Below are 143,145 nucleotides of genomic sequence, written 5' to 3'. Positions count from 1 at the left end.
CAGACTGAACAGGCATAGAAGACTGAACGGCCCTGAGAATGCCCTCTCATGTCAAACCAGTCAGCAAGCTGGCCTCACCCTGGGGTGCTCCTGGGGACCCCAGACTCGATTTACTTTATGCATATAAACCCCTTGGGCTATTGTTCTGGGAGATACTTTGGCGACCTGAGTCCCGGTGTTCTCCTTTACTTGGCCAACTAAATAAAGCTTCTTCTTTTGCTTTCATCAGCTCCGTGTGTCTTCACAGCCAGCAGACCTTGGAGTGTCGGGTTACACTGACCGCATACTGAAGGCAAGATTGGAAATTTATCTCCATTCCATGGAACACCACAGGTTAGTACATCTGGCAAAATTGTTCTGGTTTGCATCTTACTGCCTGAAGTTCTCAGACTGTAGGAAACCTTCGCTAGGAACAGCCACGTCACTCCTGATAGCGTCTTGGACCTTGGCTCCTGAATGCTGTTCAGACCTCATACCACTGAAGTGCCACTTATTCAAATTTTCTGCAGGGTTGGCTTTCCACATCCACACTGTGGTTTGGTCACAACTTGACTCTCAGCTGGGTGACGTTCCCATAGTGTCCTCTGACAGAGATTAAGGTCCATGTTATGTTATACATCCATACGTATGATATAAACCATGACTTCTGCCTTAACTGGTCACTAAGTATCTACCAACCAAGCTTCAAGAGAGAGGAGGCAAAGTTAAGAGATTGTGACGATACTGCAAGGAGATACTGCTGAGTTTTGCCCCTTTCTGCGCTCAGTTCTTTACTTTATGGTACTTTGTTGAGATAGGCATATGAACTTTGTACAATCCTTTCATTGTAAATATTTCACTTTTCATAAATCATAGAAACTTAAAATAAGGAGAGATTTTAGATACACATAGTTCAGTCTTCCACAGAATCCAGGAATCCTATGCACAACATGGGAGAAAGATATGGCAATCTGCTTCCAGAAAGACTACAGCCTTGGAAACCCTATGGGGCCATTGAGTCAGAATCAACTCGACGGAACACAACAACATCCACAACATACCTGGTATGACATAGGTGGTCATCTAACTGTTGTCTGATTATGTCACATGATGGCTGATTGAAGACTCACCCACTTCCAGTGATGAGAAGTTTCCTCTTGTTAGGCTGGGGCAGTTAGAAACCCCAACGTGTCCTGTCCTTCAGGAGAGCCCTGAGACTGGTACCAGCTCCAGAGAGGGTTTCCACCGTCATAAATTCAATCTGAAAGAGCTCGGAGTAGCTCCAGGACAATAAAGACACAACCCCAAAAAAACCAAACCCACTGCCATTGAGTTGATTTTGACTCATAGCGACCCTATAGGACAGAGTAGAACTGCCCCATAAAGTTTTCAAGGAGCGCCTGGTGGATTCAAACTGCTGACCTCTTGGTTAGCAGCCATAGCACTTAACCACTATACCACCAGGGTTAAAAACACAAGATGGGGTCAATTCTAAGATAATACAAGGAAGTATGGCTTTGAGAACTCGATACAAGCCAATGATAACGGCTATTGGTAACATTTATTGGGTATTGCTATAGATCAGGCACCATTTGAGTGCCTGATGTCTATTAGCCATTTATTTCTCACAACAATCTCATAAAGAATATTATCCTTAACTTATATTTGAAGAAACTGAGGCACAGAGTAACTAGTCCAAGGTCATGCAGATAATTAGAAGAGCTAGGATTTGAACACAGCCCATCTGGCTCCAGAGCCTGTACTCTTGATCACTACACTAGACTACTAACCCTAACCATGAATGTCTACCATGTGCCAGGCATCCTTCATGCATTTAATCATCATTAACAACCCTGTGAAGCATGTACTGTTACACAACAGCTAAGTAACCTGCTGAAGGTCACACAGCTAGTGAGAACGGAAACTGGGATTCAAACCCAGGCAGCCTGGCTCCAGACCTGAGGTTCTCCCCACAACTCTAGACCCTATTGGTGGTATGCTCCATGTAGATGGTGGTAGCACCAGATGCTGAGCTTTGTCATCATGTGATGTGAAGGCCCATGACAAGGTGGACAAGAGTAGGATAGCTGTCAGCTGGTAAAAATGTAGAGAAAACTTAGGAACTGTCTGACTGTCCAGGGCTCCCGAAGGACTCCCAGCCCAGTCCTTCTTGCTAATGATGTAGGGCAGACAAACTATCTCTAAACTGAAGGATCCTGCACAGCAAAAGGGGATGGCGTCCCTGCAGGAGTAGACTCAGGAAGACGTCATGCAAAGAGGAAAGTAAGTTAGCTTTCAGACCTGGTAGAAAGCTATACTCCACTGTATAATGGGGAAATGAGGCCTAATGTATTCTGCCAGTTTCTGGTTTCAGGAAGTAGGCCAGAAGTTTGTGTGTATCTGAATGTTTACTGTAAACACCTGAAAGGAGCTAGGACTTGGGCAAACACAGAAAGATCTCTTTAAAATTCTCTCAATTGGATTTCTGTTTGTGAATTCTGTAGATAGTGTCATGGTACATGATGGTATAAAAAATGCCTCTAGGTTTTTAATAATAAGAAGTTGTACTGAATACTAAGCAATGTGATTAGTTTGTTTTTCGGAAATCCATAAAATAAACTTCTTAACTAGGATTTGGATTCCACGTTTAGACATTAATTTGGTCATTCAAAGAACATATTTCAATAATCTTAAATAATGTCCTAATCAATATTTGGAAACTCACATTTGCAAGGAAGTGTACAAGATTTTTTAAAAAGAACTAGATTTATTTATAATACAAGTAGTTAATTAAAACAGTCAGTAGAAATCCAATGCTTGTCAGCTTCGTTCATTTAGTAAATATTTACTGAATACCTACTATGTGCCGCTTCACGTGTCTGTCAGTTTGTCACACTATGGTGGATTGTGTGTTGCTATGATGCTGGAAGCTATGCCACTGGTATTTCAAATACCAGCAGAGTCACCCAGGTGGAAAGGTTTCAGTGGAGCTTCCAGATTAAGACAGAACAGAAGAAGGACCTGGGGGTCTACTTCTGAAAAAACTGGCCAGTGAAAGCCTTATGAATGGCAGCAGAGCATTGCCTGGTATAGCAGCGGGAGATGAGCCCCTCAGGTTGGAAGGCACTCAAAAGACGACTGGGGAAGGGCTGCCTCCGCAAAGCAGAGTTGACCATAATGACGTGGATGGAGTCAAGCTTTTGGGACCTTCGTTTGCTGAGGAGGCACAACTCAAAATGAGAAGAAACAGCTGCAAACATCCATTAATAATAGGAACAAATAATGTATGGAGTATGAATCTAGAAAATTGGAAATTATAAAAAATGAAATGGAATGCATAAACATTGATACACAGGCATTTGTAAGCTGAAATGGGCATTCTGAATGGGACAATCCCATGGTCTACTATGCCAGGAATGAAATATTGAAGACGAATGGCACCCATTCACTGTTGAAAAGAATATTTCAAGATTCATCCTGAAGTACAGTGCTATCAGTAATAGGATAATATCCATATGCCTACAAGGAAGACAGGTTAATACAACTATTATTCAAATTTACACACCAACCACTAATGTCAAGTATGAGAAAATCAGAGATTTTTACCAACTTCTGCAGTCTGAAATTGATCAAACATGCAATCAAGATGCACTGATAATTACTGGTGATAGGAATGCGAAAGTTGGAAACAAAAAAGAAGAATTGGTAGTTCAAAAATATGATCTTGGAGATAGAAATTATGCCAGAGATGGCATGATAGAATTTTGTGAGACCAACAACTTCTGCATTTCAAGTGTTTTTTTCAACAACATAAACAGCGAGTGACTATACACGTGGACCTCATGAAATGGAAAACACAGGAATCAAATCGACTACATTTGTGGAATGAGACAATGGAAAAGCTCAATATCATCAGTCAGAACAAGGCCAGGGTCGACTGCAAAACAGACAATCAATTGCTCCTATGCAAATTCAAATTGAAGCTGAAGAAAATTAAACCAAGTCCACAAGAGCCAAAATACAACCTTGAGTTTATCCCACCTAACTTTAGAGACCCTCTCAGGAATATATTTGAAGCACTGAACATTAATGACTGAAGACCAGACGAGTTGTGGAATAACACGAAGGACATCATAGGTGAAGAAAGCAAAAAGGCATTAAAAAGGCAGGAGAGAAAGAAAAGACCAAAATGGATGTCAGAAGGGGCGCTGAAACTTGCTCTTGAACTTTAAGTAGCTAAAGTGAAAGGAAGAAATGATGGAGTAAAAGAGCTGAGCAGAATATTTCAAAGGGCGGTTCGAGAAGACACAGTATGGTATTATAAAGGCATGTACAAAGACCTGGAGATAGAAAACCAAAACAGAAGAACACGCTCAGCATTTCTCAAGCTAAAGAACTGAGGAAAAAATTTAAGCTTCAAGTTGGAATACTGAAGGATTCTATGGGCAAAATATTAAATGCTGCAGGAAGCACCAAAAGAAGATGGCAGGAATACACAGAGTCACTGTACCAAAAAGAATTGGTTGATGTTCGACCAATTCAGGAGATATCATATGATCAAGAATCTATGGTGCTGGAGGAAGAAGTCCAAGCTGCACTGAAGGCATTGGTGAAAAACAAGTCTCAAGGAACTGATGGAATACCAACTGAAATGTTTCAACAAACAGATGCAGAGCTGGAAGTGCTCACTCATTTATGTCAAAAAATTTAGAAGACAGATTCCTACTGTCCATATTTATGCCTATTTTCCATATTTATGCCTATTCCCGAGAAAAGTTATCCAACTGAATGTGCAAAATTATCGAACGGTATCATTAATATCACATGCAAGCAAAATTTTGCTGAAGATCATTCAAAAGTGGTTGTAGCAGTACACTAAAAGGGAACCGCCAGAAGTTCGAGCCAGATTCAGAAGAGGACACAGAACCAGGGATATCATTGCTGATGTCAGATGGATCCTGGCTGAAAGCAGAGAATATCAGAAAGATGTTTACCTGTATTTTATTGACTATGCAAAGGCATCCGACTGTGTGGGTCATAACAAACTATGGATAACATTGCGAAGAATGGGAATTTCAGAGCACTTAATTGTGCTCATGAGGAACCTGTACATAGACCGAGAGGCAGTCATTCGAACAGAACAAGGAAATACTACGTGGCTTAAAGTCAGGAAAGGTGTGTGTCAGGGTTGTATCCTTTTACCATACCTTTTCAATCTGTATGCTGGGCAAATAATCTGAGAAGCTGGACTATATGAAGAAGAACAAGAAATCAGGATTGAAGGAAGACTCATTAACAACCTGCGTTATGCAGATGACACAACCTCGCTTGCTGAAAGTGAAGAAGACTTGAAGCACTTGCTGATAAAGATCAAAGACTACAGCCTTCAGTATGGATTACTCAACATAAAGAAAACAAAAATCCTCACAACTGGACCAACAAGCAACATCATGATAAACAGAAAATATTGAAGGTGTAAAGAATTTCATTTTACTTGCATCTACAATCAATGCCTATGGAAGCAGTAGTCAAGAAATCAAATGATACAAAAAGCCAAAGATGTCACTCTAAGGACCAAGTTGTCACTTAAAGCACTAAGGTGCACCTGACCCAAGCCACCGTGTTTTCAATCACCTCATATGCATGTGAAAGCAGGGCAGTGAATAAGGGAGACTAAGGAAGAATTGATACCTTTGAATTATGGTGTTGGCAAAGAATATTGAATATTGGTCTTCCAGAAGAACAAACAAATCTGTCCTGGAAGAAGTACAGCCAGGATGCTCTTCAGAAGCAAGGATGGCGAGACTGCATCACATACTTTGGACGCAGTCAGGATGGACCAGTCCCTGGAGAAGGACATCATGCTTGGTAGAGTAGAGAGTCAGTGAAAAAGCAGAAGATACTCAAGGAGGTGGGTTGACACAGTGGCTGCAGTAACGGGTTCAAGCATAACGACGATTCTGACGATGATGTAGGACTGGGCAGTGTTTTGTTCTGTTGTACATAGGCTCACTACGAGTAGGAACTGACTCGATGGCACCTAACAAAAACAAGAAGGAAGGATATTACTATGCATATATCTTTGACATTTAGGACTATGTAGCATGTAACCTGTACTGAGAGGTGCCCGATATACACTTACACAAAATCAAAACAATACTGTTACAGGCTATGAGAAGAAAGTGTATAGGGTTTTAGAGTTCTAAATAGCAGCACTTTTTAAGAGATTAAGTCCACAGTGAGAACCCCTATATACACCTCTAGTTTCTATCTCACTTTAATAATGAATGTTTATGATCTCTTTTTTCAAATGCAGTTTCCCAAATTTGAAGGGCTGGCTTTTCCTCTAACAGAGGAAGACCTGCAAGGCTACATGTGTTCTTGAGGACAGGGACTATGCCTTTTTTTTAATTTAGTTTTTGTTCCCCGGAGCCCACAACAGTGTCTGGCACACACTGTTCAAAGCTAGTTTGGTGACCGGAACACACTGAACCCAGTGAATGTGCCTGCCCCATAAATATTAACTCCAGGTGTTGGCCCCAGGGAGAATGCTGGGTGACAGGGTTGGTTCAGGCACAGCAGATGTTGTTACTCAGCCATTCAAGTTAGCGCTGTGGGGCTGGGGTTTCTAACTTCACAAAGGCTGATTCCTTTTTTTTTTCCCCCTCACAGTTATGGGATTTATTGGAGAAGTAACAGGCTACAACTGAGGATCAGGACCAACTTGCTCAGAAGACAGAACACAGTTGTCTGGGCAGCTTCCAACCAGGACAGCTCTCAGCTCCATATTGGCCATGCTAGCTGGCAGGCTGCAGTCAGCCTCTGCTGTTGGGGACACTTGGCCTGAACTGTGCCCTGCTTACCCAAGTGTTACAGCTCTTTACAGCTGCCTTGCTCCTGTAGCAGGCTCCTTTCTCCATGGGCCGGGGAGCCCACCGCAACGGTCTCCCGCTGGTAAGTCTCCTGGTTCCTGCTGTCTCCTGCCCCTGCTGCCTCCCTGTCCCAGGTCATCTTTTCTGTCTTCAGTGTTACAGCTCTGTCTGTCTCCTGAGTCTAGGAGGTTCTCAGCGCAGCGACCCTGGTCCAAAGACATGCTGTGCTCCGGGTTCTTCTCCTGGATGGTAGTGAGGTCTCCTTCAACCTCTCTGGGATTAGCCCTTATGAGTCTAGCAGGACGACAAACTGACAGATCCCCTTGGTAGGCCAGTTACTTACCTTGCATAGTAATTGATCAATCTCCGAAAGAGTTTTATGCAACTTATTTGCATAGTAAACTGTCCAATCCCCACAAGATGTGTAAAATTGACCAATCACAGGGCAGGATATGGCTCAACCAATTATTTTTTGCAGAACTACAAACACAGGGCTAGAAAGGCCGTAAAACCAAAACCAAGCTCCTTGCTGTCCTGTCGATTCCCACTCATAGACCCTATAGGACAGAGTAGAACTGCCCCACAGGGTTTCCAGGGAATTGCGGGTGGATCCCTAACTACAGACCTTTTAGTTAGCAGCCACCAGGGCTCCTGGAAAGGCCATATATAAGGAGAAACCCTTCACTGGAGACGCAATTGTAAAATCTCAAAAAATGGAAATACAAAAAAAAAAAAATTGTCCCATTCAGTTTCGTATCATTCAATTTCCCTGAAAAGATGAGTAAGATAGACTGGCAAGCACAGCTGGTGAAAAAGGAAGGCGAACTATGTTCTACGCGGCATGAGGAAGGAGAGAAACCACAGAACACGGAAAAAAAAAGATGTATAAATTTACCGCTATAAATTAGATTTCCCAGAAAAGTATAATCAAATAAAATGGACTAACAATAATTAAAATATCTGACCGGGCCAATAACCAAAAAAAAATAATGGTACAAAGGCAAATTTCTGACTAAGTCTCTTTGTCTGGATTGCAACGACTTCTGGCTTCTTTTTTCAGCCGAGAAAGGAAACGTGGTCAAGTCACCTCTGAAGGCAGGGCCCGACCTTGCCGGGCAGCTGTGCCGAGAGGACAAATGCGCCCTCCGCCTGCGCCTCAGACGCGGCCCTTCGGAGCGAGGGAGATGCCCCCGTCTCCCCGCTGGTTTCTCCCGCCCGCTGGTTCCCACCCCAAGTCGCCCCATCCGCGGATCGCCTCCTGGCCGCCCGGCCCGCGTGGACGGCTCCAGCGCCCTCCACCCTTCCTGGAGGCCGCCCCAGCCCGCCTTCCCCTGGCCTCCGCTGGCCTGCTCCGCCCCGGCCCCCCGAGGAAGCTGCCCGGATTGGCGCCCGCGCCAGGCAAGGCGCCCCGATTGGCCGGCGGGGACACGGCGCTCTGCCGGGCCTGGCGCGGTGAACGGCGGCGTGGGGCGCGCGGGGGACGCGGATCGGCGCGCAGCCCGGAGCAGCAGGCCGGGGAAAGGGTGGCGGGAGCGGCCGGCCGACGGGCTGGGGCTGGGGCGCAGGAAGGCCTCGGGCTCTGGACCGGGGGCTGGCGGTTCGTGCCCGGGCTGGGGCGCAGGGCCAGGGAGGAGGGTGGCGCCGGGGCCCAGGGACATGGCGCGGCTGGACAGTGAGGAGGAGGCAGCGGAGGATCGGGGGCATCTCTACGCGAATGGATACCTTCTGGTCCTGGGGGATGCGCCTGTCGCCAAGGTGGGCGCGGAGGCGCAGGACGGGCCCAAAGCCGGCTGCCTGGCCCTGAATGGGGGCTCTCCGGACGGCCTTGAAGCCCCCTCGGGAGCCCTGGCCGGGCCGCAGACTCCGCTGGGCCTGGAGGAGGAGACCCAGGCCCGGCTGCTGCCCGCGGGCCCCGGCGAGGGGACCCCAGCGGCCGAGGACACCCCAGTGCCTCGAATCGCGCTCTCTGCGCGGCGCTTCGCGGTGCTGCTGACCTTCAGCCTGTACTCGCTGGTGAACGCCTTTCAGTGGATACAGTACAGCATCATCGCCAACGTCTTCGAGGGCTTCTACGGCGTGTCCTCGCTGCACATCGACTGGCTGTCCATGGTGTACATGCTGGCCTACGTGCCCCTCATTTTCCCGGCCACCTGGCTGCTGGACACCAGAGGCCTGCGGCTCACCGCGCTGCTGGGGTCCGGCCTCAACTGCCTGGGCGCCTGGGTCAAGTGCGGCAGCGTGCAGCAGCATCTCTTCTGGGTCACCATGCTGGGCCAGTGCCTGTGCTCCGTGGCCCAGGTGTTCATCCTGGGCTTGCCCTCCCGCATTGCCTCTGTGTGGTTCGGGCCCAAGGAGGTGTCCACAGCTTGTGCCACTGCTGTGCTGGGCAATCAGGTAAGGACTGGGGTGGTAGGTGAAAATCACGTCCTTAAAGAGCAGGAAAAAGCCCTAGGCCGTGTGGGCTAGACACGAGGGTGGCCCCTCAGGACACATTGGTCGTGTAAATGAAGGAAAGATGACTAGTCACAAGATAAGAGGCAGTCTTGGATTAAAGAGGCTTTTTAATTGCTTTATAAGGACTCAGCTTACTGAATCAGTGTACAGTGACCGCCTCCTCATCTTGCTTTGAAAAATACGTGTAAAATAAGTAACTGTTGCCTCTGATACACCTAACATCATGGACCGCTTGCTAATGCAATAATGGATGAGACTTGGGTAGGTATTTGTCCCTAGTGTGTTCTTCGCAAAAGGAAGGTGTTGGATTCCGGGTGTTTGCTTCCATTTTGACTGGAGTCCTCATGAACAGCCCCTGTTTAATTTTATTTATTAGCAGTCAGCACAGTGACTACATGGCAACATTTTGTCATAGGCAGAATTCCCCCTATTACTCAGCACACCTCTGGGCCTTCATCCTACTTTCTCCCAAGGCGTTCTCCTGCCTTTCTTGGCTCCATTAGCTGTGCACTTGTTCCTGACTTTCAGACATGCGTCGTCAGCCTGGCTTATGGAGTCGTCATTGATGATGACATGCAGTATTACTGAGCAGTCACTAGGAGTCTGGCACCACGCTAGTAGTGCTTGTGAGCACTGGGCCGTTTAATGTTGTTAGGTGAGAACTGTTAGGCTCTCTCCCTTTTACAGGTCAGGAAACAGACTTGCGGGGATGGAATTAGTTTCCCAGAGCCACATGGCTACTTAGCGGCAGCATTCACATTCAAGCCTGTCTAAGCGGCAGCATTCACATTCAAGCCTGTCTGATGCCTGAATCCTGCTGTTTACCCACTGAGCCCTCCTGCCAGATCACTACCCTGGAGAACCATTTAAAGCATAGGTGAGATCCCTGCATGGCTTTGGACTTGCTGGTGATTTCCCATAGCACTTAAAACAAAACCTAAACCCTTTGCTCTGGTTTACAAAACCTTACTAATACCAGTCTTCTCCGGTTCTTTAAAGAACACAAAACTTAGACCTGCCAAAAGGCCTTTGCTGAGCCATTCCTCGTACTGGAATGTTCTTCTTTGTGTCACGTGATTGCATCCTCACTGGTCTTCTGCTCTCAGCTTAAATTTATTTGAAATGTCGTTTCTAGACAATCCCATTTAGAGTGACCACTCACTGTTGTTACATCATTCTACTTTAATTGTCCACAAAGTGCTTATCACTGTCCGGTAGGCGCGCTATATATCTGTTGCTTCTGTGTTTAGTGCTATTTATCACACGTCTCCAATACAGTCACTACATGGTAAGTTTCATGCAAATGGGCACACGGTCTGCAAACACACAGCTCTCCCCACATGTTGTGGGGTCGCCAAGAAATTTGTGGAATAAAATGAATAAGCTTTAACTCAGATGCTGGTCGGTGAATAGCTGTATTTGAATATCCCATCGGAACCCACCACTCAGAATGTACCTAATCTCCTGGCACATTTCACTTTCCCTCTGGTGCCGCTGTCCCCGCTTTGCCACCCTCAGCGCTCACCCAGAGCTTGCCAACACACCTCCGTATCTGCAGCCCTTGCTCCCTGCCATCCATTCTCCACCTTCATCCAGCATGTTCTTTCTAATGTGCACATCTATTCGGGTCAGTTCCTTTTCCCCTGAAGTGGCTTCTATTGCACTTAGGATAAAATTCAAGCTCTCTAATATGACGTGTAAGACCCCCCAGATCTGCCTCCTGCCAGGCTTTTCCTCCTTTCTATCCACAGGCCTGTTCCCACACATGCTGTTTCCTGCTTTGAGCTCTGCTTACAGTTTTTCCCAAGGTCATGGCCTGTTCTTCCCGACCTTGCCACACAGTGTCCTTGGCTTGGAACACATCTGCTTTGCTTCGCCAACTCCCATTTCTTTTACAGATTTTTGCTTCTTCGAAACTTCCTGAACCCCGCATCTGTGCAAGACGCTCCTCCGAAGTGCCCCTTTAGCCAGGGTGATGGGGTGTCACGTTTTGCCTGGAAACGTCATTATCTTTGCTCACCTTCCTCCTTGAGACCTTTCTTGAGCCTCTTCTCAGCTCCATCCCCCAAAGAATCTGATATCTCCCTCCATTGAATCTCCTTAACATTTTGATTTTATTTATCTTATTGCAATGATCATATTCAGCCTTTTTTTTTTTTTGAGGTGAAATTCACACAATATTAAGCTTTTTAAACAATTCAGCGGCACTTAGTGCGTTCACAGCGTTGTGCAGCCAGCAGCTCTGTGTCGCCCCACAATGTTCTCATCACCCGCAAAGGAGCCCCAGCTCCCACTAACCTAATCTGCCTTCTGTCCCTGTGGATTTCTCCATTCTGGATGTTTCACCTAAATGGAACCATACAGTTTGTCACAGTTCACGTCTGACTTCTCATACTTAATGTAATGTTTTCCAGGCTTATCCAAGCTGCAGCATGTTTCAGTACCTTTCTCCTTTGTATGGACAAACGATGCTCCATCGTATACGTGCACCACGTTCTGTATGCCCATCCTCTGTTGACGTTTGGGTGGTTTCTTGGCTGTTGTGAATAGTGCTGCTATGAACATTTGTGTACCCTCAGTTCCTTTGGGTATATACCTAGAAGCGGAATTGTTGAGTCAAATGATAATTCTATGTTTAACATTTTGAAGAACCATGAAATTGTTTTTCCAAAGTAGCTACACCATTTTACATTCCCACCAGCAATGCGTGAGGGTTCCGATTTTTCTACATCTTGCTGACCCTTGTTATTTTCAGTTATTGTATACAGCCATCTTAGTGGGTATGAGAAGGAGCCCTGGTGGCGCAGTGGTTAAGCACTTGGCTGGTCACCGCAAGGTTGGTGGTTTGAACCCACCAGCTACTCAGCGGGAGAAAGATGTGTCAATCTGCTTCTGTAAAATAACAGGCTAGAAAACACTGTGGGGCTGTTCTACTCTGTCCTTTAGGGTGGCTATAAGTCAGAATCGACTCAATGGCACACAGCAACAGTGGCTATAAGTGGTATCCCGTTGTGGGTTTGGTTTAATTTCCCTGATGACTAATGATGGTGAGCATCTTTTCATGTGCTTTATGGCAGCTTGTATATCTTTGGAGAAATGTCTATTCGAGTTCTTTGCCCATTTTTAAATTGGATTGTTTGTCTTTTTGTTGTTGAATTGTAAGAGTTTTTTATATAGTCTGCATCAAAAAAAAAAAAAAAGTTACCATGGAGTCCATTCCATCTCATAGAGAACCTACAGGACAGAGTAGAAGTGCTCTGATAGGGTTTCCAAGGAGCAGCTGATGGCTTTGAACTGCTGACCTTTTGGTTAGCAGCTATAACTCTTAACCACTGTGCCACGAGGGCTCAGTACAGCCTATGTACTAGGCCTTTTTCAGGTTCATGATTTGCAGACATTTTCTCCCACTCTGCAGGTTGTCTTTTCTCAGCCTTACTTGCACGTGCTTGTTCGCCGTTTAGACTGTGAGCATTTAAAGGGCAAGGACTGTATCTGTACATCTTTATAGCGGTATCATTAAGACGGTAGGAGCTCAGTAAATGGGGGTGGAAGAGGAAACAGTCGTCAGCAATTTCCTTTTAACAATAGTAGCAAAGACTTTAGAACGTAATGCTTCAAAGTTTACAAAGCCGTTTACATACGTCAGCTGTCCCCTGTCCCCTTGCGTCCTGTCGTTTATCAGTGTTTTCTTTTTCCCCCTCTTAGGATAACTGCTATTAACAGGACTATTTGTTTTTCAGCTCGGAGTTGCAGTTGGCTTTTTGCTACCACCAGTTTTAGTGCCCAACACCCAGAATAACACGAATCTCCTGGCTTGCAATATCAGCACCATGTTTTATGGGACTTCAGCTGTCTCCACGCTTTTATTCATTTTAACAATCATTGGTAAGCATATGATTTTCACTAAAGCTTAAATAGATAAATGCATGACTTATCTATTTAAGATAAATATGCAAATAAGCAATGCTGAATATTTTTGTTGATAACGCCACCAGTGCTGTTTGCTGGTTTCGTTCTGACTGCACCGTCTTTCTCAGGCAAGGAATGCTACGACCCTAGGGATGTGTCGTGGCTCAGCACATCTGTTTTAATGTCATGAAGAGTTTGAAGACTAATTCATCTCACTTATCTCCCTACTAACTTTTCTTCCTGATAACTGTCAGTTTCAAACATAGTCCCTGCCACCGCTTTTCCGTATGCCTTTCAATGATCTGCGTCTTATGCTAACTGGGGAACTCCTGGGTGGCACAGCCAGTTAAGCACTCAACTGCTAGCTGAAAGGTTGGTGGTTCAAACCCACCCCAAGGCGTCATGGGAGACAGGCCTGGTGATTTTCTGAAAAGTCACAGCCATGAGAACCCTATGGAGCAGTTCTACTCCGTAACGCATGGGGTCACCATGAGTTAGAATCAACTTGGCAGCAACGAACAACATCATCCTGCTAACCTAACCTGCTAACCTAGCCAGGGACGCGCTCCTGTCATGCTTTGAAATGATGCACAAAAGCTACAGCCCTCCCGAATGACAGATCCTTCTGAGAATACCCAGTTTAACACCGAAATGGTCTTGGGCAGCAGAATTTTAAACTGTGGCCACTGCCTGCTTGTTAGGCCACTCCAGCAAAGCCCTGCTGCTGCCACTCGCCAGCATCGTCCCACCTGGGCCTGTCTCTTGAAGCAGTCTGTCAAAATCAGCTGCAAGCAGACACCATCCCTGTGGAAGAAGCTGTGGGAAGGTCTGCCATTTAAGTTTATTTCTAATGAGAAACAATTTTATGATTTCAGGGAAAAGGCTAGGTAAGGTGTATTTAAGTACTGTAGTCGCTACCGTGACTATAATATTGCCCTTCAGTAAATCTTAAACTGATCAGAAGAGGAAAGAGACAATAAAGCTGAAAAGGCTATCTCTTAATCATTAAATTTACAATTACACTGCATTATAGCTGAAGTTTTTAATTTATCTGTCAAGTTTTATCATGGCTATGGTAGTAATGAGGGAGCCCTGGTGGCGCAGTGGTTAAGAGCTCGGCTGCTAACAAAAAGGTCGGCAGCTTGAATCCACCAACCGCCCCTTGGAAACGCTATGGGGCAGTTCTACTCTGTGCTGTAGGGTTGCTGTGAGTTGGAATCAACTCAGCGGCAGTGGGTTTGTTGAGGTTCATAATGGTAATGAGAGATTCAAGTTTTATGATCTTTATACGTGAAAGCCTCAAAGTTTTCAAAGTGTATGCTGACAGCTGTATCAAACCCCCCCAAAAAAACCACTGCCATCGAGTTGATTCCGACTCATAGCAACCCTATGGGACAGAGTAGAACTGCCCCATACGGTTGCCAAGGAGCGCCTGGTGGATTCCAACTACCGACCTCTTGGTTAGCAGCTGTAGCTCTTAATCACCAGGCCAGTAGGGTTTCCGAAACCTGTATGGAGTGTTCCAGCAGAGGCGGCCTTGTGGATGAACTGGAGGGTCTACATACAGGAAGCAACATCCCTTAAAATAATGAAGAAAGTTTTCTTTCTGTAGCATATAAGGTATCCTGACATGCCCAGTCTGTCGGCTGGTTTTTGTGTTTTCAGTCAGGGGGTGGCATATTTGTGGGGTGCAGACTACTAAAAAGAAAAAAATGACCCCTCACTATTTTAGCAGTTTAAGAAAGTTTTAAAAGAAATCTATATATTTTTAGAAAACCTTAAATCTGCTTTTCTGGTAGCCACACTTGATTTATTAGGTAAAATATGGAATATAGATTATATGCTTTTTGTATACCCTCCCATTGATCGTAGGAATTTAAAGCATGAAACGCCCTTTGGTCTGAATCCTTACGTATCTTCACATAAATTCTGGTTTTGCTTTTTCCTTTTAGTCTTTTTTAGTTGCTTGTATCTTTGGAAAAAGTGAAATAATAATATATACGTGTGGAAACCCTGGTGGAGCAGTAGTTAAGAGCTACGTCTGCTAACCGGAAGGTGAGCAGTTTGAATCCACCAGGTGCTCCTTGGAACCCTATGGGGCAGTTCTGCTCTGTCCTATAAGGTCGCTATGAGTCGAAATCGACTCGATAGCAGTGGGGTTTTTGGTTTTATATACGTGTGTATATATATGTATATTTGTGTGTGTATATATATCTTTGTATGTGTATATATAATATACATGTAAAAATCCATTGTTGTCGGGTGGATTCCAACTCATAGCATCCCTAAGATATATGTATATATCTGACACACACGTGTATATGTATGTTTAAACTTCTACAAATGTAAGATTTTTGTTTTGTCAAAGGAGGGGGGTGAAAAAACGATAATGGTAGGTGTGGCCTTTGGCAGATCACCTTGGGCTCTTTGAGGAATTGAAAGAGAGAGCTATTTATGTACTTACTCATGTATGCATGCGTGTATGGGTAGAGCATAGACATGGAAATGGAAACAAAAAGAATGGAAAAAGATGTAGAGGAAATGGAATGAGGAATATGCCTTTGTCAAGTGTGCTTGGTGGGCTGTAGTTCTGATCTTATGGTACCAAACCTATTATAAGAGCAAGATAATATGCAGTTGTAATATGGAGGTCTTAAGTAAAAAATCAGGACATTTAGACAGAAAATTTACTTACATTCTTCTTACCCAAGTATTTGCTATTGAGGAAAATTTGGATTAGTTTTAAAGTCCTTACTTACTTAAAGGTCCTTACTAAAGGTCTTTAGAGATAATCTCAATTCCCGCCTCTATATTCCATAATTACTTTGGAGTTTGCCCAAATTCTAATAAAATAATTTGGTTTTGGTGATGCTTTCTCAGCAGCCTGGTATGCTAAACTGGTACTCAGTGGTCTCCTTGGAACCGTGTTCCAGGCTAAATAAGGCTCATGTCGATCCCACAGATGTTTGCTGAACAACCGTGATAGGCCAGGCACTATTCTAAGCCGAGTCCCCGGGTGGGGCAGACGGTTAGTGAGCTTGGCTACCAGCTGAAAGGTTGGAGGTTTGAATCCACCCGGAAGCACCTCAGAAGAAAGGCTTCTGAGAAATCAGCCACTGAAAACCCTGTGGAGCATAGTTCTACTCAGACACACGTGGTATCAACATGAGTTGGAATTGACTTGACGGCAACCGGTTTGGTTATTCTAGGCCCGGGAGAAACAAGAAGTGAGTGAAAGGAGCAGAAACCCCTTCCCTCGTGGAGCTCACCTGCTGTTGTGCTCCATCTAGCATTTCTAGGAATTAACCCAAGCTTTCCACTGAATTCACTCTAATGCCCCATTCTTGTTGGGAAAACTCTAGTATAGCCTCTAACATTTGATATGTGCCAGACATGCTCAAAGTCACATTGCATGTTGTAGCCCATTCTGTCCCGACAACTCAATGGACTAGATACTGTTGTCATCATCCCTGGGTTACAGACACAGGATTTAAGTAAATTCAGGTAATTTGCCTGAGGTCAGAGTTAGTAAATACTGAGGTGGAGATAGGAACTCTCTCTATATATGTATATATATGTGCACACACAGGTATGCGTCAGTTAACGTCCAACCCCATATACATCTGTGCACCCATGGGTTATAACAGAGTTCAGAAATTCAGATCTGAAGGGATGTAGAGGGTGCACTTTGCTAGAGATCTTATGTGTCTCCCACTAGCTCTCTGGAGCCTGCCTCCACCCCAGGGCCGGGGCGGCAGGGGAAGGGGTTCCCAGCGTCCATCCCCAGCTTCCTGTCCCACCGTGGCCTCAGTCAGGTACCGTGTACATGCCACCAGGCTGCCAAGGGGAATGCCCCACTCGGCCCAGACACCCTGTGCGTGACACCTGGGCCCGAAGCCGCAGCTCAGCCCGCAGTGGCAGACAGATAATGGTCCAGGCTGCAGCAGTGGCGGACGGGGAAGGGAGCCAGTGGCCAGCCAGCTGGATGGTGAGTGCAAGCCAGGGCAGATGGGGGCTAGGCAAGGCTCTCACAGGGCCAGCGGCGATGGAGACAAAGCATTTGCTCTGTTGCTCGGTGTGGCAGCAGCAGCTCGGGTCCCAGGCAGACCTGTGAGCATCCTCTCTTTGGTATATAAATATGGTGTTTGCACAATGCCTAAATCACATAATGTCCTATGTCATAGAATGTATCGTGGATGTTAAGTGATGCATACCTGTATATAATTTTAATTTTTACTTAGGCTAATTTTTTGTTCCAATTCACATTCCTTTTGTGTAAGTGGCTTTGCTCTTATACTTGAAAGCTGTTCTTGTGCAGCAGAGCAGTGACCTGTATCACCTAACTCAAATGTATCTATTAACTTTCTTATCATTCTGATTTATTAAACTGACTGGGTGACAGAAATGAATACATTATAATGTAAGCAGTAATGGCAATCAGAATGCACCCACTCCTCACTTATCAACATGGTTAGGTTCCAAAGACCAGGTCATTATGCAGAAATCAGTGTTCTGTGAAAATGGAGGACGACCACATCAGATTACAAAATGGAAGATGACTACGTCATTACATAGCCGCCAAATTACATCACTACATAACTGCCAAACCACTGAGAATCATGGCCCAGCCAGGCTGACACATAACCTTGGCCATCACAGCTAGTGTTATTCTCCCCTCACTCCCCAGTGTTCATTACTGCCAGATGTATGTCGTTAATGTGCCAAATAGTCAGATAGTAGATTTTTTACTATTGTTATAAATTCAAGATGTTGGATAACGAGATAGTTGATAAGTGAGGACTAGGTATATTGATATCAGTGTGTTTAAACACAAGTGCATAACACGTGTGGATAATTTTACTTTTGATTCTTATATAGCAAGATATTTATATAGAGACTGCTATTGTGAACTTGTAACAGAAATACATTTTACTTAGTCTACAAGAAGTTCCAAATGCCTGAGACAGTCTTTGTGTTTTTTTTAAAAATAAACTTTCCTTAGAACAGACAGTATATTTTGTAGCACTCGATAATTACAAAAGTCTTTTATACGATTGTATCGTTTTTGACACCAGCTGCGTATCTGTAGTTCTCTCTCAGATGCTAGCCACCCAGAGCTGGGTCAGAGCTCACAAGATAAAAAGACACCATCCTTCGGACTGCCACATAGGCAGTCACCAGCTGCAAGTTGGGCGAGTCCACAGGACACCCACACTTCTGACTCACTGGCCACAAAATTCAGGGGTTTTCCTCTACCCCTTCAGGGTTGCAGTTGTAGGCTCAGGGGTTCCTGGCCCCCCTCACTTCTGACCTCTTGGCTCTACTCCTTTGGGTTCGATAATTTGCTGGAATGACTCCTAGAGCTCACAGAAATGCCATATTTACAGTTAATTGGAAAAGAGGATACAGATGAAGAGGCACATAGGAAGAGGTCTGGGGACTTCCCAGCATGAAGCTTCTATGTCCCAAAGGACTCCCTGCCCTCCTACATCCATCATTTTCTCTCGACAACCAGGAAGCCCATGGAGCTTCTGTGTCCAGAGCCTTTATTAGCATCATTAGGTAATCATGATTAATTGGGTCAGCTCCACGCCTTACCCTGAAGTTAGCTGATACAAGGCCAAGTGGTGATCTTTCTGGTCAGGCCATTAGCACAAATCCTCAGGTGTGATTTAGATAGCAAAGGCACTTTAAATACTCAGGAAATTCCAAGGGTTTAGATTTATCTCAGGAACCAAGGACAAAGGCCAAATTATTTTAGGTAAAGTAAATCTTTACCCCGCGATGTATTACGTCATGTAATCCTCATAAAAATTTATTGTTCTTTTCATTTTATGGATGTGAATGCTAAAATGTAGAGACTTCCCTTAAAGTCATACAGTGAGATGAGTCAGAGCCAGGATTCAAACCTGTATTTGCCTTAATAAGTTAATATGTGTAATACCTGCTTTAGTCACACAGGAGCAAATAATGAAATTGAAACATAATGTTGTAATCTGATTTCAGAAAGTAGAAGTGTTTCCAAAAAGCAGTTGATTTCCTGCTTACTCACCTTGGGAGAAATGTTTGATCGTGGTGCCCAAGAATCTTTTGGCTACTTATATGCCTAATGCCAGGAGTGGAGAATAACTGCTTTTTCAATAATTCACTACCGTGTTGGGACAAGGTTTTGGTGGGAGATAAGAGAAGTGGGTAGAAAGGACCTATTATTTTAATTTCAAAGGAGAAAGAAAACATTTCATCTCTTTAGGGTATGAGTGCAACTTAAGCAGTCGTAGATAGATGGCTTTTTTTCTCTTCTCTTTCTACACATAGACTGTCTAAAACCTAAAAGTGCAGAGAAACACCAAATATCGGTGTAACAGAATATGCTTATTGTGAGTAGATAGGATTCAATTTGGGCAGCATCAACCCAAACACAGCAGGAAGGCCCTCTGAAGAGGGGACAGTGAAGTTATGTTAATTCTCGGGAGATAGCTTCAAAACACATTCAGGGTTCTAGGGTAGGTCTGTTGTAGAAATGGAGTCACAAAGGACTAGCCATACACTGTCCAGTCCAACCCTGGGGCTCCTGTGCCTCCAGGCTGGCTGCGCATAGATCATTCTCTACAAGAGCCCAATGCCTAGGGCCAGACGGTCTCCCTAGGCTGCTGTTTGACTTGAAGGTGACTTTAGGAAAACTGTTTCTTAAAGGTTCAAGGTTCAAAAGGACCCCTAAGGGGCAGATGGCCTGAGTGGATCACGCCAGCTCCATGGACCCAGAAACCTGGATTCTAGGAGAATTAAAACTGTGTCTCGAAACTTGTAACCGACTTTACTGCAGCATATAGCTGGTAGATACAGGCTTGATTTTGCCCAAGAGGCAAAACTTGAGATTAAAAGATCACACTTGTATCCAGAAAATAAATCTAACGGAGTTGAGGATTAATAAGAATTGTTTCTATTTTGCATTTTAGTTCAGATCTGGGCCATTTAGACTTCTTATTTTTCCGTATTAAATAAAAACTTAAGTACTTGGTGACTGCCTCCTAAGCACACTTTTTACATTTGGAAACTTTGTTTTAGAGTTGTGTGAGTTCTGTATCACTGGTGTTAATAAAAAGAGATACTTCCTATCTAACTGAGATACAGAGACTTTCAGGAGTGAGAGGAGCAGAGAGGGCCAAAGGAAGAGGAGGAATGGCAACAATTTAACGTTTATGTCTACAGTCTTCTACTCTACGGATATGAAAAAGTAAATATTTACGAGTGATTGTCTCCTCTTGAATTAGTTGTAATACCTGTAAAATTAGAAATAAGATTTAGTGTAATAAGTTTTAGGTATAATGAACCAATGTTTGGTCAGCAAACAACCTTACTTTTAGCAGCAAACAGGAGAATTAGATTATCTCTGTATTACGTGGAAGTTATAAAGGTCATTTCTTGCTTTCTCAGTGATTCTCAAACCTTGCTGGGTGTTAATAGCATCTGGGGGATTTCTAGGCTCTCTCCTAGAGGTTCTGATTCATTAAGGCTTCTGTAGAATCTCAAAATCTGTATTCTTTTTAAATTCCTACATGATTACTATGGACATCCAGACCTAGCCCATGTTCAAACACCAAAGCAGACTACCTTTGTTGGAAGAAAGAAATAGCTACTATTAAGAGAGAGAAATTGAGTCTAGTCTTCCAAAGCTATTGGAAATTGAATTTATCATATTTCACCAGTTCTAAGGTGTACATTTAGAAATTTTAGAAGTGTACAAATTTAGAAAGGATGCATCTGAAGCCGAGATGCCTTTAATAATCAGGGAGCCCTGGTTGCACAGTGGCTAAGAGCTACAGTGAGCTGCTAACCAAAAGGTCTGCAGTTTGAATCCACCAGCTGCTCCTTGGAAACCCTATGGGGCAGTTCCACTCTCTCCTATGGGTCGGTATGAGTCAGAATCAACTCTACAGCGACGGGCTTGGTAGTTTTTTAAAAAATAATCAATGGCATCTAACATCTGTGACAATTAGCTATACCTGCTAAGATCATTGAAAGCCAGCATCAGAGCATCTTGTTGTTAGGTGCCATTGAGTCAGTTCTGACTCATAGCAACCTTATGTACAACACAATGAAACACTGCCCTATCCTGCATCGTCCTCACAATTGTTGTTAAGCCTGAGCCCATTGTTGGAGCCACTGTGTCAGTCCATCTCATTGAGGGTTTTCCTGTTTTTCTCTGACCCTCTACTTTACCAAGCAGGATGTCCTTCTCTAGGGGCTGACCCCTCCTGATAACATGTCCAAAGTATATGAGATGAAGTCTAGGCATCCTTGCTTCTAAGGAGCATTCTGGCTGTACTTCTTACCAAGAAAGATTTGTTCATTCTTCTGGCAGACCATGGTATATTCAATATTCTTCACCAACGCCATAATTCAAAGGCATCAATTCTTCTTCAGTCTCCCTTATTCATTGCCCAGCTTTTGCATATGAAGCAATTGCAAGTACCATGGCTTGACTCAGGTGCACGTTAGTCCTCAAAGTGACATCTTTCTTTTTAACACTTTAAAGAGGTCTTTTGCAGCAGATTTGCCCAACGCACTGCATCATTTGATCTCTTAAGTGCTGCTTCCATGGGCGTTGATTGTGGATCCAAGTAAAATGAAATCCTTGATAACTTTAATATTGTCTGCATTTATCATGATGTTGGCTATTGGTCCAGTTGTGAGGATTTTTGTTTTCTTTATGTTGAGGTGTAATCTGTACTGAAGGTCATCGAGTGCCGGCACTGGAGCATCTTAGATTCAGTAAAATACAGTATCTTCACTCTATTTTACTTAAAAAATTTGAGTCAATACTAAAGCTAGAGAGGAGGTGGGGCCAAGATGGCGGAGTTGTCAGATGCTTCCTGTGAACACTCTTACAACAAAGACCCGAAAGAACAAGTGAAGCGATTACATTTACGACAAGCTAGAAGCCCTGAACATCGAAGGCAAAGTTAGAAAATGGACTGAGGGGCAGGAGGAGGAAGAGACGGTTCAGAAGCGGAGAGGAGTTGCCGGACCTGAATTGCCAGGAACCCTCAGGCTGTGGTGGGCTGGTGGTAGCGCTTGGCCACAGTTTCCTCAGGGAGAAGCAGCCAGCGGCGCAGGCAACTGTTACCTCCGGAACCAGAGAAGAAGTGCGCTCTCGGCAAAAGCTAAGTGCTTGCGTATATTTTACCGCACCCCCAGCCCCGAAGCCAGCTTCAATGGCTGTCAATTTTCCTGGGCCCGAGATAGGTCCTGATGCATGCCCTGAGCCATTCTCCTGATCTTGGAGAAGGAATACATTCACAATTGGGGAAAAGATAATCTGCCAGCTCCAGTAACCTGGGGAGCTCAGGACAGAAGCAGCTCCTGTCCAGGCATAAATGGTCCATGGGCTTTGAGTACCTTTCCCCCCTGCATGGACCTGTGTGGATCTATTTCAGGAGAACAGGCCCTTGTTGGCAGATTGCCACTGTTTCAGTTGTGCAGTGGAGAGGTGGGTGTTGGATGTTTGACACCACTTTGCCTGTTAAACAGGGTCCTCAACTACCCACAGCAGGGGCCTAAGGACTGGTGGTTCTACTCAGGTCACCTAGTCACCCTCAACAGGATCCCAAGGATAACTGGTACCTCCCAGCTCCTACAACCAAAAGCACTGGGTGCCTAAGGTCCATCTGCAGAACCTGCCCTGCTGTGCGCTCTGGGGAACAAGGATGCACTTTCCCCACAGACCATTGGGGGATGGTTCTCAGCCCCCTGCCTTGTTCAGAGTGTGACCCACTGCTGCAACCAGATACTGGTACCTACACCAATCACCCCACCCCTTTAAAACTGTAGGACAGAGCCTGTACCACACACTTAATGACCAACTACTTGGACACCTGAGCTGAATCCATACAAGAGAAGTGAATGGACTCCTAGGCTCATATACCTGGTAACAGCTCTAGCCATCTGGTGACAGGACGTTAGAGCTTCAAAGGTGAAAATAAGCTAGCTCACTCAAGCAACCTATTTGGAAGTATCAAAACAAAAAAAGCAAGAAGCTAGGCTATGGTAAGCAAACATAAAATAAACTAATACAATAACTTATAGATGGCAGAGAGAGAACAGTCAATATCAAATCACATAAAGAAGCAGACCATGATCGCTTCAACAAGCTCTTAAAGAATCAAGGGATCTTCTGGATGAAGGTGCTTTCCTGGAATTACTGGATGCAGAATACAAAACATTAATATACAGAACTCTTCAAGACATCGGGAATGAGATCAGACAATAACACAGAACAAGCCAAGGAATACACAGATAAAGCAGTTGAAGAAATTAAAAAGGTTATTCAAGAATGTAATGAAAAATTTAATAAGCTGCAAGAATCCATAGAGAGACAGCAATCAGAAATTCAGAAAATTAACAATAAAATTACAGAACTAGACAACTCAATAGAAAGTCAAAGGAGCAGAATTGAGCAAATGGAAGGCAGAATTCGTGAGACTGAAGATAAAGCACTTAAAAAAACCAAACCCAGTGCCATCAAATTGATTCCGACTCAGCGACCGTACAGGACAGAGTAGAACTGCCCCATAGAGTTTCCAAGGAGTGCCTGCTGGATTCGAACTGCCGACCCTTTGGTTAGCAGCTGTAGCACTTAACCACTATGCCACCAGGATTTCCATCCAGAAAACACAAAAATAATAAATGTTGGAGAGGTTGTGGAGAGACTGGAACACTTACACACTGCTGGTGGGAATGTAAAATGGTACAACCACTTTGGAAATCAATTTGGTGCTTCCTTAAAAACCTAGAAATAGAACTACCATATGATCCAGCAGTTTCACTCCTTTGAATATATCCTAGAGAAATAAGAGCCTTTACAGGAACAGATATATGCACACTTGTGTTCATTGCAGCATTGTTTACAATAGCAAGAAGGTGGAAACAATCAAGGTGCCCATCAACAGACGAACGGATAAATTGTGGTATATTTACACGATGGAATACTATGCATGGATAAAGAACAATGATGAGCCCATGAAACATTTCATAACATGGAGGAATCTGGAAGGCATTATGCTGAATGAAATTAGTCAGTTGCAAAAGGACAAATACTGTGTGAGACCACTATTATAAGAACTAAAAAAATAGTTCACAGAGAGAAGAAAATATTCTTTGATGGTTACAAGAGTGGGGAGGGAGGGAGGGAGAGGGGTTTTCACTAATTAGATAGTAGATAACTATTTTAGGTGAAGCGAAAGATAACACACAACCCAGGACAGGTCAGTACAACTGGACTAAACTAAAAGCAAAGAAGTTTCCTGAATAAACTGAACGCTTCGAGGGCCAGTGTAGCAGGGGCAAGGGTTTGGGGACCATGTTTTCAGGGGACATGTAGGTCAATTGGCATAATAAAATCTATTAAGAAAACATTCTGCATCCCACTTTGGAGAGCAGTGTCTGGGGTCTTAAACGCTAGCAAGTGGCCATCCAAGATGCATCAGTTGGTCTTAACCCACCTGGAGCAAATGAATGAAGAACACCAAAGACACAAGGTAATTATGAGCCCAAGAGACAGAAAAGGCCACATAAATCAGAGACTACATCAGCCTGAGACCAGAAGAACTAGGTGGTGCCCGGCTACAACCTGTGAGTGCCCTGACAGGGAACACAACAGAGAACCCCTGAGGGAGCAGGAGAGCAGTGGGATGCAGATCCCAAATTCTTGTAAAAAGACCAGACTTAATGGTCTGACTGAGACTAGAAGGACCCCAGAGGTCATGGTCCCCAGACCTTCTGTTGGCCCAAGACAGGAACCATTCCCAAAGCCAGCTCTTCAGACAGAGATCAGACTGGACAATGGTTTGGAGAGGGATGCTGATGAGGAGTGAGCTTCTTGGATCAGGTGGACACTTGAGGCTATGTGGGCATCTCCTGTCTGGAGAAGGGATGAAAGGGCAGAGGGGGTCAGAAGCTGGCTGAATGGACACAAAAATAGAGTGGAGGGAAGGAATGTGCTGTCTCGTTAGAGGGAGAGCAACTAGGAGTATATAGCAAGGTGTGTGTAAGTTTTTGTGTGAGAGACTGATTTGGTTTGTAAACTTTCACTTGAAGCCCAATAAAATTTTTTTAAAAAGGAGTAAATTACTAATACAGAGTCAAAAATACAAAAAGAAATTATGCATTTCAATTAGTTGAATGCACTTGCAGCCAGAATGATTTAGCAAGGGATAAAAATATCCTTAAATGCGAAAGTCCATCTCTCCTGAAAAAAATAAATACCCAGGCTGGTGACATAATAAAACATGAGGTTAAACACAAAAGCTGTACAAAACAAATACACCAAAAAGAAAAAATTTCACTTTTTCCTAGGTGATTTTCTTTGAAAGAAATAGCATGACTGTGCTTACTTGCTAGTTAGCTCTTGAATGATGGGTTTTGTTGCAGTCTTTTGACTTCAGTAACCTCCTGAAAAGTCCACAGCACCGAAATATATGCTCTGCAGTTGCTCTGGAAGAGCTCTCACCTTTCAAATCTAATATGGTGTCATCCATTCGATTTATCTCCCGAGTTACATTGCGTTAGGTAGCTGATGAAGCCTAACGTGACGCCATCCATGATGCGCATTTGTTAGGGCCCTAGCTCCTGCGCTCGTTCGTTTCAGAGGACAACTCGGTCTCCTGCTTAACCAGTGGGGAAGTATGGCCCCATTCTGAGTGTGCTTTATGGATACAAAGCCTGATCGACTGCAGAGGTTACTGGTTGACTTTCCCCAATGAGAATTTTCTCTTTTTTAATTTTTATTGTGCTTTAAGTGAAAGTTTACAAATCAAGTCAGTTTCTCATATAAAAATTTATATACACCTTGCTATATACTCCTGGAAACCCTGGTGATGTAGTGGTTAAGTGCTACGGCTGCTAATCAAAGGGTCGTCAGTTCAAATCCACCAAGTGCTCCTTGGAAACTCTACGGGGCAGTTCTACGCTGTCTTATAGGGTCGCTAGGAGTCGAAATCAACTCGACAGCACTGGGTTTGGTTTGGTATATACTCCTAGTTGCTCTCCCCCTAATGAGACAGCACACTTGCTGTCTTCACCCTGTGAGAGAACGCATCCATTCAGCCAGCTTCTGACCCTCTCCGCCTTCTCATTTCCCCTCCAGACAGGAGCTGCCCACATAGTCTCATGTATCTACTTGATCCAAGAAGCTCACTCTTCACCAGTATCATTGTCTATAGTCCAGTCCAATTCCTGTCTGAAGAGTTGCCTTTGGGAATGGTTCCTGTCTTAGGCCAACAGAAGGTGTGAGGACCATGACATCTGAGGTCCTTCTAGTCTCGGTCAGACCATAAAGTCTGGTCTTCCAACGAGAATTTGAGGTCTGCATCCCACTGCTCTCCTGTTCCCTCAGGGATTCTCTGTTGCTTTCCCTGTCAGGGCAGTCATCTGCTGTAGCCGGGCACCATCTAGTTCTTCCGGTCCCAGGCTGATGTAGTCTCTGGTTTATGTGCCCCTTTCTGTCTCCCCAAAGAGAATTTTAAGAAAAATGGACTGATATATTTCTTTTGCCAGTCTTAAAAGTACAGTTTGATTCCAATTTCAAGAAAACTACTTGTGAGAGTAAATTAACTGAAGAAAATTCTTCATCCGGACTCAAGCTATGCATGCTTCTTTGTATATACACACACACATAAATAAATGTATATACATAGTTACACAAATTCACCCATATAAAAAAATACTAAAGCTAGATTTTAATTTCTGACACACCAAATTTTAACTGTTTACTTCTTCTATCAGCCCACCTTGACTTCTGGCTACATAGCCCTACAGAAATCTTTCCCTAACTGTCTGTTGCAGGAAGTTGATAGATCTTTCCATGGCCACTAAAAGGGTGGTCTCTAAATGTCTGGGTGAGATGGCTGTGAAATCTCTCTCTGATTCCATAGAAATGGACAGGGCTAAAAAAGAGATCAGAAACCATACACCACACCTTTATGTTTCACGGCTTTTCCTCTACGTTTTCCATACACGGACAGAGTCAGTCAGCAGGAGAGACCTAGCTCTGCTCTGTGAGTTCACCCAGCCTTTTCAGTTCTAGAGGTATAATTGGGTTAAATAATAAACTTTATACCAAATTTCAGAAGAAAATTGTTACTAACTCAAGACAGTCCTCTTAACAGTTCAATAATATATTGGCTTGCCCTTATCTGATGCTTATGTCTCATTAAAGATTGAAATGAATTTAGAAATGTAATTGTTGAGTACTTAATATAATAAAACTTAATATTGCTTAACTGAAACTAGATTAATCAGTTGGCAAAAGGTCACAGCATACTATTGATGGTTTTGTAGTTCGATTATGTAAATTGGCCAAATATCTGCGTTTTAGTCAGTTTCAGAAGGCTGAGGTGATAAGTCCAAACTTAGAAATCAGTGAGAATGGAAAGCCTCATCATAAAAAAACTTTCACTAGTTCTTTAAACTTAAATTGAATTCAGTCATCTCACTCTAAGAAAATACATATAGTTTATATAGATAGATAGGTAGATAGATTGGTAAGTATATTTAATTGCCTTTTTGTGTATGTTCCCAGCATTCAAAGAAAAACCTCAGTGTCCTCCGAGTCAGGCTCAAGCAGCTCTCCGAGACAGTCCCCCTGAAGACTACTCCTATAAGAAATCAATAAGGAGCCTGTTTAAAAATCTTCCTTTTGTCCTTCTGTTGATCACTTACGGTAAGTGGTTTTATTCTGGCTTTGTTTGACGAGCCGTCCTTATAATCCTTTGAGCGTTGTGGATTCTTTTCATTTGGCCTAGTGCTTTGAACTTTAATTAATGAGATAGATTCGTTAACTATAACAATTATTATAGTGGATAGCAAGAACGGCTGCACAACTTGAATATAATCTATGTTACTGAACTGTACATGTAGAAATTGTTGAGATGGCATTTTTTTACGTATATTTTCACTACAATAAAAAATGTCATAATCAAAAGCTTAAATTTTGAACTAAGAATAAAACATTCAGGATGGATCTTCTTACACTTTTTTTCTGATATGTTTTTAAGATAAAAAAATAGATCTGAAGTAGAAAAGTTCTGTCTTTTGTGAGTTTTCACAGGTATTTTAGTCCCTTTACAAACCATAATGATTACTGTAAGCATGTGGAAATATCATCAATTCCTGTCTTTACCTTGTGTAAACTGGCATCTATTTTGACTATTCCATCAAAAGTAGAAAATCAGGAGGCCACCTTAACGTGTTTCACTTCTCTTTTTTTTAATTCTTATCCTTCTAAGACCATTCACAATAGCTGGCGTTCTTCCTGACACTCTGGGTAGCCTTCACTGCAGGCACAGCCCACCTGTTCTCCTGAGCTGTTGGACAGGTTAGGCTTTATTTCTCCTGCCGCCAGTGTTCACGTGAACCACCAACAGCCCTGCTCAGCCTTATCTGCCTTCAGGCGCTGACTCAGTGCTGTTCTCTTCTTTACTTTTTCAAATTTTTAATTGTTTTACCGGTTGTAGCAGATTTTGCCCTCACCTGAAGTCTTACCATTTTACCAGGGTTACTTCTTTTTTGTTTTTTTAATGGAAATTGTCAAGCACAAAAGGAGAACGTTTAGTATAATGGCCTATGTACCCACCATCACCCAGCCTCAACAATTTTCAACATTTTGCCGTTTTTGCCTTATCTAGTCCTCCTACTTTTTTTCCTGAGATATTTTAAAAGCAAATCCTAGGTGATATGCCATCTCATCCTTGAATACATCAGCATGCCAGAGTTACTTTTCTGAATTTCGCTGGTTACTGCACAGGTTAGCTTCAACCTAAAACACAGGACGCGTTAGTGGAGAAAACGCAGCGGTTCCCTGTTGTCTGTTAGAGCGGATGCATTTCTTTGTCCTATCACTAAGGCAGCTCTTTCCCACCACTCCTTCCTCCCTCGCTGTTCCCAACACAACCTCTTTCAGGCCCATTGATGACCACCCCCGTCACAGACACACACACTTAGACACAGACGTGGCTTCTCATGCATGTGCATGGTCTGTTCTGGTCCCTGTAACTCTGTGCCATTATTTATTTCACTTGAACATTCTCCTCCTATTTTCCTCAACCAATGCCCTAAGAGCTAGCTGAAGGTGAACCTCACGTGTTGTTCACTTGGAAGGTTATACAGAAGCAAAAACTAATGAACTGGAGGTAGTATGTATCAAACCAAACCCACTGCCGTTGAGTTGATTCCAACTTATAGCAACCCTATAGGACAGAATAGAAACGCCCCATATAGTTTCCAAGGAGCGCCTGGTGGATTCGAACTGCCGACCTCTGTGGTTAGCAGCTGTAGTACTCAACCACTGCGCCACTAGGGTTTCTGGTAGATGTATCAGCATGCGTAAATCTCAAAGCCATACCATTGAGTAAAGAGAGCAAGTTGCAGATGGTGTAAATAATATATTATTTATATGAAGTTTAAAGCCATGCTGAATAATTCCAATTATTGTTTATGAGTATGTAATGTGTAGATAGATAGATGAAGGCCAATGTCAGGATAGGGGTTACCTCTGGGAAGGGAGAAGAACAGGATTGGGAAAGCTCTGAAGCGAACAGAGCACAACTTTGACATTTGCAAAGCTGGCTGATGAGTAAGGGTATTTGTTTTATTATTCTCTATGCCATTTTGTATGTATGAAACATTGAATAATGGAGAGAGAGAAATAATAAACTTAAGTCTCACCTAGGCTGAGAGACTTACCTAAAGTCAAATGATATGTTCAAGAAAAAGCCAGGGTTCAAAAGCTAGTCTTATGATTCCTGATAGCCATCTATCTTTATTTTTTTTTTTTATTTTTTTTAAATTTTTATTAAGCTTCAAGTGAACATTTACCATTCCAATCAGTCTGTCACATGTAGGTTTACATACATCTTACTCCCTTCTCCCACTTGCTCTCCCCCTATTGAGTCAGCCCTTACAGTCTCTCATTTCGTGCCAATTTTACCTTCTTCCATCTCTCTCTATCTTCCCATCCCCCCTCCAGTCAAGAGTTGCCAACACACTCTCCCGTGTCCACCTGATTTAATTAGCTCGCTCTTCATCAGTATCTCTCTCCCCCCCACTGACCAGTCCTTTTCATGCCTGATGATTTGTCTTCGGGGTTGGTTCCTGTCCTGTGCCATCAGAAGTTCTGGGGAGCATTGTCTCTGGGATTCCTCTAGTCGGAATCATACCATTAGGTGTGCATCTATCTTTATTTTTAATTACTCTTTAATTAATATTGTCTTACTAATTGCCTTGTAAGATCTTTGATGCAGAGGTAAGTTGCCTGAAGCAGGGAACTTATTTTATGCTTTCAGCATCTTATAGGTGCTCAATAAACAATCCATTGCCTGATTGATTGTTATATACTGTGCTAGGTGTGGGGATATGATTCATGCAGATATATCCAAATCTAAATGATAATGAGTGGTGTTATGGCAGAATTCTACTATCATAATCTCTAGTAAATTGAGGTGTTAAATTGATTAGTCCGCACTCTGAAAGAAAGCGACAACAGGTCTTAGTCTGTGAACTGTCTGACACATCCCGTGCTGTTGAGTTGATTCCGACTCAGGGTGACCCCGTGAGACAGAACAGAGCTCTGCTGCATAGGGTTTTCTTGGCTGTAATCTGTATGGAAGCAGATCGCCAGGGCTTTTCTTCTGCGGTGCCACTGAGTGAGTTCGAACCACCAACCTTTTGGTTGCCAGCCGAGTGCAAACTGTTAGTGCCACCCAGGGACTTGTGCGAGACGTGTTATATTTTTACAGTTGTCACACGGTACTCCACATTGTTTTGTGAACTGGTAAATGGTAAACTTACAGTTTTCTCTTTATTATTGTAGGTATCATGACTGGGGCATTCTATTCAGTCTCAACACTATTAAATCAAATGATATTGACACATTATCAGGTAAGCTGCTGCCCGCATCGTGTGGCATGTCTGGCCAAGAATGTTGCTTTATTGATAGAACTTCTGTTACCATGATCATACAACTCAGGGTTCCAGTCCTGTGCCTGTAAAACATTTACATTTGTTTTAACTGAGAAAACGTTTAATCCAATAATAAAGTACACGACATAGAAAGCAGATGTTATTGTTTTGACAATATGGTGTTGCTAATTATATGAAAAAAAGACAAAGAAAAGTTTTTAAGGAATACCCAAACAAATGTAAAGAAGTAAATACCAGGCACCTGCTGACACTGTTTACTTAATTTTTCATTACAGTATTATATCGTGTGCTTAATTTTATCTGATTATTGCCCTTGAGTATGCAAAGGTATGTTATGACTATGCTAAAGATCTGTTTGAGTTAGAGGAAATTTCTGGTTAATTTTTATGAAAATTGTTCTAAGGGTGAAGAAGTGAATGCTGGAAGGATCGGGCTAACACTGGTGGTAGCTGGCATGGTGGGTTCCATTATTTGTGGCTTATGGCTGGATTATACCAAAACTTACAAGTAAGTATGAGACGATAAATGGATGGTGCCCAGAGGTGCTGATTTTAAAGGAAAACTTGCTAATTGTTTTCAGAAACTTGTAAAGTATTATTTTTATTAAAGGCTTGGACTCTAGACACTCTTGGGCTCCCTTCACTAGTGTACAGTTTTTCTTAATTTATTTTACTGGCCATGTTTACTTCAACTCTGGGAATCTGGATGTCTTATGAACATCTTTCCCTCTAACTCATACACACTTTTGGAAGGGATTGTTTCTGTCCTAAAAAGAGCCCTTTCTGAGAAACATTTGACTTTTTTGCGTGTGTCTGGTAAAAAAAAAAAAATATATATATATATATATATATATATATATATATATATATATATATATATATATATACACACACACACACGGAAACCCTGGTCGGCAGTTTGAATCCACCAGGTGCTCCTTGGAAACCCTATGGAGCAGTTCTACTCTGTCCTATAGGGTTGCTATGAGTTGCAATCAACTCGACAGCAATGGGTTAGAATATATACATATGTGTATATACATACACACACATATATATAAAACAAAACATTTGCCATTTCAACATTTTTTTACACAGACAATCTAATAATATGAATTAGGTTCGTCATGTTCTGTAGCCATCATCTCTGTCCATTTCCAGATATTTCCATCACCCTTAGCAGACGCGGAGTGCTCCCCAAGCAGTGAGCCCCTCTTTCCCCTTCCCTCCCACCCCTGGAAACCACTGATAAATTTAAGGCTCTGTACATTTGCCTGTTCTAGACATTTTATGTGGATCGTATAATATTTGTCCTCTGTGGCTGATTTATTTCACTTGGCATGGTGTTTTCAAGGTTCGTCTGTGTTGTGGCGTTGGGGCCCCGTTTCTGTTTACGGTGGAGCAGTGTTCCCTTGCATGTGTTTACCACACTGTGTTCACCCATTTGTCTGTTGAAGGACGTTTAGGCAGTTTCCATCTTTTGGCTTTTGTGAAGAGTGCTGCAGTGAACACCAGTGTGTCTACCTGTTTGTGTTCCTGCTTTCACTTCTTTGGGGTACATACCTAGGAGTGGAATTGATGGGTCATGTGATAATTTTATATTTACCTTTTTGGGGAACCTCTGAACTATTTCCACGGTGGCTGTACCATTTTATGTCCCACCAGCAGTGGGTGTGGATTCTGATTTGTCCACATCCTTGCCAACACCTGTTTTTTTTCCTTTTTTTTTTTTGTTTTAAATCATAGCCATCTTAGTGGGGGTGCAGTGATATTTCATCATGGTTTTGATTTGCATTTCCCTAATGACAAATGGAAGTCCCTGGATGGTACAAACAGTTTGCATTTGACTATTATTCTAAAGGTTGGTGATTTGAACCCACCCAGGGGTGCTGTGGAAGGAAGACCTGGTGATCTGCTTCCTTATATATTACAGCCAAGAAACCCTGTTTTGCAGTTCTACTGTGTAACACATGGGGTTGTTATGAGTTGGGATCAACCTGACTGCAGCTGGCTTTTTTTTTCTTCTTCTTCTTTTTTAATCACTAATGACATTGACTATCTTTTCATTTGCTTCCTGGCCTCTGTGTTTCTTCTTTGGTGAAATGACTGTTCAAGTCCTTTGCTCATTTTTAATTGGGTTGTTTGTCTTTCTGTTGTTAAGCTGTAGGAGTTCTTTATATATTCTGGATATTAAACTCTTATCTGGTACATAGTTGCCAAAAATTCTCTCTCAATCTGTAGGTTATTTTTCATTGATAAGAAAATATCAGTTGTGAAAGCCAAAGAATTTATTACTGTCCGGGTAGACGGTAGCTAGCCAAATGATTTTTATATGCCTGGGAGATTCAAAATACTAACAATTTTGTTGTTTTTGTTTTAGACAGACTACCCTGATAGTTTACATTTTGTCTTTTGTTGGAATGGTTGTATTCACATTGACACTAGACCTTGGACACCTCCTCATTGTGTTTGTTACTGGAGGGGCGCTCGGGTAAGCATCACATGTCCGGGAGGAAGCACTGCCTGGTGGTGTCATTCTAAGTGCTGTTACTGCGGTTTTTAATTTTTTTAAGTTCATCTAAAGGTTTTTTAATATTTTCAACTTTGAAGGATCTGCCCTGTGCATGTAAGTGTGCAATTCTTTATAAATATACAAAAATAGCTTTACATTGTTTTTTGGTATACTGGAAGTGAAAAATAGACTTTGTTTAACTATGGTAACTTTATTTCATTAGAGAGACGATTCACTTATAAAACTAGAGATAAATTTTTCCCAGAAAAAAAAGGTAGGAATTATTTTGCTTCCCTATGCCTGTGACATTGGGCTGATTGGTCAATAATAAGTCTTAATTTCACACATCAAAAAAAAAAACCAAACCTGTTGCTGTTGAGTCAATTCCGACTCATAGCGACCCTCTAGGACAGAGTAGAACTGCCCCATAGAGTTTCCGAGGAGCGCGTGGTGGATTCAAACTGCCCACCTTTTGGTTAGCAGCTGTAGCGCTTAACCACTGCACCACCAGGGTTTCCTAATTTCACATAGCAACTTCAAATATTCATTATTTGATCTTTAGAATAGTTCTGAGAGGCAGAATGATTGCATCGATGTGTGATATTGTCCTATTGGTAATTCTGGATTTATTTTCCTAGTTTCTTCATGACTGGCTACCTTCCCTTGGGTTTTGAATTTGCTGTTGAAATCACTTACCCTGAGTCTGAAGGCACTTCATCCGGTCTTCTTAATGCGGCTGCCCAGGTAACCCTCTGGTTCCCCTCAAACCTGCGATGATTAGAACATTTACCAGGTATTCAAGTAGAAGCCTGAGGAAATGGATAGTGAGTTTGACTATAGTTTTTGTTTTAACAGTTCTGCCTTTCAATGAATGCATTTTGATGCCAAATCAAATGAATAAAATTAGTTAAGAAACGTTCTGGGAAAACCTTTACCCTTGTTTTAAAGACGCAGACTTAATAAAGATCATTTCTCTAATTTTAGATATTTGGAATTCTGTTTACGTTGGCTCAAGGCAAACTCATATCAGACTATGGTCCTCTGGCAGGGAACATTTTCCTCTGTGCCTGGATATTTGTTGGCATCATTTTAACAGGTAAACTGGCGTGTCCTCATGGCAGAAGCACCGGTCTCTGTTGTCTGTATGTTTAATTTTTGGATGTGTTACTCCTCAATGGCTTGGCAGAACTCGGGGAAAGGAGGTATAAAAAATGAGGTAAAAAGTAGGCTATTGTTTGTTTTCTTCTAAGGATCTGAATGTGTTCATTCATTTTGCAGGTTTCAAATTCAATATAGTTACTATGCATGGAAAACAAAACCTTCTGTAACAAGGGTCAGTGAAGACCTGGCCTTAAATTCTGATTCTGCTACTTAACCGCTATGCGACTTTACACAAGCCACTTAACCTCTCAAATCTCACTTTCCTCATTTATGTGATGAGATATTAGAAAGCTGGTCTTACCAGATGTGTTGAGCCCAAAGTTCATTATTGGTTACCAGAGGAGGGAGGGGCAGGCAGGTGTGGTTGGTTAGGGGGCACTGAGCTTCTGTTCAGGGGGAGGGAAAACTTTGGAAACAGGTCGTGGTGATGGTGCTACAACACGACGAACGTAGTTACTGTCACTGAGTTGTACACATGAAAACGTTGAAGTGGCAGATGTTTATATGTACATGCATATATATTTGCCACAATAAAAAAAGTTATACAAAAAAAGGATAGCTTGAAAAAAAGCCTGCCTTATAAGGTTGCTCAGAAACCCTGGTGGTATAGTGGTTAAGTACTACAGCTGCTAACCACAGAGGTCAGCAGTTTGAACCTAACAGGCCCCCTTGGAAACTATGGGGCAGTTCTACTCTGTCCTGTAGGGTCGCTATGAGTCAGAATTGACTCGATGGCAGCGGGTTTGGTTTGGTTCGGTTTTATAAGGTTGCTTTGAGGATTAACTGAGATGGCTTCTGAAAAGCTCCTATATAGCATCTGGCAGCTAGAAAATGTCTAATACGTGTTAGTGATTATTAGCTTGTGGTGGTGGGGCTATGAAGTTAACTGGTGGTGGTGGAAATAGCACGTGGAATGGTTAGCCAGTTCTTACCTTTCCAAGGTATGATCAGAATAGACACGGACAGGAAGGAGAGCAGTGTCCACTCTGCAGACAAAGAGCATGTAAAAGAACCTTTAACCCTCATCTGTTCATGCGCGTGGGTGCAAAAAAGAGCCTTTAACCCTCATTTGTTCATGCGCGTGGGTGCAGAAATGGATTTGGAAGGAGGACGTGTGTCTACATTGTTTCCAGGCCCCTGTTGGCTTCCCCTGTAATTTCACTTTGTTGATTTCTTTCAGCATCCCCTTACCAACATACGTGTTGGAAGAGGGATTATTTCTGTAATCTGGTTACAACTTAATTCAAGGACAAGATTAGTCCAAAGGATTAATGGGCCACATTTACCACGGCCTCCACCAGACTGAGTCCAGCACAACTAGATGGTGCCTGGCTACTATCACTAACTGCTCTGACAAGGATCACAATAGTGGGTCCCAGACAGAGTTGGAGAAAAATGTAGAACAAAATTCTAACTCAAAAAGAAAGACCAGACTTACTGGCCTGACAGGGACTAGAGAAACCCCGAGAGTATGGTCCCCAGACACCCTTTTAGCTCAGTAATTAAGTCACTTCTGAGGTTCACCCCTCAGCCAAAGATTAGATAGGCCCATAAAACAAAATGAGACTAAAGGGGGACACCAGCCCAGAGGCAAGGACTAAAAGGCAGGAGGAGGACAAGCAAGCTGGTAATAGGGAACCCAAGGTTGAGAAGGGAGAGCTTTGACATGAGGTGGGGTTGTTAACCAATGTCATAAAGCAATATGTGTACTGTTTAATGAGAAGCTAGCTTATTCTGTAAACCTTCATCTAAAGTACAATAATAAAAAGTAAATAGAAAAAATTTTTAAAATGTCAACTAGCATCTTTCATACGTTAGAGAGCTTGGAGAACTTATAGCCAGCATTCATTTGTACAGCCCAAGGAAAGGGGGCTGGGAGATTCCTGAGGTGGCATGAAGGCGTGCCTTTTCTGTTTTACACTCTTTCCTAGACTTGCTGTGTGTTTTCGTTTTGACACAGGAATCACCCTTTAAATGCTGTGCATTTTACTTTTCAAATAATGACAGCCCTCAGTGAAGAGTTATTGTGTCCACGGAAATATGTTGTTGATAATACCATTCATGTTGTTTCTAAGAATCTACATATAATGTTAGTGCTAAAGAAATACACATTTCCCCTATATAAAAAATTAGCAAGTAGCATCTTGCGTATGCCGTATTATACAACATTGTAGAGCTGATCAACCAATGGCAATTGTTGCTGGAACTTGAAGCATAGAGTTCCAATATGCCACTGCTTTTAAATCTGATTCTATTACACAACGTCACCAGTTCCTTTAAAATCATTTTAACATTCAGAAAGGCCGTATTTACATATATCCACTTAGCCCAGCATAAATATCTGCATTTCTAAAATACTGATGTCAGTGCTGACTCATGGCAACATGACTTGGGTGTCAGAATAGAATGTGCTCTGTAGGGTTTTCAGTGCTTGGTTTTTCAGCAGTAGATCGCCAAGCCTTTCTTCCAAGGTGCCTCTGGGTGGACTCAAACTCCAACTTTCCGGATACCAGCCAAGAGCATTAACCATTTGCACCACCCAGGGTCTCCAGTTAAAGGCTCGTTGGTGTTTGTTGCCGTCGAGTCAATTCTGAATCATGGTGACCCCCTGTGTGCAGAGTAGAGCTGCTCCATAGAGTTTTCAAGGCTGTGACCTTTGGGAGGCAGGTCACCAGACTATCTTCGAAGGCACCTCTGGGTGGGTTTGAACCAGCAGCTTTTTGGCTAGTAGTCAAGTGCTTAAACGTTTGCGGAACACAGGGACTCCTTGTTAATGGCTTAGCGAGGTACTATATATTTGTTTTCTGGTACGAGGATGCTGTTGAATATCATGGTACTGTAGTATGTTGAATTTGGCAGTATCTAGAAAGACTCTGCACTACTCAGAGAGAAGTGTATTCACATAATCTATATGGTAACTCCATTGATGCTTCTTTGTTTCAGCATTAATCAAGTCTGATCTGAGAAGACACAGTATAAATATAGGAATTAAAAATGATATTAAAGCTGTAAGTAAAGTTTTATGATTCTATTATTGAGATTCTATTATATTATAATTAAAATATTGAATTTTTATGATTATGTATTGATAATATTTATATTATTATTAAAATAATTTTATATTATTACGTATAGAATAAGTATGAAATCAGGTTATCTTGGTCAACTGTTTTGCTTTTTCCTGAGTCAGCCATTGATATAATAATTGCATATGCCAGATACTATAAACGTTTTATCTTCTGATTGTTTTTACAGTTGCCTGTTGATAGTCCCACAGATCAAGAACCAAAAGCTGTTATGTTGTCCAAGCAGTCAGAATCAGCAATTTGAGATGAAAAGGAAAAGCTAAATAATGTCCAAATATCATGCGATAACTGGGATACAATGGAATGATCCTTGGGAAAATATGTGAGCAGTGAGGCTTGGTGTAGATCATGGGGAGTGGACACGTACTTGACAATTACTAGATGAACTCCAGGTGCACCATGACTTTTGGTAAAGCATATAACATCTTAAAAAAAAAAAAAATCTTAACACTACCATTTATCTGATGAATGTCCCATTTTTAGTTTTATATTGTCTGTCTGAAAGTAAGCTTCACATTTGTTTTTTAAAAATAGGTGTTTTTTTTTTGTTTTTTTTTTTTTTTGCAGAAAACAGAAGCTTAGAGTCTTTCTAAATTGATGAGGGTCTATTCCCCTTAACCTTTTATGAGTAATGGGATATATGTTCACCCACCTACATTTTCTGCCTCTCAGTTTTCTTGGGAAGTTGCTTTCCCATTTTCAATGCATGCTGCCATCTGGTGGGGGGACCTGTATAACTGATTGAAACTGAAGAAATGGGTGTGTGCCACAAATTACCGTTTTTACAGAATACTGTATTAGGTGGTGCACCCTGGAAGTGTGATTGTGCAAAACTTTTGTCTCTTTTGGTTTTTTTTTTTTTTACAGTGAAATAAGCCTGTGTGTTATTTGGAAGTTGCATTTCTCATCCCACCATCCTACCTTCAGATCCAGGGGGACCGTATGTGTCCTGCTTAATCGCATGTAATCCTACTCCTGTGGTGCAGAGGGGCATGTATGTTCCCACATAGTGTTATTCAAAAGTCACATTACCTACCAAAAATTCAGAAAACACTCAGTGATTCAGCATGCATTCCATTAATGAAAAAGCAAAAATCAACAACATTTTACAAGCAGAAAATAATTCATTCATGAAACAGTGTCATGTAGGAGTACATGCTGTTTATATATAAAACTATTTAATGGAACCAAATATACAGTATATTCCTAATTGGCTACTTTTCCATGTGTTGACCACCCGCCTCAGCACATGAATACAATATAACGACATGATGCTAGTAACCCACCAAACGGCAGTTTCAGGGTCACACTAGCAGATGGCCTCTAAGATTGTTTCCATTTCTTACATTCTTGTTACAAAAGGCTTTGTAACAACAGGTACTGTCTATGGCCACAAGATAGTTTTTCTCTGTTAAAGAGAAAAAGATGACTATTCTGGGTACCAATTGACTTTGATCTTGGAGTTATGATGTAGCTAATAAAAGGAACCCACGCACTGGCTCATTTATCTTGAGTTCTTCTTTCCGCTGCTTTTTTATCATGGTAGCAATGCTACACAATATTTTTTCACTCCAACTTGACATAGAGCAATTTTGTACCCATTGCCTTTTTTTAAATACATAAATTTCTAGTAAAATGTCATCATATATGTTACTGACTTTTTAACAGTTTTCTGAACCACACGCTATACTTTTGTCTTAAAGATTATTGAGATTAAAAACAAACAAGCAAAAATCTAGTAATTTTGGGAGTCTCTGGGTGGCCCCAACAGTTAAGCATTCGACTACTAGCTAAAAGATTGGTTGTTTGAGCCCTCCCAGAGGTACCTTGGAAAACAGGCCTGGCGATCTGCTTCTAAAAGGTCACAGCCTTGAAAACCCTATGGCATGCAGTTCTACTCTTCATACATGGGGTCGCCATGAGTCAGAATCAACTGAGCACCAACTGGTGGTATGGTAACTTCAGATAGCCTGGATGTTCCCATTTAATAGAGCCATCTTGAAATGCTAACTGTTCGAAATCTGCAGTGTCATTTTTTATGACCGTTTTCTTCTGAGGAATAGTATACCCAGTGATGTGCTCCATCAGTACTTGGGGGAGTGGATTCTTTCTTTCACCACAGACTACAAAGTCACCATAGTGTTGGGACAGCCTGCTCACTTAGATGCTCAGGGAAAGGAGAAGAAGGCCAGACGTGTTTCTACAGTGCCTACCTCTGCCTTTGTGCACACTGAGAACTTAAGTGTTGTTGATATCCTGACTCTCTTAAGCTGATAGGACTATCTCTAGAGTAATGACGTTGAACTGCCATGATGTTTATGTTATGTCCACACACGCACACAAAGGCTGATCAGACAATGAATGCCCTTGAAGCGAATTAATAATTCTGATGTTGGCAGAGTATGTGCATTGATTTATGTTGAGACTATAATGTTCTGTGTAATTGAATGACAATAAGTTGTGTAGAATCTGGTCCTGAGAATGTGCTACTAGAAGAACTTAATTGTGCGTCAGGAATTCTGAGTCCATGTCCTAGACCTCTTTCTGGTTGTCCCTTAACCCCCAGACAAGTCATTGAGCCTCTCTGGACAGCGTTTTCCTCATCCATATAATGAATGTGTTTAATTTGATCTCAAAAAATTTTTTTTTAATCTTAACTGCCATTCATCAAGGGGTAGACCAAGTCATGTTACCACAGGAACTTACATCTAGCTAGAGAAAAATCCCCTGAGCAAGTCCGTTGCACCCACAAAACGAGTCATACTTTCAATCTCGTTCAGCCTCTTTATTCAGTTGCTGAGAGCCCAGGCAGAATGTGTCCAAGAATTGCACTTTTTTGGCATTTACACCACGGGTCTTATGGCCAAAAATATATTTTAAGGTTCCTCCCAAAATAATCGTGTTTTTATTTTTGAACTCTCAATGTTGTTTAAAATAATCGTGTGCTTGTTGAATTCCTGACACTTTGCAAATCACAGATAAAAACCTGAATACTGGTTTTCTGAAAAGCATACATATATGTTATGCATACATTTCTTTATTGACTAGAAAAGAGGTGAAATAATGTGGCAAAATGCAAGACCAGTTGGTGGTGTTCCTGCCTTTTGAGTTGGAGTTGTCTATAACGCGCCAAACAAGAACATGACGTCACTCTGTTTCATGTCTTTGGAAGATGGAGTTGCTGTCGTCACTGTGTAAATTTTTGTAAAATGGTTCTAGGAAAGAAACTGGATGCTTCCAAAAAGCATTGCATTTATAAATATTGCAAGTATAGCTTTTGCCTTTTGAGAACCTTGGAGAAATGTCTTTAAAAATAAAGATTTTGTGTAAATTCTGATTATTTCCAGAAGAATGCTTTTCTGGCTTAAGTCTTTTTTTGTGTGTGTGTATTCTAATTGTTTATCTGATTGTCCTTCAGTAGTTCAAAGTTGAAATAAATTTATTTTTTTAATGTTAATTTAGCCTGACTTTTTTTTAAAAGTTCTGATATTTAGGTAGACATGGGGAGGGAAAGGGATCATGAGATTTCAGAATGTGCCAAGGAGGTAGAGAGCCTGGCCCTGTGAAGCTCAGGGAAACAAAGTCCACCAAAGACAGGGCGGAAACAGCAAAGCTGTTGTTAGCTGCTACATTTGGCCTCAGGCTACATGGAGACCCCCGTCCAACGGAGTTGGACTGTTGTGATTCACAAGGTTTTAGTGGCTGATTTTTAGAAACAGATTGCCAGGACTTTCTTTCAAAACAGCAAAGTGGAAGAGCTTAATCTCTCCCTACTTTGGTGCCTGCCTCCTCCTAAGGGCTAATTCCTATGGAACCCTATACACTCAGCTTCAGACCTTCTCTACTCTCCTCCCAGTAGAATGTGCCTCTATAGTACTGTGGTGCTTAATTTTTTTTTTTTCAGTTGTACTTTAGATGAAAGTTTACAGAGCAAACTAGTTTCTCATTAAGCAATTAATACACATATTATTTTGTGGCATTGATTGCCAACCCCACGACATGTCAAAACTCCCATTCTTGACCTTTGGTTCCCTATTACCAGCTTTCCTGTCCCCTCCTGCCTTCTCGTCCTTGCTCCTGGGCTGGTGTGCCCCTTTAGTCTCATTTTATGAGCCTGTGTAATCTTGGGCTGAAGGTTGAACCTCAGGAATAACGTAACTACTTAGTTAAAAGAGTGTCCGAGGCCATCCTCTCCAGGTTTCTCCAGTAAGTCTGGTCTTTGTGTGTGTGTGTGTAGAATTTTGTTCTACATTTTTCTCCAGCTGTCTAGGACACTATTGTGATCCCTGTCAAAGCAGTCTGTGGTGGTAGCCGGGCACCATGTAGTTGTGCTGGACTGTGGTGGAGAATGTGGTAGTTGTGGTCCGATAGTCCTTTGGACTAATCTTTCCCTTGTGCCTGTGGTTTTCTTCATTCTCCCTTGTTCCAGATGGGGTGAGACCAGTGGAGTATCTTAGATGGCCGCTCACAAGCTTTTAAGACCCTAGAAGCTACTCACTGTGGTGGTTAATTTCATGTGACAATTTGACTAGGCTGTGATGCCTGTGTTAGTCACCTAGTGCTGCTATAACAGAAATACCACAAGTGGATGGCTTTAACAAGCAGAGATTTATCCTCTCACAGTTTAGGAGGCTAGAAGTCCAAATTCAGGGCCTCAGCTCCAGGAGAAGGCTTTCTTTGTTAGCTCCGGGGGAAGGTCCTAGTCATCAATCTTCCCTGGTCGAGGAAATTCTCAGCACAGAAGGCCTGAGTCTGAAAAACTCACTATTCCAGCTCTTGTTTCTTGGTGGTATGAGGTCCCCTGTCTCTCTGCTAGCTTCTCTTTTTTATATCTCGAAAGAGATTGATTTAAGACACAACCTAATCTTGTAGATTGAGTCCTGTCTCATTAATATAACGACCTCTAATCTTGCCTCATTAACAGTATAGAGACAGAATTTACAACAAATAGGAAAATCGCATCAGATGACAAAATGGTGGGCAATCACACAGTACTGTGAATCATGGCCTAGCCAAGTTGACGCACGTTTTGGGGGGACAAAATTCAATCCACTACACATATTTCCCAATTTCATTACACAATATTAAATAGATGTGTACCCAAGGATCAAGATTCAATAACTTTTACTCCCTCAGGGATAATCTTAGGAGAAACTGGCTTTTTTGTTTTTTTAACTGCAATTGCATGGTGGTGATAAATCCAAAGACTACTAGTACCATTTGGTGCCACTGTCTTAGTTTATGCTAAGGTGTCAGCAGTTTACCCACGGCTGCTTTTGCACCGTTGGTGAAAAAGGCAAACAATTTCTTTGTATCATCATGAAAAGAGTTCTGACATAATGGATTCCCTGGGTCTTGGGGACTTCCAGGGGTCTGCGGACTACACTTGGAGAACCAGTCTTCTAGGGCGGAAGGAGATTGGCTGGGGGTAGAATCTGCGTTTTCTGCAGGGAGGGCAAAAATTCTGCCTCCTACAAACATAAGCTGTTGTTGTTAGGTGCTGTCGAGTTGGTTCTGACTCAGACCGGTCCTGTGTGCAACAGAACAAAACACTGCCTGGTCCTGGGTCATCCCCACAATTGTTATGCTTAAACCCATTGTTACAGCCACTGTGTCAATCCATCTCATTGAAGGTCTTCCTCTCTTTCACTGACCCTCTACTTTACTAAGCATAATGTCTTTTTCTTGGGTTAATGTCTTTCTCCAGGGACTGGTCACTACTGATAACAAGTCCAAAGTATGTAAGACAAAGTCTGGCCATCCTGGCTCCTAAGGAGCATTCTGTTTGTACTTCTTCCAGGACAGATTTCTTCGTTCTTTTGGCAGTCCATAGTGTATTCAAAGTTCTTCACCAACACCACAATTCAAAAGCATCAATTCTTCTTTGGTCTTCCTTATTAGTTGTCCAAATTTCACATGCATATGAGGCGATTGAAAATACCATGGCTTTTTTTTTTTGGGTCAGGCACACCTTGGTCCTTAAAATGACATCTTTGCTTTTTAACACTTTAAAGAGGTCTTTTGTAGCAGATTTGCCCAGTACAACAGATCTTTTGATTTAATGGCTGCCGCTCCCATGTCTGTTGATTGTGGATCCAAGTAAGATAAAATCCTTGACAACTTCAGTATTTTCTCCATTTACCATGATGTTGTTGGAAGGCACTCAAAAGACAACAGGAGAAGAGCTGCCTTCTCAAGTAGAGTCAACCTTAATGATATGGATGGCGTAAAGCTTTCGGACCTTCATTTGCTGATGTGGCATGGCTCAAAATGAGAAGAAACAGCTGCAAACATCCATTAATAATCAGAGCCTGGAATGTAGGAAGTATGAATCTAGGAAAATTGGAAATCATTAAAAATGAAATGGAACGCATAAACATCAATATCCTAGGCATTAGTGAACTAGTATTGGCCATTTTGAATTGGACTATCATATAGTCTACTATGCCAGGAATGACAACTTGAAGAGAAATGGTATTGCATTCACTGTCAAAAAGAACATTTCAAGATCTATCCTGAAGTACAACACTGTCAGTGATAGGATAATATCCATATGCCTACAAGGAAGACCAGTTAATAAGACTATTCAAATTTATGTGCCAACGACTAAGGTCAAAGATGAAGAAATGGAAGATTTTTATCAGCTGCTGCAGCCTCAAATAGATTGAACATGCAATCAGGGTGCATTGATAATTACTGGTGATTGGAATGTGAAAGTTGGAAATAAAGAAGGATCGGTAGTTAGAAAATATGGCCTTGGTGATAGAAACAATGCCAGAGATTGAATGATAGAATTTTGCAAGACCAATGACTTCTTTATTGCAAATAACTTCTTTCACCAACATAAATGGCGACTATACACATGGACCTCACCACATGGAGCACACAGGAATCAAATTGACTACATCTGTGGAAAGAGATGATGGAAAAGCTCAATATCATCAGTTGGAACAAGGCCGGGGGCCGGCTGTGGAACAGACCATCATCAATTGCTCATATGCAAGTTCAAGCTGAAAGAGAAGAAAATCAGAGCAAGTCCACGAGAGCCAAAATATGACCTTAAGCATATCCCACCTGAATTTAGAGACCACCTGAAGAATAGATTTGACTCATTGAACACTAGTGACCGCAGACCAGATGAGTTGTGGAATGACATCAAGGATATCATCCATGAAGAAAGCAAGAGGTCATTGGAAAGACAGGAAAGAAAGAAAAGACCAAGATGGATGTCAGAGGAGACTGAAACTTGCTCTCGAATGTCAAGTAGCTAAAGCAAAAGGAAGAAATGATGAAGTAGAAGAACTGAACAGAAGTTTTCAAAGGGCGTCTCGAGAAGACAAAGTATGGTATTATAATGACATGTGCAAAGAGCTGGAGATGGAAAATCAAAAGGGAAGACAACGCTCGGCGTTTCTCAAGCTGAAAGAACTGAAGAAAAAATTCAAGCCTCAAGTTGTAATAGTGAAGGATTCTATGGGGAAAATATTAAACGACGCAGGAAGCATCAAAAGAAGATGGAAGGAATACACAGAGTCACTATACCAAAAAGAATTAGTCGATGTTCAACCATTTCAAGAGGTAGCATATGATCAGGAACCGATGGTACTGAAGGAAGAAGTCCAAGCTGCTCTGAAGGCATTGGCGAAAAACAAGACTCCAGGAATCAATGGAGTATCAATTGAGATGTTTCAACAAACAGATGCAGTGCTGGAGGTGCTCACTCGTCTATGCCAAGAAATATGGAAGACAGCTTCCTGGCCAACTGACTGGAAGAGATCCATATTTATGCCTATTCCCAAGAAAGGTGATCCAGTCGAATGGGAAAATCATAGAACAATATCAATAATATCACACACAAGCAAAATTTTGCTGAACATTCTTCAAAAGCAACTGTAGCAGTATATCAACAGGGAACTGCCAGAAATTCAGGACGGTTTCAGAAGAGGGCGTGGAACCTGGGATATCATTGCTGATGTCAGAAGGATCCTGGCTGAAGCAGAGAATACCAGAAGGATGTTTACCTGTGCCTTATTGAGTATGCGAAGGCATTCGACTGTGTGGATCATAACAAACTATGGCTAACACTGCGAAGAACGGGAATTCCAGAACACTTAATTGTGCTCATGAGGAACCTTTACATAGATTAAGAGGCAGTCGTTCGGACAGAACAAGGGGATACTGATTGGTTTAAACTCAGGAAAGGTGTGCGTCAGGGTTGTTTTCTTTCATCATACCTATTTAATCTGTATGCTGAACAAATAATCTGAGAAGCTGGACTATATGAAGAACGGGGCATAAGGACTGGAGGAAGATTCATTAACAACCTGCATTATGCAGATGATACAACCTTGCTTGCTGAGATTGAAAAGGACTTGAAACACTTATTAATGAAGATCAAAGACCACAGCCTTCAGTATGGATTGCACCTCAACATAAAACAAAATACCTCACAACTGGACCAATGAGCAACATCATGGTAAATGGAGAAAAGATTGAAGTTGTCAAGGATTTCGTTTTACTTGGATCCACAATCAACACCCATGGAAACAGCAGTCAAGAAATCAAAAGATGCATTGCATTGAGTAAATCTGCTGCAAAGGACCTCTTTAAAGTGTTGAAAAGCAAAGATGACACCTTGAAGACTAAGGTGTGCCCGGCCCAAGTCATGATATTTTCAATCGCATCATATGCATGTGAAAGCTGGACAATAAATAAGGAAAACCGAAGAAGAGTTGACGCCTTTGAATTGTGGCGTTGGTAAAGAATATTGAATATACCATGGACTGCCAAAAGAATGAACAAATCTGTCTTGGAAGAAGTACAACCAGAATGCTCCTTAGAAGCAAGGATGGCGGGGCTGCATCTTACATACTTTGGACATGTTGTCAGGAGGGATCAGTCCCTGGAGAAGGACATCATGCTTGGGAAAGTACAGGGTCACTGGGAAGGAGGAACAGCCTCAATGAGATGGATTGACACAGTGGCTGCAACAATGAGCTCAAGCATAACAACGATGGTAAGGACGGTGGAGGACCGGGCAGTGTTTTGTTGCGTTGTGCAGAGGGTCACTATGAGTCAGATTCGATTTGATGGCACCTAACAACAACCACCACCACGATGTTGCTTACTGGTCCGGTTGTGAGATTTTCATTTTCTTTTTGTTGAGGTGTAATCCATACTGAAGGCTGTGGCCTTTGATCTTCATCAGTAAAGTGCTTTAAGGATGCATGGGGACTCACTTACTTACTCAATGTTTTGGGCATTTAAAATTTGCCAGGGTCTGTGTTAGGAAACCCTGGTAGCACAGTGGTTAAGAGCTAGGGCTGCTAACCAAAAGGCTGGCAGTTCGGATCCACCAGATGCTCATTGCAAACCATGTGGGGCAGCTTTACTCTGTCCTATAGGGTCACTGTGAGTTGGAATCGACTCGACAGCAACAGGTTCGGGTCTTTTTTGGTGTTAGGAACTGAAAATACAAGGACAGCGTCCCTCTCTCAAAATGCTAGAAGACAAGAAAACAAATCATTACAGTTGTAGCACTTGATCAGAGATTATACATGAGCAAATAAATGAAGTGGGAGCCCCAAGGAGGCGCACTGGAAACAGTCCAGGCTCGTCTCTTCTGAACAGAGGAGGACTGTGACTCCGGGGAGCTCCCAATGTCCTTGTTTTATGTAGCGCAGGCCTCTCTGCCCACCCAACACTCACCCACACCTTCTGACTTCTCCGAACCTTCTCTCGGCTCCTTCTGTCTCAGTGAAGGACGAGTAACTACCTGAGGTGTAATTCCAATTGTATTTGTATTTTAACTTGGTCTAGACTCAAAGGATAAAGCTCAGAGAGCCCTCATTGTCCAGTAAGACAGACTGGGCAAGACTTTGGACCTGAAGTCACTCTAGTTTAGGCTAGTGTCTCTTTGGCCTACAGGTACATCTGGCTTTTCCTCAGCACTCAAAGCCTGGCTGTGTTGGACCCAGGCCTGTCACAGTGTCTGGAGACTGCCCAGTTTGTGCCATTTCCACCCCAAACATGGGGGACGCACCCCCTCTACTGGCCGTTTCCTGAACTTTTCCAGACTCGCTGAAACCTCACGGGATTGATGAGAGGAGTGTGTGTGTGTGTGTGTTTGCACACGTGTTTGTATGCGTGTGTGTGTGTGTGCGTGTGTGTGTGAATGTGTGTGTGTTGGGGGTGGAGATAAACGACATGCCAGTTCATTTCAGCCGTATCTTCAAGTTGGAAGAAGTCACTTGCCCAAACACATACACTCAAATATTTGTTAAATGGGTGACTGGCCCCCCACTCCCACCCTCTGGGCAGCTTAGCACAGGGCAGTGGTAAAACATTAGCCATCAACAACCTTCCAGGCTTCTAGTGAGGCTTCCAAGACTGTACAATAGTCTCTTGGGAAACAGTCCGGTGAATGAGTTGCCTCAGTTTACCTGGAGATAGAAGTTGGGTTCAGTCATAAAATGGAAAACACCACGAGTCTTTCCTTCATGGGAATCCTCGAACCACTCCCGGGGCCCTCTGGCTGCCCTCTGGCCATGCCACCCCAGGCCCACCAGTGCTATAGTGACAGGGTTCCTTTCACAGCCACCCATCAGCTGGGCCCGTGTGCGTTGTGGGTCCTCACCCTGACTGACTGGAGATCAAGAAGTGGTGGGCTTACGACAAGCAGATTGGAAAGTTACGTGAGTGTCTGAGCCAGGTGACTGGGGAGTCTGTGGAAACCAGCGCCCCATTTTGGGATAGGTGTTTATCTGCACCGGGAAGAGCGAGAGCATCGTGCCGTAGGTGACGCTGATCCTCAAACGCCCTCCCAACTACACCTGTCCAGCAGGCTCCCCAACCTCTTCCACCTGATGGCACACATGGAGAAGGAGAATATTTTTACGATGCACAGGCAAATGGATGAGGCAGCTCCAACCGGAGGGGCCCTGGCTTGACCTCCAGCCCCCCAGGCCCTGCCTTCTACCTCAGGGCTGAGGACTCTTGGCAAACCTTAACTCAGAGATCCTCAAAGGTGGCTTCTACCCTTAGAGGTTCTGATTCTGAAGGTCTAAGGTGGGAGCCAGAGTCCCTGGGTGGTACAAATAGTTAATGCGCTCGACTGCTAACCGGAAGGTTGGAGGTTCAAGTACACCCAGAGGTGCCTTGGAAGAAAGGCCTGGTGAGCTACTTCTGAAAAATCCGCCATTGAAAACCCTGTGGAGCCCAGGTCTGCTCTGACACACATGGGGTCGCCCAAAGTCAGAACTGACTGGCCAGAAACTGGTGGAAGGTGAGGACCAAGAATGTGCATTGCTAACAAGCTCCAGACACTGTTAACAAGTTTCTAGGCGATGCTAACAGGTTCTAACACGTTCGGGATGACACTTTCAGAATTCTCTACTCTAGCTGCTCTCTGGCCTTGCTTCCCCAGGAGGCAAAACACACTGCCTCTTTGAGTGAGTCCCCTACCTACGGCCGCTTGCTCCGGCCTGGTTGGGAACATGACCTGGCTGCTCCTTCCATTATCCTAGTTGGCAGCTTTTGCATTTCCCCTGCAAAGAACTGCACACAGATTTGATTTCTCAGACACCCCACAGTTTGAAGTCCTGTGGGAGCATCCGTGATGGCAGTGGAGAAAGAATACAGATGTCATGGCTGGACCATCTCCAGACTGCGTGGAGTCACGCGCCACCTGGCACCTACTTCTGTGGAGAGACAAACTGCAGCCCCCACGGGCCCCAGGGAGGGTGAGGTTCTTTCCTAGACAGCGTCTGGCTAGCTGTCTGTCTGTCTGCCCTGAACTCTTCCCTGTCAGACGTTTATCATCTCTCCCACCCCCTTTCTCAGGACTGATTCAGAAAAGGAAAACGGGGGATTTGAGGGGGAAGCAAAGGACCCTGCCTCGGCCAGGGAGAGTTGGAGACTCTGGCCTCCAGAAAATCAGCTTCCTTCCCAGAGAAGACATCACTAACACCCCCTCCCACAGCCCCTGGTTTGCCACTAAAGGGAGGAAAGGAAGCCACACCCTCTCGTGGTTTGGAGAAGAGGCAGCAAAGGAGAGAAAAGGTTCTGCCCCAGAAACTGGGCAAGGAACGTGTCACTTTCAGCAGGGAAAGCTCCTAGGCTTGAACCTAGGGCCCCCTTTCTTCTGAGGGATGTGATGGTGAGGATGATAGCCACCTTTGAGTCAACTCCAACCTGTGGAGACTCCCGTTGCAACAGGAGAAGACACTGCCTGGTCCTGCGTCACCATCACCATCACCGCCATGTCTGAGTCCACCTTGCAGCTGTTGTGCCAGTCCATCTCACCAAGGGTCTCCCTTATTCTCACTTACGTGATGTCCCCCTCTTGTGATTGACCCCTCCTGATGATGTCCAAAGCAAGTGGGTCAGACTATGTTCTCTTATGATCCATAAGGTTTTCATTGGCTAATTTTTGGAAGTAGACCACCAGATCCTCCTTCCTGGTCTGTCTTAGTCTGGAAGCTCTGCTGAAACCTGTCCACCATGGGTGACCCTGCTGGTATTTGAAATACCATTGGCAAAGCTTCCAGCAACACAGCAGCCCCCACAGTACGACACACTGACAGACAGGTGGAGAGGAGAGACACTTAAGAGTCTTGGAATTTATGCTCTCAGGCTCACCTGCTGATCCCCAGGACTGCCACGCTGGGTCAGACTCACACAGGGATGCACCCCGATACCATTCCCTGGATTACTCCCTTCCGGAACTATCAGTTATGGGTTCACCAAACCCTTCCTCATCTTGGTTATGCTTTCCCTGCATCATTTAAAAAAGTAATGAGTTGTATGACAAGAACTTTTTTTTCTTTTTTAACTATGTCTTAAAATTCAAGATCTCTAGGTTTCCATCCCACAAGTTAATTCCGGGGTTTGTTTGGTTATTCATTCAACAAGCATTTAATAGCACGCTGGGGTTGTAGAGCCAAACCAGACCTCCTGCTGGTGCTCCTATCAGGTGAGGGCCGACATACAGTGGATTTTAAGACATACAGAGAAATCTGTGCAGGGTACTGAGGCTACAGACCAGCGCCACTGGGTCAATTCCAGCTCATGCGTGGAGTAGAACTGTGCTCCACAGGGCTTTCAAATCTATGGACTTTCAGAAGCAGATTGCCAGGCCTGTCTTCTGAGGCACCCGTAGGTAGGTTCAAACTACCAACCCTTTGGTTAGAAGTCCATATTCTTGCCACTCAGGAACTCCCTGAGGGATATTAGGAAGGATTGACTCTTTGGGTGGGTGTGGTAAGGAGGAGATGGATGAGGGAAGGCTGCACCTCGGAGAAACATCTAAGCTGAGCCTGACAGGAACGTCCACCGTCCCCACTGTGAGGCCTCCCCACACAGACAGGAGGTTCTCCCTTAGCAAAAGCTCCGGAAGCATTTGAATCCTGACTCCCCCACCCTCTTTCTTATCCTGGGTTTCCTCCTGCATTGTCTCAGCTGACTCTCTGGAAAGGATATGTGGCTGCTATGCTTTGCGTGTTCCTGTCCAGGAAGGAGTCAGCACTGGGTAGCCACCTTGGGGAGGTCAGGTGCTGGCTCCCTTGTACCCGGCTGGGGTCTCCAGCTGGCACTTCTGGCCTCCCAGTGCCCCAACAGACAATTGCCAGGATTGCATCATGGCACTGGGTCCTGTGCAGGCCCTCAGGAAAGAGGGCCTCCCCCCCCCCAAAAAAACCCACATCTGTTGTTAAGTCAATTCTGACTCATAGCAAGTCTATAGGACAGAGTAGAACTGCCCTAGGGGGTTTCCAAGGAGCACTTGGTGGATTCCAACTGCCAACCTCTTGGTTAGCAACCGTAGTTCTTAACCACTGAACCACCGGGGTTTCCACAGGGCCTCCCACACCCACCCAATTTGGGGCAGCCACCTCTGGTGCCTTCAGAGAAGCCCCATTCTTCTCTCACCTCATCCTCTGGCCTGGCAGTGAGGATCTGAGTCAGTGACAGAGACTGGGGGTAATATTCCAGGCATATAGAAAAAAAAAAAAAAATTTTTTTTTTTTATAGAAATGAACATCTGAGGCTTCCAATCATGATGACGGTGGTGGTAATAGTGAGCCACACTGGTGATTCGCAAATTTGGGGATCTTTGGGATCTTTTGGGTCCTTGGGTGGCAAAGTTTACCCTTAACTATTAACCTGAAGTTTGGAGGTTTGAACCCACGCAGCAGCATTGCAGAAGAAAGGCCAGGAGATCGACTTCTGGGAAGATTACAGCCAAGAAAACCCTATGGAGCAGTTCTATTTTGTAACACTTGGGGTCGCCATGAGTCAGAATCAACTTAACGGCAACAGGTACCGGTGGGATCTTTTGACAAGGGAAAAGAACCACACCCACCTGCTCCCGAGTTAGATGCCCGTAACAACCTGATGAGCACGTACGGTAGTTTCGTTGATGATAGAGGTATATCGATAAAGTTTAAAGCATAAACCCATTCGTGCTTTTCTCGGGTTTATTTTTATGACTGTTAATAGTTTCAAGTCTGCAGTTTAAAATGTTCTTAAAAAAATACCTTAAGACCAGACTTAATGGCCTGAGACTAGAAGGACCCCGGAGGTCATGGTCCCTGGACCCTTCGTTAGAACAAGACTGGAACCATTCCTGAAGCCAACTCTTCAGACAGGGATTAGACTGGACTATAAGACGGAAAATGATACTGGTGAGGAGTGAGCTTCTTGGCTCAATTAGGCACACGAGACTATGCGGGCAGCTCCTGTCTGGAGGCAAGATGAGAAGGTAGAGGGGGACAGGAGTTGGCTGAATGGACATGGGGAGTACAGAGCAGAGAGGAGGAGTGTGCTGTCTCATTAGGGAGAGAGCAACTAGGAGTATCTAACCCATAAAAAAACTCATTGCCTTCGAGTCGCCTCCGACTCACGGCGACACTATAGGACAGAGTAGAAGTGCCCCATAGAGTTCCCAAGGAGTGCCTGATGGATTCGAACTGCCAACCTTTTGGTTAGCAGCCACAGCATAGCAAGGTGTATGCAAGTTTTTGTATGAGAGACTGACTTGACTTGTAAACTTTCACTTAAAGCACAATAAAAAAAGAAAGAAAGAAAGAAAGAAAAATATCCTAGTTTTGAGTGTCTTGTTCCCTGAGAGGGCTGTGGCCCACCTGGTGGACCCAGAAGAACAGTGAGGGGCCTGGGGAACACCAGGCTGGCTGAGCTGGCTCAGAACTTACGCCTGGGGCTCACGACAGCGGTGCTGCTCAGAGAACCCATCTGCGTCTTCTCTACAAGATCTGAGCATGTGCCCCCTTCCCCCCAAATCCCAGGCTCTGCACCACCCCCACCACCCCCACCGCTGGGAGGCACTGAGGGCGGAGGTGGGCACCCTCCGGACAGTAGCCTTGTTCCAGGTTGGGGAGCTGCTGTGGTCTTAGTGGGCTTCGGGGAAGCCAGGACCCCCTTCCTCTCTAAGGATACTCCGTCAGGAACACCGTTTAAAAGCCACCGATACAGCTGGAAGAGCCCCGAATTTAAGTTAGAGCACCCAGGTGCTAATCCAGGCTCTGCCACTGAGAAAGAGTAAGGCTTTGGAGAAGTCTAACCTCTCTTAGTCTCAATTTTTCATCTGTGAAATGAAGATAATCATTCTTGTCTACTTTGAACGCCGTTGTGAACACCCAGTGCAGCCACGCGGGTAACAGCAGCTGTAAGACGCCACATAAACGTGAAATTCTCCTTCCCGTGACTTCCCAAAATCCTTGGCCAAAGGGAGGAGCCAGGCAGCTTGGGACCCCAACAGTACGATCTCCGTACTGTTGTGGTTTCAAAAGAGGGACGTAATTTCAAAGGTACATGCTTCAGGTTTTCCCCGCCTCTGTGCGGCTCCTGGGTTGCTCTTCCTACTTTTCTCTGACAGGCAGGCCGATTTCTGTGCCTCAGCACTCCTCCCAGCCTCCCACCCTTGTCAGAGCTGCTTTTGGGCCACCAACAAGGGGCCTGGGTGCAGAGCGTGGCCAGGTAAGCCAGGAGGCTCTCTCCTCGGGCCCTAGGGGTTCTGGGTGTGAGAAACCACCTGGCACGATAACCAATTCAGCGGGGGTTCTGAGGTGGGTGTGGGGGAGACAGCAAGGCTTTGGTGTTAGATCTTAGATTAAACTTTTGCTGTGTGACTTTGGGCAGGTTACTAACCTCTCTGAGCTGGATTTTCCATCTGCATATGGGGAATTAGGTGAGAGTGGCGGGGATTGAGACAGAGACTAAAATTTTGCTTCCCACACCCAGCAAACGCTGGTTCCCATGCCCTTCCTCCTCCGAGGCCAGGTCTCCAGTACACAGTCAGGACAAGCCAGATGTCAGGATGGCAGCCCGCCCAGCAAGCTGGGCAAGTTCCTGGGAATCCTGCGGCTGCCAGCCCCTTCCACAAAAAGTGATAAGCGGACCAGGCCCCGGGAGATCCACGCCTTCTCCTCCTTGTGTCTGAGGACAGAGGGCCAGGGAGAAAGCAGGCAGCCTTTGTCTCTGGACACCTCTTTGCTGAGCTCAGGTGCCACCTCCATCACCACCCCAACGCTGGGCTGCCTAATGACACAGGTCATGCCTGGGGGGTGGTCTCGTTTTCTTTCTTTCCTGCTGGCCTCCCCCAGCCCCAAAGGTGCCTAAGTTCCTGACAGAGGCCCAGAGCAAAAAGCTGCCACTGAGTTGGATCTGATTCATAGAGACCCCAGGTGTGTCAGAGTAAAACTGTGCTCCACGGGATTTTTAATGGCTGATTTTTTTTTTCCCAGAAGTAGATCATCAGGCCTTTCCTCCAAGGCACCTCTGAGTGGATTCAAACCTCCAAACTTCCAGTTCTTAGATAAACATGTAAACCATTTGCACCAGCCAGGGACTCTGAAAGAGGCCCAGGGAGGGCAAAGCTCGATGAGCACAGGGGCCTCAGAGCCAAGGTGGAAGGATCCCAGCTGGAATTCCTTGCTCTCCCTTGGAGGACGAGGACTCTGCTCCTCCTGGTACCACTGACGGTGATGGTGGCATTTTGGAGCCTGACTCCAACCATGGAGGCCCCTTCTAGCTGGGTAGGCCTGGTTCCCATGAAACGTAAATGCAGTTGGGTTGCCCTTCTGGAAACAGCTCTGGGTGTGGTTCTGGGCTGGCCTCTAGTTCGAGCCCAGAACTCTGCCCTTGAGGCAGAGCTGGGTGAGCCCCTGCTGGGCTCTGTGGACTTCTAGTGCCTTCCCAAAACCCCTTCCTAATCCCCCTGTTAGCAGCCTGACTTCACAGTTCCCAGTGTGCCCCAGAAGCTCCAGGCTGACTTTTCTTCACTCCGTGGCCACCTGGGGCAGTAGGAAGTACTTTCCCACCTGCATGCTCGCCCTGAAGGCATTTTCACGCCTGAGTGTGGGTCCGGTTACCTGAAGGGCTAGTTGCAGCACTTACCCACCCTGTTTCTGATTCTGCAGGTCTAGGGTGGGGCTGGGAATCTGCATTTCCAACACCTTCCTAGGCGGATCCTGCTGGTCAGGGGACAAGAGCCCTCTCTTGGGAGCCTGGCTGCCTGGGATTGTGCCCTCTGTGGGGTTGCTATCAGTCGAAATTGACTCGATGGCGATGGGCTTGGTTTAAGGGTCACTATGAGCTGGAATCAATGGAAAACAATGGGTTTGGTTTTGGGTCTTGGTATCACAGGAGGCAGGTGAAGGTGGCCAGGGCTCTCCTCCCTGGAAGCCTTCTCCCCCAGCATCCCTCCCCCATCTCTGTCACTGAACCTTGCAGCACCTCTCCACCAAAGCTCAGTAGCCAAACAATTAACTTTTCTCCAACCGCAGAAGTTCAACAGAGGTCGGGGCCATTGAAGAGAAGACAGGAAGAAGGAAAAGTAACTACAGAAAGTCAGAGAACAGGACAGGTGAGGAGCGAGCCCTGTGTGCGGGCAGTGGTCCCAGTGCCTGTCCCAGAGAGTGTAGCTGCCGTGGGTGTTGGGGCCTGAGATGGGGAGAAGGCAGCCTAGCCAGCAAAGATGACCCCAGGACCCTCACTTCCTCTGGGCCATTGTTCCCAGGCTCCCTGTGGCATGTGACTGAGTTCTGGCCAATGGAATGGGGTAGAATTGATGCCATCCCTGTCCTGGCCTACAGAAGCCTCACTTGTAGCCCTCCTCTCTTCCTCTCATTTTGTGTGTCACCTGGATGTCACAGCCCTAGGGTGCCTGGAGAGCCACACCTCGGAGATTACAGGTTTCTGGCACTCTGAGTGACTGTATGGAACAGAGCAGCTGCCCAGCTCCATTAGACTTGGCATGAGAAGTGAATGAGCTCCTATTGAATTAAGCCACTGAGAGTTCAGGGTCTACTTGTTATAGCATGTAACATTACCTTAACCAATATACCAGGTGCTTGCTCTGATGTAGATCAAGAGGCAGTTGTTAGGACAGAACAAGGGGGTACACGGGGATTTGGTTTAAAGTCAGGAAAAGGTGTGTGTGTCAGGGTTGTATTCTTTCACCATACCTACTCAATCTGTGTGCTGAGAAAATAATCTGAGAAGCTGGACTATAAAAAGAATAATGGGGCACCAGGATTGAAGGAAGACTCATTAACAACCTGTGTTATGCAGAGGACACAACCTTGCTTGCTGAAAGTGAGGAGGACTTAAAACAGTTCCTAATGAAGATCAAAGACAGCCTTCAGTATGGATTAGACCTCAACATAAAGAAAACAAAAATCCTCACAACTGGACCAATAAGCAACATCATGATAAATGGAGAAAAGGTTGAAGTTGTCAAGGATTTCATTTGACTTGGATCCACAATCAACAGCCATGGAAGCAGCAGTCAAGAAGTCAAAAGATGCATTGCATTGGGTAAATCTGCTGTAAAGGACTTCTTTAAAGTGTTGAAGAACACAGATGTCACCTTGAAGACCAAGGTGCACCTGACCCAAGCCATGATATTTTCAATTGCATCATATGCATGTGAAAGCTGGACAATGAATAAAGAAGACCAAAGAAGAATTGATGCCTTTGAATTGTGGTGTTGGTAAAGAATATTGAATATACCATGGACTGCCAAAAGAACGAACAGATCTGTCTTAGAAGCAAGGATGGCAGGGCTGCATCTTACATACTTTGGACATGTTGTCAGGAGGGATCAGTCCCTGGAGAAGGGCATCATGCTTGGCAGAGTACAGGGTCAGCGGAAAAGAGGAAGATCCTCAATGAGGTGGATTGTCACAGTGGCTGCAACAGTGAGCTCAAGCATAACAACGATTGTAAGGATGGCGCAGGACCGGGCAGTGTTTCATTCTGTTGTGCATAGCATGGCTATGAGTTGGAACCAACTCGACAACACCTAACAACAACTTCCCTAATAAATCCAATAACTGTGAGTATGGTCTGTGAGTTCTATGTGGCCGTGGGAGCAATGGTTTGTGTCAAAACTGGTAAAAAGTTTGGAGGGTGGAGGTATATCTGAGCTCTGCCTCATAGGAACCAGCCTTGGGCTGTTGATCTTAATTCCCCTTCCTCCCTGTGAAGTTAGAGAAGCCAGACGCCACTCCATGCCATCAATTTTAGACCAACCTACCCTTCTCTGATGCCCTTGCCAATTTATGTCTCACTGTCCTTCCTCCCTCAGCTGACCTTTAACCCACTCATTCTTCTCCTGATCAAAGTTCTCTCCAGGTCACCCCTGCCCCACTGAACTGCTCCCCAACAAGACCTGGACAAAAGTGTGTTTTGCCTCCTCCATTTTCATTCTCCTCATTGGCGACTCCCCTCTAGTCTGGCCCCAGAGGACCTGGCTCTGGCTTCCTCAGAGCTGGCAAACAGCTGCCTTGAGTCCTGGCCTTGGAACACAAATAATCCGCTCTCCTTTATTAAAGAAAACCAGCAGCCAAAACAACACACTGATAAAGGCCCTGGTGAAGGATGATCTTCAGTCTGCAGTGCAGTAAATGAAACCCCACGTGGGGACTTCGCTGAGAATATGGGGGGGCGATCTGGAGACTTGTCAACGGTCATCAGCTGCAACTAAAAGTGGGCCCACTGGAGTTTTACACACAGCCTCTAAGTATTGAGTGGAACCTTCAGTGCCTTCGTGCAAGTGTTCCTACTAATCATGCCTCCCAAGCCCTCATGAGCGGAGGAGGCTATTCCTGTCTCACAGGGTGAAATCACTGCTGCTCTCACTCCTGACAACTTCCCCACCTCCCAGCCATAGCCGTGATGTCATTTAGAAAATTGCCAATACAGTGGTGTCACTAGGGGGTGGGGATGACACTGCCAGAGGGGGTAACACCAAAATGACTGTCTAGAAATCTTTGTACAGTGTTTCAGCCTGAAATTTACTATTTTTATAAAAATATCTCTGTAGTTAGTTATAACAACAAAAACATATTTTGTAAGCTCAGCTTACATGTATCAATATAAGGTTAAAACTCTGTGCAAATGTACTTTTTGAACCTTCTAATGCACTCGTCAGAGCTGTCATTATCACCCAGTTACAATGATGCTTTGAATCAGGAGGCCTCATCTGCACGCGCTATAAGCACGTACCATTGTTTTTGTTGCTGTCGCATTTTTACAGCTGCTGATTTTGTCAACGTTTCTGGTGTTTCAGCTACAATATTGTGCTACTTAGCATAAGGGGTGACACCATGAGTTACCATGATGGGTGAAACCAACCCTAGTGACACTACTGTGCCAATCATTTTTCGTTGAGGCATGTTACAGCCAAAGAAGCCAGCACAGCGCTGTGGCATCATGTAGGCGGCTCAAACACCTAACTCTGAGATACCTGATGATGTGTGGCTGTCCCTGCGTGCTGCGAACGGGTTGTGCTCTAATGCTAATCTAAAGGTTGGCAATTCAAACCCCCCTAACCGTGCTTCAGAAGACAGACCCGGCAATCTGCTTCCATAAAGAAGACTACAGCCAAGAAAACCCTGTGGAGCAGTTCTGTTCTGTAACTCATGGAGTCACCATGAGTGGGAATCAACGTGATGGCAATGGGTTTTTTTTTTTTTTTTTTTTTGGTTAATGGCGTATGGAAAGCACTTGGCACAATGTCTTTGATACAGAGCAAAGGCTCTAGCTAATTCATTCTTTGGTTCCTCATGCAGGTCTTATTTAGTAATCCTTACAGAACTTCTATAGGCCAGTTTTCAAATGAAGAAACCAGATGCAGAGTTACATGGCTTGGCCAAGTCTACACAGTACTCTCTGCACTACTATACCTTAATACAACTCTGGATCACTTTGGCACTCAACTTCCTGAAGGGAGGGGCTCAGAGTCTGCACATACTAATCCTGCTGATGGCAGAGTCATGGCCCAGGGGAGAGGCGGAAGGAGAAAGGAGTGTAGAAACCATCTAGTCCAGAGGGGCCAAACCAAACACCGTGGGTCAAACACTGCCCCTAGATAAGTCTTAATTGGGCTGCACACGGTCTCATGATGAAATTCATTGCTAACATTCAAGAAACTTGAACTTTCCCAAAAAAGATCAAGACTTTCAAGTTTGTCTTGAAAACTGTAGCACTGAGTACACTAGCCACCTGGCCAATGTTTTAGGCTGGATTCTCTAGAGAAGCAAAACCAGTAAAGTGTATAAATACATACATAGAGAGATTTATATCAAAGAAACAGCTCAGGCAATTGTAGAGGCTGGAACGTCCCAAGTCCCTGGATTAGAATAGAGTCTTCTCTGATTCACATAGCCGCAGGGGTGGTTGAACCCAAGATTGGCAGGTTGGAAAGCAGGGTTCTTGCTCACAGGCTGTGAAAATCAACAAATCCCATTATTGGCAGGCAAGACCGCAAGCCTTCTCCTGAGTCACGTAGCTGCAGGAGCTGGCAAGCCCAGGATCAGCAAACGAGTTGATACCTCAAGTTCCAAGAATTGGAGGTCAGATGAACAGGAGGTTGCTATAGGATCCAGAGAGAGCAAAAAGCCAGAACGTCTGCTTATATTCAGATGCAGGCCACACCTGCAAGAAAACTCCCTTTAAACCGATTGGCTACTCACAGTCGGTTCTATCATGGGAGTGATCACATATAAACACTGAGAATCATGGCCCAGCCAAGTTGACACACGATCTTAACCATCACAGCCCAAAACTCGTTGAAGCTGAAAAGTGCTGCCCTCTTAGGCCCAGCTTGCCACAGTCCCACTCAGCCACCTTCTCTTACTCTGTCACCTGCCTGACCCCCGTTGATATTTGCGTTTATCTGTTTCCACCCTCACCCTTCCCATCAGAAAACCAAGACCCTGAGAAGTGAATGGGGCAACCTTAAGAAAGCTACTTAGCTTCCATGCCTGTATTTCCTTACCTATACCAAAACAAAAAACAGTTGCCATCCAGTTTTTTCTGACTCATGGTGACCCTATGTGTTACAGACTAGATCTGCTCCATAGGGTTTTCTTGGCTGTAATCTTTATGCAAGCAGATGGCCAAGTCTATCTTCTACGGTGCCGCTGGCTGGGTTCAAACCAACAACATTTAGGCTAGTAGTTGAGTTTAGACTGTTTATGCCACCTAGGGCTCTCTCCTCGTCTATAAACTGGGAATATTGATAGGGCCGATTCCTAGGGCTGTTGTCTGGGAATGAGTAAACGCATGAAAATCACTTAGAACAGCATCTGGCACATAGAAAATTCTCAGGAACGTTAGCAATAGTGTATGATGATAATACTGAGGCTGTGGGTTTCTTCATCAGTTCTCTTCTGCTCAAATATATGCTTGTCACGGACAACCGTCCTGTCCCGGAACCAGCTGCCATCTTTCACACAGCCCAGGCAAGTGCTGCAACAAGTTAGGTAATTTGTCGGCACGTTTCCAGTGCTGCTCCTTCCCTCACATTGAGCCCTAAGGGAGACTATCAACCAAGGGACCCTTTTTCTCTCCTCAGGGAAAGCTTAGCCACCTTCCTACACAACCCAGAGCACACTCTCTATCCTGCATTTTCATTCCACAAGGGAAGAAACTGAGGTTTAAAAAGTTAGTTAAGTTGCATAAGGTAACACAGTGTCAGAAATGAAATTAAAAGCCAGGTTCTCTTTTTCCCTTTTCTTTTCTTAAAAACAGGGAGAGCATGGACTTAAATGGCAATCACAGGGAATTCCCAGACATCCTTGTGATCAAAAGAGTTTTACTGTCCTGCTGCTTCAAATTTTACCTCTGGGGAAAGCACCTTGAATTTCAGATTCGTTTGTTTTCCTAGCCTCTCCCGTAAGGAAGGGTGCCAGAAAAGAGCCTGGAGGGGGTGAGAAACTAAAAGACCAAGACCAGGGGAGCCAGAAGGGAAAGGACCCCCCTGGGGCCTGAACAGTCTGCTGGCAGCAGCTCTGGTTGGTGGCCCTTCCTACCAGGGTTAGAGTTCTAAGGTGCTTTGAGGACACTGGCTAGAGGGAGCAGAAATTTAATACTTTCTTGGATTGCACCTACTTTTTGCCCAGAGAAGAAGAGAATCATCTGCTGTGAAATTACTGCCTCCTCCTACAGTGACAGCTTTCAGGGAGAAGCCAGCTGACCTTTCTTGGCCGGGCAGACGGTGGCTCAGTGCTCCCTTCCCCCCTTCCTAGGAAATCAGCCATCTTGCAAATACTTGGACTTGGCCTCTGTGGGGCTTTCCTGACAGATTCCCACGGAGAGAGAAGCAGTTGCTCAGACGAACTCAGGGGTTTTGTGGGAAAGCTCCCCTTTTGGTTCTCAGGCACTCTAGGAAGGCAAGAATGGAACAAACTTAACAAGATGGCCTCTGTGTCCTAAAGGAAAATGGAGACAGACTGACTTGGGCTGGTCTAGTCTGATGACAAGATCTAAAGTAGCTTCTACAGAAGCTTGTGACTGGGGTTATTCAAAGGTACAAAGGGAGTCTCTGAAGGTCCAGAAACCCATGTGACATGAAGAGATTATATCTGCTAGTCTTAGCTCGAGGAGGCCTGGTGGCATAATGGTTAAATGCTCAGTGGTTACAGTGGGTGTGCCGACTCACTGGGCAAATGAGACCTGAGACCCTTCAGGCTGGGGTCTTCCTGGTGGATGGGGCGCCTCGGGGCACTGGTCTGCAGAGCTAGGCTTGCCCACCCATGGAGCTAGAGAGCTAAGTGCCTTCCAGCCAAGGCTGGCTGGGGGAGTGGGGTGCCCCTGGGAGCTTATTGGCAGAGCTGAAGAGCTTTGTAACAGTTGCCTGAGCAGGGCAGAGGCTGGAATAAGGGGCTAAAAGGTGGAGGGCCAGGGAGAGGCCTGCCTGTGGGTAGGGGCAAGGAGCTGTCCTGACTGAAGAGCTATATCCTTAGTTGCTCCTGATCCTGAGTTGTAACCTATTACTTCCCTAAAAACCCCGTAACTGTGAGTATGGTCTGTGAGTTCTGTGTGGTCACTGCAACAAATTATTGAAGTATTGTGTGGTTGTCCACTATTTTGTCATTGGAAGAGATTTTCTGATGTGTTGTAAATTCCAACTCTATGACGTTAATGAGGCAGGATTAGAGGCAGTTATGTTAATGAGGCAGGACTCAATCTACAGGATTAGGTTGTATCTTGATTTCTTCTCTTTTGAGATATAAAAGACAGAAGCAGGCAGAGAGGAGAGGGACCTCATGCCACCAAGAAAGAAGCATCAGAGGCAGAGCATGTTCTTTGGACCCGGGGTCCCTGTGCTAAGAAGCTCCTAGACCAGGGGAAGATTGATGACAAGGACCTTCCCCCAGAGCTGACAGGGAGAGAAAACCATCCCCCGGAGCTAGTGCCCTGAATTCAGACTTCCAGCCTCCTAAACTGTGAGAGATTAAATTTCTGTTAGTTACTTGTGGTATTTCTGTTATAGCAGCACTAGATGACTAAGACAGAATGGCTGCAGCTTCCAGATCAGTGGGAAGCTTACTGTGTACCCTGGCAAAGGTAGTCTTCCCTGGAAATCAGAACCTCAACGTAATGTCCCTGTTTCCACAGTCCCTGCCAGGACCTATTAGCTATGGCCTGCAACGACTTTGCCGGGTAGCTTTTTCTTCCTGGAGTGGGAACTTCGATTCCAGTGAGGACGGTACTACTCCTTGACTCTGGGTATTGGCGGAGGCAGTGAGGGTGGGGCCAGGACTTGAGGAGAACAAGCCATGGGGAAAGGGTTCTTCTTTAGCCAGGAGAGGTGAGGAAATCAGAAGCCTCAAGATAATCATCTATTTATCCAAGAGCTGCCACCCCTTGTTGTCAGTTTGTCGTACTGTGGTGGCTTTTGTGTCACTGTGATGCTGGAAGCTATGCCATCGGTATTTCAAATTCCAGCAGGGTCACCTATGGTGGACAATTTCAATGACACTTCCAAACTAAGACAGAATAGGAGGAAAGCACTGGTTGGTGATCTACTTCAGAAATGAGCCAATGAGAATCCTGTGGGTCACATAGAATGTTGTCCAGGATCGAGCCAGAAGACGGGCCCCCGAGGCTGGAAAGCGCCACACACCAACCACAACGATGGGTGAAAATCTACCAGTGATTGTGAAGGTGGCGCGGAACCAGGCAGCGTCTTGTTCTCTTGTGCATACGGTCGCCGTGAGTTGGAGTCGACTCGATGGCAACTAGCAAGAATAACCCAAGATCTCAGGGTGGCCCTCTTCCCCTACCGGGCTCTGACTTTGACATGGAGGGCCTGTTAACGTCACACATTTGGTCTCTTTTTGCACTCTGCTTTTTTTTTTTTACCATTATAGTTAGATCCTGGGCTTGATTTCCAGAGTCTGTCCTGTTGCTGCAGGAAACAAAGTTCTTCTTTGCCTTTGGGATCCTCTGGCTTTCAGAGCATCCCAAAAGCTGGCGATTAACTACCCTGAGCCTTTTGTTTTGTTTCCAAGGTATCTAGTACCTCATTACATGTCACAGCCACTTGATCACACAACGCCTTGCTTTCCACCCAATTCATCTCCATTAAACAAAAGTGAAGGCCGTGATGCTATTGCATGCCAGCTGTTATTCCCACCCCACGGATCACCAGAAACTATTAATCAGTTGCCATGGAGTCCATTCCAACTCATTGTGACCCCATGTGTACAGAGGAGAGCTGCTCCATGGGGTGTTCAAGGCTGTGACCTTTTGGAAGTAGATTGCCAGGCCTTTCTTTCGAGATGCCTCTGGGAGTGTTGGAATCACCAATCTTTCAGTTAGTAGTCGAATATTTAACACTTTGTGCCACCGAAGAACTCTTTATTACCAGAAAAGGGGTCTCTATTGATTTTAGAACGGTGGACGGTACAACCCCAAAAATCCCATCTTGAGGATCTACTTTCTAGAACCATTCTGGAACCAACTCTCTTAGCTTAGTTTCCCTAGAAAACAGAACCTGAAGCAAGGATTAAGAGCTGAGTGATTATACACAGACACACAGACACAGACACACACACACAACGGATTTGCACAGCTGGAAAGGACTGCCTTTAGACCCCAAGCAGTAAAAGCTTCTAAACGACAATGTAAATTAACCTGGCTCAGCTAAACAGAGTGACTCAGCTTTATGGCAAAGAGCAAATTAAGAGCATATTCTTCTCAAACAAGGAGTCTTGGTGGTATAGAGGTCAAGTGCTTGGCTGCTAACCAAAACGTTGTGCCTGGCAACACCAGCCCCTCAGCTTTGGGTGGCAGCCCCATCCCCCAGCACACCTTAATTTCAGTTCCACACTCCGGAACTGAGTTGAGAAGATCCGAATCTTTGAAACCTAGGAGGCTGCGGCCCCACCTGTTGAGATTCAAGAGACAGTGGCCCCGCTCTTTGAAATTAGGAAGGTTCTTCTTCCTGTGCTCCTTACAACAGTTCTGCTGATCTCCAAGCTGCTCCAAGGATGGTCCTTTCATTTTTTGAAAGACAACAGATGTAGCTCCTTTGGTCTGTTTCCTGCCTGTAGAATTCCAAGAGGCAGACAGCGTCCTCTCCTTTTGTTCTTTCTCTGTCCTCTTCAGTCTAAGCTGATAGTTTTCACTGTTGCAGTTGGTTAGATCCAGCAGTCACAGACTTAATCTCTTTAACAAAAGATTGTGTAGCCATGTCCTTGGTGAAGATTTTAGGACACGTGTCTTTAGTTTGTACAACAGAATTTTCCAAATCTTGGAGTTCTGTTTTCATTTTGCACAGTTCATTTTTAAGTCTGTCTCTTTCACATTTTAATATACGCAGCAAGGAGAAACTACACAGCCCCTTTAAGGCCTTGCTTAGAAATCTCATCAGTCATATATCCAAGTTCATCACTTACAAGTTCTACCTTCCACCAAATATTTGAACATAATTCAGACAAGTTATGCCACCACATAAAAAGTACCACCCTTCCATTGTGCAATCACATGGTCACTACTTCATTTTAAAGCCTCATCAAAAGCACGTTTCTAGCAACATTCTGTTGCTGGCACCATATGTATTCTCTAAAATGATAGAGATTATCTCTATAGCTCTCCTCACTTCCTTCTGAGTCCTCACAGGAATTGCCTTTGACATCCATAATTCCACCAACAATCTCTTCAAGGAAATCTAGGCTTTTACTATTAAACCTGTAAAACCCATTGCTATCGAGTTGATTCCGACGCATAGCAACCGTATAGGACAGAGTAGAACTGCCGCACAGGGTTTCCAAGGAGCAGCTGATGGATTCGGACTGCCGACTTTTGGCTAGCAGCCAAGCTCTTAACCTCTGTACTACCAAAGCTCCTTGGGTGAGAAGAGTATGCTCTTAATTTGATCTTTGCCATAAAGCTGCATCACTCTACCTGAGCCAGGTTAATTTACATCTTTGTTCAGAAGCTTGTTTGGGATCTAGAGGCAGTCCTTTCCAGCTGTGCAAATCCCTTGTGTGTGTGTGTGTGTGTGTGTGTGTGTGTGTAATCAATCAGCTCTTCATCCTTGCTTCAGAACAAGGCCTGCTGGGGCCAAGGGACTGGAGACAACACTCAGATGGACTAGGAGAATGGGGCCGCACAAAGCTGAGGAAGAAGAGTTGCTGTTGCAATGGGCCTAGAAGGCAGAGCTCAAGCCCAGGGCTGAAGGCCCTCCACCCAGAATCCAGAGAGCATGGCCAACACCCAGAGTCTAGAGGGTGGGTCTTTATCTACATGGTCTGAAAGAACAGAGGGCTATTTTCAAGCCTTGAGAAAAAAAAAAAAAGCTAATGTAATTTGTTCTGCTGGGTTTTGGGCTTTCCCTTCTTTTCCTCCAATTTCTCCCATTTGTAATGTAAATGTCTACCTTACGCCTGGCCTGTTCTACCTTTGTACTTCGGAGGCAGATAACCTGTATTCCAGATTTCACGGGGTCACAGATGAAGAGGAATTTTGCCCCAGGATGGAAATATGCCTGAAGTCCCAACCATATTTGATTTAGATGATTCAGAAGATGAGATTTTAGACTTGGAGTTGATTTAAGACTTTTGGGATGATGTGACAGGGTAGACATGTTTTGCATGTGGGAAAGACATGAATTTGAGGGGGCAAAGGGTAGAAGGTTATGGATTGAACTGTGTCTCCCCAAAATATGTATTGTAAATCCTAACCTCTACACCTATGGTTATAATCCCATTTGGGGATGGGTTGTCTTTATTATATTAATGAAACAGAGTTAACGTATGGTGTATCTTGAGTCAATCTCTTTTGAGATATAAAAGATTAAACAAGGGAGCTAGAGAAGCAGAGATGGAGGAAGAGAGACTTCAAAGCACATGAAGATTGCCCAAGAGCAGAAGCTCAGAAGGGACAAGGACCTTTCTCCAGAGCCTACAGAGAGAGAAAGCCTTCCCCTAGAGCCAGCACCCTGAATTCAGACTTTAACCTCCTCACATGTGAGAAAAATGAATTTCTGTTAAAGACATCCACTGTGGTATTTCTGTTATAGCAGCACTAGATAACTAAGACAACGTGTATTAGAAGTCCCTGGATGGTGAAAACAGTTAACACACTTGGCTGCTAACCAAAAAGCTGGAAGTTTGAGTCCGCCAGAGGAACCTCAGAAGATGGGCCAGGAGATGGACTTCTGAAAAATCAGCCATTGAAAACCCTATGGACCACAGTACTACTCTGACACACACAGGGTTGCCATAAGTCAGAATCAGCTTGATGGCAACTGATTGCCGACTGGTTGCTTACTGGTTAATACATTAAGCCTCTTTTCTGCCTGTGAACACCACCAAGGAAGCATCGTTGAAGTCTTCCTTCCCACTGCTATCATGTCTAAGTCAGAGTCTCCTAAAGAGCCCGAACAGCTGCGGAAACTCTTCAATGGAGGGTTGAACTTTGAAACAACAGTTAAGAGTCTGAGAAGCCATTCTGAGCAATAGGGGGTGTTCACGGACTGTGTGGTAATAAGAGATTAAACCAAGCACCAGAGGCTTTGAGTTCATCACTTATTCTACTGTGGAGGAGGTGGATGCAGCCACAGATGCAAGGCCGCACAGGTGGATGGGAGAGTTGTGGAACCAGAGAGGACTGTCTCATGAGAAGACTATCAAAGAGCAAGTGCCCACTTGACTGTGAAAAAGATCTTCGTTGGAGGCCTTAAAGAAGACACTGAAGAACATCACCTAAGAGATTTTTTTGAGCAGTATGGAAAGATCGAAGTGAATGAAATCATGACAAGAAGAGAGGCTTTGCTTTTGTTATTTTGACAACCAGAACTCTGTAGATAAGATTGTCATTCAGAAATTCCACACTGTGAATGGGCACAACTGTGAAGTAAGGCCAGCCCTGTCAAAGCAAGAGATGGCCAGTCCCTCACCCAGCCAAAGAAGTCAAAGTGGTTCTGGAAACTTTGGTGGTGGCCATGGAGGTGGTTTTGGTGCAATGACACCTTTGGTTGTGGAGGAAACTTCAGGGGGTGAGGTGGCTTTGGTGGCAGCCACGATGATGGTGGATATGGAGGCAGTGGGAATGGGTATAACGGATTTGGTAATGATGGTTGTGGAGGAGGTGGTCCTGATTAGTCTGGAGGAAGCAGAGGCTGTGGAAGTGGTGGACCGGGTTATGGAAACCAGGGAAGTGGCTATGGCGGAAGTGGCAGCTATACCAACAGAGGAGGTGGAGGTGGCTTTGGCGGTGCTGGTGGGAGCAATTTTAGCGGTGGTGGAAACTACAGTGATTGTAGCAATTACAACAATCAATCTTCAAAGTTTGGACCCATGAAGGAAGGAAAGTTGGGAAGCAGAAGCTCTGGCCCCTTTGCTGGTGGAGGTCAATACTTTGCCGAACCATGAAACCAAGGTGGCCATAACGGTTGAAGCAGTAGCAGTAGCTATGGCAGTGGCCGAAGGTTTTAATGACTGCCAGGAAACAAAGCTTAGCAGGTGAGGGGAGCCAGAGAAGTGATGGGGAAGCTACAGGTTACAACAGATTGGTGAACTCAGCCAAGCACAGTGGTGGCAGGGCCTTGCTGCTACAAAGATGACATGTTTTAGACAATACTCATGCATATAGGCAAAAAAATGGGGCCCTGGTGGTGTAGTGGTTAAGAGCTCGGCTGCTAACCAAAAGGTCTGCAGTTCAAATTCACCAGCGGCTCTTTGGAAACCCTATGGGGCAGTTCTACTGTGTCCTATGGGTTCGCTATGAGACAGAACCAACTGGGCAGCACCTAAGAACAATAACATGGGCAACAAACTTGAGGACTGTATTTGTGACTAACTGTATAACAGGTTACTTTAGTTTCTGTTCTGTAGAATGTGTAAAGTATTCCAACAAATGGTTTTCATGTAACTTTTTTTTTTGCACCCATGCTGTTGATCGCTAAATGTAATAGTCTGATCATGACACTGAATAAATGTGTCAAAAAAAAAAAAAATTAAGCCCACAGCAGGTGCTTTCACACAGCCTACTTTTCCGAATCAGCACAATGTCCCTCTAAGATATTATTACAACTAGTTTGAGGAAAGTAAGGCTCAAAGCCGTTGAGTAATTTACCCGAAACTGCACCATCAGCACACGCTGGGGTTAGAAATATACGACCCAGGAACGTAGGATTTTCTCTTATTTATCTTTGTGACCCTAACAGCGTCACTTAAGCAGTGGGATAGTATTTGAACCCAGCTGTCCTTGTCCAAGGAGCCCTGGTGGTGCACCGGTTCAGACCTTGGCTATGAGTTGCTATGAGTCAGAATTGACTCATGGCAATGGGTTGGGTTTTTTTGGTTTTGTTCTTGTCCAAACCTTCCCACTGTATTTCTCTGCTGTGCCTGTTGTTATCCAATGAATGGGAGTGAGAGTGCTCTCAGAGGTTCAGTATCTAGCTACCACGTATCCCTGTTCAAGTCATAAGTTGGCCCTGTCCCACCATGTGTATCCATGGCTTTGTCACTCTTATGAACTAACTGAACTTTCAAAACCTATACTCCATCTGGCCTGAGTGTCATGTAACACAAAATAAACAAGGAAATGAACAATGCTGGTGCTTTATGCCACTAGACCAACTCTTAAATGCAAAGAAATTCTGAACGAAGGAGCTCCTCTGCCTTGCATATCTTCTGCCGGGACCCTGCAGGTCACTTCAGGGGCCTCCTCACCACCGCTTTGGAAAGATAGCCAAATCTTGCAGCTGTCTTCATATGTCTTATCACTGCTCCTGTTCCTTCTTCCTGGGGGACAGGAGACCAGACAACTGGAACATTAGAGATTAAAGTTAGAACAAGGACTTTGCCCCTCAACCGTTTGGGAGCCCTGGGATGCCTGCAGGCAGGAAGATGAACCAACAACCCACTATGGTTCCTAGGGTTTTTATTCAGGGAAATCAGAACCCAAGCCCTGTTTCAGCAGGGTAACTGTAGTTGTTTGGACTTGGCCTGAGCAGGGACACTGGGAAATGAATCCAGGGAAGCGGACACCTGCCAAACTTTCTTCGATGTTCACTGATTGGTCTGATCAGTTGAGCTTTGAGAACTGTTTTCCCCTGAGGGATTTTTAGGACAAATTCTCATCCTCTGCATACAGGTCTTTACACTGAAACCCTTGTCTCCTGAACTTGAAACTCCGGAAAAGTGTGGAGAAAGGGACAGATTTGAGGGATGAATGAAAAAATAAGGCAGGAAGAACATTTCGGGTAAGAAAATAGACCATTCTCTAAGATAGTCAGCACAACTTGACCAAGGCAAAGTCAAAGAAGCTTCATAGATACATCCAAATTCCCTGAGGGACTGAACAATTGGGTTGAGGGCTGAGGGGACCATGGTCTCAGGGAACATCTAGCTCAATTGGCATAACAGTTTATAAAGAAAATGTTCTACATCCTACGTTGGTGAGTAGTGTCTGGGCTCTTAAAACTTGTGAGTGGCCATCTACTTCACTGGTCTCTCCTGACTGGAGCAAGAGAGAATGAAGAAAATGAAAGACACAGGGTAAGATTAGTCCAGAGGACTAATGGACCACATCTACCATGGCCTCCATCAGACTGAGTCCGTACTAGACAGTGCCTGGCTACCACCACTGACTGCTCTGGCAGGGATCACAATAGAGGGTCCAGGACAGAGTTGGAGAAAAATGTAGAACAAAATTCAAACTGACAAAAAAAAAGACCAGATTATCGGCCTGACAGAGACTGGAGAAACCTGAAGAGTACGGCCCCCAGACTCAGTATTGAAATCACTCCTGAGGTTTACTCTTCAGCCAAAGATTAGACAGGCACATAAAACAATACGAGACTAAATGGGCACACCAGTCCAGGGCAAGGACGTGAAGTCAGGAGGGGACAGAAAAGCTGGACAAATGGAAACGGGGAACCCAATGTTGAGAAGGGAGAGTGCTAACACATTACAGCCAATGTCACAAAACACTATGTATATTAATTGTTTAATGAGAAACTAATTTGCTCCGTAAACCTTCATCTAAAGCACAATAAAAAAGAAAATAAACCATTTTTCTGTGGCAACTTTTCCTTTTCATCAGGAAGCAAAATCAAGGCAATTACTAAAAAAAAAAAAATTTTTTTTTTTTTTTAATTACTAGTAGGGGATAATTTTCTTTCAGTTTCCTGATTTTTTTTTCAGGTGTGTTTGTCCACATGAATTATTCAGATAATTTCCTGAATTCGCCTATTTCCTCTGTCTTATTAAATCTCTAAAGCCCCAGGCATGGCTTCTGTTTGTCTCGGGCAGTAGTGCAGCGTTAGCTCCCCAATCCAGGCCTCCTCACACGCGTCCTGGCTGCTCAGCTGTACTCCAGGGCTCGGCTGGTGCTGGCCCCTCAATACACCCTCCTGTGGAAGGCAAGGTCCAGTTCCTTTAAAGGCAACTGTAGGGTGAAGAGTCCAGAAGCTGATTCTGTCATCAGGAGTGCTTTGACGATTCTATCCTTAATTCGAGGTTCACTTAGCATTGCTATGACAACTGCTTCACCCAGTCAAAGTTACCTGCTGGCCTGGAGTTCAGAGACAAAGGCTATTCCAGTCATGTTCCCAGGCATCCAGGAGGAAGTCAGAGAATCACAGAATCTTAGAGCCTGAACAGACCTGGAGAGGGAGGGGTTTGCTTTTCAGAAAGAGAAGCTAAGGCCCAGGGCAGGGAAGTGGCTTGCCCAGGGTACACAGTTCAGCTGAGCAACCAGCTTGGACTTAGAGCCGGGCCCTTGGGTCAGTCCTGGTCCTTTCCCCACCTTCCCACTTTAAGGAAAACGTGTTTCAGTAGTGAATGGAGGACCAACCATTTCACCATGGCTGCATCTTTCCATCCCGTCCTCTAGCTCCACAGCTGTGACAGAGCCATCAGGACCTGGCTGGGTCTCCAGCGTCACAGATCAGCTTGGCTTCGGAAAGACTTTACTAACCATGGCTAATGTCCGAGCGTCCATAGCTGTGTCCACTTGTTAATTTAGGGGGATTTGTAATGCGGATTTTTTTTTTTTTAATTAACGATTTAAGTTTTTGCCTGCATATAAACATCCCCTGCCTGAGCCATCCCGCATCCCGAGCAGGGACAGGCGACTGCGCCCAGCCCTCCCTCAGGGAATGCTGTCCTAACGCCGAGTCCTCCTGTACCTCCTGGTCACTTCTGGGCTGGCTTTTCTTCCCACCTGCTTTACACACTTTCCAGCCCTCGCCGTGCCACGACGCCGGGGGGAAACTCGGTCTGAAGTCCTGTGGCCAAACGCCCGGCCCCGCGCGGCTCCCAGGACGCGACAGCGATCGGATTTCGCGTGGCCGCCCAGCTCCCCCAACTCCTCTCCCCTCCCGCCCGGAACCCCGAAGCCAATCAGAGCGTCGCGAAGCTGGGGGTTGTAGAGCCCCGAGCCCCGGGACCCGCCCCTCTTTGTTGCGGCGGCCAATGGACGCATTGGGAACATCGGCGCTGCCCGGGTGACTCGGTTATATGTCACAGAATCACATCGCGAATGGAAATGGAATGAGGCGACGGCCGCCGCCGCCGCAGAATCCGCCGCCGGGAGAGGCTCTGCGGCAATGAAGCCGGCCGGCCGGAGGTAGGGGCCGTGGAGCTGCGGCGCGCCCTCCCCGGGCAGCCGGTGCCTCGGGCGCTGGGGCAGGCACTCCGGGACGGGAAGCGGGTGGAGGGCTCCCACCGCCGGCTGGGGTCGGGGCCGCCCCCTCGCCCGCCCGCCGGGGTCCGGGAGGGATTCCTGGAAGCCCCGGGGCCGTCTTGGCAAGCCGAGGCTGCTGCTGCGCCCTCGCGCCAGTCCCGGGCGCGCGCGTGCCGGCACGTTCTTGGCGCGGCTCATCGCCCGGCCACATCTGGGGACCGTGGAACCTCGCGGGGACCTCCTGTTGGCTCGCGCTGCCCGAGCTGCCTTTCTTCTCGCCACACGGTCCACTCCGCACCCCCACGCTGCTTTTCTGTTTTTCCCGGTGTTTAGGTGGGTGCGAAGCTTTGTAGCAATTTCCAAGCCAGCTTTCTAGGTAACTGCCGGGCTGGAAGCCCGATTCAATCCCTGGGGGTCTGTCAGCGTGCCAGGGGGAGCCGGGGGGCTGACGCGGAGAGACCTCGAGGCCCGCGCCGCTACCGGACCCACCCCCGCCTCAGTTGCTCTGGCTTCCACTTAGCTGGGTGTCTGCTGTCTCCACTGATTTCAGGCACGGCCGGTGAGCCGCGAGCCCCGCCGCCTCCGCGCACCGCCCGCCGCTCCCCTTCCCGCGTCCGGCGGCAGCTAGCGGCATGGACAAGGCCTCCCCCGCGGGGCGCTGACCCGCACGGCGCCCGCGCACCCGCGCCCCGCCCCGGCCCCACCATGACCGGCTCCGCCGCCGACACTCACCACTGCCCCCACCCCAAGGGCGCCAAAGGCACCCGGTCCCGGAGCAGCCACGCGCGGCCGGTGAGCCTCGCCACGAGCGGGGGCTCGGAAGAGGAGGACAAAGACGGCGGGGTGCTGTTTCACGTTAACAAGAGCGGCTTCCCCATCGACAGCCACACCTGGGAGCGCATGTGGATGCACGTGGCCAAGGTGCACCCCAAGGGGGGAGAAATGGTGGGCGCCATCAGGAACGCCGCCTTCTTGGCAAAGGTCAGTGGCCTTGAAGGGGGGCAGTGATGGGACCATTTCAGCTTGCACACAACACACAGAGGCGAATCCCATTTCCTTGGTTCTGCTGCAAACTCCCTTCCGGTCCCGCTCCTCCCGCCAGCCTCCCGCTTAATTCAGACGTTTTTCTTGGAAGCCTTAGAAGTGGAGGCGGGGCGGGCGAGGGGGTTGGAGACCCGGGGCTTGCTGCTCTGGGACCGTGCGCTCGGGTTGTGCCAAGGTTTTGTTTTGTTTTTCTTTTGTTGTTTTTTTCGAGCCTAGAGCCAAACTCTATTATTGTTTCCGCGCCCCCACCTGCTTCCCCTCCCTCCGCAGAAGCTTAACACCAGCGATGCCAAGAATTCGTAGGACCCCCAGGGATCCCGACCCTGCTTTTTCTCTGGAGTTCTTGCTCCTCCCTTCACCCCGCACTTGCACATGATTTATGGGGCTGTGAATGAATTTGAAATTACCCAGTCAGACTTCTCAGCTTGTGAATCATTTCCAGACTTTTTGCCAACATTTTTTTTTATGACAGTGACTTTCACCTCTGAAACTTGTAAAACGATGAACTGCCTCTCTTCCCAGCTTATCTGGGCTCCAGGCGAAAGGAAGAGTTTGGCTATGGGTGAAGGGAGCTTTCCAGTACACGTGGTGAATTAGTCTCACCGTCCCCTGGTAGAGGCTGAGGAGTGAAACTCATTTTCCTTGGGCAGAAGCCAATGGGCTGCGTCACACAGCCAGGATGCCACTAGCGATGGTTCAGGTCTGGAGGGAGGAGGTGTGCTGGCGGGGTAGCTACCTTGTGAGAACCGTCAGAATGCAGACTGGGAGAAATGCCGCAGAGCCTGGGATGACAGTCTGGCGGGGGTCCCCTGGACCTCAGGATGCTGGGATGGCTGCGAACGTTCCTGGGCAGGTCTAGGAGCGCCAGCCTGAGACCTGGAATGTGTTCTGGTCGGGCATCGGGTCAGGTCCCCAGCCCAGTGACAGCTGAGCATTCGAGCCTGCAGGCCAGAAAGCTGAGTGTGCCCTTGCGGAAGTGGCCCAGCCGCTAAACTTCCTGCAGGAGGGCAGTCAGTTACAGGGTTTTATCACTTGGCTCTCTGGTCAAGGAGGTCTTCCTTATGCCTGGCTGTGATGGCAGCTGTCATTGCCCTTACTGAGTTCTTCATGAGCATGAGGACAGTGCTGGCCCTGGCCTGCAGTTTCTCACTTCTGGATGTTTCCTTCCTTCAGTGAGGAGCTGGGAGCCCCTAGCCTGGAAGAGAGGCTGTTCCTATCCCATGCCTCCTTTCTGACTCATACCCTCAGCACTGACCCAGCTCCTAACTGTGACTTCACCCTTCTCCCTACCTTCTTTGTGGGGACCCCGTTCTCTATGGGGAACCATGGAGCTTTAGAAGGGGACAATCTCCCACCTTCAGCAGAATTCCTTCCTCTGTGTGAACATCCCCCTGGGAGTGGGGGGCTCACACCTCAAAGGGCAGTCCATCCCCTGCTGGCCAGATTTGGTTGTTAGGAAGCTGTTTTCTTAGACTGAACAGAAATCCTCCTTCTTCCCCCACCTTGCCAGTCACATCTCCCCACAGAGTCTTCTGCTGCCCTTTGAGCTGGGAGGAACATGCTTTATTCCTTGGCGACTCACAGCTCCTTGAAGGCTACGAGGCAGTGCTGTATGGCAGAGGGACTGGGAGTGAAAGTCAAGGGCTGAATTAGCTCGGCGACCTCGACCACTTAAAATCTCTGGCCTTAGTTTCCCTATCTATAAATGAGAGTAAACCAGAAGGCATGTAAAGTTCTTCCCCACTCTCAGATCCCATGGTTTTATGCTGCTTGATGTCTCCGGGTCTTAGGGCTGGCTGCAGGACACTAGAGGGTGGGTGGACTCTGAGCCCTGGGAACTCTTACCCTCTGCATCTTTCCTGGGTTTTCTTTGTCTGCAGATAGCTCTTTCACCCCCTTTTTTGCTGTGTCATTTCCAGACCTCCTCACTGTCCTGGGGTCTTTCTAGGACAATGGCTAGTTGTAACCAGTCCCCTAAAACAAGCACATGTGAGGTACAGTGTCCTCAATGTTGTCTGAGCAGTTCCCAACATAGGTTCCTTCATCCTGTGACCTGTTTCTGATACTTCCATTATTGTTGCTGAATGCTGTGTTTCTTCTTTTAAGTATGTAGCAGCCACATCATCTTGTGCTTTCTCGACATGCTGAAGGTCATGTGAAGCTTCCAGACCTTTTCTTGTGAGCACTGCTGCCAACTCAGGACTCCTTCGGCCCAAACTTGGGCAGTTGGCTTTTCGAACCTCAATAAAGAAGTTACCATTTCTCTCTCTTACATTGCGTCTTACTGGTTGGTGGTCCGTGGTCATCCCCACCATGGCACACCACCCCAGCCCCCAAGCCCTGCACGTGAACCCCACAGGCCCTGAGACGGGAGCAGCCTCCTGAGCTCCCTTTTGTAGGGACCACTCTCCGATTCACAGGCTGTCCCTGCGCTCGGCTTGGTAGGCTTCTTTCCTCTGGATCCAAGTACTTTTCTCCTTTAACCAAGTCCATGTCTTGCTGAGGAATTTGAATGGAAGAGTGGGGGGATTGGGGGTAGCAAGGGCTGAAGAGCTCCAGGGAGATTAACTGCTTTTTTTTTTTTTGGCCATTGAATGTGGGCTGAGAAGCAAAAGGGATGTGGAGGGGGAAGGCTTCAAGGGCCTAAGAGGACCGCTGGATGCCACTTCCTCGACTGCAGGGAATTCCACCAGCAGCAGTGGTAGGGTCACTAAGAGGTCCAGGTGCCCCCCGCCCATTGAGCTTCCCCGTTACGTGATCCTCTTTCTACATTTGTGAGTGCAGACCTCTCTCCTGGCGGCTACTGGGTCCAAGGTTAGCACTTGTCGAGGGCTAGGCTGGGGTTTTTTAGGGATAAGTTTAAGAAAACAGCAAGAGTCAGTGGAGGGTAGTAAGGGAGGATGGGAAGTGGGGCAGGGAGGGCGGCTGGCCCAGAAAAACAGCCAGGGTGTGCTTGGAAAGAGCTCCTCACTCTGGACTGGCTGGAGCTGACTCTAGGGGCCGAGAACCAGGATGGATTCAGCAGGAAACAGCAACCGTATTTCCTGTAGCTCTCACAGCTCTACTCCTTGTTCTCATGTTGATTTCAAATTGGGAAACAATTCCCAGTTAGAGACCTGAGCTTGGCCTGAGTGAAGTGTGTGTGCACTCCTGCCCCCTGCTGGCACACATGGGGAACTCACTCCCTCCTCCTCCCTGGATTGACCACCATCCATCCATCCATCCATCCTGCTCAGCCCAAGGTTGTGACCCTAGGACCTCTGTGCCAGGCCACCACCCACGATTCCTGGATGCCTCTGAAAGGGGGATTGTAGCTGCTATGGTAGGCCTCCACTCCCCACATCCCCAGGTTGCCACAGAGGATTCTTCTGCCTGGTGCCATCATAGCATTTTTTCAGAGCAGAGACAGGCAAAAGGCTTTGCTTTCTCCTTGTTCTTCCAAGCTCGAGATGCCTGGGGGCTGCGGGGCTCTCACTGTCCCCTGGCTCCTTTCCTGCCTTCCTCTCCCACCCACTTGACAATGCCAGTCACACACCTGTGTCCACCTGTGTCATTGCTTGCATTTCCCTAAGAGGTCAGCTGTGTTTGCAGGAATGGAGTGGAAGAGAGCTGGTTGGCAAAAGCCTTGCCTGTGGTTTGCTTCATTATTCTTCTTGAACAACCATCCTCCTGTCCATGCCACTCCGTCCTCTTGCCCCCTGTGCCTCCCAGGTCCCCGACCTCCAGACCATGGGACTCTGGGAATAGGCTGGTTTTGATCAGGTTCCTCTAGGTTCTACCTCTCTAGCTGGGCTGGGGCTTGAGGGTGGTAGTGGCAGGAAACAGGAGGTGGGAAGCTTGAGGGGAGTTGAGTTGGAGCTTCAGGTCGTAATTGATGAAGTGGGGCAGGAACATACCATCAGGAGGGACTCCGGGATCCTAGTCGGGGAGGGAAAGGGACGTGCCTGGGGCTTTGCATAGAAAGCTTACGCCAATTTCCATTCCCATCAGTACCATCTGAGAGCACCCTCACCAGCTTTGGGTACCCCCGTTTCAGAATATCTTTGCTAATTGGACAGGTGAAAATGACATTTTGCAATGGCTTTCATAAATTATTAGTGAGCTTGAACATTTTATTCCAAATATTTATTCACCATTTGCATTTCCTGTTTTGTGAATTGCCTTTTCATGGTCATCCCTCCCCCCCACCACCCCCGACCTTGAGGTCTGAAGAGTTTTCTTACCACTTCGTGTGAGTTCTCCCCAGTGAAGGATATCAGCTCCTTGTCATCACATGTTCCCGGGGTGGGGGGTGAATGTTTTCATCCTCTTCCATTAGGGTGAAAAGACCCCTTCATGACATGAAGCTCCTGAGCTGAGTGTCCAGGGAGTCGGGCCACAGCTGGTTCTGTTTTCCAGTTCCAGAAAAGTGTAAACCATTCAGGCTTCCCCTTCCAGGTCCCCGAAACCTTTGCTGATGAATAACAGCCACGCAGCTAACCCTCAAGCAGCACTGTGTGTCAAGCCCCAAAGCTGCTGCTATACAAATGTTAGGTCGTGTAATCCTTGGAGCCAACTTAGAAGGTCCAAAGTAGGTGATCTTAAAAAACTGAGGCTTGGAGAGGCCATGCAGCTTGACCAGAGTCCACAGCTAGTCCATGGCCAAGTAGGGATTTGAACCTAGTTGTGTCTGTCTTGAAATTACACGCCGGGGAGCCCACCTGGTTTATGGCTCATTTTCTGACACAGGCATTGGCAGCCTGAGGTGCTGGCTGGAGGCTGACCCTGAGTCTGAGCCCCATCCAGCTGTCCCCTGACCTCAGGGTGAGGAGGAACTAGATGACATTGTCCCTTGAACAATCTGGGCTCCTCCTCCCACCACTGCAGCTTCCCAGCTGGGTTTGTGGAATATGTCCATTTGTCCTCTCAGGGGAGGAAGTGTGGCTGTAGCCCCTGCAGTCCTCACAGCTGGGCTGAGGTAACCCTGCAGCTGTTTTTAAAAGCCCTGGGGCACCACTGGGCTGCTATTCTGAGCATCAGCTGCCGCCTGCCTCCCGGGTCCACCACCCGGCTCTCATGGGCTCTGTTAGGCTTGGGGGAGTGGAATTAATTTGGTGGTCTGTCCCCACAGCACAGCAGAACCAAATCACCCTGGCTACCTGCTGGGGATCTCTTAGGTAACTGGGGATCTCAGGGATATTTTCCCGCACACACCAGCTTTTCTGTTAAATAGGTGCAGGCAGCACTTTTCTGTGTGGAATATGCTCTTAATAAACTGTATAACGTCTCTCCTCCCGGCCACTTTCCTGTCCTTTTTATACCTGGCATAGAGGTTGGGACACAGGAGATGCTGGAGAGTGTGTTCCCCTCTCCCCTTCTCTCCTCACTTCTGTGTGAACTCTCTAGCACAATCCTACAAAGAATTCCAGGTGCGGGCAGATCATTAGATGTTACCACAAAAGACAAGGATAAGCTGGACATCCCTAGTGTGTGTTAGGGTGAAAACACAACACACTTCGTATTTTGTGGGTGTGGGGCAGGGTCACGGGAACAAATGTCTGAATTGGAACGGAACCTTCTTGCTCCCCAAAATGACTCTCCAAGATGGGAATACGGTTTATGTCAGCGGACATGTCAACAAAATGTAGTTCGCAGGACACTCCTGCACGCGTGCGCTCTTCTGTCTCTGTCTCTCACGCACTCACACGCACGCACGCACGCACCTTGGCTGTGAAGTAGGAAGCGTGACTAGTTTTCTTAAGGCGGAAGGGACAGTTGCTGTGGAGTAGGAAATTTCAAAGCTGCGAGACCAGAAAAAAAAACCGAGGCGCGGAGAAAAAAGCAGTGCCAGGGAGCCTTTTACCTAATGCAGCCAAATGCGCCAAGGTGTGGAAAGAGCTGTTTGCCCATGGCTGCGTCCCGAGGGGGTACCCACCTGTGTCACTGGGGACTTGAGCCTAGAGAGCCTGGAGGGAGCCATGGGAAGGGAGTGTCCTCAGCAGCCTTGGGTCTGGTGCCCAGCCAGGCCTCCAGGTCCCACCGCAGGGCTGTCCTGAGTCCCTGCACCAGCAGCTTCTCCTCCTGTCAGCTAAGCTCTAAATCCCTAGGGCCCCTCTTCTGTTCTTTTCTCCCAGAATGGAACTAATCTGTCCTGCAGCCCCGTCAGCTCCTCCTGAGCAGCCTAAGCCTGGAGGAACCCCCTCTGTCCTCTTCCCAGAAGCTGTGCTGCCGCTGCCAGAGCCCCTGGCCCACATGAGCTGAGTTTCTTTTTCACCAACAGTTCCACTCCACCAGAGAGGCGGAGGCTGAGAAGACTGGAAATAAGTGGAAATAAAGCAAAAAGCATGCCTGGCTGGCATCCCTTGCCTCCCAGGAGTGACTTAAAGTCCCCTTGGCTCTATTTGCACTTGGCTTCCTTTGCAGAGTTGCTCACAGCTGAGTGGGTTCTTAGAAAATTCCTGAGAAGAGGCGCCTCTCCCCCCTTCCAGTCCTCTCTCTTCCCAGCAGGGATCAAGCTTCAGTTGCAGACACTGGTGAGTGTTGACCAAAAGGCAGCACTCACTGGGCTGCCATGAGAGATGGAAGGGGGGACGGTTCGCACAGGTCAGAGGAGCTGCGCTTGTCTGGGAAGGGTTAAGGCCCAAGAGCAATCTTTCCTAATCCCACTTGGGCAGGTAGCAGGTGGAGGGGTGCAGTGGCTGTTGGAGGGGAAAGGAGTGTTGAGAAGAAATGGAGCCAGTAGCAACATGTTGCACTTCTCCAGGGCACCTTGTATTCTGGGTAAGCCATGTCCTGGAGTAGAGCGCGTACACTGTATGAGTGAGTTATTAGTCAGTGAGGATTCATGGAGACCTCTTTGTCCATCCTGGGCTGGGCGTGGTGATGAACATTATAGGACATGGTCCTTGACTTCGAGGAGGCACTTAGGCTGCCATAGGGCAAATAAGCTGTACTCACACTCACAACACCCGGAGGCCATAGAGAACCCATACGACCCAGAGCTAAGTATGTGTAGAAGGAATTCAGAGAGGGGGGATTTCAGTGAAGGCCTTGTGGAGGAGATACCCCCTGAACAGCTGACCACGACATGGTGGCCATCTGTTCCCAGCTCTCAGGAGGTCTGAGCCCTGTGTCTGCCCCTTAAGGCTAGACTCCAGAGCAGCTCCTTATTAAAAGATCCCTCCCTCTTTTTCTCTGCAGCCTTCAATACCCCAAGTCCCAAACTACAGGCTGTCGATGACGATCCCAGACTGGCTCCAGGCGATCCAGAATTACATGAAGACACTACAGTATCCTTCTAACCAGCATCTGAGCAGACTCAGCAAGGGAATTGGGATGATGATCCCCAGCCTGGCAGCACGTCTGTCCCAGCAAATGCTCCCCAAGGTTGGTGAAGCCAGATTTGAAGGGATCCCCATGAGAGAGCCTGTTGTTGGGTGCTGTCGAATTTTTGCCAATCCCATGTAGGGTTTTCTAGGCTGTAATCTTTTCAGGGGAACCCTCGTGGCGAAGTGGTTAAGAGCTCAGGCTGCTAACCAAAAGGTTGGCAGTTCAAGTCTACCAGCCACTCCCTGGAAACCTTATGGGGCAGTCCTACTCTATCCATAGGGTCGCTATGAGTTGGAATTGATTCGACGGCACACAACAACAACCACAACAGTCTTTTCAGGAGCAGATTACCAGGTCTCTCCCATGGAGCCATTGAGTGGGTTAGAACCACCAACCTTTTCATTAGCAGCCTTGTGCTTAACTGTTGTGCCACCGGGCTTCTTCAGGAAAGTCTAGAAAGACTGATAACAGGGGATTTAATTGCAGTGACCTGACCCTTCTCCCTTCAGGCAGGCTTAGGACAAGGGTGCTAAGGGGCTGTAAGTCAGTGGTGGTGACCCACCTTCAGCCCCTCTGGCTTCTCATTCCCCCTCCCCTTCCCCGACCTGGCCTTTTTCCTCCCTGGGCTCCTGTGTTTGCTGATTTCTCCTTTTTCTCTACCTCCTTCCTCTCTGCCATCTTTCTTTTCCTCTTCCTCTCTTTCTCTACTATCTTTCTTTCCTCCTCTTCCCTCCTATTCTTCTCTTCCCTGTCTTTTCTCTCTCACTATATTACTTTCTTCTCAGACCACCCCTAGATCTATAAGAGGCCCTCTTGAGACTGCCGTTGGCTTCCCAGATGACATAGGCTGATGGCCTTGCTCAGGTCGGCATGAATGGATAGAGTTCTGGGATGAGGCTTTGTTCCCACTTGAGCCTGAAGAAGACCTGAGGAATCCTGTGGACCAGGCTGGGTTCAGAGCAGCCAAGCTTTTTGTCCCATTCTTTGTTGTCCCCATATTGTTTGCAATCAGGATTAGATCTGTTCTGACACCACCCCCTTCACCTCCCCCGGAAACACTGTAAGAACGAGACTGCAGAGACAGGTGGTCCACTTGCCACTTGTGGTTATTTCTTCAGGGCTAGGAGTCAGCTGGGCAGACAGGGTTGATGTGAGAGGGACAGTCATTTGTCCCAAGGAAGTTGGTGAGCCCTTTTCTGAGCTAAACCAGGATCAGACTCCCTGCTGAGGGCAGCTGCCCCTCCCCAAGCCCCCAGTGCCTTGTCCAGGAGATCAGACCCCTCTGGCCTCTGCCCTTCCCCCATAAAGACACAAAACTTAGGCTGTCCTGCCAGCCCGCAGGCACACTGGCTTGATTTCTCTTTGTCTGTCCAAACCCGGCCTGGAGGCAGAAGGGATTTCAGGAGCCATCAGACTAATGTTCCACAGCCCTGAAGGAGGCCCTCCTCTCAGTGCTGTGGGCAAGAATCTCTCTTGGGGATTTTTGAGCCTTCCCTGAAGGGCGGAACACCAGCACCTCCTCCATAAGGCTGCATATTACCAGGCAGGAGTAATGCCAATTGCTGCTCAATGTGCTGGAGAGATTACATGATTAGCTTCGCAGTTTCCGCTTCTTGGATCCTGAGTTTCCCTGCATGGCATCTTCCCATCCCAGTGAAATCTGGAGAAGATCTTCTAGGGAAAGTGGAGCACCAGCCACCAGGGTGAGGCGGACAGCTCCAGCCTGGGGAAGGCGGACAGCTCCAGCCTGGGGAAGGCCTGGTGGTGCTGGTGCTGACCCCCCAACTGGCACCCCACAGGGGGCATTCTGTGTGGGCCCCGCAGGGAGATTCCATGTGGTCCCAAAGAGGGAGTCCATGTGGACCCCACAGGGGGAGTCCATGTGGCTCAGAAGCACAAACTCCTGTCAAAAGAATATTCCAGAAGGTAACAGAAATTAGAGTGGCTCCCCACTTCCATCTAGGGCTCGGTCTTCACAAGGGTTATCTGGGCAGAGATTTTAGAGAATGAGTTTGTCCAGGAATGCATTTATAGGGATGTCTTATTTATCTGTAAAAAAAAAAAAAAAAAAAATCTGTTGCCATTGAGTTGATTCTGACTCAGAGCAACCCTACAGGACAGAGTAGCACTGCCCCATAGGGTTTCCAAGGAGTGGCTGGTGGATTCGAACTACTGACCTTTTTGGTTAATAGCTGTGCACTTAACCACTGTGCCACCAGGGCTCCCTTAGTTACCTAGCGCTGCTATAACAGAAACACCGTAAATCGGTGGCTTTAACAAACAGAAGTTTATTTTCTCACAGTTTAGGAGGCCAGAAGCCCAATTCAGGGAGCCAGCTCAGGGGAGAGCTTTCTCTCTCTGTTGGCTCTGGAGGAGGGTCCTTGTCTCTTTGAGCTTTTGCTCCTGGGCAATCTTCATGTGGCTTGGCATCTCTCTTCCCCTGTGTCTATCTCTTTTATATGTCAAAAGAGTTTGATTCAAGAGGCACCCTACACTAATTCTGCCTTTAACATAACAAAGACAACCCACTTCCAAATGGGATTCTAACCACAGCATAGAGGCTAGGATTTACAGTAGCACACATTTCTGGGGAACGCGGTTCCGTCCACAACCAGGAGCATGTTTGCATGTGCTTCACATAACGCCTGCTCAAGCTGCCATGGACCGTGGAGCACATCCTCGGCCCAGTTGTAATGGTCGCCCTGAAGGATCTGCTCTTTTGTTTTTCTTTTCTCTGACCCGTTATGGTGGTCAGTGATCTAGATCATAGACTACAGAGTGGGCTGGAGAAGAGAAAGTGCCAGCAGGCTGCTGGGATTTTACACCTGGTCACCTGGCCATCAGAGCCACCACACAAGGAAAGCAGAGTGTGGAGTCTCTCCTACCTTCTGACCAGACTCAATCTAGTTCCTCCGGGCTGCCTACTGCCTTGTCCTGGACATGGTGACAGGGTACGGGGACTGCTTAGGGCCAGCCCTGACTTTAGGTGTGCTCAGCTGGCAGGGGGGTTGTGAAAGACAAAACCTGCCTTTCCCTCCGACAGCTCAGAGCAGTGGCCAGGAGGAGGGCTGATCTTGCATGGGGTTCTGGAAGGAGATGTCAGCTGTCCAGGTGGGGAGAATCCTTCTGAGAGTGAACTCGGATTCAGTGGGTGTCTTACTGTGAACTGAACGTTTAGAGGAGGCTTCCCTAAAGATGACAACCTTGGAAACTTTATGGGGCAGTTCTACTCAGTCTTACAGAGTCGTTATGAGCCGGAATCAACTTGATGGCAATGGGTTTGGTTTTTTCCTCTGGTTGACATACTCAGCTGCTAACTGAAATGTTGGAGGTTTGAGTCCACCCAGCGGTGCCCCGGAAGAAAGGCCTGGTGATATACTTCTGAAAATCAGCCATTGAAAACCCTAGGGTTTGGCTTGGGAGTGTTTCTTTAATGTTTTTTATGCACAGAAAAGTACACTATATAAAACTAAAAAAAGAAAAAAACCCTGCCGCCGTCAAATCAATTCTGACTCATAAACCTCTATACGGCAGAGCAGAGCTGCCCCATAGGGTTTCCACGGGGCAGCGGGCAGATTGAAACTGCTGACCTTGTGGTTAGCAACCGAGTTCTTAACCACCGTGCCACCAGGACTCCACACTGTATACTATTTACTAAGAAAAACATTTGGCTAACAGACGTTAGGTACAAACCGTACTTAACTGCTCTGTCATAGGTACAAACTCAACTTAAAGGCAGACTTAGGAGCGGAACTCGTTTGAAATCCGGGACCTGCTTGTGTGTAAATGGAGGGAAAGTTGAGCATAAAACTAAATTTTTGCCAATTGAATTCTATTCTAAATGTACCAGGAACCCCCCTGCTTGAATGAAATCTTTGATAAAGTAAAAAAAAAAAAAAATCACTTCACAATGAGAATACTTAGTCCTTCATTTTTCTGGTTTATCTCTAAAAACAAAAACCAAACCCACTGCCATTTAGATTCTGATTCATAGCAATCCTATAGGACAGAGTAAAACTGCCCCATAGGGTTTCCGAGGCTGTAATCTTTACCGCCACATCTTTCTCTTGAGGAGTGGCTGGTGGGTTTGAACCACCGACCTTTTGGTGAGCAGCCAAGTGCTTAACCACTGCGCCAGTGGGGCTCTTGTTTGACCTCTAGAGTTTGGCATATCAAATTTTTTAAGAGCTGGGAAGACCTGTATCATTAATGGTTATTCTTATGACCCAGGTTAGTAACTCCAAAACTGATAAGCTTGTTAGAATCATCGCCCGGCCCTCACCTGGAACTTCCAATCAGTAGTCTGAGGTGGGGAGACTCTGAATGGTAACCAGAGTTCAGAACCATGGCCTGAAATCAGTCTCTGAGGGTGGAGCCCAAAATCTGCAGTAACAAGCTCCCCAGGTGTCCTTGTGTATGCCCATGTCTGAGTGGCCAAGAATGTTGATGCCAGGGGAGGGATCCCAGCCCTCCTCAGGAGCATGTGCGAGACCTCCAGGAACTCATCACCCCCTTCTGCGGCTGTATTTCCCACTGTGGGGCACAGATCTACCCTCATGCCCCCTGTCTGGGTTGCAGTAGCTCCACGCATACAAGTTCATGGTTCAGTTCCACCTTCCCAGCATGCAGTTTTTCTGTAGGATTTTGTTTGAGGCAGGAGAGGGAAATATACAAAGCAACTTTTCTTTAGGCTCAGAAAACTTAAAATCCAGTCTCAGAGATTACAACATCGAGGAATCGTTGATCTCCTTGTGGATGACCTAGTACAGCCTGCCATTCCTTGAGACCTGGGCAGCCAGCTGAATCCCAGCTCATGGAAAATCGTATCTGATTCCCAGATTTTATCATGTCCAGTGTTAGTCCAGGCAGGAAATACAAGTGATGTCTCCACAGTAAGCTCTGCTGCTGTCTGGCTCTGCCAAGAGAACCTACGGCCACTTATCCTTCCTTTCTGCCCCTTCCCTCCCATCCACTCATCCACGCATCCATCCATCCATGCATCCATCCATCCATCCATCCATGCATCCATCCATGCATCCACGCATCCATGCATCCATCCACGCATCCGTCCGTCCGTCCATCCATCCTTCCCACTTATCCATCCCTTGTTCTATTCTTCCTTCCATCCATCCTTCCTTCCATCCACCCATCCACCCACTCATTACTGATTCATTTTAATAATATTTGCTAACTAATGTACGTCAAACTTGCGCCAGGCTTTATGGGTGATGTAAAGATGTTAAAGGAATGGCCCCAACCTTCCAGCAGCTTATACCCTAGTAGGTGAATTAAGACATGTATCAACTAACTAGGAATATAAAGCTAATCAGAAAGAGCCATTACAAAGGTACAAGGTGTTAGGGGATTTAAGTTAGAAATTAGATTTCCAGGACAAGTGGTGAAGAGTTAGAGGCTGTTGTCTGCCTTTTGGCTACTGGACCCCTGGAAAGCCTGCTTTTTTATCCAGTTGGGCAGTGAGAATGCTGGATCATTGGGCCTTTGGAGCTTCCTGTCACTTTCCCTTGACTGACTTCTCACAGATACAATCACACAGGGACCCAGTTCTTTGAAATTAGGAAAATGAGACCGCTGAGTGGGTAAGTGGTGCATGGTCTTTGGGCTGAGAGCTGCCACCTCCCTCTCCCACCCTCTATCCCTGTCTTCCAGTGCACACTAGACTAGTCTCTAAAGGGTGGGGGTAGGTTGGAGGTGGACTTGGCCACTCTGACCACCAAGTTCAGTGGTGAAGACTCTTCAAGTGGAGGGGCCGGCTTGTGATATGTTTGGTGTGAACCTCCTTTCCTTGCTCCAGTATAAGCTTTTGGAAAGGCCCCCTGTCCTGGAGCAGTGGCAGGGGGCTGTGGAAATTTAGCACTAACCTCTGGACCTCACTCCTGGTGAGGGGCATGGAGAATTTAGGATTTTAGTTATGCCAAGTGCAGACGTGTTTTGGAGACCCCCTACAAGGCAAGTTCTCCTCTCCCCCTCCATATTCCTGCATGGTGCTGTGTGTGAGGTCAGGCATACAGGTGGACTGGCTGACAGACTGACTACAAGATTAAAGCAGTCCTGAAATTGAAATCCTTTGCTGTGCTCTATCCTACAGGTTAATGGAAACAGCAAAAGAAATGACCCGAGAGTCCTTGCCTATCAAATGCCTTGAAGCTGTCATCCTGGGCATGTATCCTTTAAGTCTTGTGTGCTCCTAAAATGGTGGCCTCACTGTGGGGGCTGGCTGTGCCTTTCCATCCTAGAGTCATGGTGATGATGTCCATTGTCTCCTTGGAGAAAAGTTTCAAGCTTCCCTGGCTTCTCTTTAACTTCTAGCATCTGGAGCTGAACCAAAGCTTGGCTCCTGAAGCATCCTCAGTCTGGCCTGTTAGCTGCAGTCTCCAGCAGGGCCAGATTCCAGGCCCGTGACCCTGCAGGTTCACTAGTCACGAGAAGAATTCTGACTTAGAGGAGTAAAGACAGCTTGTGATTATTTCTTGCGTTAATCTGACATTGCAACAGGAAAGACACTCAAGGAGAAACGGGTTCAGGGCTGAGAGGGCTGGTATCCAAACCTGTCTCCAGGGAAAATTGTAGGTGTGCATTGTGGGGGAGACCAAATAGTGGTGTGACTGGGGACTCCCACCAGTTTTGAGTCCTCGCCTTATGGAACACAGAGCTTAAACAAAGGACTGGTCTCCTACACTTTCTTTTCCATTTTCCACCAGACTTCTGGCTCCGCAGCCAAAACACTTGTGTGGCACTAACTTATTAGAGATGATGGCAATAGAATGTGATCAGGTAGAAGAGCAAAGAGATTCTAAGTCCCCTGGGGTGGATGACTGGAATTTGTTGTTAGGTGCTGTCGAGTTGGTTCCAGTTCATAGCGACCCTATGTACAACAGAACAAAGCACTGTCCTGTTTAATCCTCATAATGGTTGCTATGTTGAGCACATTGTTGCAGCCACTGTGTCAGTCCGTCTCTTTGAGGGTCTTCCGTTTCTTTTGCTGACCTTACCAAGCATGATGTCCTTCTCTAGGGACTGGTCCCTCCTGATAACATATCCAAAGTACATGAGATGAAGTCTTACCATCCTCGCTTCCAAGAGCATTCTGGCTGTACTTCTTCCATGACAGATTTGTTCGTTCTTCTGGCAGTCCATGGTATATTCAGTATTTTTTGCCAACACCATAATTCAAAGGTATCAACTCTTCTTTGGTCTTCCTTATTCATTGTCCAGCTTTCACATGCATATGAGGTGACTGAAAATACCATGGCTTGGGTCAGGCGTACCTTAGTCCTCATGGTGACATCTTTGCTTTTCAACACTTCAAAGAGGTCTTTTACAGCAGATTTGCCCAGTGCAATGTGTCTTTTGATTTCTTGACTGCTGCTTCCATTGGCATTGATTGTGGATCCAAGTAAAATGGAATCCTTGACAGCTTCGACCTTTTCTCTGTTTATCATGGTGTTGCTTATTGATCCGGTTGTGAGGATTTTTGTTTTCTTTATGTTAAATGTAATCCATACTAAAGGCTATAGTCTTTGATCTTTATTACTAAGTGCTTCATGTCCTCTTCACTTTCAGCAAGCAGTGTTTTGCTACTATTCGTAAGGTTTTCACTGGCCAATATTTTCAGAAGTAGACTGCCAGGTCCCTCTTAGTCTCTCTTAGTCTAGAAGCTCAGCTAAAACCTGTCCATCATGGGTGATCCGGCTGGTATGTGAAATTCCGGTGGCATAGCTTCCAACATCACAGCAATACGTAAGCCACCACAGTATGACAAACTGACAGACGAGTGGTGGGTGACTGGAAGAATCTATGTGAAAGGGATACAAGATATGAACTTGAGAGGTGGTTCCAGGTAAAACCAGCTAGGTTCTTGAGTGGTGTGCTAGGAGGTGTGGCCTTTTTCCAAAAGGCCTTGAAAAGCCCAGCTTTGAAGCAGAGGATGACACGGCTAGGTGTGCACTTGGGTAGGTGGCTCTTAGGGCAGATGTTAAGGAGAACCTGGGACTGAAGTCTACAAAGCCAGTTAGCGGTGCTTGTTGTTGTTAGGTGTCTTTGAGTGGTTCTGACTGTAGCGACCCCAAGTGACAGAGTAGAACTCTTACATGACAGAAATGGTGATGCTTGAACCAAGGCCCTGGCAGTGGGAATGGTTTCAAGAGATACCAGGGAGATAGAATTAACAGGACTTGGAGGCCAGGTGGATGCAGGAGATGAAGAGAAAAGAGGAATAAAGGTTCCTGGATCAGGCAGCGGTCTTTGGAGGATGGGTTGGAGGGATGAGAGTGACAGAGAGGTGAGGTACCTCAGGGCAGATGTGAACTAAGAGAGCAGCAGTAAAAATGCAGGAAAGGGGAGCAACCATCAACAATAGTCACGGACTGACTAAATGTGAGGAATTAGAGGAGAGCTAAGCAATGAGTCCATGTTTCTGGAAAATTCAGTGGGTGAGTGATTTAGTCCAAGTATGAGGTGAGGACTTCAAGGGGAAGACCAGATTTATGGGGGGATGAGTTCAGATTTGGACGTGTTGAATTTGAGGTGCCTGTGGGATGTTAAGGAAACCCTGGTGGCATAGTGGTTAAGTGCTAACCAAAGAGGCCGGCAGTTCAAATCTGCCAGGTGCTCCTTGGAAATTCTATTGGGTAGTTCTACTCTGTCCTGTAGGGTTGCTATGAGTCGGAATCGACTCGACGGCAGTGGGCTTTTTAGTGGGCGGGATGTTGGGGTGGGGCACTGGAGTGTAGCACTCAGGAGGAAGATCTACACTGAAAATACAAGTTTGGGAGCCATAACGTTTAGGGAGTGGTAGTTGCTGTTCAAGCCCTTGGGTGGCGCAAGCAGTTTGTGCTCAACTACTAACTGAAAGGTAGGCAGTTCTAACCCACCCAGAGGTTCCTCAAAAGGAAGGCCTGGCGACCTACTTCCAAAAAATCAGCCACTGAAAACCCGATGGAGCACAATTCTACTCTGACCCATGTGGGGTCGCCACGAGTTGGAATCAGCTCGACGACAACTGGCTCTTCTGGTTTTAGTTGCTGTTCAAGGAGTGAGAAGATAAAAACATAAAGGAAAGCCCAATATTTTTTGGTCAGAGAGCCCATGAACGTGACCAAGAAGGGCATCAGAAGAGGTAGGAGGAAAACCAGGAGAGGGAAGAGAGACAGAGAAATGGGTGGGTCTCTTGGGAACAGTTGTTAGCTGCTGTCAAGTCAGCCCTGGCTCATGGTGACCCAAGCACAACAGAACTAAACGTTGCCTGATGCTGCGCCATCCCCACGATTGATTGCAAATGGGACCATTATAATCCAGAGGGTTTTCATGGGCTGGGTTTTGGTCTTTCTTCCTAGCCTGTCTTAGTGTGAAGCTCTGCTAAAACCTGTTCAGCATCATAGCAACACACAAGCGTCCAGTTACAGACGGGCGATGGCTGTGCGTGAGGTGCGCTGGCCGTGCGTGAGGTGCGCTGGCCGTGCATGAGGTGCATTGGCCAGGAGCTGAACCTGCATGGAAGGCGAGAATCCCACTACTGCAGCACCAGTGTCTAAGCTGGTCTAGTCTGCCTCCTGGTCTCTGGACACTTGCGTAGGAAGGGGCATTTCCAAGCCTCCCTGTCGTCTGCAGAGCACCTGCAGACCTGTTCTGAAACAAGATTGCCACAGGTGCCGTGGCTGACATTTGAAAAATGGACACTTGAGCTTTATTGAGGCCCCTCCCCAGCTCTCCTGCCTACTGACCCCCCATCCCCACAAAGGAGATGAACATTGCCTGGGGAGCCCAGCAGGGGAGCAGGACTGGCGGTGGGGGGTGGTGGTGGCGGTAGCAGATGGCTAGGAGTGGGGGGCCAGCCTTTTAGTGGCAGGAGCCAGCTACAGCTGCTCAGCAGAACCTCCTGCAAGTTTAATGGGGGTGAACAATTGGCCAGGGATTTGGCGGTGGGTACCAATGAGGGAGAAACGAGGCCAGGCCATTCACGGGGTGCGTGTGTAAACGTCAGTCTCTGTGGGCTGGTGGATGCCTGAGTGACCTGGGTATATAGGCCATCTTATCTGTTGGCCTCGTCCCTGCACGGTTTTATTAAACCCAAGCATCGGGTTCCTGGAATTGCCTTAACTTTTTGGTTGTCAGGGCTAGCCCTGTGACCAGCCTGTGGGCCTGGCCGAATCAGAGGAGAAGGGAATGCTCTTGGTTCTCATTTGTCCCTAATGGTGTGACACTGATGTGACATTTCAGAAAGTGGCTTGGGGGGGTGGAGAAGGTCAGCCCACACGGCTGATCTCAGGGAAATCTGGCTCTTGGACAGAGACGAGACAACAGACGCAGACCTGAATTCTAAAAGTTATAGTATCTTTGTCTCTCCCCTTTGCTTGGTGTCAGCATTCCTGTGGCCTGTTTTCCAAGCAGGGATGGTGAAAGATTTGACCTGGGTACTCCGCCTGTGTCCCATAGGCCCTTTGGCAGGTCACAAAACGAGTGCTGCCTGACAGCTTTGACACAGGTGAACCTGGTTCCTGCTGAGAAGCCTCTACCCATTGGCTCATCCTTCTTTGCTTTTTCTTTTTTGACTTTAGCTCAGAGATGAGGATTCCTCAGCAGAGAGCCGCTTCTTTTTACCCAGCTTGAGGGCCTGTGTACGCTCTCTTACATGTGCTGCGGACCCTCTCACGCATGTCGTGGACCCTCTCACGTGTGCTGTGTATGTTGTCACACGTGCTGTGGACCCTCTCACACGCATGCTGCATACATTGTCACATGTGTGCTGCAGACCGTCTCACACATGTGCTGCATACGCTCTCACACGTGCACTGTGGACCCTCTCACATGTGTGCTGTGTACATTATCACACACGTGCTGTGGACCCTCTCACATGTGTGCTGCGGACCCTCTCACACGCGTGCTGCGTACATTATCACACGTGAGCTACGGACTGCCTCACACACGTGCTACATACGCTCTCACACGTGTGGTGTGGACCCTCACAAGCGTGCTGCAGACCCTCTCACACGTGCTGTCTATACAGATCTTTGGTCCCACCTTACCTTCTGCATCATGGCAGCTGTTTTGGGGGCCTCCCTGGTGGGCTGAATCATGGTACCGAAGGACTATGGTTTATTAAAGCAACAGCGCCATTAGAGGTATGTTAGGCATATCCCCAGATCTCCCAGGAGCTTGGGACACTGCTTCTCGCCCTTCCCTGGAAAAGCTCAGGCTGCTTCCCTGCCCTAATCTACACTCCTTGTCCCCGCAACCCCATTCCCGGTTGCCCCAGGTCCCAAGCCTTTGTGATCACTATAAAAAAAAAAAAATCCCAGAGATCAGAGATGCGTGACTCGATGGACTGCTGGTCTCTGTGGTCCCCTCCCCACTCCCACTTGTCGTCCTGGCTGACCTCTACTTGTCTGGGAAAACCAATCCTGGTGTCACCTCGCCAGGCCCTCCACTGTCCTCCCAGAGATTGCCGGGCCTGCCCCCTACACTACACACCCATTGTGTCTCCCGTCTTCATTTTGAGCCCGTCTCCCACCAGACTCAGCTGTCGCAGAGAAGGGCTGCCTTTGTGACCTCCCACACCACAGTGCTACCTGGCAGGGTGTCTGGCACAGTAGATACTCGCTTAGTAAGTGTTTGTTATGCTGACTTAAGCAACTAAGGAATGCCCTTATTCCAGCCCCAGAGAACTCGCCCCAGAAAGCAGGCAAGAATTCATGTAAGAGAACTCAAGGATGTGATTTCACACTTTCTTGCCAGACCGTCTCGCCTGATGAAGGGAAGAGAAGCCTGTCGACGTTTTCACAGTGAGGAGCCATCTGTGATTAAACTGCAGGCACAGGACAGGCCGGCCTCAGTGCTGGGGTCCATCAGCGTCTTTCTTGTAGGTGTACTTGGGTTAGCCCCTGGAGTCCTGGAGGTACAGTGGTTAAGAGCTCGGCTGCTAACCAAAAAGTCGGCAGTTCGAATCCACTAGCTGCTCCTTGGAAACCTTATGGGGCAGTTCTGCTCTGTCCTATGAGTTGGAATCAACTCAATGACAACAGATTTGGTTTGGTTTCCAGAAAAGCTGGGTCTAAACCAAACCAAACTCATTTCTGTTGAGTTGATTCTGACTCATAGCGACCCTATAGGACAGAGTAGAACTGCCCCATAGGGTTTCCAAGGAGTAGCTGGTGGATTTTAACTGCTGACCTCTTGGATAGCAGCTGAGCTCTTTTCCACTGCACCACCAGGGCTCCAAGCTGGGTACAGGGGCCACTAAAGGGTCCCTGGGTGGCACGAATGATTTGCACCTGACTACTAACCTAGGCTAACCTAAGGGCTGGTAGAGGCACCTCGGGAGAAAGCCCTGGCGATCTGCTTCCATAAAGATTATAGCTGAGAAGACCTTGCAGGACAGTCCTACTCTGTAACACGTGGTGCTGCCATGAGTCGGGGGCCGAGTCGATACCAGCTAACAACAACAACATGGCCTAGCAGGCTGTCTTGGGGCTTCTGGATGACTCGAGGTTGTGATGCTTCTTGTTCATAGTTCAGTGCATGGAGTTAGGGGGGCTATGCCCTGTGCAGTTGCTGGACCAAAACGAAGGTCACAGTAAGAGCCTGGGTTACTATATCCAGATGTGCCAGTAATTGGAGAGCGCCCACGTGCGATGCCAAGATGGCGGGGACTGAGTGGAGCCTTGAGCTTTGGGTGCGGGAGGCAACTTTCTATGTGGTGTCTGAGGCTGCTGGCTTGGCTGTGCCAGGGCTGAGTAAAGGAGCTCACGAGGTGGAGATCCCACCCATTCTGCTGTCTTCCTGTTCTTCTGTTGGCATCCAGATAACCAACCAGTCTGACTGGTCTTTGTCTCTCCATTGCCTCTGCCTTGATTCTGGTTTTCGTTTCTCACCTGGACCATTGCAATGGCCTCCAGTTCCTGGTCTGCCCCTCAACATCCTAGCACCCAGGTTTAATGTTCTAACAAGGTCTGACCATATCATTCTGACTGCAAAAAAGTTTAATAGAGTAAAACTTGCAAAAGCCAGAACGTGTGTAAGGCTTAAACCTGTCGGAGACGGTTTTATTATTTTCCATAGCTAACATATTTTCCACTAATAGAGAGTGGTAGAAAAGTAGTGAGACTGTACCCTGCCAAAGGCAGAAAACTTGCAAGCCCCATTGATTTCCGGCTCTCATAGGTTTCGCTGCAGCTCCTCATCCCCTGTAGAAACCCACGGGAGGAAAGGGTACCTTGTCGTTGTTCTGTTTTGCATTTACTTAATCACTAAAGAGAATGACAAGTTTTCTCCGTGTCGCATATTAAGTTGGCTTTGATACGCACCATAGAATAAGTACTTGAAAATATCAAGTAAATCTTTTTTAAGAGAATTAGCCTGGAAGGGTAAGACGTGGCCCGCTTTGAGCCAGAAGAATGGACTCACTGACCCCTGTGGGCCAGTTTCCTTTCCTGGGAGGCCAAAGCTTGTGAATTTTCAAGGCCTCCTTTCTCTTCCTTGACTCAGATCATCTAAGATACTTAACCAACGGGCAGCCTTCCATTGAGCGATTCCCCATCAGCTTTAAAACCTATTTCTCAGGAAACTACTTTCACCACGTTGTGCTGGGAATTTACTGCAATGGCTGCTATGGCTCCCTGGGCATGAGCCGAAGGGCTGAGCTGATGGACAAGCCGTTGACCTTTCGGACGCTGAGTGACCTCGTCTTTGACTTTGAAGACTCCTACAAGAAATACCTGCACACGGTCAAGAAGGTCAAGATTGGGCTGTATGTCCCCCATGAGCCTCATAGCTTCCAGCCCATTGAGTGGAAGCAGCTGGTCCTCAACGTCTCAAAGATGTTGAGGGCTGACATAAGGAAGGAGCTGGAGAAATACGCGAGGGACATGAGAATGAAGGTAGGTGCAGGGAAGACATGAGTCCTGGTGGCGCAGCGGTTAAAGCTCTTGGCTGCCAACCCTAAAGTTCGGCAGTTCGAACCCATCAGCGGCTTTGTGGGAGAAAGACCTAGTGATCTGCTTCTGTAAAGATTACAGCCAAAAAAACCCTATGGTGCAGTTCTACTCTGTCCCATAAGGTCGCTGAGTTGGAATTGACTCTGAGGCAGACAACAGCAGGAAAGACAAAGGGGCGATCCAAGAAGGCTCCTTCCCCACGTGTCCTCTCTCTCCCCCTCCTCCCTCCCTCCCCACCTCTTGCCACGTGCCCCTTGTATCTGAAATGGTCACTGGCCACCCTAATAAGACAAAAAGATAAGTCATTTGCTGCTGTTTGATGTGACAAGTAAAATCTCTTTCTGTACATGTTATTGTTCGGTGCTGTTGAGTCGGTTTCAACTCGTAGTGACCCTGCGTACAACTGAACAAAACCCTGCTTGGTCCTGCACCACCCTCACAACTGCTGCTGTGTTTAAAAAATCAGAGCTAAAACCAGTGTTAGAGCAGTGTCTTGGCCTGCAATTTCTTAATGAAATCAAATCCAAAATCTTAGTAATTTTATAACGAAGCTCTAGTTTTATTCTGTTTTGACCTTATAATAGGGTGACCAGCCATCCCAATTTTCCCACAACAGAGGGGTTTCCCAGGACACGAACTTTTCAGTACTAAAGCCAGGAGAGTCTCAGGTCGCCTCACTTTACAGGATGTAGAGTCACGTGGCAGCGCTGCATTGCTTTGTGAGTCGCAAAGCCCTTTGATGTGAAGTTCTGATCTGGTGTCATAATAACAAGCAAGGCACATTCAGTGTGCTGGCCCCATGAAGTCTATGCTTGTAAACCCTTGTCTCTACCAGTGTCATTTCCAAGGTGACATGATGCCCCCTTGTCCTGTCCCTCCAGGACCGTGGAGTCCCTGGGAGAAGGCTTATGCATACACTGAGGAGAAAAGGATTATGCTGACTTCAGGCTTGGTTAGGATTAGCACCTGAGGACTTGTCATTGTCCCTCTGTGGGGCCTTGAGTGGAGACTCTTGATAAATTGACCACTCTGTGCATGTGTGTGAATGGGAGATTTGGAGGAGAAATAAGCTGGTTTCTGGAGACGTGTAGATGGGACAGTGCCTTCAGGAGGAGAGGAACTTGCAAGCGCTAGACATAGCCCCAGGGGTTTGATGCACAGGGCTCTGCGTCCCTCTCTGGCCTGCAAAGGGGGGCAGGGATGTGATCATCCATAGTACTCTCTGGAAAGTGGCACCCTGCTTCCTGCCAGTGCAGAATGAGAGAGGAGCACCTCTGTCTTGGGCCTCCTCCTTTAGAAGCCTTTCTGGTCCATGCCTTCTAAACTATGGGATGGTGAATGGGCTGGGGCTGTGTTACAGGAAGACGTGAGGGTGGGGCTCCTTTGGGAACTGGTGTGGTGACTCCTTCTATCTCCTTCAGATCCTGAAACCTGCAAGTGCCCACTCTCCTACCCAAGTGAGAAGCCGGGGAAAATCCCTGTCCCCACGAAGGAGACAGGCAAGCCCTCCGAGACGGCTCGGCAGACGAGACAAATCGTGAGTAATATTTTCTCCTCCCCAACTCAAGGCCAAACTCACACTCTCCTGGGGCTATCCTGACCCTTGGGGACAAAGCTGTGTCCTGGGCTTGGCATTGGACCTAGACAGTGATCTCCAAAAGGACTGCTCCTCACTCAGGAGACAGGTCCTGTGGAAAAGGACCCACTGTGGGTGTCAGCCCATTGCTGTTACTCTAGGCACAGTCACTTGTGCACACAAATGGGGGAGAAGCTCCAGACAGCATGAGAGGAAAGCTGTCCTGAAACTGGGCAGCGTGGAAGGAGCTCTGGACCTACAAGTAGGACACCTGGGTTCTGGAACCAGCTCAGCTGTGTATGAGCTGTATGAGCTTCGGCATGTCATGTAATCTTTCTGGGCTTTTCTTACCCATAAAATGGAGTTGTTAGAATTTGTGAACTTTTCTAAAATTTTACAGTCTTTTGAGCCCAGCAGAAAGTGTGGTTACCACCAATGGATGGTGGCATCTGAAATACCCCCAGGCTTATCCTCGTCCTTGGCCAACTCTACTCTCCCGTTTTAGTCCTAAAGATGGTTTCAGCACAGGTTTGTCCTTTTAAGGGGCAGGATGGCTTCGGACCTTTCTTATGTGGCCTCCCAACCCTCACCCTAAGCTGATCACCACCCCTGACCCCTGGCCCTGGCCCAACCTTGTCTCTCTTCCTCTCTGATTCAAATATCTATTAATTGCTGTCACTGAGCAAGATGGCAGTTCCCCTATGAGCATATAAACTCTCCCCAGAGGCCAGTTAGCATAGAGTGAGTGACCAAGAGACAGGAATCTGGCCACTCATAAAGCAGAGGAAGGGGACACTTTCATCTGATTCGTTATCTTTGCTGTCAATCTCCAGCCAAAGTTGAGCATACTACAGTGTAAGGCTCTTCCCTTAGCCCCAAGAGTCCAGAGCATGTGAAAGCCTAACTGTCCTACCTGGCAAAAGATTTATGCACGGAATGAGAGCCATTGGTTTTATGATGATTCCTGTTTGGATCCATTTTACATGTGTCCACAGGGACTGCCAGGTCAGAGGCATGTTAAGTTTTTAATCAGAGAAAGTTACCGTGATTGCCTGGGGATGCTGAAGTCAATAAGATCTTAGAAACTGGCTGTGGGGACGAATGTCAGGACGATAAGCTAGGCGGTGGTGGCTGTGTTTGTTGTTGCTGTTGTTTGAGAAGAGGGGAAGAAGAACATGAGTTGAAGTTGAGACTGTGAACTTGAGGTGCTTCTTAGGCATTCAGGAAGAGCGTCCTAGAAGCTGCTGAAAATGCAGACCTGGAGGGGTCAGGAAGGAAGGCCTGAGGGAGATGGGGATTCTTTCCATCACCTTCCTCCCTCTGTGCACAGAGGAGGTTGATCTCCAGCCCCAGAGCGGGAGGCCCCAGAGCCCCAGCCCCAGAGTGGAAGGCCTCAGAGCCCCAGTCCCAGAGCGCAAGGCCTCAGGAGCACAGAGATGATTGCTTGACATTTGTTGAAAGCATAAACTTCAAAAGTGGTGAGGAGTGGCTGCAAGCAGCCTCTGAACCTCCCAGGCCTATGACCTGTCCTGCAGCCCTTTCTCCTGGATAGAGAGAATGGGTTCCTAGGAGTCTTTCTTCATAAACTCCTTCCGGTAGGTCAGAAGTCTTAAACAAGTAGGACGAGGTGGCCTTGAACCAGTTTGAGCATCGAAACACTAAGTGGGAAGAGGGAGCCAAGGTGGCTTTTGGGTCTGTATGGTCAATTTCATATGAGCAAACTCAGTCAGACCGTGATTATTTTTGGTGGCAGAGTCCTTGCCATTTTTCTTCTCTCTTCCCAGTGTTTGGAGATTGGGTAGGGAATCAAGAGAGCGAATATCTTGGCTGAAGTTTCAAAATAGATTGAGGTGGTATGAGGGAGGAAGATTCTCTTCCCACTTCCTCCTAGCCCTGACTTCCGAGTTACAGGGCAGGGGAGGAGGTTGCAGGGGCCACCGCGCAGGAGAACAGTTCCTCCTAGCCCTGACTTCCGAGTTACAGGGCAGGGGAGGAGGTTGCAGGGGCCACCGCGCAGGAGAACAGTTCCTCCTAGCCCTGACTGCTGAGTTACGGGGCTGGGGAGGAGGTTGCAGGGGCCACCATGTAGGAGGAGAGGGAAGAGAAATGCAGAAGACGAGAGTAAAATGGAGGGCTGTGAGAGCTGGGAACCCAAAGAAGAACCGGAGCACCAAGCCCCTCCCTCCCTCTCCAGATGCCTGTTTCCGCCATTGCTACAGTCTAGAACCCAGGACACCTTGCTTCCTAGAGGGATGCTTGGAGAAAAGCAGTTTCTCAGCTTCTGCCCGTGGCTCCCAGCAAGCATGTTTTTCTCCAGGTAATCTTGCTTTTGGTGACAAAACGAGAAAGTGACCAGTATGATTATGACCCAACAACTCCAAAACTCTGGGGATCCTTCTACAGGATCGTCAAGACAAGGAAAGTGTTGGTGACTGTCACTGTGTTATTATTTCAGCATTACATAAGGCCATCAGGCCATTTCTAAATGTGTTGGGTGCCATGATGAAGCTTGGGAGTGGCCTAAAGGGCGGAAAATTACCACAATAGGCAAGAGGCCCATCAGCTGTGGGGTCCCACCCCACCTGTGTGTAGATAATTTTAGTGGCTTTCTATCCCCATCCACCTCCTCCCTACAGCTGGGGCTATTTCCAGCCCTGGATTCCTCTCCATTTTTGCACTTGTCTGAATAATCCTTCTAGAAGGGAAGGAGGATCAGTGTCACTGGGTTGACAGAAGAGAGTCAGCTGAGTGGGAGGTCAGGCAGCAGCCAGGGCACTGCATCCGTGGAGACAGACTGCCAAGAGGGAAATGGGGACTCCCCCACCCCTTCCACCCAGGAGTCCTTTTTTATACTCTGCCTCCCTGGGGTGTTTAAATCCTCTTCCACACAGAGCGGTCAAGCGGTTTCCTTTGGTTCTTAAAGAGACAGGGAGTCGGAGGTTGAGATCCCATGTTTGAAAAGCCCTCTGTGAACTTAAACTGGCCCCTCCACACCATGGGGTTCAGTTTTCTTGACACTGTTTCACTGAAGGGAGTTCGCAGTAGTTCCCAACCAGGGCCAGGCTGCCCTCTGGGGGTGGGAGAATAGAAAGGTGATGGGAGAGTTTTTGCTTATTACAGTAATAGAGGGTGCTTCCCCATTTGGAGCCAGGCACCAGAGATGGTCAAGACCATCCTGCCCAATAAAGAGCCATACCATTTAAAATGCCAACAGTACACCATTACTGAATGTTTTGATCAAAGATTCTATAGTAGAATCCTGATCAAAAGGGGGGAAATGAGGAACAGAATTTCAAATTGTAATGGAATCCAGACTTTCTGGAGCCAGTGAGGCTAGATATACCCCAAAAACTATAGACCTGATATAATCTTTAAACCCTAAACCAAAAATATCTCCTAAAGTCTTCTTTAAACCAAATAGTAGTTTAGCTTAATTAGTAAAGAGTGTCTGCCTTGAGCATTGTGTTCTTTTAAAGATCTATATGGAATCAAATTGATAACAGCAATGTGAAAGTTAGACAGGAAGCTTGGGGGCAATGAGTTTATGTTATTGAGGAAGGAACAACATGGAAAAGGAGGGTGAGAATGGTTGCACAGTTTGAAGAATGTAATCAGTATCGCTGCATTGTGCTTGTAGAAATTGTTGAATTGGCGTTATGTTTTGCTGTGTATATTTTCAACAATAACAAAAAAAAGAGAATAAATTATTAAGGGGAAAAAAAGACACCCTATGGAGTACAGTTCTACTCCATGGGGTTGCCATGAGTTGGGATCAACTCAACTACATCCGACAACGGTGTACGGATTGATAGTACATAGCCCATAGATAGGTTGTGGAGCTTTAATAAGATAGGAGACACTCCACAAGAAGCTCAGTGCCAGAACGTAGCAGAGGCTCACTATGAAACTAACCAACATAAAAACATAAAAAAAAAAAAGTAAAATGCCGACAGCGCCCCCACTGAGAATTCAGTGCTCCCTGAGGCCCTTTCATCTCTGACAGTTGACTGTCTTGATTTGCTGCCCGTGACCTGAGCCTGGGAGCGGGAGTGAGTGGACAGTGCTTTTCTGGCTCAGCTGCCTGTGTTAGCGTGAAAGCAGCTCCTGCCAGTTGGAATGACCGTGTGGAACATTCTTCAGAACTAGGGCAAGAGTCCCTGAGGACCCACAAGAAACTTTGTATTCTCTCCTTTGTATTGCTCCTTTTCCCCCATTTCTCCTCCTTTTCTCTTTGCTGTTGATGTTTCTTTTCCTCTTTTTCTTCCTCTTTGATTTCCTTTCTTCATCATGTGTCTCTGTAGCAGCTTGTGGCTCTCGTGGGCATTGCTCTCTCTGCTAGAGTCAGTCCCTTCAGGCTCCCAGAGGCTCATCAGCCCTACCTCAAGATAAAGTCTTCCAAGCAGAGCTGCAGGCGGGCAATGGAATTGCCACTCCCTTGTATCCTAGGAGCCCTGGTGATACAGTGGTTAAGCACCCTGCCGCTAACTGAACATTTGGCGGTTCAAACCCACCAGTCACTCCGGAGGAGAAAGATGTGGCAGTCTGCTTCTGTAAAGATTATAGCTTTGGAAACCCTGTGGAGCAGTTCTACTCTGTCCTGTAGGATTGCTACAAGCCGTGATCCACTTGACAGCAGTGGCTTTGGTTTGGTTTCTGTCACGAAGGGTTGCCTGGCTTCAGGCATCTGCAGAGTAAGGCCACAAATCCCCAAACCAGACCAGCTGCTGTCGAGTCGGTTCCAGCCCACGGTGACCCCAGGTGTTACAGAGCAGGCCAGAGGCTTTTCAAGGATGTTGTAGAGAATAAATTTGGTTCCATAATCCAATCACATTGAAGAGATTTTGACCAAAAGAAGTTATTCTCCTTATACCCGAAATGAGGAAAGATCTGAGGGTAGAAAAGAGAAAATTTCCTTAGGTGGAAGGCGGAGGGGGAAACAAAAAGGAAAGAAGAGAGAACTGGGAAGCTATGGAGGCAAAAGTGAAACCTCTCAGATACTAGGGGATTTCTTTCCTGAAGAGGCCCAGTTTCCACCCGGATGACTGCCAACTTAGCTCCTCACAGAATTACATATGGCCCAGGGTCCCTGGGGGGGCAGTGCTAGATCAGCAGTAGAATTCTCACCTTCCGTGTGGGAGACCTGGGTTCAATTCTTGGCCAACACACCTCGTGGGCAGCCACTACCCATCTGTCAGTGGAGGCTTATGCGTTGCTCTGATGCTTCCAGACTAAGGTCGACTAGTAAGAAAGGCCTGGCAATCTACTTCCAAAAATCAGCCAAAGAAAACCCCGAGGATCACAATGGCCCAATCCATAACCAGTCATGGGGATGGTGTAGAGCCAGGCAGCGTGGGGTCGCCATGAGTCAGGGGCTGACTCCATAGCAACTATCAACAACGGAGTCCCTGGGGTTGCTTGGAGAAGCCAGCAGAAATGACGGGCCTTATCAGGAATGACTGCATCAAGCAGAATAAGTGGGGAACCTCCATGACCTCACTGTTGCAGGCGGTCAGGCAAGGTCAGGGTTCCCAGTGCTGAGGGCTCTCAGAACAGAAAGGAGGGGTGAGAGCAAAGCCTGGGCCTGTGCCCTGGGGTCTCAGGTAGGGGCCTGTGACTCAGCCTCTGCCCAGAGCCTCCCCTTAGGGAAGACCTGGGGGAAGGGCAAAGGGCTGGGGAATCTCTCCGGGGCCAAGTCTCTCTTGGCTGAGGCCTCTCTGTTTACATAAGGACTTCAGCTGCCTGCCCTGTCAGCTGCTCCTGTGGTGTCTGCAGCCCTGGGGAGGGAGGAATGTGAGAGTGGAGCAGGGCTGTCCTTGAATGAGGGTGACAGGTGTGAATGAACTTCCTCCATCTCAGTGCCCCTCCACTCAGGCCACACTGCCTCCCTGGCCTCCCACCTAGGCCATCAGCCCTAAATCGGGCCTGGCCTGATTCCCTCCAGCCTGGCAAAACAGGAGGGCCTCGGGTCTCTGCCTACACTTCTAAAGGCAAGGCCCGTGCCAGCCCTGATTTAACCTGCTCCAGGCTGCCAACATTGAGGACTAAGAAGTCAGTGTTAGAGCTGCCCTTTTACTGCAGGTGAACATCCCACCTTCTAGAGCTATGACCTCAGAGGGGCAGGAGCAAGAAGCACAGAAGACTGGCTGCTGTCTGTGCTTCCCCATCCTACAGCCCTGAGCCTGGTGACCCTCTAGGGCAGGTGGCCCATGCCCACAAAGTGCCTCCACATGTAGGAGAGGAGCTGGAGGTCAGTGTTCTTCAGAAGAAAAGGAATGGCTACTGGCCCTGTTGAGAGCCATTGTCTTGGTAACATGAATACCTAACAAGGTTCTTGGCACAAAGTGCTGCTTAGTAAATTCTCCAGAGTCATTAACAGGCAAGCCTTAGGGGCCCAGCTCTGACACCACCACTGGGGTCTTTACATCCATCCTGCCCAGCAGCAGCTGGGGTGGGGGGAGGTATGGACAAGTGAGGAGAGGAGGTGCTTCAGACAGCCCTCAGCCAGATCAGAGGCTGGTGGCCTGGGCGGAGCCCGACACAATCTCCTTCCACTTACTGCCGCTTCTCTTTAATCCAGTCTCCCACACTTCTTGTATGTACAGCCCAGGAAGTGGTGGGGTCCTCACTTCCCTTAAACCTAGTCTCCCACACCTCTTGTCTGTACAGCCCAGGAGGTGGTGGGGTCCCCACTTCCCTTAAACCCAGTCTCCCACACCTCTTGTATGTACAGCCCAGGAGGTGGTGGGGTCCCCACTTCCCTTAAACCCAGTCTCCCACACCTCTTGTATGTACAGCCCAGGAGGTCGTGGGGTCCCCACTTCCCTTAAACCCAGTCTCCCACACCTCTTGTATGTACAGCCCAGGAGGTGGTGGGGTGCCCTTTCCCTTAAACCCAGTCTCCCACACCTCTTGTATGTACAGCCCAGGAGGTGGTGGGGTCCCCCTTCCCTTAAATCCAGTTTCCCACACCTGTTGCATGTACAGCATAGGAGGTGGTGTGGTCCCCACTTCCCTTAAACCCAGTCGCCCACTCCCGTTGTATGTACAGCCCAGGAGGTTGTAGGGTCCCTTTCCCTTAAAACCAGTCTCCCACACCTCTTGTATGTACAGTCCAGGAAGCAGGGGGTTCCCCTTCCCTTAAACCCAGTCTCCCATACCTCTTGTATGTACAGCCCAGGAGGTGGTGGGGTCCCCCTTCCCTTAATCCAGTCTCCCACACACCTATTTATGTACAGCCCAGGAGGCGGTGGAGTCCCCCTTCCCTTAATCCAGTCTCCCACACACCTATTTATGTACAGCCCAGGAGGTGGTGGGGTCCCCCTTCTCTTAATCCAGTCTCCCACACACCTATTTATGTACAGCCCAGGAGGTGGGGGGTCCCCCTTCCCTTAATCCAGTCTCCCACACACCTATTTATGTACAGCCCAGGAGGCGGTGGGGTCCCCCTTCCCTTAATCCAGTCTCCCACACACCTATTTATGGACAGCCCAGGAGGTGGGGGCGTCCCCTTTCCCTTAATCCAGTCTCCCACACACCTATTTATGTACAGCCCAGGAGGTGGGGGCGTCCCCTTTCCCTTAATCCAGTCTCCCACACACCTATTTATGTACAGCCCAGGAGGCGGTGGGGTCCCCCTTCCCTTAATCCAGTCTCCCACACACCTATTTATGTACAGCCCAGGAGGCGGTGGGGTCCCCACTTCAGTCCCCAACCTGCTGCCATCACTTCCTGCCTCTCAGGCTTTTAGTGGCTTCACTGGTGCCAATATCCATCCAGTGGGCTGTTCCTCAGCTTGAGGCTGCCTCAGAGTGTGAAGGACTCAATGCGACACTTGGCACATTTGGGGGATGATTCACACTCCCCAGATTGTCCAGAGCTAGTTAGGGTGGTAATAGTCGTAGTGTCTCCGGGCATAACTCTGTGGGCCCAGCCCTGCTCCTCCCCACCTGCTTCCCCTCTGGACACCCTGGGCCATGGCTGGCTCAGTGAGAGTGCTGCTCCTAGAATGGAGACCAGCCAGGGTCAAGGGGACCTGGGAAGGCCATCAGGCTTTTACCCTGGGCACGTTTGCCTGGGGAGAGTTGAGGCTGAGTTCATCTATCTGTGTGGAGAGAGAAGTGGCCCTTTGCTCCTCCCACAAAGCAAGTCAAAGGAACCCGAAACAGTGCCCCTAAAACAGGCCACCTGAGAGCTCTCCAACAGGAAAATCCTTTGATGTCTTTCCCCTCTTTGGATTGGGGAGGGGTTTGGAGAAATATACTGTCGAGTCTAAAATAATCACTCCGAATCTGATGAAAGATTCTGGGCAAGTGCAGGCCCAGCTGAGTCATCCTCTTGGTGCTTGAGTTTCTTAAAAATAAACCCCTTATAATGTTCTAACTATAGCTGGGGGAGCCCCACAGGGGGCCTCCCCACACACAGCAGCTCACAGCTCTGCCCTGAGATGAGCTGGCAAGGCCTGAACGGGATTTCTGGAGGGGCCCACAGGCAGGCGGAGGTTGTGAGAACCCACTCCTGCCCTTCACCAGGCCAGAAGGGGAGAAAGAAAGAGTCCCTTTTCTGGGCAGTCCATCTGGAGTCCCAGTTTAACTCTTTTTTCTGCTGGCACTAACCTTTTCCTCTCCTGGATTCTGGGTACTTCGGATGAGGTGGGGGGTGGGGGGTGGGCAGAGACCTAGAGGAGAGAAAAGACAGACCAATGTAGAGTCACGCTCAGCTTTTCAAGCAGGAGGCTCCCCAGGCTTCGCAGCAGAACAGCAAGGCCTCTCCTAGCCAGAAAAAATGTCCTTCCTACTTGCTAATTCTCAGTGCCATCATGGCAACTTGGATTTCCAGCTTAGGACTTAGTTAAAATGAAACTATTTCATGATAAAGGTGACATATGAAACTCTATCAGCCATTTACACATTAGTGAGAACTAAAGTTTACTGAGAGGTACTAGATATTCAGCAGTGGGGAGTTATAGATGAATTCACTTGGGCCCTGCTCTCAAGCTGTTCACAAGGATTATAAATTGGCAGGATTCTCTTAACAGATTTACAAAAGAAAGTGCAATGGAATATAGAAGAAGAAGCAATGGGTTGTGAGGGTAGGGTGTCACAAAACATCTCACGGAAGAAGTGGCACTTGGGTTGGACCTCGCAGGAGGGTCAGCAGATGTGGGGGAGGGCATTCCAGACAGAGCAGCATTAGCCAAGGTGCAGAGTGGGAGAGTAGGTGGTGTACTAGAGGCTTGAGAGGCTGTTTTGGCTAGGTGGGGACAATTGGGGCCAGTTTTCGTAGCGGTAAAGGGTGTGGGCTCCAAATTCACACTGCCTGGGGACGGCTCTGGCTCTGCTACTTGCTAACCATGTGACTTTGAGCAAGTTCCCTAATGTTCTGGGCCTTCGTTTTCTCTTCTGTGAACAGGTAGTAAGACTGTCAACCCCGTAAGGTTGTGGCGAGGATTAATGAATATGTGCAAACTTCTTAGAACAGCGCCTAGCACATAAAGTGCTTAATAAAGGCTGTTTATAATACCCTGGCACCTGGTAGGAGTTGGGGGATTGGTAGGATTGCCAGGGAAAGGTTTAGAAAAAAGGAGGCCAAAGACCCTGAATTAAATTTCATGTATTTTCAAGGATGCCAGTAGCAGAACACAGGTGAAGGTAAAAAGTCAAGCTTCAGGAGCACACAAAGTACAGAAAAAGTGGAAATTCTTCCCTCAGGGCTGGAGAGCACCAAAGTGAAGAATTCGGGTGACTGGCCAGAAAGCAGCTTCTCTGAGGAGGTGCCAAGTCTGTGGCAAGTTAGCTACAGGGTCCTGTAGAAGCTCACACTGCAGGAATGAGAGGGGAGCCTTGTCCTCCTGGTTCCTGTCCTGTATCTGTCCTGGCACCAACTCCCCAGTGGTGCTGCTGGTGACAGCACTCAGTGAGAGAAGACAGCTCAGTGCAGATCTGTCCTAACCCTCAGAAGCAGTTGTAAGCATTATTCTCATACAAGGGCAGCATGTTATGTTTCAGGGGTAGAGGCGTGATGTGGTGTTGAGGAAGACGCCAGACCAGGAAGAAAGAATGCAAGAAAGGCTCAGAAACTGGGGGTGCTGGAGCTGACTGTTGGGTTCTGCAAGGACCATGGAACAAGGAATTTTCTTGTTAAGTTGTCGTTGTTAGGCGCCATTGAGTCAGATGCGACTCATAGCGACTATACGCTCAACACTGCCCGGTCCTGTGCCATCCTCACAATTGTTGCTATGCTTGAGCCCATGTTGCACCCAGTGTCAATCTGTCTCGTTGAGGGCCTTCCTCTTTTCCGCTGACCCTCTACTTTACCAAGCATGATGTCCTTCTCCAGGGACTGATCCGTCCTGACAGTAGGTCCAAAGCATGTAAGATGTAGTCTCAAACCATCCTTGCTTCTAAAGAGCATTCTGATTGTACTTCTTCCAAGACAGACTTGTTCTTTCTTTTGGCAGTCCATGGTATATTCAATATTCTTCACCAACATCACAATTCAAAGGCGTCAATTCTTCTTCGGTCTTCCTTATTCATTGTCCAGCTTTCACATGCATATGATGTGATTGAAAATACCATGGCTTGGGTCAGGCGCACCTTAGTCTTCAAGGTGACATCTTTGCTTTTCAACACTTTAAAGAGGTCCTTTGTAGCAGATTTGCCCAGTGCAATGCGTCTTTTGATTTCTTGACTGCTGCTTCCATGGGTGTTGATTGTAGATCTAAGTAAAATGAAATCCTTGATAACTTCAATCTTTTTTCCATTTATCATGATGTTGCTCATTGGTCCAGTTGTGAGGATTTTTGTTTTCTTTATGTTGAGGTGTAATCCATACTGAAGACTGTGGTCCTTGATCTTTATCAGTAAGTGCTTCAAGTCCTCTTCACTTTTAGCAAGCAAGGCTGTGTCATCTGCATAATGCAGGTTGTTAATGAGTCTTCCTCCAATCCTGTTGCCCCATTCTTCATCATATAGTCCAGCTTCTCAGATTATTTGCTCAGCATACAGATTGAATACGTGTGGTGAAAGGATACAACCCTGACGCACACCTTTCCTGACTTTAAACCAATCAGTATCCCCTTATTCTGTCCAAATAACTGCCTCTTGATCTATATAAAGGTTCCTCATGAGCACAATTAAGTGTTCTGGAATTCCCATTCCTCACAGTGTTATCCATAGTTTGTTATGATCCACACAGTCGAATGCCTTTACATAGTAAATAAAACACAGGTAAACATCCTTCTGGTATTCTCTGCTTTCAGACAGGATCCATCTGACATCAGCAATGATATCCCTGGTTCCACGTCCTCTTCTAAAACCGGCCTGAATTTCTGGCAGTTCCCTGTCGATATACTGCTGCAGCCGTTTTTGAATGATTTTCAGCAAAATTTTGCTTGTGTGCAATATTAATGATATTGTTCAATAATTTCCTCATTCAGTTGGATCACCTTTCTTGGGAATGGGCATAAATATGCATCTCTTCCAGTCGGTTGGCCAGGTAGCTATCTTCCAAATTTCTCGGCATAGATGAATGAGCACCTCCAGCACTGCATCCGTTTGTTGAAACATCTCAATTGATATTCCATCAATTCCTGGAGCCTTGTTTTTCGCCAATGCCTTCAGAGCAGCTTGGACTTCTTCCTTCAGTACCATCGGTTCCTGATCATATGCTACCTCTTGAAGTGGTTGAACGTCGACTAATTCTTTTTGGTATAATGACTCTGTGTATTCCTTCCATCTTCTTTTGATGCTTCCTGTGTCGTCTAATATTTTCCCCATAGAATCCTTCACCATTGCAACTTGCAGCTTGAGTTTTTTCTTTAGTTCTTTCAGCTTGAGAAACGCTGAGTGTGTTCATCCCTTTTGGTTTTCTGTCTCCAGCTCTTTGCACATGTCATTATAATACTTTACTTTGTCTTCTCGAGCTGCCCTTTGAAAACTTCTGTTCAGTTCTTTGACTTTATCATTTCTTCCTTTTGCTTTAACTGCTCAACGTTTGAGAGCAAGTTTCAGAGTCTCCTCTGACATCCATCTTGATCTTTTCTTTCATTCCTGTCTTTTCAATGACCTCTTGCTTTCTTTATGTATGATGTCCTTGCACAACTTGTCTAGTGTTTGGTCATTAGCATTCAGTGTGTGAAGTCTGTTCTTGAGATGGTCTCTAAATTCAGGTGGGATATACTCAAGGTCATATTTTGGCTCTCGTGGACTTGCTCTGATTGTCTTCAGTTTCAACTTGAACTTGCGTATGAGCAATTGATGGTCTGTACCACAGTCGGCCCCTGGCCTTGTCCTGACTGATGATATTGAGCTTTTCCATCGTGTCTTCCCACAGATGTAGTTGATTTGACTACTCTGTATTCCATCTGGTGGGGTCCATGTGAATAGTCGCTGTTTATGTTGGTGAAAAATGGTATTTGCGATGAAGAACTTGGTGGTCTTGCAAAATTCTACCATTCGATCTCTGGCATTGTTTCTATCACCAAGGCCGTATTTTCCAACTACGGATCCTTCTTTGTTGTTTCCAACTTTTGCACTGCAATCACCAGTAATTATCAATGCATCCTGATTGCATGTTCGATCAATTTCAAACTGCAGAAGCTGATAAAAATCTTCAATTTCTTCATCTTTGGCTTTTGTGGTTGGTGTGTAAGTTTGCACAACAGTTGTATTAACTGGTCTTCCTTGTAAGTGTATGGATATTATCCTATCACTGACAGCATCGTACTTCAGGATAGATCTTGAAATGCTCTTTTTGACAATGAATGCAACACCATTCCTCTTCAAGTTGTCATTCCTGGCATGGTAGACTATATGATTGTCCAATTCAAAATGGCAAATTCCAGTCCATTTGAGCTCACTAACGCCTAGGATATCAATGTTTATGCATTCTGTTTCATTTTTGATGATTTTAAATTTTCCTAGATTCATACTTTGTACATTCCAGGTTCTGATTATTAATGGATGTTTGCAGCTGCTGCTTCTCATTTTGAGTTGTGCCACATCAGCAAATGAAGGTCCCAAAAGCTTGACTCCAGCCACATTGTTAAGGTTGACTCTACTGTGAGGAGGGAGCTCTCCCCCTGTCTTTTGAGTGCCTTCCAAGCTGTGGGGGCCTCATCTTCTGGCACTATATCAGACAATGCTCTGCTGCTATGCATAAGGTTTTCACTGGCTAATTCTTTTCAGAAGTAGACTGCAGGGTCCTTCTTCCTAGTCTGTCTTAGTCTGGAAGGTCAGCTGAAACCTGTCCGCCATGGGTGACCCTGCTGGTATCTGAATACCAGTGGCATAGCTTCCAGCATCACAGCAACACACAAGCTCCCACAGTATGACAAACTGACAGACATGTGGGGATCTTGTTAAGTACATCAAAGAAAAAAAAAAAAGCCAGTTGCCATCACGTTGATTCTTCCAACTCATGGCAACTCCATGTGTGCAGAGTAGAGCTATGCTCCATAGGGTTTTCATGGCTGCAACCTTTCGGAAACAAATGCAAGGCTTTTCTCACGAGGCGCCTCTGGGTGGGTTGGAACCGCCAACCTTCTGGTTAGCAGTCAAGTGCTTAACCATTTGCTCCACCCAGGGAGAAATTGCTTCACCTTCACAGACAATACGGAGATCTGAAGAGCTCCGTGGCTTAGGTCCTGCATAGTCGGTAGGGTACAGGGGAGAAGACTGTCTCTTAGAAGCATGCAAGACTCCTGAGTGGAATTACAGAGTTTGCTAGGAACATGTTCTCCTTATTCCACATACTAACCTTCCTCTAAGGACCCCTGGTGGTGCAATAGTTAAGTGCTTGGCTGCCAACCAAAAGGTGAGTGGTTCGAACTCATCTCCTACTCCACAGGAGAAAAGACCCAGCAATCTGCTCCCATAAAGATTACAGCCTAGGAAACCCCGTGGGGCAGTTCTACTCTGTCCTGTAGGGTCGCTATGTATCAGAATTGGCTCAATGGCACACAACAATAACAACCTTCCTCAGGCTTTTTTTTTTCAGGCTGACTCAACACTGACTGTTACTGGAATCATGTCATATTCATGAGGTAGTGGTGGGAAATGGTATCAGTTAGGGTTAGGTTTGGCCACGGGTGAGGTCTGAGCTGTGGCTTGAACATCATTCACTGCACGTGAAAGAAGTCCAGCAGAAGCGGCACACGGCTTCCGGCTCTGCCTTCCTAGGTGCGCCAGCTCAGGGTGCAAGCTCCAGCCATCACGTCCACACTCCAGTCAGCAGGGAGAGAAAGGGGAGGAAGAAGACAAAGGCACATACCAGTTGTCATAACTGACGGCCGTACCACACTTCTACTTAAATCTCATTGGCTACCACTTAGTCCCAGGCTATACCAGGATACAGGGGGGCTGGGAAATGTAGTTGTATTCTAGGCAGCTGTGTGCCCAGGGGAGCCCTGGTGGTGCCGTAGTTAAGAGCTTGGCTGCTAACCAAAAGGTCAACAGTTCAAATCCATCAGCAGCTCCTTGGAAACCCTATGGATCAGTTCTACTCTGTCCTATAGGGTCACTATGAGTTAGAATCGACTCAATGGGAATGGGTTTGGTGTTTTTTTTTTTGATATGCCCAGGTAAAAATCAGGAGTGTTTTTACTAAGGAGGAAGGGGCGAGTGGGTATTAAAAGGCAACTAACAGAGTCTGCTACACAGAGATAATTAAAAACATCAGCTAAAAAACATATGTGTGTGTATATGTCTATACATATATTACACGTACTTTGGACATGTTATCAGGAGGGACCAATCCCTGGATAAGGACATCATGCTTGGTAAATTAAAGGTCAGCAAAAGAGAGGAAGACCCTCAATGAGATAGACTGACACAGTGGCTGCAACTATGGGCTCGAGCATAGCAATGATTGTGAGGATGGTGCAGGACCAGGCGGTGTGCCGTTCTGTTGTACACAGGGGTGCTATGAATCGAAACCAACTCAATGGCACCTAACAACAACAGTATATATTTGGATAAGGGACGTAGGTTACATAGTTACAAAATCAGGGGGGCAGGGTGGGAATCATACAGGTGCTTCAAGGTTATCTTTTGGTATGTGGATTTTTGAATACTGAATTTTCTGAAACTGTGGTATATTTGGGAGTAGATTTACCTTTCCAACCACACTTGCCTTGGGCTGATGCTAACTTAGTCTACTTGAGGGGAAAGCTCCCAAATGAGCCATTTGTAGACAAAGAAACAGAGGCTTCATTTTAGGCTTTGTGACAAAAAGAACAAGATACATATGGATTCTTCAAACTTGATTGTCTGTGAGAACCCTAGTTCTTTCCTCATTACTGAGCTGAGGGCTAAGGCAGAGATAGATGTTTAAGTTTGAATCCCCAACAAAATGATGCTCATTTAGCCACCAGCCCAAGGATGGCCCTCACTGTGGCCCTTGAAGCCACTCTTCCAGGCTGGTTGGCACTGGTTCCATTTAAAGGGAATGGCTTATCTTCCAGAGCATGAATGGGCTGGACAGACACCATCACCCTGAAGGTCAGAACCCTTGAGTCCTTTGATATAATAAGCAGGGGTCTACACGCAAAGAAGTGTTGGGATTTCTACCAGCAGTCTGCCATCTTAGCATCATCTGTGTCCCAAGCACCATGAGAAGAGACACAAAGCAAGAAGAGGCATGATTCCTGATCCTAGGAATTTATTCTAATTACAAAACAGGGCATATGGTCAAACTGATAAGTAAGCCCCATGCAATGGAGGCAATAAGGTTACAAGTTATTTTAGGAGGGTGGAGCAGCGAGTCAGAAGGTTTCTTGACCACTCTGAATAATAACCTTTCAGAGGGGATGATCCTAGACTGCTAATGACCACCCGTCCCATCTCTGAGAAGGTGTGTGTGTGTGTGTGTGTGTGTGTGTGTGTGTGTGTGTGTGTGTGTGTGTGTGTGTAGGGGTGGTAGGATGTTTTGCCAAAACCTCTAAGGTCCTTTGCTTGGTAGATGCTAGCTCTTGATTTCTAGCTCTATCAACATTGAATGATTTGGACCACTTTCACGCCAGAGGAAAACCATTTGCTGTTAGGAAATCTTTCTAAGGTATAAACCAAGAAACCCTCCAACAATTATATCTACATTTTAATTTTTTTAATACTGAAGAACAAGGTTCATGTGTAACCTAAAAATGTCTTTGATATTCTTGAAGAAATGGCTAAATGTGAAACTTTTAAGTTAGAATTCGCTAAACATATTGAACATCGTTAAGCTTGGTTTACAACCTTGGTATCTCTTACCTAAGAACCTGAGAGAAACGAAATAAAAAATGGGAGAATTGTAAGATAAATTGTGAGAATGCGTGGGCTCAGTTCTGTATTGGAAAGTCGTCTAATGAAGAGAAATGATGTGCTAACCAAAAACCAAACCCATTGCTGTTGAGTCGATTCCGACTCCTGACGTCCCTGTAGGACAGAGTAGAACAGCCCCATAGTGTTCCCAAGGATCAGCTGATGGATTTGAACTGCCGACCTTTTGGTTAGCAGCTGAGCTCTTAACCACTGCGCCACCAGGGCTCCGATACTGTGCTACTGAATATTTCCCAGTCCGAAGTATTTTCTTTCGTGGCTTCACGTAAGCTGCTCAGGTGTAGTTTTATATTGGCCAGTACTTTCAGGCATGTTTTTAGAGAAGAGATGATTTTTCACTGAATGACTTTCCACATTGATATCTTTTTTTCAGATGAATTCTAAAATATCCACCCTGATCTTACACATTCGAGCCTGGAATACTAACTCTCTCTCAAAGATAACTGAGAACCTGGGTTGCCTTGTAGCTCCAGGCCTTCCCCCGGGCACAAACACTGTAGGAAGCCAAAGTTTCAAGGAGGACTTGGCTCAAATTTTTAGTTCTGCCGTAGTACGTATGCTTTTTTAGACCTTGCAAGGTTTGCAGATACCTGGTTTTAAAAGTTATAGTGTGAGCAAATTCAGGCTTAAAGATGAACAAGCTCATTTAGCTCACTGCAACATTTTTTGAACTCTACATTGAAAGCCTGTTAAAACACTCCTTAAAACCTTAAGGTGGACTTCAGAACAAGAGGTCCAGTGGGAATCTAAGGCTAGCAGGGGGCCCAAATATCAGAAGGGTTAGGAAAACTGAGTAGAGACACTTGAAAATGCTGAGTTACCTTTCTCTGTCCTGTCCTCTCTCCCCACCACCTTTCTGTCTTTTACCCTTAGGCCTGCACTGCCTGAAAAGAAGGTGGCTGACCTCAGCACTCTGAACGAAGTGGGCTATCAAATCCGAATTTAGCTTGGCCACAGTGGCCGCTAAGAGCTTCTACAGTGCTTCTCTCTGCACGCTACCCAGAGTCTTCAGGAGGAACTGTAACTTTTAACAACGTATGAATTTTATTTTTCAGGATTCCCCTGGAAATAGAATCTCAGCGGGTGGTAACAATTAACCTTAAAAAATTCACGAAGGGGCAACCAGGAAAACACCAAAGAACAAGCCCCACTGGGGCTGGGTTGTCCCCTCACTCAAGGTTCCCAGGACACCCACCCTAACTGTGGTTTTGTATTTTTCCAGCACCTTTCTTTTCCTTGCTCTGAACATTATGCCTCACTGGTAGTCCAGGCTCCTGGAATCCTCCCTCCCGCTCTTGGTGCAGTATGGCCACTCAGTCAGTACTAATGTCCTTCTCAGCAATAACGGAAGCGGCGACGGGTGGGTTTTTAAGCAGTCGGTGTTACCTCAGCACCCTGACATCAGATATGCAAACTTAGCCTGTTGTGTTTTTTAATATTCTATTTGTACTGTTTCCCCAATATTTCTCATGGGGATCTCCACAAGTTTGGAGGTTTTTGTTTTTCCTGGTGCACACATGTGATGAGATTTAAGGTATTTTGTACAAGTGTTTTACTAAAAAGCACTGAAATTCTTCTGGCAATATGGGAAACCACCTTCAGGATCTTGGAGTTACTTCCTTCTTAATCTTTCTTAAAGCATTCACTGACAGTTTTTGTCCTTTCAAAACAAAATAAAAACCACATGTAGAAGCAGGTGTATGTTCTGTCACTAACATTTAAACTTTGCAGATTCCAGCAGAAAGCCCAGGAGGCCGAGCCCTGTCACACATATCTGGTAGTGTTGCAGTGACCTCTGGCAGTGTCACCCTCAGAAAGACCAGCAGCCAGGAGTGAGTCCGTAGGTCGAGAACCAGAAAGCCTTTCTGTCCACATTTCATCCGATTTTTGAACTCTGAGTCAGGCTGATTCTGAGGACTAACTGCTGTTAGAGATGTTTTCTGATGTCTTATATTAAGACCAATATGACATAATGTGATTTTTTTTCCCCCAGTACCTTGCTTTTCAGGTACCACTTGATGACATTTGGGAACAAGTAGTGGAAAATACAATGAATTAGAGAATCAGAACTTTTTTTTTTAATGGAAAACTCTTCCGGTACAGTGTTACACCTTATAGTGTGATTACTCCACGAAGCACAGTATAAGCATCTGGCCTGCATACTCAATGGCCACGCAGAGTGGCCCTAAGAACATACACAGTCTGTGTGTTACCAAGAGTACAGCTTCTATTTCATTTCTTTTATCTCGGCAACCATGCCAACTGATAACACCAAAAGGCATTTTAAGTGAAGCTTGCTACAACAGACATGTTACTTCAGTCTCATTGCTTCTCTCTGGCTGTCTGACCCAAGGTGGCTATAGGAAGGGAGTTAAAAAAAAAAAAAAATCTGTCCACTGAGATTTTTTCCGGTAAAACTGCTGGCGGTGACATGAAAAGCAAAACCTTATCCTTCACCATGTGCACAAGAGCCCATTTTTCCCTAAAAATCAGTATTATTAATGGAAAGTATTGTTTTCTTTAAAGAAGTCTAATGTCCTTTATGTGAATAGGTGCAAGCAAGTGTGCATCTCCATTACATTAAAATGCAGTACATGTTAAAAATCCTGACCTCACTTCCTTCAAGTATATCACTACCAGTTAGGACAACTTACAGTGAGTCATCTGTGTACACCTTCACAAGGCAAACCCAGATATGCCGCGTGTACTCAGAGGTCTGGAGTAGTCCCTGAGTCATTTCTGTCTCATTCTGGAACAATACTGATTTAGCCATTTCTGTAGCGATCTATACCTTCTGTTTATCAATCTGAAACTTTATTGTATCCAACCTTCAGTCTGAGACTTTATCGTATCCGATCATATCATTTGCAAGCATTCTAAGAATTTGGAGTAGGATTTGCCAAGTATTCCTGTTGTCCGTTCTCAGATACAGAAGGTCAGATAGTGGCACAGTCTCTTGTTTCCCACAAAAACGGGGAAAAGAACAGGAACACAAACTCTTTCTAATGTCCTGATATATAAGTCTTAAAACTATCAACTGACTTGATGATTCAATTTGTAACCTAACTTCTTCCACCCTCGTTTCTTGATTTTCAAATACACTTCCAACAGCAAAAGTTAATCACAGAAACATGAAAATTCATTTCAAGTATTCTTAGTGGTCATTCTGATTTCCTATGGAATATGTTAATTTCTAAAATGGTAAGGGAAAGGCACCAAGCCCTTGAATTCTAGTGCAATAATTAAAAACCTCATTAAGGCAAGGAAAAAAAAATGACGTATTTTACCCCTCAAAATTGATTTTAAGACTGGCTATAACTCAAAAGATAAAATTGAAACTATGATTTGAAATCTAGTTTTAAAAAAGCTATTAACGCAAGATAAGTTTTATGCTTAAGCCGTCATGGCAATATATGCAAAGTTTAAATGAGTGACAGAATCTTGATTTTAGACTCCATGTTGTCCTGTTTTGAGTATACTTTGTATTCTCTGTACACTGATTTTAGACTCCATTGTGTTTTGAGTACACCTTATTTTTTCTATACACTGAAATCATGCGCATTACACTTTTTCTAAGTCAATTATTTCATAAGGATTTTATTAATAGATATTGGTAAACAGTACTTTGGAAATTTTAATTCAGTATTCTTATTATACCTGAGTCTTTTGTAAGCTACCGTTTTATGTACAATCTTGGACAATTTTTTTGACATACACAATTCCGAATTTGTTTATTCTCTTGGACTTTGTTCTGGCCAATACATTTTTTTAAATCTTAAAAAAACTGTGATTGTTCTAGTGGTATTTTTCTAAGTAAATGAAAACTTGTACAATGGTATTTTAAAGAATGCTCGATAAGTGCATGTCGCAAGTTAGTGTTTTTCTCATTACTTGTATGTTTATAGACAGCATGGGACTTTAATAAAATCATCCTGGAAACTTAGAGTCTAACTTTTTTTCCTTCTAAAAAATGTAAGCTGGTGTGATTTTTTTCTTGTCCTCTCCTTACATACTTGTTTTAGAGAGCCAATTTACTATTCTCTCACTGTCTTCTTTCACAATTTTCAGATTCTGTACAAACATCACTATTCTGGCGTATCTCAGTTTACTCATTTTTCAGCATCACCCTGGGCAATAAAGGCTGGAAAGGGTAATGGAATAGTTTAGAAGGGGCAACAGGCTGGCTCACACCTAAGTGCACCTTCTACGAGACCTTCAGGCACAGGTGTGCTAGTAGACTAATTTATCAGGTAATTTACAAAGTGCAAGTAAACTGACACCTGTCTCCCCACCCACCTGAACTCTCTGGATCCCTAGCTTTGATTTTTAAGAAAGTAAAGGATTAAAAGCAGACAGTTGCTAAATTCTAAAACAAGATGAAGTTTTCAAACATCCACACTATCTTGATATCAAAAGGTAAAACCCAAATTTCATTACGATTCCTCTTTCCATTTAAAACTGGAATAATACAGCACCAGAGACAGCACGGAAACCCTGGTGGCCCGGTGGTTAAGAGCTATGGCTGCTAACCAAAAGGTCGGCAGTTGGAATCCACCAGCCGCTCCGGGCAGTTCTACTCTGTCCTATAGGGTCGCTATGAGTCAGAATTGACTCGACGGCAATGGGCTTGTTTTTTTTTTTTTAGAGACAGCATGGAGATTTGGTTTTAGCAATGAACTAGATTTTATTGCTCTTGGAGGGTATATACAAAGCTTCAGCAGAGTTACCAACTCTTCTGACAGAAAAAAGTAAAGACAGATGGATAAATACTTCTAGTGAAGCTTTAAAAATGTGTGAGAATGTTACATTGAGCCTTTGGACTCCAGTGCACAAAATATTACTTCATTGTATAAGCTAAAGTAGAAAGCAAGTTTGTGAATTAACTCTACCAAAGTGAAGCACGCAAAAAAAGGCCTACAATCACACGGTCTGAACCAGGATGTAAACAGTTAAATTTTCACACACGTTTTCAGGGGGCTTAGTTTGTTAACAATGATCTGTATGAAGTTAATTGTTAATGAATGCACAAAACACAAAGCAATGATTAATCAATTTCCATTTTTCTCTTCCCAACACTAAAAAGGGTAATTATACTACCTATTATTATAACTTCATGATGATTCTATCTGCTAATTAGGACATACCTTAATATTCTGCCAACTATTACTAGAAAATGTGGAAAAAACCTAGAACTATAGTTAATACTATAATAAAAACTGAAAAAAAAAAAGAGGAGAAAAATTTAAAAGTACTCACTTATTATAATTTTTACTAGGCAAATCCTTATAACCCACATGCCCTCTCTGAAGTTTTCATCTGATTTTTAAAAAATAACTGTGCTTTGGTATAAAAACCTCTCAAACCCAAGACTATGAACTAACTACTGGCTTTTTTGCTATTTAAGATGAAACATTCTCTTAAGAAAATTCACTGTAAAAACTTTTATAACTCAGTGTAAAATTACTTAGTAAAAATGTACTTGTTTGATCCCAATGTCTAAAACAGGAATTTTTCACTTTTTTATTTTAAAATTTTTGATTCAAACACTTATATAGTCAACTGCAGGATTTATTAGACCTGCTCTTAGTCACTCCATAAAAAATGTCAGCACCATCTTCTCAGGCTGGTGAATCATTGTAAAAGGAAACAAAAGACCACATTTTAGAAACAAGGTCATTAAAGCCAGGAACTAAAATTACTACATAGGAGCAATACCTCTCCAAGTGGGTATCTGACTAGCAGAGTTTCGCAGGCTTCACGCACTTCTGACGCATGTGTGGAAACTAGCTGTGCTTTGCAAGAACTCAGGTACTCTGGATCCACTGGAAAGCTTGTCAAAAACACGAAATTCTTTACTAAGAGGACTAAAGAAGATGCACTATATTTAAAAATCACCATCAATTTTACTAAGATTTACAATAAAAAAAATTTACATCTCTTTTACAATAAAGAGCATTTAGATCTCACTTTTCAGGAAAATATCTTTCATTCTTAAAAAAAGAAAACTGTTGTAAACTTGTTTCTTCTACTGTCTGCTTCACTGAACATAATCTCTTCGGAAACTCCACGTCGCAGAAATAACATGCAAACTGTACATTGTTTGAAAAAGATTATGAGATGGGAAGAAAACCATGTAGGTGATGAAGGAAGAGTCAGAGCTCAAGTCTGAACTTCGCCAACAAAGGCAGATGATCTGAGGAGCTATTTTCATTGGGAAGTCCGTTTACAGTCCATAGGTCTTGTTCCGTAAGAAGTGACAGTCGAGCTAGAAGCTTCAAGCCACCAACCAAAGCTACTGCAGCTCCTATGTGAAAGAAGCACTCGTTTCGTGAAACTGTCAACAAGTTACTGTAAATTAATCAGTGTTTTCTAAACAACGATATAGAACTTGAGACCCTCTAGAAGACTAATAGGGAACTTTTTAAAAATATAACTGAAATTGTATTGAATAGGAGCCCGAGTGGTGCAGTGGTTAAGAGCTCAGCTGTTAACCAAAAGGTCCGCAGTTCGAATCCACCAGCTGCTCCTTGGAAACCCTATGGGGCAGTTCTACGCTGTGCTATAGGGTCATTATGAGTTGGAATTGACTTGATGGCAACGGGTTTGCTTTTGGCTTGCAAGAGGTTTAGTTTTTTGGTTTGGTTCACTGAATAACAATCTAATTAAAATCTCAAAGGCAGCGGTTTCTGATGATTTCCCTGTTTCATGTATTTCTATTTCAAGTTCTGCAAATAATTTTTAGATAAAAACATCAATATTAACACATACTGTCAAGAGTAATTTGAGATTGACAATTACATAAGAAATTCATCTAGCAACCATTCTGTAGTTGCATGAAACCACAGCTGGCAGGTTTACAAGCCACAGCTGAGTAGCAAGTTTATAAGGTGACTGGAGAATAAGTTCGTGTAACTTGGCCTCACAGAATCACGACCCACAAAAGTAGAGTCAAAGATGACACGCTCTTAATGTTGAGATTTGAGTTGCTAGTCCATGACTCTCTCCTGCCACCTAGTGAAGGTTATCAGCATGACGACTATCAGAACTTGGACATTTTGTAGCGTTGATCTGGCTGGTGGGGGAGAGTCAGCCATCTCCTGAGGGTTAACGAGGTTATCCCCAGTAAGGGGGAAAATGATCAGAAGGGGAAGGGAGAAAAGAAAATTAACACAAGAAAAAAGGAAGAGGGGAAAAAAAGGTATAATCAGAAAAGAAAAAGCAGCTGCCCAGATAATAATTTTGGATTTCCAAATTTTTCTGAATATTTTTTGACTTCCAGTTATTTTAAACTGCGTTTTCTCCTCCACTTTAAAACCTTTGGTTAATGTTTTATGCCCGATTTTCACTGAATCATACAAGGAAACATGTGTTTTCATCTTTGCTTTTTGAAAACACACTGTCACAGTACAGACTTTTCTTTGGCAAGATCTAGACTTCCAGAGTCAACGTGACAAAACTGTCTGCTGCTGGTGGCGGAAGTATGGTCCTATAATGAAGGCAGCATGCCTTAGTAAAATTTAAGCACAAAAATGGATGAAGACCCTTAACACCATTTATTCAGTTGCTGTCACAAGAAACTAAGTTCATGGCAAGTAAAACCAAAGGGTAGTAAGACAGACCTGTAACTCAGAAGATGACTGAAACTGGAGGGTAAAGCTGAGGATATAATTCTTAGGTAATAATTTGCTTTGGAGCGTTTCATAGACTCCCTCATCCTGTGTGGCTCATTAACTGATTAAAATATACTACCAACCTGCCAATTTGAAAATAAAAATCTAGAACTTTAACTAGAAGTCGAGCTGATTTTCTCAATCTCAGCCTTGACAATCTAGCTACTATGCTATAGGAGCCCTGGTGGTACACACAGTTGAAGTGCTGGGCTGCTAACTGAAAGGTTGGTGGTTCAAACTTGCCCAGTGGCTCCAGGGGATAAAGACCTGGTGATCTTCTGGAAAGATTACAGCCTAGAAAACCTGATGGGACAGTTCTGCTCCCTCACGGGGTCACTGAGCTAGAATCGACTCGACAGCACCTAACAACAGTGCTAGCTAGCAGGATATACCTGGCTCCTCAGCAACGCCCTCCTTGTCTGCAGAGTAGAAAATATAATCCACAGTTATGGCACTTCGGGAATGACAAGTGGTCACTTCTGGAATCCCAGTGTCAGGAAAGTAATGTGAATAAACAGATGACAAGCTGAAATGGTGCTGTAAATTTGAAGATAATCTAAATTGAAAAGAAAAAATGTTTAGCCTTCATTGAGTTTCATGATTTCTATAGCTTCTCCTATTTAAAGTCCTTTTTCATTTAATTTCCAAACTAAGGCCAGCCATTAGGACAAGCTTTATTTAAACAGAACGTGTAATAATTTGACATTGATATATGAATGTGATATATTCAAATATACGATCATCACATGTGATGAAGTTCAAAATCCATTAACAACAAAGCTATAGTACACGTCGGGGAAAAAGCCTGATAATGAACATACTGATGAGATCCTTTATGAATGACAACACGCCTGAGACCTCCACATGCTGCTGAACACGCATTCTAAAACAATTTCCCACATTTTTATGCAAATAACGCACACCTTCTATGTGGGCCAGCCTCTCCCTCCCGCTGTCAGGTATTTTCACAAGCACTGTTATGCCACTTTTTTTTTTAACATGTTGTTGTAAAAAAAATTAGCATAGCATGCTTATGAAAATACCTTGGAGGTAGAAGGCATGTGTTATCTGCATAAAAATATGGTATATATTTCTGTTGTGTTTTTAAGAAAGAAAAACAAAATGGCCTTCAGAAATTCAATTTGGAACCCACCAGACTTTTGGTGTCAGAGGGGCCATATTTTTCTATACCTATTCTTGTAACATGTCATTGTGTGCCACTGAGTCGATTCCAACTCATAGCGACCCCGTATGACAGAGTAGAAATGCACCATAGGGTTTCCAAGGCTGTAATCTTTACAGATGCAGGCAGCCGTATCTTTCTCCTGCGGAGCAGCTGGTGGGTTCAAACCACCAGCCTTTCCATTAGCAGCTGAGCACTTAACCACTGCACCACCTGGGCTCCTGTCACAACATTAGAGATATTTTGTACTGCATCTTTAAATAGGCTGGTTTACATTTACCCCGTACTCACTGTAAGCCACTATGAGCTGGAATCAACTCAATGGCAATGGGTTTGTTTTTTTTTTTTTGGTTTATAAACATACGTGATGTTACGGGTAAAGGGTTTAAAAACCATTTCCAGTTAACACACCATAACTTGAAGGATCTTATATGTCGTGAAGGAAAACAAAATTTGATTAAAAAAATTTTTTTTTAATTCATCCAACATTTACGAAGTATCTGCTAAGTTCTGGGAACTTTCTCCAGTGCTAAGGATACACAGATAAAGATGCTTGCCTTGGTTTTAAAGAGCTCATGTGACAACGAACAAAGGTAATTCCTTAAGTGTCATCCAAGTTTTAGGAACTTCTTTATAGGTAAGGGCTTTACAATTACCATTAAATGTAAAGGTAATACACCTATTTCCCACCATCTCGTTATCTGACATTTCACATTTAGGACAACAGTAGAAAATCTATTTGACTATTTTGCACATTAACAAGGCAGCGGGCATGGCAGCAATGGCTGCAGAGTGCCCCTTTCCTTGAGGAGGGTCTCCCCCACCCTTCAGGAGGGTGTGCAGGCGGCCTCCAGGAAGCTGGGCCATGCTGCCCTGTACCCTCGCTCCCTCCTGCCAGCAGGGCACTGCATCCAGCTGCCACACCAAGCCAGCCTCCTCTGTGGCCACGGCCTCCAGGCAGACACTCAGGCAGCACCAAGCCAGCGGGCAACTGTTCTGGGTTCCCAGTTCCCACATGGCCTAAGGCCCCTGCAGCTCAAAACTGCTGTCAGGTGGGAAGGGAGGAAAAAAAGAGGCATCGGAGAGGGTGTTTGGAAAAAATCAGCTCGAGTTTAATGACATGCCAAAGTGAACCAAACTGGGCCTGAGGCCTCCAGCTCAGTTGGGTTGGGTGTGTGGCCAGGCTCCGAGCGCCCTCGCAGGAAGCCGAGATGCTCTGGAGAGCAGAGCAGGCTCCAAGATGGCAAACACGGGGCTTGCAAGGCTGGGAGTGGAGCCCTGGAGGCGGCTCTGTGAGGGAAGCTCTGAGCCAGCACAGGAGGAAGGTGAAGTGGTTAAGCCGTGGGCCCTCCAGTTGCACGGCCCAGCTTTATCCAGCTTTGTTTCCTCCAAGCCTCCCTCTCCGCAGAGGAAATAATCCATAACTGGACTCGTCACAGTGATGACCACACCAGTAAATCTGTTATTATTTCTATGATTTTATTTTCAAAATAAAAAATATCGGAAAAATGGATGGTCTGAAAACTGAAGAACTGCTGACTGTCACATTTAACGACCTGGTCTTTGGAACCTAACCATGTTGATAAGTAAGGAATAAGTGTATAGATCTGTAAACTATTTATCTGATTTTCATTTTACAGATATAATCTATACATATAAAACACACTACCTAAAACTATCTTATACCCCATTCGATTATAGAAAGATTTAAGATTTACTTAAAACTAAGTATTTGTTAGCCTTCTTTATTATTCTAGCTCAGGGAAGTTTTTGCTATATTTGAAAAGTTCAATCATAAATTTTTAAATGTTAAAAAAAATTGCCCCCTTTGTTATTAGGTTATTATTTATAAGACAATCTTTTCTCAAAACAATTAAGGTATATAAACTAAGATGGGAAGGAAAGCAGATAAAATGAATGAGAGTTGTCTCTAACTTATTTCCTAAATATAAATGTTAAAACAAAAATCAGAACTATAAAAGAGCCAGGATATTTAAAAAAATCAAGGCATTTCAGGAATCCCCCAAAGAGACGAACTTCAAGTCTCCATCCGGTTGCACTGAACACATCCTCTTCTCAACCACAGCCCCAGGCACTGATGCTTCGCTAACAGTGAGAAATCTGCGCATCTCCAGGCCTGCACCTCCTACGAACTTCCCTTGCAGTTGAAGAGAGAAGTGAAAATGTGCTTTTCTACTGGCATATTCTTTTTTTGGATCAAGTCTCCTATAAACTGTTCTGAGGATCTAAAGATCCTCTTGAAATCTGGATGAAAATTTTTTTATGATCTCGACCTTTGTTTAATTAAAAATATGATGGCAATAAATTTCAAAGTGTACTAGCTGTCTAATTCTTTTTAATAACATTGCTTAAACACTTCCTATGTGTCAAACATTGTGCTTTACGTATTTTGTCTCATATAATCCTCACAGCAGCTCAAATTACACATAAGGAAACTGAGCCTCAGACAGAAATTCTTGCTCAGGATCACACAGCTATAAAGTTGCAGAGTCAGGATTAGAATTCAGGTCTATCTGATTGAAGAACAAGCATTCTTTACCAGCACAGAATATAATCATTTTCTTCCTTCTTTTATCCAAGTGATTTCTGAGAAACACATTTTTTAACTCAACTGAAGTTAGCAAACATCTACCACTGTTTTCCAGAACTTACTTTTCAGGTGTCACCATGACGTCTGTTTTCTCAAGCTGTGTCTGTGTCAGGCTGTCATCTGTAAAAACAAAAAGGAATCTATTAATACTGGTGATGTATGGTTTTGCCCTAGTGTGCCTTAACATGGTCTCTTACTGTAGAGATAGGACTCAGGACAAGTGTGGTTCAGACAGATGCCAAGTTGCACATTGCATCCTGACATCCACATGCTCCAAAATTAAGAGCAAAAATAAAACGCAAACATTTCCAAAGCAACATGCAAATAATTCATCAGGGATAATTTTGGAAGTTCAACTTAAAAAAGGTTAATTTAGAGCTTTAAAAAAAAAGGAATAAGGAAATAACCATATATATATATGAACATTCATCTCTGAGATGTTACCCCTTTAAAAATATAATGTCTTCAAAGGGACCACTATTAGTGAGAAGACAGCCAAAGTGTACTGCAAACACTTACCTGTCTTTTCTACTTTTGGTACCTGCTGTACCTCATACACACAGTTCTGTGAGATACCTAGGTTTGGGGGCCAAATTGGAATAGATAAAATTCTTTGTCCCCGTGAAGACTGTTCCTGGCCAGATACCTAAACAAAATTTCAACAGGTATCTTAAGTGAATAGATTTTAAAGAGTTTATGTATTGAAAAGCTTGTCTTAAATAAAAGGTCTTCCAAGTATGATAAATACTACCCTTTATTCATTGTACTAAGTGATTATGTAAGCTCGTAACATAAAATCTCGTTCCGATACAGTTCAGAGCGTACTCACCTTTTCCACGAAGAGGACAACCTCTCCTACATGTTTTTCTCTACTCTGGGCGCCCCGATCATCTATTAGCTCTGGACTAATGCTGCTCTTCCCTTTTGCTTCCTGCAGTATCCACGGCCAACCCACTGCCATCGAGTTGATCCCAACTCACAGTGACCCTATGGGACAGAGGAGAACTGCTCCACAGGGCTTCCAAGGCTGTAATCTTTATGGGTCACCATGAGTAGGAATCTTTACAGAAGCAGACTGCTACTTCTTTTTCCCAAGGACTGGTTGGTGGGTTCGAACTGCCAACTTTTCAGTTAGCAGCTGAGCGCTTAACCACTGTGCTACCAGGGCTCCTAAAAAAAAAAAATCCTACTAGCTCCTATTACATAAAATACTAAGAGAAACTAACTCCTATAAAATTTGTAACTATCACTCAGAATTCCAGTGGTGAAGAGCTTATTTTGGTTAAATACAGATAATCAAATGATCTAAATAAGGGGAGGAAACCACAATAAAAAAAAAGATAAAGAAAATTTATGTAATAGGTATTTACTGTTTCAAAAAAAAAATTAAAGCATTATTTTATTGCCAACATCCAGCATTCGAAATTCTGTTCTGCTACACTGTCAGTGGCCCCATATCTGTGAAGAAGCCATGTCTTTCAATTATCTTCTCTCCCATTTGAAGTTTTTTTTTTTTTTGCTGTCTGCTATTCCTCCAAACATACAACTACTTACTAGTAGTTGTGGAAAATCATTACAGCTTGGTGAGTTGCAGCTCCTGGACCAGCTGAAGTTTGTGAACAGCTGCACAACATTACAACAAACAAAGCAAATAAGTCTATCCACTAGTACTGAAGGAGCGAGTACTTACCTTTCCTATGGCAAGTCCTTCATAATTCAATTTTCCTTCTTTTATAAAACTATAGAGTGGAGAACCAGGAACGGAATTAAAATCACCACACATGACAATAGGGCAGAAGCTACCATCCTTCTGATGGGCAACACTGGAGATCTCTGCCAGCAGCATCGCCAGCTGAGTCAGCTTAATGTCCCCCCGCCGAGGATTATACAGCAGATGTGTGTTAGCTACACAGATTGCGGGAGAGGCAGCACATGGAACTTTGGGCTGCAAGAGCAACACTAATCCAACGTTGTCTCTGTCCAACAGAGGAATATCAGGGCGGTAGAACTCCACTGGGTTCACCGACAAGAGCGAAAATTTGGAATGTTTAAAGCAAACGGCACAGCCATCAGGCTTCCTTCCTGTCCGCATCTTGTATTCACAGTGATAACCTACAAAAAACAAATGAAGTTAAGAGACTGTTATTTCATTTATTCATACATATATACACACATATATATGTGTGTGTGTGTATATATATATACACACGTGTATGTCAAAACACCGCTCTCCTAATGTGTCTGCCAAAGCATATTCTGTGAAACATTAGTTATGCAGATGTTAAAACACCTGGGACAAACTTCTCAGACTTCAGTGTGCGTTATCACTCTCCCATTCCCATTCTAATAAAAGCAGAGTCACGACAACGGCAGCAACATCGTACGTCTACCCGTCTCCTCACCCTCCGCCCCCATCTCCCGGATCTTTTCCGCGTGTAGCTCTTCCCCACTCATTCCACTCCAACCTCAGGGCCTCTCCCCTTGCCACCTCCACCACCTGGAATGCTCTAGGTATGGCCTGCTCCATCACCTCCTTCAAGGCCACTCAAATGTCACCTCTGCTGAATCTTTATCTGATTCTTTTTGTTTAAACCTTCCCTATTCTTGCTTTTCTCCAGAAAACCATCACGATAATGTATGATTTGCTTATTTATTTTATTGTCAGCCTTTCTCCAATGTAACATGTGCTCTACAAGGGCAGAGTTTTACGTTCTGCTCACTGCTGCGCCCCCACTGCCTAGCACAGAGCATGCCATATAGAAGGTGCTCAGACATGTGTGCTGAATGAGCAAATAAGGCACAAAGCAGGCAGCACTTCTCAAACTTATGTGACCCCAAATAACCTATTTTCAAAATAATCTGTTTTCCACAACAGGTTTTTAGCTTCTATCCATTAGGCACTGGTAGACGCTGATGCTAAAACAGGTTAACTAGACAGAATGGTCCCTGATCTAATGGAGTTGAGAATCTCAGAGGCCTAGTGGCAGGCAGAACAACTCCTAGGAAAGGAAGATACTGAGAGTTCCTTACACACCTTTCTTTCCATTTGAACTATAATTATGTACCAACACAACAGTTTCCACTTGAAATACTTTCATCTTTTCCTGACCTTTTAGAACAGGTATGAAGTTTTCAATTAAGATTTTTTTGGCCCAAATATGCCACAAAATCTGTTAGCAAGTTATGCTTTAATATGCATACATCTTTGAAAGTAAATTTGGCTAAAATAAAAATTACGTTGTACCCAGTGATTCCAAACTTGGCCTGATCTCTGTTCCATAATGATCTTCTTGAACTTCTTGCAAACAGAGTACCTTGGAAGACAAAAATGACTTGAATTAAAATATAAATAGACATGCAGATATGAATTTTTTGGTGCTTTCACCTTTAAAAATAGGCTTCTAAAATTTCAAATCTGATGAGAGCTGAAATAAGAGACTTGTAATCCTTTTTTCTTATTACTTACAGAGCTATCAAACTCATGTTTCCAAACTTGATAACTCTGAAAACCCCGGCCTTCAACGACATGAAGCTCTCTTACTGTCCAAAATCAGTATTTTCCAAAGGAAATATTTTTATTTGCCAGCGTATTTTCCCCAAATTTACAAGCTCATTAGCACAAAATCCTTCAAGTCCTTCCTTAAGATGTTGGTTTCTCTGCATGCCACCATCTAAATTAAATCTTTACGTGAATTATTAAATATAAATTTCAAACCAAAGGAACTACTGAGTACTTAACGTTTCCAGTTCCTATCTCAAAACTGAGTAATACTTAAAACTTCCTGGATTCTTTTTGAAAAGTTAGATGATGACTGATACCAACAGCCATTTGCAAATGATTCCCTGGAAGTCGTGATGCTTTGTTCAGCCTTGTTCCATCACTACTGCTCAACACCTTTCCTTCTTACCCCACAAACAAAAAGGTTAAATCGCTTAGTTCACAAATGTACAAACGAAACATCTAGAATTTTAACGATATTTTGCACTTACATCTGCGTCGAAGTGTTTAATTTCTCTCAGGATATTGGGAAATCTGAAGCTCCAGTGTAATAGTGGCCGCCGGCAGTGTCTGTAGAGGTGCGAATTGTCTTCCAATAAATCTTGTGAAAGTATATTATAGGATACTACTGAGAAGTCAAAGTTGTTCTCACTGTCTTCACATTTGGGGTCGACATTTTTCTCTCCTAGGATCTTCGTGTTTTCTTTATTATGGTTAGATAGATATTCCCAGTGCCGTTCTATTGTGCCTGTCAAAATATATTGGACAAAATAGAAAGAATTAATTTTAAAAAGACCACGTATTCTCCTACATATAAATACTTCCTTGCCTTTAAAAAATTCTAATAGGCAATGAATAGAAATTTCTTCCTTAGGAAATGGCAATATAGCATTTAATAACTAGAAATTCATCAAATTTGTTACACAGGTGCAAAAATGATATACTGACAGAACAGGAGGAACAAAACAGGCTTACAAGGATATAGCGAGTCATTCTGGAGGCTGAGAGTATATGCCAACAAAACACAAAGCGATGGTGCTTTCCTACTTCTTTACGATTAAGAAGCAGCTCTGCCAGACCTGGTTAGCAACTTTATAATCATGATAATATATCTTATGTCACAGTTGGCTTTTCAATAAAATAATTTCCCATCATATTTAATCCCTACTAGTAAGATCATCAAATGATTAACTAGGTTCCAGAATCAACTCTTAGCTTAGGATTCTGGTTTAGATATAAACGAAGAGTATATAATGACAATCTGTGGAAGCAGTTACTGTCTAAAACACTAACGTGGAACAATGCAAATAAAATGAACAAAAGAAATCTGTTGCACACCAAAGTAAAAGTTAAACGTGATACGGAATGCTAGTACATGATAACAGCTGGTTGACTGACCTAGCATGCAGCAACCAGCAATGTGTGATACTTTATATTCTGCAAAGACATTATGTGCCCTGCAAAAGTGATGAAAAGACAATCAAAAGGATAAGAACTTTGCAATTATAGGCAGTCCTCAATTTAGAAATGACCATCACATTTTTAACATACATATATATGGAAACCTTGGTGGTGTGTGGTTAAGAGTTCAGCTGCTAACCAAAAGGTCGGCAGTTCAAATCCACCAGGCGCTCCTTGGAAACCCAACAGGGCAGTTCTACTCTGTCCTGTAGGGTCGCTATGAGTCCAAACGGACCCGATGGCAATGGGTTTTTATATACATACATACATACATATATACATATATATATAATTTTTCCCCCCTCCACCTTCAATCTTCTCCCTTTCACTCCACCATGGAAAGACATGGACTTTAAAAAAAGCAGGTTTTAGAGAATCTATGGGCTTAAAAAATTCCTGGGTGGAACAAATGGTTAAGTGCTCAAGTAACCAAAAGGCTGGCAGTTCAAGCCCAACCAGAGGTATCTCAGAAGAAAAGCCTGGCGATCTGCTTCTGAAAGGTAGCCTTGAAAACACTATGCAGTACAGTTCTACTCCGTAAAGGGTTGCCCTGAGTCCCAACTGACTCAACAACTGGTTTTACTGCTGTATGAGCTTAAAAGAAGAGGAAAACAAGAAAAGGGGAGAAGGTAGGGAAACGGATCTGGTGGGCAGTCTATACAGAAAATCTCAGCCTCAGGGTACTTCCCTCCATCCTGTGGAAATTGTTCACTGCCTGGGTTACAGCCCCTAAAGTTTCCATCAGTTAAAAACTGGGGTTAAAATATTCTATACGTTTGTACATGGGGGGAAAAGACTGAAAGGAAATACTCTGGTATTTTAAAAGTAGTTATCTCTGAGTGGTAGAACTGTGGAAGGTTTTTCCAAATGTATATTTACAATCAGAATATCAATACAGTGTACATAAAAATGCAAATAAAAATACCTTCTAGTAAACTGATCGGACTGCTTTCCTCAATATCTAAGTGGCTGATGCCAGCTGCACCAAGGATAGTGAAATTTGGACCAGAAAAGAGAAAAGGAAGAAAATTTTTAATGAATAGTAAGGTCTGGGCTGGACAAGGGAGAGAGAAGACTATGAAGGTACTGGGAGTCTGACGAGAAAGGCGAAGAAAAGGTAGAAAGAAACAAACGTAAAATAAACAAAAACTTTCAACTATTTCAAAATTTTGCTTGGAGCTTGTCCTATTCCCAAGAGCGGATAGGAAACTAACTCCTTCCCTGTCCTTTACTGAAGAATCTCACCAGAAAGGCCCCAAACTAAGGCTATCTGTACTAGCTGATAGAGCCACTTTGAGATTTAGAACATAGTTTCCCTGGAGGAAACATAACTGATTATCAACAAGTTTCTAGAACACAATTTATTCATAAATTGGGGACTGTCTATAAGGCTTTAGCTGCAAATCAAAAAGTCCTCATACGTATACAACATAATCATGCAAACAAAATGTTAACCTATCATCACAAATAGCACTATATTGGTGTCATCACCACTTTAAAACATGAAAGATGAAGGTCTGAAAACCTTATTCGTATTTTCTTACAAAATATAGTATATGTAAGGGCATACATATGCATTAGTATTTTTATAGTCCTGGCAATTAAGAGTTTATAAACCAACTTTTTTCCCAATTCCACTTCTTAAATAGCTGGGACTACAAGGTTCTCTAATTAAAACAGTGGCTTTCAAACTTCCAGGGCTTGTAGGGCCCTTCAGCATCACTTTTCATGTCATTAAATACCAATTCACAGACAGCTGGGGCTGGGATGACAGGGTGAACACGCATTTTGTCCTGACCACATTGTTCTTAGTAAACTTATAGAAATGTCTTCAAATGTTAGGGTTCCATGAAGACAATTTGAAAACCACTGGTAGGGTGGACAGTCTCTGGTCTTCATATATTTCACAATATAAATTCACACCACAAAAGCTTATATACCTTCCATGTCAAGAGGCACAAGGTGATCACAGCAGAGAAGACAGATGAATCAAAGAAAGTGAGCATAGGCCTGATTGGGTTTCTAGGGTGCCTAATTAAAAAGTCATAATTGTGTCACATAAATCCTTCAAATACCACTTGAAAGTGATAGGCAAGTTAGCAATGCTGTTCTCTTGATTGAAAAGTATTAGTGAAATATCGGAAGTCACAACTATGGTTAACGGAGAGCACTTTCCTTATTCACATCACCTAGGAAGAATGGACATATAAAGAGTCAGATTGCAGTCAAGGCTTATCAGTATGTAAACTTAACTCCCCATCCACTAAAGGGAAAACAACTTTCTGAGTACCTACTGTGAAGCCCACAGGGTGTCAAGCAGATCTCATTTCGCCCTCAACAGGCTTTCACCTAGGTATTTACATTAGGAAACCATGGAGCAAGAGGTTAAGTCACCTAAGTTCAAACAATTATGGTGGTGCTGAGGTGAGAGCAGTCCTGAGCCCATGCTCATGCAAAGCTCCACGTGAGCACACACCAGGTTTACAAAAGGCTAAGGAGTGTGCTGACCTGATGAACAGCAAACACACAAATGAAGAGCAGCGATGTCGTCATACGGCCTCAGGTTTAGACTATGGATTACTCTCAGAAACCTAGTGTTAATGACTCTAAATATACCTTACATTCATTCAAACAAATATTTCTTGTTTATCTACTTAAAGTCCCTGGGTGGTGCAATTACGTGATGGGATTAAGTAGTACCACACAAATAGATTTTCACTTTTGGGTGCTTAGAATTTCTACTTAAATGTGTTTGTTTTTTCTAAGTAGGTGCTTTTCTAACCCTGTAGCAATAAATTATACGTTTATGTGAACAGCAGTTAAGCCAGTGAGACTGGAACCAGGCGGAAGCCTATACACATGGGCTACTCTCTGATAAAAAAGGCAGAACCCTCCTGAAGACCAGTAACTAACACATCTAACTCCTCTAGCTCTGACGTCCAGATGAGACTCACTGACTGCCTTCCTTCACCAAAAGGACGCATCCGCTCCCTGCAGGTGAACACCCACACTGCCTACTTGCAAACACCTTCAGGGAAGTTACATTCCCTGAAAACTATAGCTCAGTAAGAAAAACAATTCCAAATTCTACTTAGAAAATTCATTTACACTTTCTGTGGGATAGAGGGGAAACCCTGGTGGTGCCGTGGTTAAGTGCTATGGCTGCTAACCAAAACGTCAGCAGTTCAAATCTACCACGCGCTCCTTGAAAACTCTATGGGACAGTTCTATTCCGTCCTATAGGGTCACTATGAGTCGGAATGAACTCAACAGCAATGGATGTGGTTTTTGTTTTTGGTGGGATAGAGAGCTGGCAGGAGAGAGGGAGTCTAATGAATTGTTTAGAGTAAAAAGAATATGAGGAGAATAGAAGGAATCAACACATTCCGAAAAAAACTTTCTCAAACTTAAACGCAACGTAGTTCCCTTTTAAAAGGTAAAATAAGACCCCACTTTGAGAAATACTGACTTGAGAAACTAAAATCTTATTCAGTAAGAAAATATCTTTCATTTATGATTGTTTTTATTTTAAAAAAGGTTCTTACCTAATGATTTTTTAAAAAGCTAGCACTGAAAATGAAAACAGAGGATTGAATTCTCATGTAGATCTGTGTGACTCTGGGATTCGTCCACCAATTTCTAGGAAGTCTAAGGACCTTAGTTTCAAAAACACTGGGTTTGAAAACGATTCTTAAACTTGCTATTTTTAATCCATTTCTCCATTCTTTCCCAACTTTATTCTACTGTAGCATCACTTCTACTATTTTTACTGCTGAAAATATACAATTAATTCAAAACAAAAAGACTTCATTTAAAACAGAATTTTTTTTTTCCTAATAGAAAACTACTGGCTAAAAATAAACACCAAACATCTCTAAAATATGCAGCAGGTTTTCTTAAGGAAAGTTTCAACTTAGTCCATCACTTATGTCTATTTCTGCACCAAGACAAACATCACCTTTACCTTGGTGTTTTCTTCGTTTTGACGAAGGCTCATCTCCCTCAGAGCTCATGCTGTAACTAGAGAGATGAATCAAAGATGTCTGGCTCAGGTGCTCGGGTCTCCAGTGCAAGTACTGAAACTGAGTTCTAGACTCAAACAAACAAGCTGGTCTCCAATGTAGTGAAAAATGCCTAGTACTGAAGTATGGATACGGAGCACGAGAATAATGTCCAGGCCACCTCATACAACTAGAGATATGTCTGTCCCAGCAACACCTCTGCAGATCCTCCCACGGTGTGGTCCAGTCTCTGCCCAGACTCCTCGGGCGATGTGGTAACATGGGGCATCTACAAGAAATAAATACACTCTTTGAGGCACCACCTTCTGTTCTGCTATAATACATACACTCTAAATCTCATCTTCCTCAAGGGAAGATAACGTCATTTGAAATTTGCCTTCTAAATCTGTGAAGGATGGCCGAAAAACACCCAAGGTTTAACTATTAGTAGTATCTCAATACTCTCTTAAACAATCATGAATGGTATTCTAAATACTTAACCTAGAATGCCACCGAGGCTCCCCAAACACCACACACCCTTCAAAAAGCCCACAATTCAACTGAGAGATAAATCAACCATCAAACCTGATGTTCAAAGTAGCTTTCTAGCACCTAGTAAAACTCAATGGAAAATAAAATCCACAACATAATACTTACAGAACACATCTGACTACAGTTACAGCGAATCTGTACTACAACTTGGGTTTGTGGTAAAAACACATCTGAACAGTTTTAATACCAAGGCTGGATTTTCCAAACATATGTATACCCAAAAAAACAAGTGCCCATCACAACATCACAAAAGTACTTCCTCTTGCTAATCAGTGGGTGGATAATTTATTTTCCTATACTTTATAAAACAAATAAAAACACGTTTCCCCTTGGAGGAAAAGAAAGGGAATAGAGATGACTTAGTAGGAATTCACCAACACTCTAAATCCAACAGCACCAGTTCAACCCATCATCCAAAATACCTTCAAAGTAGTGCTAACAAACTCCCTGAAGAAACAACACAACAAAGCACCACACTCTTCACACCATGCAGTCCTCCTCTGGCAAAATGCTAGGGTTCAAACACTTCTAGCCGTCCCTCCAGGATTCATTAAAGGTGCGTCTCCAAGACAGTGTCAGTAACGTCCACTTTCAGTACTACAGGAATTTTACTAAATTGCACTTACTGTTATTTGATTTTCATGTTAACATTTAAAATTCTTTTTATATATTTTTGCAGTCCATGCATTCTCAAACTGTTCTCTAAATTCAGCTGTAAATCTTCGAAGGTGATACATGGGCAGTCTTCCCTGCTTTTAAGAGACAACTTTAAAAGCCATAGAGATTTGGGCACCTGCTCTATCCTAATAAGCCACTGTATTGAAATAAAATGCTTCTACTCCAACACTTTTTCTCAACATTTGTTGTCGTTTATACAGATGTCATTTTCTCTTACAACAACGAACTTCTTCAAGGTTAGACTCTTCCTATTCGTCTTAATCCCAGTCTCTTCCCAAGCACCTAGCACAGGTCTGGCTCAGGGTTAGAGTCTTCCTATTCGTCTTAATCCCAGTCTCTTCCCAAGCACCCAGCACAGGGTTAGAGTCTTCCTATCCGTCTTAATCCCAGTCTCTTCCCAAGCACCTAGCACAGGTCTGGCTCAGGGTTAGAGTCTTCCTATTCATTTTAATCCCAGTCTCTTCCCAAGCACCTAGCACAGGTCTGGCTCAGGGTTAGAGTCTTCCTATTCGTCTTAAGCCCGGTCTCTTCCCAAGCACCTAGCACAGGTCTGGCTCAGGGTTAGAGTCTTCCTATTCGTCTTAATCCCGCTCTCTTCCCAAGCACCCAGCACAGGGCTAGAGTCTTCCTATTCGTCTTAGTCTCTTCCCAAGCACCTAGCACAGGTCTGGCTCAGGGTTAGAGTCCTCCTATTCGTCTTAATCCCAGTCTCTTCCCAAGCATCTAGCACAGGTCTGGCTCAGGGTTAGAGTCTTCCTATTGGTCTTAATCCCCGTCTCTTCCCAAGCACCTAGCACAGGTCTGGCTCAGGGTTAGAGTCTTCCTATTGGTCTTAATCCCAGTCTCTTCCCAAGCACCTAGCACAGGTCTGGCTCAGGGTTAGAGTCTTCCTATTCGTCTTAATCCCAGTCTCTTCCCAAGCACCTAGCACAGGTTTGGAACACGGCCAATACTCAGGAAACACAGTTGAATCTAATTACCATGAAGCCCCAGGCTTACAAGAGTTAAAAGCAGCTCCCCAAGACTTTGTGATATTATTTTTAGTTTTAGTATGGTACAACAGCTGGTTTTATATGGTACACAAACCTTTCGATTTTTAATATCTAAGAATTTATTTTAAAGTGTATCAGGGAGAAAAAAATCGTAACCAGTACATCAAACTCAAGATTTCGCAGATACAGCTTAGAGCAGCGTTTACGTGAGTAGCACCTATTTAAGCGCTTTTTTTAACTGAGTAAATTTAAAGAAAAATTTCCAGTAAGTACTAACAGTACAGGTGGAGCGAGAATTTGGTACTGATCGGAAAGGCGGGCATTAACAGAGACTGAAGTTGGAGAGACTCGAACACACCAACAAACGCGCGCTGCCCGCGGGGTCGGGCCGGCCGGGGCCGCAGCCTGTCAGCCGGGCCCCGAGGTCGGTCAGCCGGTCAGCCGGGCCCCACAGCCGGTCAGCCGGGGCCTCAGCCGGTCAGCAGGGCCCCACAGCCTGTCAGCCGGGCCCCGAGGTGGATCAGCCGGTCAGCAGGGCCCCACAGCCTGTCAGCCGAGCCCCGAGGTCGGTCGGCCGGGCCCCACAGCCGGTCAGCCGGTCAGCAGGGCCCCACAGCCGGTCAGCCGGGGCCTCAGCCGGTCAGCAGGGCCCCGAGGCCCCTCAGCCGGGCCCGGAGCTGCGGCCGGGGAGGAGCCGCGGCCGGAGGCGGAGGCTGGCACCGGCTGGGCTGGAGAAGGGGGCCGGGGTGGTGCCGGGCCGGCGTCCAGGCCGCGCCCGGGGTACTTATCCCGCAGGTCCCCGAGGCTCGTCCCAGCGACGGCGCCGCCCGCCCTGCCCGCCTTCCGCCCACCGCCCCGCCTCAGGCGGGCCCCAGAGCCGCCCTCCCGTCTCCCCGCCCCTCCGGCCGCAGCCCCACTGACCGGCCTCGCCCCACCGCACAGCGGCCGTAGCCCCTCCTCACACAGCGCCACGCTTCCATCCTCCCGCGGGGCCCGGCCTCAGGCGCGCCTCAGACTCAGCGGCTGAGGGTACCGGAGAGGCCCCATCGCCGCGCCTCCGACACCCAGCCCAGCTGCAAGGCATGCCGGGAAGCCCGGCTCGCCGGCCGCCAAGCCCCCATCTTGCGCGGCGAGATCACGGAATTGCCGTAACCGCGCATCCTTCTCAGTGAGCATGCGCAGAGCGTGTGACCCGGGACAGCCATTTCGGGATAGGGCAAAGTAGCGCTCTCAGCTTTGAGGAGAGAGGTGAGCTCAACAACTTTTTCAAGGCTTACGGGCAGATACAATGTGCTTACTCTATGAGAAGAAGAAAAAAAAAAAAACAAAAACACCCATTGAGACAGGAAGAAAACAAATTATTTTAGACTCTTTTTATGAGGTACTTGGGGGAGATTCCACAAACTAGGAAATGACCCAGGTCAGCGTTCCCATAAAACAGTGGTATTTTACAGGCGGCTGCAGCAGGATAGCGACAGGAAACTGCCAGAAATTCAAGCCGCATTTAGAAGAGGATGTGGAACCAGGGATATCATTGCTGATGTCGGATGGATCTTGGATGAAAGCAGAGAATACCAGAAAGATGTTTACGTGTGTTTTACTGACCGTGCAAAGGCGTTCGACTGTGTGGATCATAACAAATTATGGATGACGTTGTGAAGAATGGGAATTCCTGAACACTTAATTGTGCTCATGAGGAACCTGTACATAGATCAAGAGGCAGCCATTCATACAGAACAAGGAGATACTGTGGTTTAAAGTCAGGAAAGGTGTGAGTCAGGGTTGTATCCTTTCACCATACATATTCAATCTGTATGCTGAACAAATAATATGAGAAACTGGCTATATGAAGAAGAATGGGGCATCAGGATTGAAGGAAGACTCATTAACAACCAGCATTATGCAGATGACACAACCTTCCTTGCTGAAAGTGAAGAGGACTTGAAGCACTTACTGATGAAGATTAAAGACTACAGCCTTCAGTATGGATTACACCTCGACATAAAGAAAACAAAAATCGTCACAGCTGGACCAATAAGCAACATCCTGATAAACAGAAAAATTTGAAGTTGTCAAGGATTTTACTTTACTTGGATCCACAACCAACACCCGTGGAAGCAGCAGTCAAGAAATCAAAAGATGCATTGCATTGGGTAAGTCTGCTGCAAAAGACCTCTTTAAAGTGTTGAAAAGCAAAGCTGTCACCCTGAGAACTACGGTGTGCCTGACCCAAGACATGGTGTCTTCAGTTGCCTCCTATGCATGTGAAAGTTGGACAATGAATAAGGAAGACGGAAGAAGAATTGATGCCTTTGAATTGTGGCATTGGCAAAGAATATTGAATATACCATGGATTGCCAAAAGAACAAATTTGTCTTGGAAGAAGTTCAACCCGAATGCTCCTTAAAAGCAAAGGCAGTGAGACTATGTCTCACATACTTTGGACATATTATCAGGAAGGATCAGCTCCTGGAAAAGGACATCATGCTTGGTAAAGTAGACAAGTAATCGAAAAAGAGGAAGACCCTCAAAGAGATGGATTGACACAGTGGCTGCAACAACGGGCTCAAGCATAGCAACAGTTGTGAGGATGGCGCAGGATCGGATAGTGTTTCGTTTTGTTGTGCATAGGTTGCTATGAGTTGAAACCGACTGGATAGCACCTAACAACAACTAGTTTTTGTTAACTCATTTTGTAGGAAAATAGCGTCAGAGCTCACTTTTTGTTATTAAAACGTTATAGTGGTAAAATATGCATAACAAAAAATTTACCATTCAAGTGTACAACTGTTGTTGTGTGCCCTCCAGTTGATTCTGACTGAGAGAGACGGAATCTATAGGACAGAATAAAACAGCCCTGTAGAGTTTCCTAGGCTGTGATCTTTTTGGGAGCAGATCAAGAGGTCTTTTCTCCAGCGAAGTGGCTGGGTTTGGACCACTGACCTTTTGGTTAGCACCTGAGCACTTAACTATTGTGCCACCAGAGCTCCTTTGTCCAACTATAGTGTCTATTTCAAGAAGTTTTTATCACCCCAAACAGAAACTCAGCACCCCTTAAGAAATAACTCCATCTCGCCTTCCCTCCAGCCTCTGGATATTTCATACAAGTGGAACCATACAATATTTGTCCTTTTGTGTCTGACTTATTCACTCAGCAGTCCATCCGTGTGTGTGAGAAGGTTCATTTCATCTCACAGAATGTATCAGAACTTCATCTCTTTATAGCTGAATAACATTCCATTGTATGCCCCACGCTTTGTTTTTCCATTCATTTGTTGATAGATACTTTGGTGGTTTTCACTTTTCAGCTATTGTGAATAATGCTGCAGTGAACACTGATGTTCAAGTATGTGACTCCCTGATTTCAAATCTTGCTGGGTCATATGGGAATTCTATGTTTAACTTTATGAGGAACTGCCAGACTGTTGGCCACAGCAGTTGCAGTGTTTTACATTGTCAGTAACAATATAAAATGATTCGAATGTCTCCACATACTCTCCAACACATGGTTTTCCACCATTTTTCTGATAATACCCATCTGTGAAGTGGTATCTCATTGTGATTTTGATGTGCATTTCCCTAATGATTAATGTCATTGAGCATCTCTTCATGTGCTTGTCACCCATTTGTATATCTTTAGAAAAAAGTCTATTCAAGTACCTCACCCATTTTTTAATAGGTTAGTTTGTCTTTTTGTTGTTGAGTTGTAGGAGATCTTTATATATTCCGAATATTAAATCCTTACCTGATATATGATTACCAAATACTTTTTCCCATTCTGTAGGTTCTCTTCACTTTCTTGATAAAGATATTAATTAACTTCGATGAAGTCCAATTTATCTACTTTTAGTTACTTGTGCTTGGTGTCATATCTAAGAAACCATTGCTTAATCCAAGGGCACAACGGTTTACACTTATGTTTTATACTTTCAGACCTTACATTCAGGTGTTTGATCCATTTTAATTCTAGTATATAGTGTGAGGGAGGAGTCCAAATTCATTCCTTAGCATAAGGAGGTCCATTTATCCCAGCATCATTTCCTAAAGAGATTATTCTTTCCCCATTGGACTTGGCACCCTTGTCAAAAATCAATTGGCCATAGATGTATGGGTTTATTTCTGGACTGCCAATTCTATTCCATTGGTCTATATGTCTATCCATATACCAGAACCACACCGTTTTGATTATTGTACTTTGTCGTACGTTTTGAAATTAGGAAGTGTGAGTCTTTCTACTTTGTTCTTCTCTTTCCAGATTGCTTTGGCTATTGCAATTCCATATGAATTTGAGGATCAACTTTTCCATTTCTGCTAAAAAGACTATTTCCTCTAATTGCTTTGACTCTGCAGATCACTTTGGGTAGAATTAACATCTTAGCAGTAGTCTTTAAACTCATGATCACAGGATATGTTTTATTTAGGTCTTCCTTAATTTCTTTCAGTATTGTTTTATAGTTTTTAGTATACAAGTCTTTTACCTTCCTGATTAAATTTATATTCCTAGGTATATTATTCTTTAAGATGCTATTGTAAATGGAATTGTTTTCTTAATTTCCCTTTCAGATTGTTCATAGCTGGTGTATAGAAATGCAACTTAGTTTTGTGTGTTGATCTTGTACCCTGCAACTTTGCTGAATTCATTTATTAGTTCTAGTAGTTTTCTTGGGGCCCTAGTAGTTTTCTTATGGATTCCTTGGGATTTTCCATGTATAGGATCATGTGCGAATAGAGTTAGTTTTACTTCTTCTTTTCCGATTTGGGTATCTTTTCTTTCTTTCTTTTTTTTGGCCTAATTGCTCTGGCCAGGACTTCCAGTATAATGTTAAACAGCAGTGGTGAAAGCAGGCATCCTGTTTTCTTCCACATTTTAAGGGGAAAACTTTCAGTCTTTCACCATTGAGTATGATGTTAGCTTTGAGTTTTCCATAGATGGCCTTTGTCATGTTGTGGAAATTCTCTTCTATTTCTAGTTTGCTAGATTTTGTCAAATGCCTTTTTTTGCCTTGAGATGATCGTGTGGTTCTTTTCCCTTGTCTATTAATATGGTTTTATTACAGTGATTGATTTTCTTAAGCTGAACAACTCTTGAAATACTGGGATAAATCCCACTTAGTCATGGTGTATAATCCTTTTAATATGCTTTGGATTCAGTTATAGTATTTTGTTAAGAAATTTTGCATCTATATTCATAAGGTACACTGGCCTATAATTTTCTTTTCTTGTGTTGTCTTTATATAGCTTTGGTATCAGGGTAATACTGGCCTCATAGAATGAGTTAGGAAGCATTTTTTTTGGAAGGATTTGAGAAGCTTTGATGTTATTTCTTTAAATGTTTGGACCATCTGGTCCAGGACATTATGTTTTTGGGAGATTTTTGATTACTAATGTAATCTCTTCACTTGTTACAGGTCTGTTGAAATTTTTTATTTCTTCCTGAGTCAATTTGGGTAGTTTGTGTGTTTCTAGGAATTTGTACATTTCATATAAAGCCAAAAAAAACCAAACCTGTTGCCATCGAGTCAATTCTGACTCATAGCGACCCTATAGGACAGAGTAGAACTGTCCCATAGTTTCCAAGGAGCGCCTGGTGGATTTGAACTGCCGACATTTTGATTAGCAGCTGTAGTTCTTAACCACTACACCACCAGGGTTTCCATATAGGTTATCTAATTTGTTGGTGTACGAATTGTTCATAGTATTCTGTTATAGCTCTTTTTTACTTCTGTAGTCAGTGGTAAGGTCCCACTTTCATACATGATTTTAGTTATTTGCGTCTTCTCTCCTTTTTTCCTTCTCAGTCTAGTTAAAGGTTTGTTGATTTTATCTTAAAAAAAAAACAAAAACTTTTGGTTTCATTGATTTTCTCTTCTGTTTTTCAATTTCTTTTATAATTCATATCTGCTCTAATCTTTATTAAAACTCATTAGCATCATCATTTTTGACTCATAGTATCTTTATTGGAGCCCTGGCCGCTAACCAAAAAGGTCAGCAGTTCAAATCCACCAGCCACTCCTTCGAAACCCTATGGGGCAGTTCTCCTCTGTCCTATACGGTCACTATGGGTCAACTCAACGGCAATGGTTTTGTTTCTAATCTTTATTATTTCCTTTTTCTGGTAGCTTTGGACTTTTTTTTTTTTTTTTTTTGGACTTAGTTTACTCTTCTTTTTCTAGTTCCTCAAGGTGTAAGTTTAGGTTATTGATTTCAGGCTGTGCTTCTTATTTAATGTAGGCATTTACAGCTGTAAATTTCCTTCTGAGCACTATTTTCACCGTATCCTATGAGTTATGGTATGTTGTGCATTCATTTTCATTCATCTCTAAGTATTTTCTAATTTCCCTTGTGATTTCTTCTTTGATTCTTTGGTTGTTTAATACTGTGTTGATGAATCCTCATATATTTTTGAAATTTCCAGTTTTCCTTCTGTTATTGATTTCGTTTCATTGTGGCTAAAGAAGATACTTTGTATGATTTCAATCTTTTAAAATGTATATTTGTTTTGTGACCTAGTGTTTTAGTTATCTAGTGTTGCCATTACAGAAATACCACAAGTGGATGGCTTTAATAAACAGAAATTTATTTCCTCACAGTAAAGTAGGCTAAAAGTCCAAATTCAAGGCATCAGTTCCAGGGGAAGTCTTTCTCTCTCTGTTGGCTCTGGGAAAATGTCCTTGTCCTTAATCTTCCCATCATCGAGGAGCTTCTCAGGCTCAGGGACCCCGTGTCCAAATGACATGCACTGCTCCTGATGCTGCTTTCTTGGTGGTACGAGGTCCACCAACTCTCTGCTTGCTTCCCTTTTCTTTTATCTCTTGAGAGATAAAAGGTGGTGCAGGCGACACCGCAGGGAAACTCTCTTCACTTTGGATCAGGGAGGTGACCTGAGTAAGGGTGGTGTTACAATCCCACCCTAATCCTTTTAACATAAAATTACAATGAAAAAATGGATAACCACCACTTAATACTGGGAAGCATGACCTAACCAAGTTGATACAAACATTTTTTAGGGACATAATTCAGCCCAAGACACCTAGCAATGGTCTATCCTAGGGAATGATCCATGTGCACTGGAGAAGACTATATCTTCTGGTTTTCAGTGGTGTGTTCTATATATGTCACTTAGGTCTGATCTTCTGTCTAGATGTTCTATCCATTATTGAAAGGGGGTTATTAAAGTCTCCAAATATTATTGTAGAACTGTTTACTTCTCCCTTCAATTCTGTCAATATTTGCTTCATGTATTTTGGGGCTCTGTTGTTAGGTACGTATATATTTACAGCTGTTATGTTTTCTTGATGAATTGACCCTTTTATCGTTACACATTCTTCTTTGTCTCTGGTAACAGATTTTTGACTTATAGCCTATTATGTTCGATATTAATATAGGCACCTCAGGTCTATTTTGATTACTATTTGTATGGAATATTTTTCCATGTTTTCACTTTCCATCTATTAGTTTCTCTGGATCTAAATGAGTCTCTTGAAGACAGCATATAGTTGGATTATTATTATTTTTTTTAAACCACTCTGTGTTTTGATTAGAGTTTAATCCATTTACATTTAAAGTAATTAACGATAAGGAAGGACTGACTTCTGCCATTTTGCACTTTGTTTTCTGTGTCTTACACCTTTTTTTTTTGTCCCTCATTTCTTCCAGTATTGCCTACTTTTGTGTTTAATTGATTTTTGTAGTGCATCACTTTGATTCCCTTCTAATTTCCTTTTGGGTGTATATTTTAGATATTTGCAGTTACCATGAGAATTATAATTAACATCCTAAATTATAAAAACCTAGTTTAAATTCATACCAACTTCAATAACATACAAAAACTTTGTTCCTTTAATAATCCTCCCTTCCAACTTTACATTGTTATCACAAATTACATCTTTATGCTTGTGTGTACAAAAC

The 143,145-nt window shown here is 45.1% G+C and overlaps 3 protein-coding genes and 1 pseudogene across 13 annotated transcripts; 3 read left to right on the top strand and 1 right to left on the bottom strand.

Annotated features, from left to right (window-relative positions):
- The first annotated feature begins 8,441 nt into the window (after positions 1-8,441).
- FLVCR1 (FLVCR choline and heme transporter 1) lies at positions 8,442-41,405 on the top strand. 2 transcript variants are annotated; one of them, XR_010319454.1, is made up of 11 exons: positions 8,442-9,245; positions 13,046-13,190; positions 27,793-27,933; positions 31,081-31,148; positions 31,594-31,697; positions 33,570-33,680; positions 34,340-34,445; positions 34,686-34,797; positions 37,806-37,870; positions 38,118-38,357; positions 38,816-41,405. XR_010319454.1 is itself a non-coding variant. In XM_003419884.4 (10 exons), exons 1-10 carry the CDS (start codon positions 8,508-8,510, stop codon positions 38,190-38,192), a joined length of 1,665 nt encoding a protein of 554 aa, XP_003419932.1. In that variant the 5' UTR covers positions 8,442-8,507; the 3' UTR covers positions 38,193-38,476. The 2 variants fall into 2 exon arrangements, 1 of the variants encoding a protein (XP_003419932.1); XM_003419884.4 differs by lacking the exon at positions 38,816-41,405 and having other exon boundaries at positions 38,118-38,476.
- Positions 41,406-66,822: 25,417 nt separating this feature from the next.
- Positions 66,823-68,870, top strand: LOC100659285 (heterogeneous nuclear ribonucleoprotein A1-like; annotated as a pseudogene).
- Positions 68,871-73,102: 4,232 nt separating this feature from the next.
- On the top strand, positions 73,103-117,082 carry VASH2 (vasohibin 2). Of its 3 annotated transcripts, XM_064276920.1 has the most exons (8): positions 73,103-73,378; positions 80,621-80,709; positions 86,290-86,346; positions 86,856-86,930; positions 94,260-94,641; positions 96,120-96,235; positions 98,469-98,591; positions 113,464-117,082. In XM_064276920.1, exons 1-8 carry the CDS (start codon positions 73,103-73,105, stop codon positions 113,534-113,536), a joined length of 1,191 nt encoding a protein of 396 aa, XP_064132990.1. In that variant the 3' UTR covers positions 113,537-117,082. The 3 variants fall into 3 exon arrangements, with proteins under 3 accessions (XP_064132990.1, XP_064132991.1, XP_064132992.1); XM_064276921.1 differs by lacking the exon at positions 98,469-98,591; XM_064276922.1 differs by lacking the exons at positions 86,290-86,346; positions 86,856-86,930; positions 98,469-98,591.
- A 120-nt stretch (positions 117,083-117,202) lies between these two features.
- ANGEL2 (angel homolog 2) lies at positions 117,203-136,336 on the bottom strand. 8 transcript variants are annotated; one of them, XM_023538667.1, is made up of 9 exons: positions 136,200-136,336; positions 132,979-133,304; positions 128,045-128,301; positions 127,299-127,368; positions 125,745-126,166; positions 124,574-124,700; positions 124,117-124,174; positions 120,653-120,816; positions 117,203-118,894 (listed from the first exon to the last, which is right to left on the bottom strand). In XM_023538667.1, the coding sequence occupies exons 1-9, from the start codon at positions 136,319-136,321 to the stop codon at positions 118,743-118,745; spliced, it is 1,698 nt and encodes a 565-aa protein (XP_023394435.1). In that variant the 5' UTR covers positions 136,322-136,336; the 3' UTR covers positions 117,203-118,742. The 8 variants fall into 8 exon arrangements, with proteins under 8 accessions (XP_023394435.1, XP_064132989.1, XP_010597693.1 ...); XM_064276919.1 differs by having other exon boundaries at positions 136,159-136,304; XM_010599391.3 differs by lacking the exon at positions 136,200-136,336 and adding an exon at positions 135,596-135,698.
- Positions 136,337-143,145: the final 6,809 nt, after the last annotated feature.

This window comes from Loxodonta africana, chromosome 25, assembly GCF_030014295.1.
Source record: "Loxodonta africana isolate mLoxAfr1 chromosome 25, mLoxAfr1.hap2, whole genome shotgun sequence".
NCBI classification, from domain to species: Eukaryota; Metazoa; Chordata; class Mammalia; order Proboscidea; family Elephantidae; genus Loxodonta; species Loxodonta africana.
Note: the sequence above shows the minus strand (reverse complement) of the source record. Positions and strands in the feature narration are given on the sequence as shown.

What these genes read in the sequence shown, in the direction of transcription:
- FLVCR1 (XM_003419884.4), top strand. Translation starts at nt 8,508, where the DNA reads ATGGCGCGGCTGGACAGTGAGGAGGAGGCAGCGGAGGATCGGGGGCAT. An exon ending in CTGCTGTGCTGGGCAATCAG is followed by an intron (nt 9,246 to 13,045) that starts GTAAGGACTGGG and finishes TTTGTTTTTCAG; the next exon opens with CTCGGAGTTGCAGTTGGCTT. An exon ending in CCTTCTGTTGATCACTTACG is followed by an intron (nt 27,934 to 31,080) that starts GTAAGTGGTTTT and finishes TTATTATTGTAG; the next exon opens with GTATCATGACTGGGGCATTC.
- VASH2 (XM_064276920.1), top strand. Translation starts at nt 73,103, where the DNA reads ATGACCGGCTCCGCCGCCGACACTCACCACTGCCCCCACCCCAAGGGC. An exon ending in AATTACATGAAGACACTACA is followed by an intron (nt 80,710 to 86,289) that starts GTATCCTTCTAA and finishes GACTTCTCACAG; the next exon opens with ATACAATCACACAGGGACCC. An exon ending in CTCGGCAGACGAGACAAATC is followed by an intron (nt 96,236 to 98,468) that starts GTGAGTAATATT and finishes CTCCCTCTCCAG; the next exon opens with ATGCCTGTTTCCGCCATTGC.
- ANGEL2 (XM_023538667.1), bottom strand. Translation starts at nt 136,321, where the DNA reads ATGCCTTGCAGCTGGGCTGGGTGTCGGAGGCGCGGCGATGGGGCCTCT. An exon ending in AAAACGAAGAAAACACCAAG is followed by an intron (nt 128,302 to 132,978) that starts GTAAAGGTGATG and finishes ATATTTTGACAG; the next exon opens with GCACAATAGAACGGCACTGG. An exon ending in ACCAAAAGTAGAAAAGACAG is followed by an intron (nt 124,175 to 124,573) that starts GTAAGTGTTTGC and finishes TTGTTTTTACAG; the next exon opens with ATGACAGCCTGACACAGACA.